General features: G+C 46.9%; 1 protein-coding gene and 1 long non-coding RNA gene across 3 annotated transcripts in view; one reads left to right on the forward strand and one right to left on the reverse strand.

Moving 5' to 3' along the window:
• MKI67 (marker of proliferation Ki-67) overlaps nucleotides 1-328 on the reverse strand; it is a 25,310-nt gene extending 24,982 nt beyond the window's left edge. Inside the window, exon 1 of one of the 2 annotated variants that reach the window (XM_027112941.1) lies at nucleotides 114-326. The gene's annotated coding sequence lies outside the window, so the exon portion shown is untranslated. Of the gene's footprint in view, nucleotides 1-113 lie in introns of both variants that reach the window. The other variant, XM_027112942.1, reaches the window with a different exon arrangement.
• Nucleotides 329-13,096: 12,768 nt separating this feature from the next.
• Nucleotides 13,097-115,011, forward strand: LOC113623681 (uncharacterized). Its single transcript, XR_003434009.1, has 3 exons — nucleotides 13,097-13,343; nucleotides 113,286-113,318; nucleotides 114,827-115,011. It is a non-coding gene; the product is annotated as an uncharacterized LOC113623681 (long non-coding RNA).
• Nucleotides 115,012-144,179: the final 29,168 nt, after the last annotated feature.

A 144,179-nucleotide genomic window follows, 5' to 3' on the forward strand; every position in this document is an offset into this window, starting at 1 on the left:
CAGGCAGGCCAAGGCCGCGCTCCGGCGCTGGTGGCCGCATAGCCCCGAGTGGTCCACGCGGCCTCCGCCCCTCCGGCTGCCCCCGCCCCCGAAGGTCCCCGGCCGCGGCTCACCCAGGACGAGTCTCCCGGGGCGACACCAGTGGTTCCGCCGCTCGTCGGCGAGCAACCCGAGTCCGCACCGGGAGGGGCCGGCGACGCGCCCACCTCCGCTGCAGGGACCGGGCCTCAGTCCTCTGGCCCGCCCCCACCTTCGCCGTGGCCCCAGTCCCCGCTCCTCCCGCCTTCGCCCTCGCCGGTGGCCCGCTGACCCTGCCCAGAGACGTCCCGGAGGTGCCCGGCGTTAGCGGCTCTGGCGCGGAAAGCCGCCGCCGCGCCCTCCAGATTCAAACGATAACACCGATTCAAATTTGGCGCTAAGCGCTGCGATTGGGCGCAGGGGAGAGGAGGCAGACCAATGGGAAAGGAGAGGGCGGAGCAAGCGGGGACGGGGCTCCGCGGGGCGGGGCGGGGCGGGGCGGACGGGCTCGGCCGGGCTGGCTCCGGTGCATCCGCAGAAGACGGCCACCTGAGGGTCCTCAGCTTCCACGGCACCTACGGGTATGAAATGCAACAGGGTCCCTCCGCCGCGAAACCCTTCTTGCCTTCTTTTCTCTAAGGACCAAACACAATTGTACAGTTAACAGTGGTACATAATATGTTACTCATTGCTGGAAGGTTTACAATTTTTTAAAATTCCTATATCTCCCTAAAAATAACCAGTTGTTGTAAGCAGTTTCTCGTGTCTTTTCCCAGTTAACACATGCATTATTCTCTTATAAAAACGCACGAAGACTATCATAATATACACATTGTTCTGTACTTTGTATTCTCTGCTTCACAAACTCCGAGTATATTGAGTACGTCTTCCTCCTTTCTTTTTGATGACGGCAAAGTATTCGGCTTTAGAAACCATAATTTATTTAATCTCTGCTATTGCCATACATATAGGTTTACAATGGTTTCCTCTTAGAAAAAATTCTTTAATTAATAAACCTGCTGCACTACAAAATGGATGAATTGTAAAATAATTAGCCACAGGATTCCTCCACGTGAGTGATGGGACAGGGGGAGGGGAGAGCTTCTGCAGGCCCTCGTGGTACGAAGTGAACTGGGGATGTCCGCCGCCCTCCAGCTCACTCCACACCTTTGGAGCTTGACTTTCCTTGATCGGGAGCTGCTGTTCTGGGGACCCGAGGGTCTCTTTGATCCTTGCAAAACCACCTTTGTAATAACAGAGGTCCTTGCCCTTTTCACTCATTTCTCGTGTGTGTGGAGGGTCAAAACCACCTTTGTAATAACAGACGGTCCTTGCCCTTTTCACTCATTTCTCGTGTGTGTGGAGGGTGGCATTTCCCCTGTGCAGAGCAGATGTGAGAATCCAGCTGTCTTTTATTAAATCAGGTATCACAGAGATTTGCTGTGATACTTGATTTAGTAAAATATATATTTTATATAAAATATAAAATAACGCTGCTCTTTTCACTAATTTGTTTTGGATAATAGAGGTATTTTTCATTAAAAAAAGATGTTTCTATGTGAAACATGAAATGGGTTCATCATTGCTTTAAAATTAATTGATAAATGAAATTTTTAAAAATATTCAGTTAATAACCTACATAAACAAAAACTCTTAGTGGTCCTCAGTGCTTTTTAAGAGCGCAAAGGGACCCTGAGACCAAAAAGTTGGAGCCTTTCTATTCCTGAGATACAACGCAGAGATAGATTGCCTACAGCAATGTGAGAAAGCACCTAGAAAAACAACGTGAATGTGTAGAATTCCCAACTCCTAATCCTCTGTGACAAAGCTGATGTGGGTTGGGTAGTGTAGATGCCTGGATACTATTAACCTTCTGGGGGATTAGTTTCATTTCCTCACTTTTACACTATGGGAAAATAAAACTAAAATAAGATTAGAAAGGACGTGGGGTCCTTGATCCCTGGATTCCTTGAAAGGACATTGGATTCCATGATCTCTGTCCGGGAATGGCTTCACTTCAAGTTGGAGCACTGGCATATCCACAGGCAGATGACAGTGCAGGCCTCTGCCAGCATATCTAGATCCCCAAAAGATGCTGAGTGAAATCACTACTTCAAAGGGGAGCTGACATAGAAGGAAACAATTTTATTGGAGAAGGTTATGACCTCTAGGTGTATGATATGTGAGTAGTTGAACTAGATAGGTAATTGATAATCTCTTATAAAAGATTATTCCTTCCATTGTCAAAGGTTTGAGTAACTAACAATTTGAACCTTTCAATTCTGTGGTCTTCATAATTCTTGCACTCCCAGGGCCAGACGGTGCCCCTGGAGAGAATCTCACAGACCCTCGTTCCTGGAGGTGAGGGGTGTGTCATTATTGAAACTCCTGGAACCACTTTTCAGTATGTGGTTCTTGCAAAATGAAAGGAAAGATCTATGAGTTTAGGTTTAGATATTTGAGTTGCTTGAGAACAGAATTTCAATACTCTAATAATTAGTTCAGACAAGTTTCTATCCTATAGTAATTGTGTTATTTTTTTACTGTAATAAAATCTTTAGAGATGATCAATGATTATTTATATGTAGTTATTAGAAGATTATAGAATTCTAGGTGTATATCTATCATTGGGAAAGCCCTCATTACAGCCTTAACTAAAATTTTGCCTTTGAAACATTGGAAATTTCTGGGTAGGGAAAGGTAATTTTCCTTGAGATCGACTCTCTTTCTCTTTTGCCAGTTTTAAAAAAGTGTCCTTTACATATGTCCACTCATAAAGGAAGTTTCACTGTGCAATGTATTGAAGAGTTCGTGATTGGCAAGGCTGAAATATTTACTTTACAAATACAGTACACTGACAAGCAACCGAGTTTCCAGACTCAATGGTTCCCGCTGGGTGATAGACTCCAAATTGAGGAAGACAGGGACCCTAGGTACAAAGGTGAGAGAGGAACCATATACAAACCAGTGCATCAAGCAACCTGAAGAGAGTACAGGCCAACTTGGAACACTTATTGCTAAGAATAGAATAGGGACCCCTAGAAATTTGAAGCTAAAAAGTTATGAGTCCTAACCTCCTATACTAATACTGTAGGAAAACCCTGTCACCTAAGTAATAAAGAAATGAATTGCAATGGAATGTCCTAGACATTTATCATAACAAAAGAGAACAGTGAGGAGAATAATTTCCCTAGAGAACAAGGAAAGCATGACAGGAAGATATAGGTTTACAAAGAGGCCTTCAAGTATAGAGGCTACAGAAAACTTGTCTTAAACATCCTTACTTGGGGTGATCAAGCTTCAGATAACCCCAAACTGAAGATACCTTTAGTAAGTTTCAGTGTTGAATATTAAATATATACGTAAGTGCAGAACTAAGGCTACGTGATGGTTTTAAGCAAAAAAATATCTTTTGTAGAGGGTATAAGCTCCGACAATGTAGACGTAACACAACTAATAGCGAATGGGGTGGGGTAGAGGTGAGGGTATATGGAAAAGAAAATAAGCTCTCTGATTGCCTTCTAGGTATGAACTGGGAGTAAAAGAATATTACTTCAAATTAAATATTGTGTCGAGAAGGTTTTAGCTAATTATCAAGAAGGCTCATATTAAGACACCGGTGGGCTCAAAAAGAAGGGACAAAGATATTATCTAAAGCTGTCAGTGTAAGTGCAGCCATTAGACCATAACTACAAATACTCTGAAATATCTAAGCATACAGAAAAGAGACACAGAGAATACAGATAACATAGTGAAAGACTACATAGCTATATCAACATATATTTTAAAATATAACAAGATTGGTATCAAATACATCAATTGATTCAATAGCTTTAAGTGGCCTATTCAAACAAAAAGATTTAAATATTTCTGTAAACTGCTATGGAGTAATTGCCTCCAAATATTATCAAGTGCAAAAGATAAAGTGGGAAAAGTTGCACATAGCATATGCTGCGTTTAGCTAAAAAATGGGCTTATGAATATATATGCATATTTGCTCTTATTAAAATGAAACAATATACATATAGTTTACATATGTATATATACGTATATAATATATATATTATGATATACATAATATACATATAATGTTAAATACATATAATGTAAAAATGGAGGAGGGAGCACAGGGAGAAAAGCTAGATTTCCCTGAACTTTCCTTCTTTGATAGATTTGACTCTTGAATCATATTAATATTTATATAAATATAAAACCAATTGAATCAAAGATATAGAAAACCCTAAAGTAGAAATTAAAGTGAAACTAACATTCAGGCAGCAACAGAGCCGCACAAAGAGCAATACTTTGAAGTCATTTAAAACACAATAATTGAATGGTGCATCCCCTGAGAGCCATTCCCCAAGGATATAAATGAACTGAAAAATAATATCAAGCAGTTTTCAATAATTGCATTGGTGGTAATATTGATATCATTATTCTGAACTTATTATAATGGGAGAAAGCAAATAGGTAATTACGTGAGTATCACTAGAGAGTTTTTCAGCCTAAGAAAAAAGGCTATAAATATGAAATCAAACAGTGAAGTGTTCTGTGGGTACCCTGCAAAGAAGGGACCCTCCCCTCAAGTTTGATTTGTGTGTAGGGCCTGATGGTGCCGCCTCCGTCCTCCAGAGGGTGTGAAAGTTTCATGACTCAGATAACTGAGGTCTCCGGGGGAGCAGGGCAGGCCTCTCACCAGGTCTGAAATGGCTTGAGAGTGTGAGTAAAAGAACCTGGCTGGGGTTTTGCTGTGGTCAGGAGGCGGGGCCGGCATGAGCGTAAGCTGGTGGCGGGGGCTTGCTGGTTAGAAGCAGGGAGCATCTGGCCCTTCTTATCAGCTCACTCAGACGTGGGGTCAGGCCGGGGAGGCGGGGGAGGGGAGGGAGGCAAGGGATGAGGCTTCAAAGCTGTCAGCAGTCAAATATCAAAAAGCAGAGTTGGATTCCTTGTTACAGTAAGTAGATTTTGAATTGGGAATGGTAGTATGAATTCATGGTATATATTTCTTTTAAAATGTGAAAGAGAAGACATATTTCCTGATATATTCCCAGAAGGACCTAGAACTTACCCAATAGTCATGAGTGTCCTTACTTCCTAGATTGTGGTCTCTCAATACTGTTTCCTACTAAAAGAAAACTGAGTTTCCCGATAGAAATGGTAAATCCTGTATCAGGTGCAAGAACTGAGCAGGATAAGCCTGGAATGACTTGTCACACTCAAAAGCAAGGAAGGAGATGGGGCTTCCCTGGTGGCGCAGTGGTTAACAATCCGCCTGCCAATGCAGGGGACACGGGTTCGAGCCCTGGTCCGGGAAGATCCCACGTGCCCACAGCAACTAAGCCCGTGCACCACAACTACTGAGCCTGCGCTCTAGAGCCCGCAAGCCACAACTACTGAAGCCCGCGCGCCTAGAGCCCGTGCTCCACAACAAGAGAAGCCACCGCAGTGAGAAGCCCGCGCACCAGGGCAAAGGGCAGCCCCCGCTCGCCGCAACTAGAGAAAGCCCGTGCGCAGCAATGAAGACCCAACACAGCCCAAAATAAATAAATAAAATCAACAAGTAAAAAGCAAGGACACCTCTCAGAGACTACTGGGGTCAGGCCTAAAGGACCCAGGAGCCGCTGTGAAGAGGCCTCCCGTTTCCCAAGTGGGGAAACTTTGATCTCTAGCTAAAAAAATATTGAATAACTACAGGGACTTGAAATGCACAAAATGTATTTAAATTCCTCAAGTTCAAAATGATTCCTTCAGAATAAAAAGAAAGAAAAGAAACTCACTGGACACCTTCAAAAGATATAAGGAAACCAGTCCACTCTGGCAAAGCAAGGGAGAAGGTCAAACTTTCATCTGCCTTTCTTCCAGGAGCTGTGCCTCAGTGCAACCACACAGCTGATTAGGGAGAGTTTCTCTTTATAGATGCATTCAGTAAGTGACAGGAGAAGGGAAATTGTAAAAGAGTGTCACCATTCCTCAAATCCTTCATGAAAAGATAAATCCAGGCAATGATCATCAAAGGCTACTCACATCACAGAAAGAGACTGAGCATTGAGTGCAAGCAGAGAACAGTATACACCTGGACCTCCGAGTGGTCTGCGAAGAAATCAGCTGGAATGGGATTTGGCCTCCAGATGGAAATACCAGTGTCCGGGAAACACGAGGGAGAGGGGCAAGTAAGAGGCAGAGGTAGAATCCAGATGTGGGCAAGTCTGCAGGACAAGGAACTGCTTTCTTCAGTATACTGCAAGGAACAGCAAAAACAAAACAACAACAACAACAAGAGGGCAAAAAAAACATATTTAAAGGAACAGATGAGAAGGTCTTGGACTTCAACCATGATGGAGTAAACTGGTTTTAGACTCACCCTCCCACTTCAAACAATCGTAAAATGCAGCAAAATAGGTAAGGCACTCTCTGTGGGAACTGGGCCACAGCCAGCTCAGGCTGGCATCCTTGAGAGAAGAAACCACGCAATTTGAGCCATGTGCCTCCTGGCCCCAATTTCTGTGCGTGTGCAGGGAGGTGAGACCGAGTGGAGAGGAGGCATCTCCCCTTGCCGTGGGAGCAGAGACTGGAGAATGGGCTGCTGAGAAAGACGGGTTTGGCAGGCGTGATGCTGCAAGAGGAGGGACTGTGTGCAGAAGGGCAGGCACGCACACACCTCGGCTGAGGGTCCTCAGCCAGGGGCTGGACTTCCCAAGTCCAGGGCAAGACTCTGCAAGGCCTGGCAGTCAATGGAAAAAAGAAATCTGTCCACCTAGATTTCTATATCCAAGGAAAATACCCTGTTTTAAAAAAGGGTGAAATAAAGACATTTTCAGCTAAGTAGGAACCTAGAGAACTAGAACTCATTCCCAAAACACCAGGAAGTGCAATTTAAAACTCCACGGAGATACCGTTACACACCCACCAGAAGGGTTAAAATTAAAAAGACAGAAAACAGCAAATGCAGGGGAGGCTGCCGAGCGCGTGGGGTTCTCAGACATTGCTGTGGGCATGTAAGTGGTGTGACCAGGTTGGAAAGTCTCAGACAGATACTTATAAAGTCAAATATACATCTTTCCCAGGATCCAGCAGTTCCACTCCAAGGCATTTGCCAAGGAGAAATGAAAGCATATTGCCACAAAAGGACTTGTGTGAGCAGCTATATCCAAAACCTGGGAACAATCCAAATACATCAACAGGGTATGTCCTAAGAGGCTATGTTACAGTATAAGCTGTGTTATATTTACACGGTGAAACATGGCAAAGGAATAAAAAGAATTAAGTCTTGGTACGTAGGACATTGTGACTGAACCTCGAAGAACATATTACATTGGGTGGAAGAAGTTAGACACAGATGGGTACATGTTGCCTGCCCACTTATGTGATTTTCTAGAACAGCAAAACTCCTCTATGATAACAGAAGTACAGTCAGTGGTTTCTGGTGGGCTGCGTGGTAGCAGGATGGATTGCAAGGGGGCAGGAGGGGACTTTCAGGGGTGATGGAAAGCTTTTACATTTGGATTGATATGTTGATCACGCAAGTATTTATATTTGACCAAACTCTGAGAACTATACACTTGAGATCTGTATGGTTTTTGGTATGTGAAAAATTTTACCGGAATTCAAAAAGCATTTTAAAATCACAGGAAAGCAATTCATGGGCCTTTTTGGAATTGATTTGGAAAAATCCACTGTTAAGGACACATCCATGAGGCAGTGGAGAAACTGGGGCACTGAATGAGTATTTGATGATATTAAGGAAATATTTTTGGTGTGATAATAGTATTATTATTGTGACAAAGGTATTGTTATGTTAGAAGAGTCCTGACTGTTAGAGATACACACTACCTATTTATGGAGGAAGAAATAGGATATCTGGGATTTACTTCAAACTAAATCAGTGGAGGTGGGAGGTGGAAATGTCCTGGGGGTATATGGATGACACCAGATGCCCACATACAACAATTGTTGAAGCTGGGTGATAGGTACAGGGGGTTCCTTACGTTACTCTTACTGCCTCTCTGTATGTGAGGCCGGGGCCAGGACTTGCCTCCTGGGGCCTCGCAGCCTCAGTCCTGCTGCGTCCCCAGCGGGCCTCCCGCGTAGCCCCGCCCCGCGCCCATCCCTTAAAGAAGTTTCTGTTAAAATGTTTAAAGTACAGTAATTGCTAGCATTTCAAACAGAAATCCAGCTTTTGGGCTTTTCTTGAAAGCAAAAAAAAAAAAAGCAGTCCACCCGCATCAGGCCCAGTCGCCTTCCGCCATCTGCCGCTTCTGTTTGTCCCACCCGGAAGCGGAGGGGACCCGCCGGCCCGAGCCCACGCGGCCCCCGGAGCGCGAAGGCTGGGGCCGCAGCGCCATCTGGCGACGCAGCGGGCCCACTGCGCCCTTCGGGTAGAAACGCAGGCTCCCGAGCGGGAGCGCGGCGAGGTCAGCGCAGGTGCAGAACCGCGACGCTGTGACTGGCGCTAACCACCGGAAAGGCCGCTGTTACGAAACTTTGGAGGGAAGACAGTTCCACGCTTCCGTCTAGCGTTTGTGCTGAGGTAATTGCACTTCTCAGAGTTGTGCTGACCCAGGGGGATGTAGACCCCGCAGCCTATGCCAACGCGTGGGTTGCGCTGTATCGCCCGGCAGGGTGGGCCCCGGAGACCCAGAGGGTTCAGTCTGCTCGGTTTCCTGGAATCACGGATCCTTCTCAAAACAAACCCAAACTAAGTGCTGCCGGAATAGGACTGATGGGGATATAAACCGTTATCAACTGAAAAGCTCTGAATTAAGTTAAGTGCAAGTCTGTTCCAAAATACGATGGGAGAAATGGCTTTAACTGTCTCATGAAGGCTTTGGATCATTATTGCAACATGGAGCTAATTCTTTTGAATCATTTACTACTGCTGTAATAATAACTTACTGTCTGAAAACGTTAACCTTTTTGTATAAATTTACTAACTTGGAAACTTTAGACATATTGGCCCAATTAGCCATTATGTGTTTTAGGCATTTATTGTGTCCACTGAATGTCAGGCAGTGTGTTAAAAGGATGAATATGACATTCCATGTTGTCAATAGGCACCCAGCCTGCAGGGGAAAAATACCCGAGAGACCTACTGATAGGGTGTGATGGGTGTGACACTTGCTATAGCGGATCCTGAGTATTATTTATAGGATTAGAATAGTGCGCCATCTAGAGGAAGATCTCAGTAGTCAGACTTAGCAGTAACCACCCCAAAGATGTCACATTGGGGTATGGATAGGAATGAACCCCATTCTGGTTAAGTTCCACTTCTGTGCTGTTGGGAATGTTCTTCAGGTAAACTTTGGAGAGAGATTGAAGTGAGAGAGGTGTGCGGGAGGTTAGAATCTATCTTCCTGAGCTTACTGCGTGGACTGTTGAGTTAGTTAACATGATTATAATTTTTATCGAGGGTCTGCCCTATGTCAGGTGCTCTGCTAAGCACTGCAGGTTTCTCCTCTGCCCTAGATACTCTGGTTCTTCCCTCCAGCGGCAGGACCGTATGAGGTCCTGGGGTGCAAAATTTAAGGAAGTGTTTGTGTTACCCAACGCAAGTTCCCGTGCCCGATGCCCAGTGAACCCCGTGCCCGATGCCCAGTGAGGCCAAACAAAGGGAAACATTGGGGTTTGGAGCAGAGAAAGGTTTATTGCAGGGCCATGCAAGGACACAGGTGGCTCGTGCCCCCAGAGCCCCAAGATCCTTGAAGGGTTTCAGCAAAGCACTTTTAAAGGCAAGGTGAGGGAGGGAGGGGGTGTGGTTGGTTGTTGCAGATTTCTTGGTGTCGGAATCCTTTGTTCTTACAGCTGTTCAGGGAGGTCAGGTCACGATGTTCCTGTAAACCTGCAACAAGACAAATGCAATCCTCTGTTCTGCAACTTTTTATCTCTGCATGAATGGACTCTTAAAGGTCAGAGCCCTGAGAATAGGTTATCCTGTATATTTCAGGCTATAGACAACATTCTTGTACAAAAGGTGCAGAGCCAGCATGGCTAAGCACAGGCAACAGAGCACAAAAGTTTAAAGTAAAAGGAACAGATCCAACATGGAGTCAGTGACGTTCTTCCCTATAGCACTTGCTCTCAGAGGCTGACCCTCCACTTGCATGACCCTGAGAGCCCCTCCTTAAATTCAATGCCCCCCCCCCCGGCCCCCTGCAGCCACATGTGTGCCTCTCTCATCTGGCCCTGGTTCCCATTTTCTGAATGAGGAAACAGAGAGGTTGATAATGCTTCTACGATCACACAGCTTGGAAGTTTCTGAGGTGGAACATGAATCCTATGGCTTTGTGTGACTCTGGCGTCCTTACACTTAACACCTAGGTTATGTAGTTTCTTCCTGTGGCTCTAGGAATCCCTGGCCATTTTTTAAAAATGTATCTCCACTGTTAGCAGCTTTACTTGATTACAGAGCAGTGGAGAAGGGCTCTGGGGTTCACCTCAGCGGGGAGCCTCGGGGGCCTGAGCTGTGAGTCCCTGCTTGGATGGGAACGGTGGGTTGGGACTTAGGTGCCATAGGCACATGGCCGCCTTAGGGCTGAGCGTACAACCTGGCAGGTGAAGATGTTGCTGAAATGTGGCCTCTCTACACCAGTGCCGGATTAATTAATCTCGAGACACAGAGTTTTGGGAGAAGTAGAAGGAAGTAGCTTTATTGCTTTGCCGGGCAAAGGGGGCCACGGCGGGCTAACGCCTTTAAGACTGTGTGTCCCACGCTGGAGGGGGGGCAGTGAGGAGTCTTACAGTGTTCAAGGAGCAGGGCGTGATCAGCTCGGGCACATTCTTCTGATTGGCTGGTGGTGAGGTCATTGAGAGTCACCATCATCTACCTTCTGGTTCCAACCAGTCTGAGGTCTGCGTGCATGTGGGCAGCATCCAGTTAACTTCTTCCGCCTGGAGGGGGCTTCAGTATCTGCAAAACAGCTCAAAGGACAGGGCTCAGAATAGTATCTATAGTCCTTGAGGAAGAACTGCAGGTCCTTGACTTGGTTTAATGGCTAAAGTCCTAGTATTTTTTCTTGCTTGACTGTTTTCCTTTCTTTCTGCATTTTCTCACTTCTCTGATGACATTTATTCTTTAACTAAAGGTTTTTTTACAGACAAAAGGCAGGCGGAGGACAGGAGTGGGGGTTTGTTCTGGAAAGGCCTCACAGGGTCCTGCGTGGTTACAAAGCCTTCTGCAGCTGCCATGGACGGGCCCGGTTGTGTACAGCAAGCCCGTCCTGTGGGGAACCGGCCCTCACTCTTCTCTCACCACCCCACTGAGGACACACGTGCCTCTTGGCACTTGTCACAGACTGAAGCTCTATTTTGCATTGTCACTTAATACAAACACTGATGCTGATCGTGTCGGAGGTCATAGCAGTGTCTCCCATCTGTTGTGAGCCGGCCAGGACAGTCCCCCGTTTCCTGTGCTATCTCGTTAGGCTTCGTGACAATCTCGTGGGAGAAGAATCGTCCTCATTTGGGATAAAGAAGATGTGGTACATGTATACAATGGAATATTAGTCAGCCAGAAAAAAGAATGAAATAATGCCATTTGCAGCAACATGGATGGACCCAGAGATTATCATACTGAGTGAAATAAGTCAGGCAGAGAAAGACAAATACCATATGATATCGCTTATGTGTGGAATATAAAATGACACAAATGAACTTATCTACGAAACAGAAATAGACTCACAGACATAGAGAACGGACTTGTGGTTGTCGGGGGTGAGATGGATTCGGAGTGTGGGATTAGCAGGTGATAACTGTTGTATAGAGAATGGATAAACAACAAGGTCCTTCTGTAGAGCACAGCAGCCTATATTCAATATCCTGTGATAAACCACAGTGGAAAAGAACTTAAGAAAAGAACCACCCCTATTTGACAGATGGGGACCTGAGGCTCAGAGGGTGAAGTGACTTGGTCTGTGGCACACAAGTGGTCTGTGTCAGAGCAGGCGACACTCAGGTCTTTGTGTGATTCCACTGCTCCAGACACCCTCTCTGCAGCCTCTCTGTGTGTAAAGGACTCTCTCTTCACGCACTACTACGTGAAGGAGGTGGCCGCTGCTTCATCTGTTTTTTGTGGTGAGGATGATACTCCACTAAGGCCTATTCAAAGAGTATGGACTAAGTGGTGAATGGTGTGGAAAGACCTAAAGGAAGTGCTGAGATAACCGTTCTGCCGGCGAGTGAGATTAGGACCAAGGAGAAGCAGAGCCTCCGGCACCAGGGCTGTGCTGTCTGTCCTGGGGTCCACCTGCCCCCGAGCAGACTCAGGGAAACCTGCTCTTTCACTGACAGGACGTGGGCACCTAGAAACTCAGAACAGCTCACTTGGTACTTGTTTTAAAAATAACCTCACTGGGCTTCCTGCTGGCACAGTGGTTGGGAGTCCGCCTGCCGATGCAGGGGACGCGGGTTCGTGCCCCGGTCCGGGAGGATCCCGCATGCCACGGAGTGGCTGGGCCCGTGGGCCGTGGCCGCTGGGCCTGCGCGTCCAGAGCCTGTGCTCCGCAACGGGAGAGGCCACAGTGGTGCGAGGTCCGCGTACTGCAAAAAAAATAAATGAATAACCTCATTCTTAACATTTTGGAAATATTATTTTTTCATTAGCAATGTCTGCTTGTAATTGGATATTTATTCCAATGAGAAATAATGACCAGGTTCACGTCTAAAATGTTACAAAAGTGATACACATTCAGTTTTTTTCTCACATTCTGCATAATACCCGTTAAGTCTTCTTTTGGCAGGAAAATGCATCTTCAAGGAGCAGCAGCTGCGTTGGAGAGATGTGGACTTGGGTTTACCGTCTTTCCTCACCCCTCATCACTGTGGTGCCAACTTTCACAGGAGAGCAATAATAATACTGACTTTGGGGGGTTATTTTGAGAATGACATGAGATAAGATGAGTGAAATGGCTGTTATGGGCTGAATTGTGTCCCCCCAGATTCATACGTTGATGGAGTTCTAACTCCCAGTACCTCAGAATGTGATTGTATTTGAAGATAAGGTGTTTAAAGAGATAATTTATGTTAAAGTGAGGTTACTAGGGTGGGTCCTAATCCAATATGACTGATGTCCTTATAGGAGGAGGAGATTAGGACACAGACACACACAGAGGGAGGACCAAGTGAGGACACAGGGAGAAGATGGCCGTCTACCAGCCGAGGAGAGAGACTTCAGAGGAAGCTGGCCCTGACAACACCTTGCTCTTGGCCTTCCAGCCTCCAGAACTGTAAGAAAATCCATTTCTGTTGTTTGCGCAGTCTGCGGTACTTCATGATGGCAGCCCCAGCAGACTCCCACACCCGCTCTCCCAGGCCTAGTGTATATTAGGCCCCCAGTAAGTCCTGATTTCTTTTTCCTCTTTATTGTTTTCTTTTGGGAGGAACCTGATTATTATTATTACTTTTTAATAACAGTCACCTTAATAGCAACAGTTTTCTTTTCTTTTTTTGTTTTTTGTCAATATCTTTTAACGGAAGTATAGTTGATTTACAATGTTGTGTTAATTTCTGCTTACAGCAAAGTGATTCAGTTATACATATATATATATATACATTCTTTTTAAAAAATATTCTTTTCCTTTATGGTTTATCATAAGATATTGAATATAGTTCTCTGTGCTATACAGTAGGACCTTGCTGTTTATCCATTCTCTCTATAAAAGCTTACATCTGCTAATCCCAACTTCCCACTCCATCCCTCCCCCAATCCCCACCCAGTCCTTGGCAACCAACAGTCAGTTCTCTATGTTCATGATTCTGTTTCTCTTTCTGACTTACTTCACTTCGTATGATAATCGGTAGTTGCATCCATGTTGCTGCAGATGGCGTTATTTCATTCTTTTTTATGGCTGAATAATATTCCTGTGTGTGTGTGTGTGTGTGTGTGTGTGTGTGTGTGTGTATCACATCTTCTTTATCCATTCATCTGTCAATAGACATTTAGGTTGTTTCCATGTCTTGGTTATTGTGAATAGTGCTGCTATGAACGTAGGGGTGCATGTATCTTTTTGAATTATAGTATTGTCTGGACATATGCCCAGGAGTGGGATTGCTGGATCATATGGTAGTTCTATTTTTAGCTTTCTGAGGAACCTCTATACTGTTCTTCATAGTGGCTGCACCAATTTACATTCCCACCAACAGTGTAGGCGGGTTCCCTTTTCTCTACATCCTCTCCAGCATTTGTTATTTGTAGACTTTTTAATGATGGCCATTCTGACCTGTGTGAGTTGGTACCTTGTTGTAGTTTTGATTTGCATTTCTCTTATAATTAGCAATGTTGAAATCTTTTCATGGGGAGGCACCTGATTTTATTAATTCACTTTCTTGAGGTCAGGAATGTGTCGTGCTCATTTTGGCTCTGACAATGTCTAACACACTCAAGGTTTACAGCATGAGTGAATCCGGATGCTGTTTCTCAAAGTGTGTTCTGTGGCACAGAGTCCTAAAAGACTGCATTTGAAAAAGGGTCCCGTGGTCAGATGACTTTGGGAAACACTGTGAACCGGCTTGGGGAGGGGACATGGGATTCATCAGGGAGGGGGCTACGTCTGTGGTCCCCAGGAGCCCACCGACAGGAGAGCAGAGGCCTTTCTTGTGGGTCTGTGACTCCTTGTTGCAGGGGCGAGCCTGTGGTGACTAACTCGACACCTGGCAATCACACGTGGGACTGAGATCCACTTGTGAAATAATGATTGCAGTCATCTAAGGAATCCGAAGATTCGCTTCAGTTGATGAAACTTGAAACTTGATGGAAAATTTTCCTAATAGCTTTTTAACCCTGGTTTGCAGGTATTTTCTCAGTACCTATTCATGACCTTGTTTATAACTTGGGCAACATGTGTTTCTTGTAGATGCAAGAACGTATCCTTGGCTCCAGAGGTTATGGAGCCATCACATACATTTATTTCATAAAATATCACAAGGTTCACAAACCCAGATGATTTGATTTACATAAAGCAGGGTAACCCATTGTTTGTTGGAGGAGTTTGTTTCCTAGTTGAAGTTTGGATCACCATGACCCGATGATGTCTTCCTGTTTACGGTGGGGAAACCCTACAGGCACAGCTTCACCACTCTACTGCCTTTAGCTTTCTAGGAGTGATTTACCTGCATTGCTCCTATGTGTTAGCTGCCGTGGTCCAACATCGTCTAGGTTGACTTGGAATTCAGCAAGGCTTGACTGCAGTTTCCCTTCTAAATGGGCCGTAGATCTGTCCAGATATCACTGTCAGAAAACTGTGCTCACAGACGTGTGTTGTTTGATGCTAATTACGTTGTGTATGTTTTAATTAATCTACACGTTTTTTTTTTAAATTAGGGAAAGCCAGTAACTACCTCACACTCTCCAGCTTTTCATTCTTTTACTTTGGAGGCAATTCATGTTCCTGCTAGCACTCACTGCCCGTATAGCTGTGGCCCTTTCGTTGCTGAAACACTGGAGAACCTATGATTGGTGGCCTTGGCTCAGCTTAAGGGGGCCGGGGGGTGTTTTCCATGTGCTGAGGCTCCTTCACCCTTTCCCCAGCAGTCCCTGGACTAGCCCTGGAGCTGGCCTGGCTAGCACCCTGTCCTCCTGGAAGTTAAGAAAAAAGAAAGAAAAGATTGGCATTTATTGAGTGCGAAATCTGTGTCAGGCAGCTGCTAAGGCCTTCACTGGGATCATCTCATTTTATCTTTACAAAAACTCCATGAGGAAGGTTCTTTTGTAGAGGGTCATAATCATAAGTATACTACGTTGCAGTGGTTACACAGCTCATGAAACAACAATTTAATTTTTTTAAAAAGAAATCAAAGTTGTACATGCACCCGATTTAAAAAAACAAAATAGTTTTACAAGGTTTGTTGAAAAGCACACATCCCCAGCTCAGAGCTCCCCTGTCTATGTCACCTCCCTCCCGTGATACCTCCCCCCGAGGTCATCCCTCCCATGATACCTCCCCCCGAGGTCATCCCTTTTGCATTGTACCGATGTAGTCTGTGCTGGCACGACTCCTCCCGGGCGTCTCAGTTTTAAGCATGGTCTTTTCTCTGTGAAGATGAGAATGCACCGCTGTCCGTACCTCTACGCCTACCCTACACACTCATACCCTTATGTCCACCCGTCCACTTCCTATACTTACCCTGCAATCCTGATTAGAGCCGTGTCCACCGTCACAACTACATAAATGCTGTTCGAAGCTCAGCCACTTAGTAAATTACGGTCACTGTTTGTTGCACATTTTTTTGTGTTGTTTTTCCAGGAGTCAGTTTTCTTTAATTTTCTCTCCCAATCGTTCAGTGTGGTGCATTCATCACGAGGTCATTTGTGTTAACCCTCAAGACCTCTGGGTGCCTTCCCTACCCTCAGGTTTCCTTCTTGAGGAAAACCTCTCCCAGAGCTCCTGTCCTGGGCCATCCAGTATGCACTGTTTGCTCCTGACACCTGTGTTCCAGAAACGCTTTTTTTCTCTTTCTAACTCTCAAGCACACCTGCTGGTCATCTCCTAAGAAAGGCTCATGGGAAGCCTGGGTCTGAAAAATATGGAAATAATTTCCCTTGAGAACTTTGGTGGCTTCTGTCCACCGTCTTTGGCTCCTGGTTTGTTGCCTGGTTTGTTGCTAAGGTTCTGGATCCTTAGACGGGCCTCTTTTTCCTTTTGCCTCTTCCTCTCTGGAAGTTCGAAGGATCCTTTGTTTGTCCTCAGAGCTCTGAATTTTCACCATAGTGTATGTTCCTGTGGGTCCAGCTTCATCAGTTGTATTGGGCTTCTCGTAAGCCCCTTTCATCCAGAATTTTGTGATCTGGGACATTTTCTAGAATGATTTGTTAGCTAATTTCTTCCCCTTAGCCTTCACAGTTCTTTCTGTCTGGAAACTCCCATTATTTGGATATTTGACCTCCTGGGATGATTCTTTAATTTTCTTTTTCTGTCTCTCCTGTTAACCAATTTTTTTTTGCTCTGTGAGATTTCTTTGATTTTGCGCCCCAATCTTTTCGTTGACTTTTTTCCAGCTATCTTATATTACTCTGAGTTGCCAATAACTCTCTTCTGTTCTCCAAACATTCCTTTTCATGATCTCTGTCTACGTTATACGGTTGTGAGCTCTGGTCTCCTCTCTCTGGGCATATTAAGGAAAGCTTTTCCCTTCTTCACACACAGTCTCATTCTCCCTCAACAGGCTTCTTTCCGTGCATTTGTTTTGGTCACTCTTTACTGGGTGGTCTGCTTTCCTCTACTGGTTCCTGTCTGCTCACCTTTATACACACATGACATAATGCCCATGGCATCTCTGAGTTCCTGGGGCTGTGGGCTGGGAGCTGGGCAGTGGGTTGTAGCTCCCACCCCATGTCAAGGTCTGTAGGTCTTTCCTCACGGGTGGTCGTGAAACAGAGCAGGACCCTGTGGTCCTTGCCCCCCATGTCCTCCGCCTGCCTTTTGTCTGTGGAAAAACTTTAGCCGAAGAAGAAGTTTAATCAGAGAAGTGAGGAAATGCAGAAGCAAGGAAAATCAGTCAGACAGGACAGAACAATAATAGTTTAGTCATTAAGCAAAGTCCAGGACCTTTACTTCCTCCTCAAGGGCTGTAGATCATATTCTGAGCCACATCCTGGGAGCTGTCTTATAGATACTGAAGCCTCCACCAGGTGGAGAAGTGAACTACATGATGACCAGGCTGTAGCCACGACATGAGCTGCCACAGTTCCGAGAACTGGCCTCAAGGAAATGGGAACAAACTGACCCTGGAACTGAAGATTAATTATATTGATACTTAAAACAATCAAGATGATGCTGACCAGGATGAAACTGATGACCAATTTCAACATGACTGTCTGGGCTGCCTGTGCTGTTTCTGCATGGAGCCCCCTTCCTCAGGCTATAAAAGCTCTTGCCCGGATTGTCAGTGGGGTCGACTCAGCCCTCCCCCATGGTTGCTGGCCTCCAAAATAAAGCAAACTTTCCTTTCCACCAACCTGGCCTCTTTATAGTTTTTTTTTTTTTTTTTTTTTGCGGTACACGGGCCTCTCCCGTTGCGGACACGCAGGCTCAGCAGCCATGGCTCACAGACCCAGCCGCTCCGCAGCATGTGGGATCTTCCCGGACCGGGGCACAAACCCGTGTCCCCTGCATCGGCAGGCGGACTCTCAACCACTGCGCCACCAAGGAAGCCCATCTTTATTGGTTTTTGAGCGGCGAGCAGCTGGACGCCACTTTCGGTTACATTCGGATCCCCCAGAGGATATTCCCTGTGTCCCCCGCCTGGAGGGGACAAGCCTTGCTGCCCAGTGGGAGAAAGGCTGGCATCTCAGCATCCGTGGGCTGTGTGCACTTAATCCCTCTGTTCCTACAGGAACTCCTGTCCTCACCTCTGTCCAGTGACGGCTGGCCCAGGGACCTCTGTTATGGACCTCTGGCCTCCCCTGGAGGGGGAGGTACAGTGTCCTGGTAAGCAGAGTGGGACGGGGACTCTCGCTGCCTTGTAACCTACGTTCAGTACCACTCCCACCCTTGAAACCCCTCCCTCTGCTCCCAGAGGCCCTTGTGCCACCAGTGCCCCAACCTCTTGGGTTCTCTGGGTAAACCAGGGTAGCTTTTGGCCTTCTCGGCCCAAGTTCAACTTTCAGGGCCTGCTCAGTCAGTTACCACCTGTCCACCTGCCTCCAGCTTTTCCAGAATGTTCTTGCAGTCTTTCCTTTTCTTCACACTTGTGTGAGAGGCTTTTATCTTTTAACTTTTGCCTTCGTATAAAACGAACCCCCTCTCTCTCCATCTTCAGCTGTAGATCTTTAATTCTCATTGCAGAGTGCTGTTCCTTTGTGTGATGAGATCACATTATCTTTGTTAATCCCCTTGTTGATGACAGTGGGTCATCATTTCTGATGGTGGCTACTGCGAGCTTGTCGCAGGCTGCGAACATTCTCGTGCATACCTTTTGGGGCACATGTCCTTGTTTCTGTTGGCTATGTATTTAAGAGGGCAATTTCTAGCAGGCGTAAAAGTCTATGCTTCCTTTAGCAGACGCTGGCTGACACAACATTTTCCAAAGCGTTTGTCCAGTTTTCACAGCCACCAGCAGCACCTGGATGACCCCACACCCTATTAGAGCCCTTCTGACGGGTGTCACCATGACCTCACTGTGTTTTCAACATACTTCCCTGTGGAATGATGACATTCAGCACACTGTCATATTTTTGAAGGCCTTCGGCTGTTCTCTTTTGTGAAGTCTCTGTTCAAGTTTTTAGCCCAATTTTCCATTGGATTGTCTTTTTCTGATGAATTTGTGTTTAAAAATATATTCAGAATGTCAGTACTTGTGATACAGATAAAGGCAGACATACATGTATACACATATAAGTATATACACACGTGTAATCTTCTACTCTGTGGGTTGGCTTTTCATCCTCCTAATGGCGTTTCTCATTTTAATTCTAATTGTAACACAGTCCTGTTTAATAATTTTTCTTTGTAGTATTTTGGGGGTCTTGTTTAAGAAATCCTTGCCTCCTGTAAGTTCGCAAAAATGTTCTCCTAAGTTTTCCCCTAAAAGTTTTATTTTACCTTTGCCTGCAATCCATCTAGCATTGGTTTTTGTGAATAGTTTGAGATAGGAGTATGTGTGAGTACTATATATATATATATATATAATATTTATATAAAGATATATAATATATATAAAAATATTATAAAATATAATATGTATTATATATAAATAATATATATAAATAAATATATTTTCCCATTTTCCCCCAGTGGACATCCAATTGACCTAGCACTGTCCTTTCTCCTCTGCACTGATGCATCACTTTGCCCTAAATATATATATATATATATATATATATATATATATATATATTTGTTTGTTTTGTTTTTGTTTTGGATCTCTTTATTTCTGGTAATGTATGTCCTCCAGGTTTATTCTTCTTCAAGGCTGTCTTGGTTATTCTGCATATATTGAGTTTATAGTAATTTTGAGAGGACTGACATCTTAGCAGTTTTCAGTCTTCAGTCCAGAATCTTGGAATCTCCCTTCATTTATCATTAGTCCTCTCAATAGTGTTGAGTTAGTTGGAAAGCTTTTTGAAGGTCTGTGCACACACTTCACTCACTGCCCAGTCATTCCTTTTTTAACCCTTCAGCCCCCATGTCAGCCTTTCACTAACAGAAACCCATTCTCAGAGATGGCTCTCCTTCCTTGTTAACAAACCCAGTAAACTTTTCTAATTTTGTGTCCCTGTAGACCTCTCTGAATGTTTAACACCGGTGCCTCCTGGTGGATTTTGACTTTCCTTAGTACCACTTGCCCCTTCCATTATGACAAGCTTACAGTGAAAAAAAAATTCAAGTTCACATCTCCATACTTGGAATTCCAATTTTGTTCTCACATCTAGCCTCTTTAAAATATTAATAGGGCTTCCCTGGTGGCGCAGTGGTTGAGAGTCCGCTGCCGATGCGGGGGACACGGGTTCGTGCCGCGGTCCGGGAAGATCCCACATACCATGCAGCGGCTGGGCCCGTGAGCCATGGCTGCTGAGCCTGCGCGTCCGGAGCCTGTGCTCCGCAACAGGAGAGGCCACAGCAGTGAGAGGCCGCGTACCAAAAAAAAAAAAAAAAAAAAAAAATTAATAGATTATATTTTATGAATATTTTGGGGTCTACAGAAGAAATTGAGTGGAAAGTATAGTTTCCCATATTCCCCCTCAACACCCCTCCCCCCAGCCCAGTATCCCCTATTATTAATGTCTTGCATTGATGCAATACCTTTGATACAACTGATAGCGAATCTTGATACATTATTATTAACTGAAGTTTATAGTTTACCTTAAGGTTCACTCTTCGTGTTGTACATTTTATGTGTTTTGACAAAGGTGTAGCCATCAGTATCATATAGGATAGTTTCACTGCCCTAAAATTCCCATGTGCTCCGTCCATTCATCCTTCCCTCAAACTCCTGAATCACTGGAAACCATTGTCTTTTTACTGTCTTCCTAGTTTTTCCTTTTCCAGAATGTCATGTAGTTGGATTCATACAGATTCTTTTCTCTTAGCAACATGCATTTGAAGTTTCCTCCATGTCTTTTCATGGCTTGATGGCTTGTGTCCTTTTGTCACCAATATTCCATTGCATGGATGTCACAGTTTGTTCATCCATTCACCTATAGAAGGACATCTTGATCGCTTCCATGTACTGGCAATTATAAACACAGCTGCTATAAACTTTCATGTGCAGGTTTTTGTGTGGACGTAAGTTTTCAACTCATTTGAGGAAATACCAAGGAGCGTGGTTGCTGGATCAGATGATAAGAGTATGTTTAGTTTTTAAGAAGCTGCTAAACTGTCTTCTAAAAGTAGCTCAACTGCTTTGCATTCCCACCGGCGATGAATGAGAGTTTGCTCCTGTAGTTTCATATTCTTGTCAGTACTTGGAGTTGTCAGCGTTTGGGATTTTAGCCATCCATTAGGTATATATGGCATCTCATTGTTTTTTTTTTTAAGATTTTTACTTTATTTATTTATTTTTTGGCTGCATTGGGTCTTCGTTGCTGCGCACGGGCTTTCTCTAGTTGCTGCGAGCAGGGGCTACTCTTCATTGCGGTGCGCGGGCTTCTCATTGCGGTGGCTTCTCTTGTTGCGGAGCACGGGCTCTAGATGGACTGGCCTCAGTAGTTGTGGCACGTGTGCTCAGTAGTTGTGGCTCACGGGCTCTGGAGTGCCGGCTCAGTAGTTGTGGCGCACAGGCTTAGTTGCTCCCTGGCATGTGGGATCTTCTCGGACCAGGGCTCGAACCCATGTCCCCTGCATTGGCAGGTGGATTCTTAACCACTGCGCCACCAGGGAAGCCCACATCTTGCTGTTTTAATTTGCAGTTCCCAAGTGACATATGATGTTGAACATCTTTTCATATACTTCTTTACCATTTGAATATCTTCTTTCTGTTCACGTTTTTTGCCTATTTTTAAATAAAGTTGTTCATTTTCTTATTGTTGAGATTTAAGAGGTTTTTTTAATGCTTGGATACCAGTCCTTTATCAGACATGTTTTTGCAAGTATTTTCTCCCTGTCTGTGTTTTGTCTTCTGGTTCCCTTGACAGTGTCTTTTGCAGATCAGAAGTTTTTAATTTTAATGAAGTCCAACTTATCAATTTTTTTAAGGATCTTATTTTTTTTTTATTTTTTATTTTTTTTTTGCAGTACACAGGCCTCTCACTGCTATGGCCTCTCCTGTTGCGGAGCACAGGCTCCAGATGCGCAGGCTCGGCGGCCATGGCTCACGGGCCCAGCCGCTCCCCGGCATGTGGGATCTTCCCGGACCGGGGCACGAACCCGTGTCCCCTGCATCGGCAGACGGACTCTCAACCACTGCGACACCAGGGAAGCCCAAGGATCTTATTTTAACACCTAGAATTTTGGTTTTGTTTTTGAGCCTTAAAATGTGCAAAAGCTTGACTTTGAACTTCCTCCAGAGCCAGACTTTGTGTCGTTTTCTTTATTCCCCACACGTCTCTTGTCTTGCTATCCCATCATGGCCTTTCCCTTTTCTTCAAAACCAGATGAAGGCAAATAACCCTGGGGTGCTGCTGTCAGCTGTCTCTCTGCCAGGCCCACTTCCTTGTCCCCGTCCCAGACTCTGGCCCATTCAAGGCCCCACTTTGGCCTGACTCTGGATTTCACAGGTCAGAAGTTCATCCTGCAGATCACCCCGGGGGCCAGAGGCAGGCAGAATCATCATTTGTTATGGAAATGACCTTCCATTTCAGAAGCCGTGTGGCCTCCTCCTTGTTCATAAAAGTGTACATTTCTCGCGCTCTGTGATTGGCTCCAGCTTGCTCTGTGATTGGCTCCAGCTTGCTCTGTGATTGGCTCCAGCTTGCTCTGTGATTGGCTCCGACTTGCTCCTCATTGCGTGGGTGATGGGTGTTACTACCCAAGCGGGAGATGATGAAGGACAAGGCCGTTACCTGAATGCTTGCCTGTCTGGGTGAGGGCTGTGTGACGGAGGGAGCGGTGTCTCCCCTTCCAGAGTAGAAACCCCTTTGTTTTGCCACAGGAAACCTCAGGTGAGGTGCAGCTGAGGTTGAATGACCTCAGCCGTTATCTCTTCATCATTATTCCACTTCTACCAAGGCCATCTCCTCTGTAAACACAGACAGTGAAATTTTAAAATAATTAATTTTATTTTTGGCTGCGTTGGGTCTTCATAGCTGTGCGCAGGCTTTCTCTAGTTGTGGCGAGCGGGGGCTACTCTTCGTTGCGGTGCGCGGGCTTCTCATTGCGGTGGCTTTTTTGTTGCGGAGCACGGGCTCTAGGTGCTCGGGCTTCAGTAGTTGTGGCACGTGGGCTCAGTAGTTGTGGCTTGCAGGCTCTAGAGCGCAGGCTCAGTAGTTGTGGCGCACGGGCTTAGTTGCTCCGCGGCATGTGGGATCTTCCTGGACCAGGGCCCGAACCCGTGTGCCCTGCATTGGCAGGTGGGTTCTTAATCACTGTGCCACCAGGGAAGTCCTAAGACAGTGATTTTATAATTTGCTCTCAGGCAACTGAGAGTTTGGGGGCTCTTTACCTTCTGCCTTTTTACAGCAGCTAAATCACAGCTGGGGTTTTTCAGAGCTTGGCAAACGTCATTATTAAAAACAGAAGTTATTAGTTTCAACGCCAAACAGTAAGTCAGTGTGAACCCCTTGCTGGCTCCCTGAAGGAAGGTCTCTGTCTCCTGGGTCCAGGAGAAACACAGCTGACCTTACAGTGGGGACCACTGGGGTGGGCCTGCCGGGTGAGCACCCTCCTGCCGTGTGTGCAACTGTTGCATCTTCAGGTATAGTAGGAGGACAACTGAGTGGGCTTCTTCGATTGGAGCCATCAGGCTTATGGACACTGTTCCCCCTTCAGGTCCTGCAAATTCACAGATAGAAAAATAGAAAACAGAAGAAACACAGAAAAGGGAAATGAGGCTAGAACAAGTTAGTTAAAACCATTCTCACCCCCCCATTCCACCCCCCGCTTTCTCCTTTATCCTCTTGCAGAACCTACTCCTAATTCACAGGGTTCTTTGCTCCTTCGTGATCTTCCTTACCTTCTGCAGTCCTTGGTTTGTACTGGTGATTTGCCCTTTCAGGGTTTGCACAGCGTTCCGCTTTCCTGTTAGCCCTGAGCACAGATGGGTGCCTGGTAGGTCCGCAAACCATGATGGTTAAAGAAATGTGCAAGGACATGGGTGTCCGAATCTCTGGACGACCTTGGCCTCTCCTGCTGGGTGTTCTAGAACTCTTCCACACCAGCTGTGTTCGAGGGGACGGCAGTTTTTGTTCTCTCTGGACCTGTTTCCCATCTTCAAACCTTGATGTGCTTAAAATTTTTTTGCTTTATCTATAAAGCCCTTTATTCAAACCAATCAAAGCAGGGGTGTGTTTTGAGGGGGGTGAGGTGAGTGAGGGGACAGGAAGCAGACCCCAGCCCTGGAGCCCTGTTCCACCGCGGAGACCCCCGGGGGTCCTGGGAGCACGTGCACAAGCCGCCGGTCTAGGTAGCTCCCAAGATCCTTCGCAGGTCTGCACTCACTGGCCTCCTACGGCTTTCTGTCCACAACCTGGCTCATGAGCTCAGCCTCAGGCCAGCTGCTTCCTCGGACTCCCTGTGTTCATTCGAGGGGCCAGCACTCACCCGGGTGCCATCTCTCCAGGCCCACAGAGGGGCCCTTGGGAGGGGCCTCTCTGCATTTCCAGTCTCTCCCTCTCATCCCGCTGTCACCCTGCCAGCTGTCACCCGCCCTCACAGCTGCGGGTCTGGACGGTGCCACAGGCCTCCTTCCAACCCCTCTGTTTTCTCTCCTTCCAACCCCTTGTCTTTCTTCCATTGCATGAGGCATGAACAGAGCTGCCAGGCTAAACCTTTTAAAGCGCAACTTTTGCCCGTCACTTTCCTCCTCAGAAAGTCTAAATGCCGCACTGCGCCCCGGTAACCGGGAGATAAAGCCTCTCTTCTCGGCACGGCATTTCGGGCTGAGCCAACTCTGGTTACCAGCGATCTTCCCAGTTTTGTCTCTTAGGGTGCTCGGCCACCACCCTCACCTGCGCCGGGCTGGCTTGCGGGCTCCCTTGCAAACCGTGAGGAGAAAGGAAACAGAGGAAGAAAGAAAGATACACGTGTAAAAACAGGAAGGAGACGAGATGGAATTTCCGCTCCTCCCTTGTCTCTGGCCGGCTCTCCCAGCCCCACCCCCCTGCTGGAGGACAGAGACATCCCACGCCGCCACTCACTCCTTCTACCAGAGGTAGAGATGAGGAAGGAAGGAAGGAAGGAAGGAAGAAAGGAAGGGAGGAAGGAAGAAAGAAAGAAAGAGAGAGAGAGAGAGAGGGAGAGAGAAGGAAGGAAGGAAAGAAAGAAAGGAAGGAAGGAAGAAAGAAAACCCTTAGAATAATGGCAGAATTGTGGTGATTAAATGAACTGACAGGTGTTTAATCATAAGTCATTAAAAATCTCAAAGTATATCTCAGTGATTCTTGGTCTGTCCTATATAGATTAGAATATGATGTAAGGGATGTGGGTATGTACACCTGCTCATTGGAAAGGAATGGGCTTTGGAATGATGCTGACCAGGTTGCAGTTCTGGCTCTGCCGTGAGCTGTGTGGCCTCTTGTGAATTGCTGAACCTCTCTGAACCTCGTTTTCCTCACCTGTGAAAGAGTAAATAAAGCCTGCTTCTCAGGGAAGCTGTGAGAATGAAATTAGTCAACTTAGGTGGACCTTACAGTCCATGATGGTTTCACTTTCTGCCTCCCTTAAAGCAAAGCTCCCTCTGGGTCTCTGCCTGGAATCCCCCCTGTACTATTCTTTGGGACCCACAAATTCCCAGGCTCTGAGCCTGGATGCGGAGGGCCGGCCTCAGGGAGAGAGAAGGTAGAGCAAGAAAGTCCAAGGGAAAAGCAGGAATTAAAGCTAATGAGGGTCTCCCTGTGCAGCTTGGGCTGTAGGGAATCCCATATGGGGGGCGTGGTCATGGGCCACAGCTCCATGACTCAGGGAACTTCTGGCTGCCAACAGTTAAGGCAGGATCTGGGTTTTATGTGAGGGGAAAACACGAATCTTAGATCACTATTTGCTTATCATTTGTAAGATAACATTATTCACACTCAAAAGGAATGATCACGTGTATTACTTTAAAAGCTGGCATGTGGAATAAGTAAATTAGGGGATTTTTCTTTAAAATGTGTACAACATTTTGAGTCTGACACAGAAATTCTACCCCAAACTCCAGATTATTTTGAGAAACTGATCTAATAAAATGAAGAATTAGAAAGACCAGCCATAACAGCTTAAGGAGAGTTCAGTGATTTGACAAGCAACGTACATGGTATTTTGTTAAGTGAAGAAAACACACTTTCTAAAACAAGAATGTGTAGGATGATCCCATTTTATGGAAAACAATACAAGAAAAATATAACATATATAGACAGCAAACTATCTGGAAAGACACATCCTACTGCATTTTTTCTTCTTTTGAATTATTTTTAGTGCTTAGGTTGAATATTCCTTTGGTAATAAGAAACAGACAAAAAAAGTCCTACTGTTATGTAACTCTTGGGAGAAATACATGCTTCACCTATAAAGTAGTCACGCAGAGATAATCAAACTCCATAGATGCTATAGATTCAACTACCAACTCCCAAGAAATACAGGGGATGGAGGACTGTGTAAAGGGGACCCACAGGAAAGCAATCAGCCCAATACAAACAGAGGGGAACGCTATGGGCTAAGCCACTGGCTTCTGTAATAGATAAAGAAATTGATGAGAGATAAAGATGGAGACAGGAGGAGGGGAGGGGAGAGAATTTAGAAATTAAAAAAGGCTTAAGAAATGCACCGGCCAGTTAACAGCATGTGAAACTTATTTGCATTTTGACTCAAACTGTAAAAAAAGTTGTCATCCAGGAGATTTATGGGACAATCGGAAGGTGGAACTCTGGCTATGTAATGCTATTAAGGAATTCTTGTTAATGTTATAGGTACATAAAGACCGACTCTTTCAAGATGGATCCCAAATATCTCCAGTTGGATGGCCAGGCTGTCCAGGATCTGCTCCCCAGTAATAAGGGGAGGAGGGGGGCAGGTGGGGGTCCCCCAGGCAACAGGACCGGCCATTACCTGCTGAATATTAAAGCTGGATGGTGGGACCCGGGGTACACATCACTGCCGTATTTACTTTTGTGCCTATTGACATTGTCCTTAATAAAGAAGTCTGAAGAAGCTGCTCTTGGTTTTCTCAAATGACTCAGACCAGCTCCCTGAACTAGAGGTTTCTGCCCACCTTTCTCTGGAGGACCCTCCAGTGCCCCTCCTTTGCTGCTTCCTCTCCTTTCCACTTAATTATCTGGAGAATTCTGGGGCTGGACTCGCTGGAACCTTGGCAGGGTGCTTCGAGTCTTTCCATTCTGAAAAGATTTCTCTGCTGAGTACCTGAGGACCACAGCTTTCCGAGCTGGGAGGCCTCCTTGTCCCCCAGGGCTGTGCCACGCTAGCCACTGCCACCAACGGTGGGCAACAGGGCACCACCTTTGCCGTTCAGGTACGTTACCAGCTAAACCAAAATTATTAGCCTTAATACAATTTTAAAACAATTATTGAGCTAACTGGATGCAAATTAAACAAAATGAACCTATAAATATATGTGTTTTTCAAATTAGTAATTGGATTTTTTCATGATCTTTGGCGTGACATTGATAAGCTGTCGCTCATAACGGTCTAATTAGGCAATATGTAAACTTTGGCACTTGGTTCTGTCCTAGTGGCTTTTTCAAATGATGTTTGTAAAATTTGCAATTTCATATTACAGATTAAAAATTAAAAACTGCAGGAGGCTAACATTAAAATGAGAATTCATTTCAGGGAAAGCCCTGTAGACAAAATTCACCCTAATAGAATTGTGCATTAGGGGCCGCAAATCACGATGTATAGTTACACAAGGGAAGCCTTGTCAAAACCAGTATTGTTGGTCTGTAGTTCTATTCACAGTATTAAACCCATCAGCAAAGCCACTTTGGGGAAAATGTGAACATTATCAAAGAACAGTAAATTAGCAAGAAATTAAAGCATATACCCTTGCATTTCCAAAACAAAAGATCCCTTCATTAAAAACCTTTCATCAGTGGTTTAATATTCATAGCAGTAATTTGCATAACTAAATCAGTTTTCACTGATGAGAGACGACCAAAGTTTTTTCACTAATTTCTTTTTTGAATGAGCTCTCTAGTTTTTTGATTAAAATTTCACACCAGTAGTTGAACAGAATTGAATCCATGGCTTAGCCACATTTGCAAGTATCATCTTTTAAAACACCAGATTAAATGTTACTTCTTAGGAAGGCAGGTATTGTTCAAATAGCTTTGTTTACTTTAACTGCATATAGTTTTCTCTCCTTGAAATTTGGGCCTTGAGTAGAAAAGGTTGACAGGGACAGAATCAAGTTGATGGCGTTCGGACTTGTTTCTGTTTTTTTTTCTGAACCCGAGGGTGGGCACTGCGTGAAGGAGCCGCCGCGGCCCGCTAGTTCCGGCAAAGTCATTTGCCTGCACACGTTAGGGATTCCAGCATCTTTGTGAAAGTACCGTGATTTTCTAGCGCCGCTTCTCTTTAGAAAGGGCGGTGACCTGGTGAGGAGAAGAGGTGAGGAGGCCAGCTGGTTAGACCCTGGGGATGAAACAGAGGGACTGCGATTTGCAGGGTTTGGTCCTTTGGCTGTGACACGTCCATCCATTTGTCTAGCAGTTTAGTCCAAGTTAAAACTAAAGTCACAGCCTATGTTCAGAGCGAGTTACTGCATGATTATTTTCTTCCCTCTTTCAACCTGAGGGGCTCAAAGATAAATTGGTGCACACTTTTTGGAAGAAGGTAGTCACATGACTTTCATCAGTTGTACGTGACTTTTCAGACTTTTTGAAAAATTGTGAATGAAAATACCAGTGGCTCTCCCGGGTATGGAGCTTTGCTGCTTACTTGAAAAGCCGTACCGTGAAAGGTGCGTTGCCCCTTCTTCTGCGAGCAGCATCTCCCCACTTTCTCGGTCCCAGGCAACCCCAAGTCACTGCCTGAAATGTGGCTCAGTAATTCTAACTCTGGGGAGTTGTGGGTCAAAACCACTATCTTCCCAGAGACATACAGCTCTTACTGGTGAATCGGTTTCTGGAGAGTCCTACATTTTGGGGACCAGTTGTATTTCTTGATACCCAAACCAGGAAACTCAACCATTGACATAAAAATGAGGACCTTAGGAGAACATTTTTTAAAAAATTAGTTAATTAATTAATTTTTGGCTGCGTTGGGTCTTTGTTGCTGCACACGGGCTTTCTCTAGTTCAGGTGAGCGGGGACTACTCATCATTGTGGGGCTTCTCACTGTGGTGGCTTCTCTTGTTGCGGAGCACGGGCTCTAGGCACGCGGGCTTCAGTAGTTGTGGAACGCAGGCTCAGTAGTTGTGGCTCACGGGCTTAGTTGCTCCACGGCATGTGGGATCTTCCCAGACCAGGGCTCAAAGCTGTGTCCCCTGCATTGGCAGGCAGATTCTTAACCACTGTGCCACTAAGGAAGTCCCAGGAGAACTCTTTTATAAAGTATTTATGATGGATCGTCTTATATTCCTTTCATCCAGTCAGTGTATTTCTGTAGAACCTATTGGACACCCAGTGCTGTGCTTTTATTTCACGGAGATCCTGAAACTCTCTGTGCTGTGGATTCAAGAAGTGGCTACACAACGGAATTCTTGTCTGGTAGTTGTATGAAGCCCGGGATGGCAAGTTCCCCTCTTCAGCAGATGAGATTATTTAGGGCAGGACAAAGTCAAGTTAAATTTTTTTCTCTTTATATTATCAAGTCAGCTTACCTACCCGTTAGCTTTATATAACAGGCTTATATCACTAGCAGATCAATCTGAATATCTTCGAAACTAGGGGGAAACATCCCGTTTCAAGAGAACTTAAGAAAAAGCTTTTTTCCCTTTGACAGGCCTGTACGTCTCGTTTCATCGTCCACTGCTCTTACACAGGCCTTTTTTTTTTTTTTTTTTTTGTGCGGTACGCGGGCCTCACACTGCTGTGGCCCCTCCCACCGCGGAGCACAGGCTCCGGACACGCAGGCTCAGCAGCCATGGCTCACGGGCCCAGCCGCTCTGCGGCATGTGGGATCTTCCCGGACCAGGGCACGAACCCGTGTCCCCTGCATCGGCAGGCGGACTCTCAACCACTGCGCCACCAGGGAAGCCCTTAAACAGGCATTTTTATGGACTGGTCCCTATGGCTGCCCTTAGCAGTCTTCTCATCCCTGGAAAGTGAGGGCAGAGAGAATGCACATCTCCACCGCTCCTGGAGGGATCAACGGAACAGTGGAAGCAAAGGAGGAGAAAATTGGAAGGCATGTATGTGTCTCGGACAAAGTAATTTGGCTGGTGGCAGAAAAGGCTGACGGAGGAAACGCTGACTGAAGGCTTCCTGTGGGGGGGATGGAGTATGTCTCTTGGGAGGGAGAGAAGGCAACAGTGTGTGGGGGGTGACCCTGGCCCCGCCTCCATAGGATCTGGTCTTGGACAAACCTGTGTGGCCTCAGAGCAGCCCCCTCTTCCCTTCTCTGCAGAGTGGTCATGTCCAGCCTATGGATGTAGAGGAAACCACTTAGAAAACCACGCTGGCCTAAGCCAACGTGGCCTGAGATAAAGTGAAGTCCAGGCGCGATGTCCCAGAAACACGGGGGTCCGGGAGACAGGGCTGTGTGTGCAGACTGCCGTCCTGCTTTTCTTTCCACTGGGCTCCTAATTTCCTGGCCATCTTTGATGTTTCAACGTGTGCCCGCGTCTTCTGTAGAAGCATATGAACTAGAGGCCAACCAGAACTTTTTGATAACATGCAAGGGTTATTATTAAATAGAAGTTTTAAATAAAATGCAGAACAAAGAGGGCTGTGATGGGAAGAAAAAGCAGAACTAAGGGAGGAACACATTTCAAGTGTGACTTCAACGGCAGATTCGGGGTCTGGATGGTAACCTTGACCAGGCAGCCAGAAGGGAGCCTGCCCATGTCCGGCCCTGCTGGAGGGGAGCTGGAAGGCGCTGGTTCGCTCAGTCGCCTCAAAGTCCCAACGCCGGTGCATGCTGACAGAGGCCACGTTCGCTTTTGCATGAACGTTTTAGAGCAAGGCTGGCCACCAAGCACTAGGCCCTCTACTGAGCTCTCTCCACTTTCAGGGCTGACGTCCAGTCCCGTTTTAGAGGGACGTTTTGGCACAGCCCGCGGCCCAAATTCAGGCCCACGTTGGTTTTCCAGGATTGAAGGAACCCTCAGATCCCAGCACTACCGATGCCTGACGTGTCTAATCTCTGACACCCCGCCAGCTCAGGAAAGATTTCATAATTAAAAATGTAAAAATGTTAATTACCTGAAGATACTTCCTGATGGGTAGCACTAATCAGGAGGGAAATTGATGGTATTGAGACAGGGAAAATTATTAGATTAAGCAATATTCATGGGAAATGTATCTCATAAGAACTCTGTGTGCAGTCCTGCCTGTTTGGTGGTATTTCTACGTTATGTTTTTTGGTAGGAGGAAATGCACTAAACTAAAAGAGAATTTGATGAACTGCGTTGGTCAGAAAGCAAGGTATGTCTTCCTGGTCAGAGAAGTATTCAGAGACTCAGCAACGATGCAGGGAGGAGTCGGAGGGAAGGACCGTACAGCTTTGATGCTCTTGTGGCCTCACGAGAGAGGGGTCTCGTGCTGGAATCTGGTGGGGGTCCTGCTGAAGGTCTTGGCTGGGCTAGTCGGTGAGTGGGTTGGATTGTGCCCAAGAAGGGTCTGTGGGCGCCTGTGCTCACATTAGGGGGGTGTTTCTCCAGCTGGTGTGTCCCTGGAACCTCAGAGGTGCATCGTCTGTCCTATTGGGTGCCCTGACTGCCTGGAAAACTTCTGTAAAGGTCCAGAGAGCAAATAGTTTCAGTTTTTCCAGGACTATAACTTCCGTCCCAACTGCTCAGCTCTGCTGAGATAGCTCCAAAGCAGTCGTACACAGTTCACACACAAACCGCATGGCTGTGTTCCAGTCAAACTGCATTCACAGGCACTGAAGTTTGAATTGCATACAATTTTTACGTGTGATGAAATAGCTTCTTCTTCTTCTTTTTCCATCATTTTAAAATGTAACATCTATCCTTAGCTCGTGGCCCGAATCAGGCCTGCAGACTGTAGTTTGCCAGCACTGGCTGTGTGAGACTATCTTAGAATCTTCATTGGCACATCTCCTCCTTGATCAGTTTCATGTATTTTAAACTCTAGAAATGGAACTTTCTGTGTTAGTTGAACAAAACCACAGCAGTAATGAGAAGGCAAGAACTGAGAAGTCTTGGTGGGTCCCAGGTGATAATTTAAGTTGAATAATAATTCAAGTCTCTTTTGAATTCTGGCATCTAAAATTTTTTTTTATTGAAATATAGTTGATTTACAATGTTGTGTTAGTCTCAGGTGTACAGCAAAGTGATTCAGATACATCTATAGATATATATACAGATACATATATTCTTCTTTAGATTTTTTCCATTGTAGATTATTACAAGATATTGAGTACAGTTTCCTGTGCTATACGGGGGGTCCTTGTTGGCTGTCTCGTTTATATGTGGTAGTGAATTCCGGCATTCTGTCTGCTTGGTATGATGCACTGTTTAGACAAGAGCTTATGTGGGTACTCATTCATTCAGTGATTTACGTTACGTACTCATTCATTGACAAAAGAGTCGAATGTCTCCTTGTGTATCAGACACAATGTGAGGCCCTTGGAGATGCAGCTGTAAGAAGGTTAGGCAAAGCCCCTCTGTCCTGGAGTTTACAGCCTAGGGAGGCCGACTGACATTTAGCAATACCTGCACAGATACCCATGTCATGATGAGTGTGTCACTGTTATTGTAGCAGTGCCTCACCTGTACCCCTTGCACCTTCCAGCTACCAGTGTCAGCCTGTCTGTCTGCTGGCTCTTCCCTCCATGCCTCCTCCCCCACCTGTGGGAAGCCCTGGGGGCTGCAGCAGGTGTGCACACCTGAAGTGCTGAGGAATCGATACCTCATTCGATCTCACCCAAGGACTTTAGGAGCAGGTGTATAGATACCCCAGCTCCCTTGCCCACTGAGTGGGGAAATGCTTCTGTTTTACGCCATTTCTTAGAGTTTCCTCCACGGGATTAATCTCTCATCCCCCTACACTGGTCACTGGCTTGAAAACAGACAGACATGTGACAGCTTGTGATTAGCCTGTTGGATCAGAGAAGCAACATTTAAACTGAGTGCTGGCAGAAGAAGTGGGATCTAGCCCAGGAGGACGCCAGGGGTGTGCACGTGAGTGTGGGAGGACCCTGAGTAGGTGGAAAGAAGCCGGGGGGTCTGACCACCCACCTGGCTTGACACTGTGCCAGGTGAGGGGGTACTGAGACCCCTGCTCTCATGAAGCCAGAGGTCAACTGTGGTCAGATTCCTAGAGGAAGAATTTCTGGGATGTGTCTTGATCTTTTAATTTTCATATTATCTTCTGATTCTCTCATTTTGCCCAATGACAAGCCCATGAGTGTTGGGAGGGAAAATATTCTATGTTTGTAGAGAATGAGCTGCAGAAAAGTTGAAGGAGCACAAAGCCAGTGGGGCTCTGGGCTCTGGGCTCTTAGACCCCTGGCGTGTCTCCCTCTGTGATACTACCGATGGTGCCCAAGGAGGGAAAACCCTCTTCTGCCAAACTGGGGATACCTGCGTGCTGCGCAAAACCATTCAGAACACTCAGAGGTAGACCGCAGTCAAACCCATGGGGAATCCTACCACCCATTGGTAATGCTCTGTGTGCAGTCTTCTGCACTTTTTCTACAGACGCACATGGTAACACATATATGTGTTTTATACAAATAGAATCCAAGGAGATGGCTATTCTTCTGAAACCTATCTTTTCATTAGTATATGTGAACAATGTCTGTCAATAATTGGACATCTAATAATAAATCATAATAATTTCAGATGGGTGTACTGTATTCCAGGACATGGATATCCTGGGATGTATTTATACATAATTTTTGCTATTATAAACAAGGTTGCGACGAATAGCCATATATGTTAAGGTGGGCTGATGTGTCCAGCAATTCCCGTAGGCTCAGTGCGTGGACTCAGAGCCTGCTCAGAGCTGCGTCCACATTAATTGATCCTCTAGTTGATCCTCCTCCTCCAGTTGGGTGTAAGGGTGCTCTGTCCCCATCCTTATCAGTTCCAGGTATCACACATTCTTTGATTATTAATAACGCGTAATAGTACAGCTTTTGAATGAGCTCAGTGTTCCTTTCCAAGCCCTGAGTTTGATGCTTTTCATGCATTGACTGTTTGGTTCCCTGTGGGTGGCAGAATAATGCTCTCCCAGAATGTCCATATCCTAACCCTCGAAACCTGTGAATATGTTACCTTTCATCATAAAAGTTTGCAGGGACTTCCCTGGCGGTCCAGTGGTTAAGACTTCACCTGCCAGTGCAGGGGCTGCGGGTTCGATCCCTGGTCGGGGAGCTAAGATCCCACATACCTCGCAGCCAAAATACCAAAAACCGTGAATCACAAGCAATATTGTAACAAATTCAATAAAGACTTTAAAAATGGTCCACATCAAAAAAAAAATCTTAAAAAAAAAACAAACGGGACTTTGCAGATGTGCTTATGTTCATGATTCTGAGACAGAAAAATTATCCTGAGCCCAGTGTAATCACAAAGGCCCTTAAAAGGTGGAAGAGGGAAGCAGAAAGTCAGAGTTGGAGAGAGATTGGAAGATGCTCCACTGCTGGCTTTGAAGATGGAGGGAGTGTTGAGGAATGCAGGACCCTCTGGAGGCTGGAAAAGACAAGGAAACAGATCCTCCCCTAGAGGCTCTGGAAGGAACGCAACCCTGCTGACGCCTTGATTTGAACCCAGTGAGACTCTCTGGGACTTCGGACCTCCAGAACTTTAAGATAACAAGTCGGTGTTGCTGTAAGCCACTAAGTTTGTGGTACCTTGTTACAGCAGCAGTAGGAAACTAATACTGTCACGTGATGCCCTGGTGAAAATTCTGCTCTGATCCCCATTTTATAGAGCAAACTGAGGTTTGCTTACTGCAGTTAAGTTACGGGCCTAAATGAAAACAATAAGATTCTTTGTAATTTGCAGCACATCTAACAAGAGGCAAAGCTGCATCTGGGGTCCAGGTGTGTTTTTCTGAAAACGATTATCAAATAGACTTTAGGCTGTTTCCTGCTACCAGTCTGAGCGGCTAAAAATGTCATCTCATCATTCAAATTTGCATTTCTTCAACGTTATCTTTTCATGTTTATCGGCCATTTGGTTAATTTTCTACTCATACCCATTCCTATTGATTTGTAGGAGCTTTTCGTATTTTCAGCATAAAACCATTGTCTGTCAGGCAAATTATGAGTATATATTTTTATATACTCATAATATATTTATATATCATAATATATTTTTATATTTTTGTTGTTTATCTTTGTTTAAAGTGTATTTTCTTATATCAAAATTTTTTTAATTTCTTAATTTTTTATGATAAAATGTGTCCATCTTTTTTTTTTTTTTGCTGTACGCGGGCCTCTCACTGTTGTGGCCTCTCCCATTGCAGAGCACAGGCTCCGGACACGCAGGCTCAGCGGCCATGGCTCACGGGCCCAGCCACTCTGCGGCATGTGGGATCTTCCTGGACCGGGGCACGAACCCGCGTCCCCTGCATCGGCAGGCAGACTCTCAACCACTGTGCCACCAGGGAAGCCCCTGTCCATCTTTTTTTAATGGTTTATATTTTGGCATTATAATTTAAAAAGACATTTTCCACTCCAAGATTGTATAAATATCCGTGTTTTCTTTTAATAACTGAAGGGTTTATTTTTTATATTTAAATCTTTGACTCCTATGGAATTTATTTTGGTGCTAAGGGTCTAAATTAATTATTCCTTTCCCTTTTCTGAATTTCCATAAGTTCCTGGATCTGTGTCTCTAGTGTCTGTACTGTGATCCATTGCTCTGTCTTTCCTGCACCAGGACACATAGCCTTAACCCGGTCACTTGATGAGATCCTCCAATATATGAAAGGCCAGGGTCACGGTTGGGGGCATCAGATGTGCTGTTCCTATTGTCTTATTTTACATTTCCAATTTATGAATAGTTTACACCTATGTCTCTTTGTATTGTGCTTTGTTGTTTCATTTTAATATATATTTTGTCTTATTTTTTTCTCTTCCTGTTTTTGTTTTTTGCCATAACAATCAAAATTTTTTTTTGTTAATTTAAAAAAAAGAATTCTTCTGGTAATTTAGAAGCTGTACATATTCATTTTCTAGGCACATAGCAGCTACGCTCACTCTATTTTTAAAAAATTTAAAATAGCATCACTGGTTTGATTATTTGGTGGTTATGAAAATGATACATGACTATTAAAATTATCAGAAACTGTCTGAAAATGTAAAGAAGTGAAAGTCACCCATCATCATATCACCTGGAGAGGACTACTATTAGCAGTTTGTGGTATAATTTATAGACCGGATGTCTAAGTAACTCTCCATTCACGTTGTTCGGTGGTGTGTTTTGTTTCTGTAATAAATATCCAGGACGTCTTTCCATGCACATAAGTTAAACTACATCTCCATCCTTAAGAATAACATAATATTCTATTGTATTAATTTATCTATACTCCTATTGTTGAATGTTGAGTTTGTTTCCACCTTTTACTATTATAAACAATACTGCAATGGACATCCTGGTTCCATTGTTTCTTTACTGTGTGTTTTCAATTGTTTGGTCAAAGATGTTGATATTGGAATGGCTTCTGTCCTATGTTGCCAAATTACCATCTCAAAAGACTGTGCTATTTTGTATTTCCACCAGCAATATAAAAGCGTCTCATTTGCCCTACACCCGAATCAACTTGAGCTTTATTGGTCTTTTTGATCTTTGTCAGGTTGGGGGTTAAAAATGGTATCTCATTATTTTATCTTTAGTTATTTATTAGGTTGAACATCTTTTTGTATTATCCATGAATATTTCTTTACATTTTGAATTTGTATTTTTCTTTTTTTTAAAAAATTATTTATTTATTTATTTATTTGGCCGTGCCAGCTCTTAGTCACGGCATGGGGGAATCTTCATTGCCGCGTGCGGGATCTTCTTTGCGGCATGCGGGATCTTTAGTTGCAGCATGCGGGATCTAGTTCCCTGACCAGGGACCCCTGCATTTGGAGTGCTGAGCCTTAACCACTGGACCACCAGGGAAGTCCCTGAATTTGTTTTTTTTTTTTTAAATTTATCTATTTTTGTCTGCATTGGGTCTTCATAGCTGCGCGGGCTTTCTCTAGTTGTGATGAGCAGGGTCTACTCTTCGTTGCGGTGCGCGGGCTTCTCATCACGGTGGCTTCTCTTGTTGCGGAGCATGGGCTCTAGGCACATGGGCTTCAGTAGTGTGGCATGCCGGCTCAGTAGTTGTGGCTCACAGGCTCTAGAGTGCAGGCTCAGTAGTTGCAGCGCATGGGCTTAGTTGCTCCATGACATGTGAGATCTTCCCGGACCAGGACTCAAACCCGTGTCCCCTGCACTGGCAGGCGGGCTCCCAACCACCGCACCACCAGGGAAGCCCCCTGAATTTGTATTTTTCAACCAGGTGAAGAATGAAATGGTGTCAGTGGGTGTCCCTCCTGAATGACACTTTTACATCCAAGATCCCACTGCTGTGGGCGGGGGTGCTGAAGACAAGATGAGGAACCCACTCTGGAGCTTGTCAGGAGCTTATCTGAGCTCTGCATCTGATAAGCCAAGCCTTCTTCCAAACGACGATTTGACCCTGGATTGTCTTCTTGGCTCTGATTTGGTACTTTCTGGAGATGCCATTTTTAGTACCATTTGCTTAGCTCCATCTGGCCATCTGAGAGTAGATTCATGGGACTGCTTGGCCAAAATCTAGGATGCCAGGTTCCAGCTAAGATTGCCCAAAGCACAGCTCCAATTACTGCAAGAAAAGAGAACTGGGCAACAGTGACTTGTCTAAGATCATGTGTCTGGTGTGACAAAACCCATGCCTAGAACCCAGGTTTTCATTCTCTTTCTCTTAGGTTATGGTGTCGCACCTTGGGACTGCCAATTTTCACTGCCTAATCGTTATCTCAAAGTCTGTGTTCTTAACCTCAGTCTTTCCCATGTTGCACTCATTCACTCACTCACTCAACAAATACTGCACGTGTGCCAGGCCACGCTCTAGCACTGGGTTTGAATCCAAGCTTCTTACTTCCTGATCCTGTTCAAGATACTTACCCATAGACCTCAGTCTCTTCATCTCTAGAGTGGGAGTGAATTTAAGAGCACCGTGTGCACCTCATAGAGTTTTGTGAAAATCAAACGCCATGATGAGGGGAGGCGCATGGCACATGCAGGATGAAAGCCAGCTTTTGTTTTTGAGAAGAATGACCTTGGCTACCTCATGGGGGAATACAGTGATATCTCTGCAAGTCTCCTTGAGGGCAGGCTGCCTCTATCTGCCTTCTCCTGCAGGAATGAACCCCTTCCCGTGGGGTCCTGATGAAGGGGCCACACACAGTGGTCTCCAAGACCCTCTAGCTATAGCATTCTTCAGTCCTATGAAATCTGGTCTCTGCTCTAAGTTGGGGTGATAGGGGCTTCCAAGTTCAAGTTCTGGCTCAAGAGACTCAGCAAGTGTCTTCTGGAGAAATCGGGACTATGGCTTGCTGTTTGTTTCCGGGCTACACACTAAAATTTGAGAGTAACTGAGCAACCGAGTTTGACTTTTAAATAAGTTATGCTGCTTCTCTTTCTCCCTCTGCCATCCCCAGGCTCAGTTCTCCCTCTTGTCCCAGGAGCCCACCCACCTGAAAATCAAAAGATGAGCTCCCTGCAATTCTGGGAGATCTGCTCTGATTGAAGACTTGCAGAAGAGCCGGGGTATCTGGGGTTTTGGAATAAAATTTCTTCTTCTGCCGACAACAGATCCGCGTCTAATCAACACCCTTAATTAAAAAAAAAAACTCAGGTACTTAATTTGATTTGCTTATTTGCATAATATTGGAGGACAAAAGAAATCTGCTCCACAGCCTGCATTTCTGCTGCAGGCCAAGGGCTGCCCCCTTGTGATCTGCCCCATAATCGGGGCTGGCCTTGGGGGAGACAGAGGGCTCCCTCCTGTCAGTGCAGTTCAGCTTCTGGGGGTAGGGTCGGGGGCAGGGCTGCTCCATAAGTGAGAAGTTTCCGGAAATGTCTTTGTAGGAGAAAAGCTTTTGTCTCACATTTCAGTTGCTGGTTTAAAATGCCAGACTCTCTGAAAGGGGACCCCTTTCATCTATGTTGTGCCTGCAGTATAAATGGAATGCAATGTCAGGGGCTTTAGGGAAGGAGCTTGTTGGGGAGAGGCAGTGGGGATGCAGAGGGGGCACTGGAGGCAAGTTGCCTCCTTTCACATCCTCACAAGCCATGGGTGACATGTGCTGCTTCTGTTGGTCTATCTAACTGTCCTCATTGGAGTGCCGTATAAGCTTCTAAGGGTAAATGTTCACAGCAGATTAATCTTAAGGACCAAATTTCAAAACCAAAAGGAATGGAAAGTTCCACTTGAACAGTATTGACTTCAAGCATCTGAGTTAAGTCCCACAGGGACCTACCTGCCCAGGACTCACCACCGGGTCTCAGGTCAGATGGCCAGGCAATGTACTTGCGGGCCAGCAGGGGGAGCCCCAGAGTCAGGAGGAGAGCCAGACAGGCAGGCAGCTTTCAGCACAGAACAGAGACTGTGAACTCAGGAAAAATTTATCTGCTGAAAAACAGGCAGCTTTAGGAATCTGCACAGCTATTTACATTATATATTCAACGCTGTTCAGAAATGAGGTAAAATCAGGCTATCAGAACTTTGAGCAAATGTTTGTGTCCATTCTATTATTAAAAATTGTGTTTGATAAGACTATTTTTTCCCTCAAATGGTCTAAGTGATTGCTTAGAAGCGCTCCATTTCACGTCTTTTAATTTTGAATTATTCTCTTATCTGTAATAAAGCACCAGTCCAGCCCAAAATTAGTATTCTTGAAGAAAGGGCTTAATGAGCTAAAACATTTCTATCTGGGATAGGGAGAGCATCTTATCTTGCTTAAGTGTTTTAGAAGGAATTTGCAAGGCAAGAGGCAGAATATTTGGTACAACTAAGTGGAAAAAAAAAAAAAAAACAACGTTGGCCTCTCCTCTTTTCCCGTGTGCAAAATAAGCGAGTTCACATGGCAATGCCTTTCTGTACAGTAAAGTTCAACATGAAGCCCTTGATACAGAACTTGGGCTTTTCATTTCAGGTGCGCTGGGATCTTTTATTAACAAGAGTTAAGGAAGAATATAGCTTTCTTTTTCCAGTTACCTTTCTGGCATCGGATGCTCTATAATAGATCATCGTCTGCAGCAGGCGACTTTGGAAATAGCTGACTATTAGCAACTTAATTGCCCTTGAATATACAGTGCACACTTGTGTGGAGTGTTCATGGAGAAGGCTGCCAACAGACAGTGAAATTAGAAAAAACGGCCTCTTGGGTTACATCTGTACTGAAGTTTTAAAGAAGGAATAAAAGAAGATGTGGCTGTTAATGGAAGTTTTAGCAGGAGTTTCACAACTGTCACTCCATTTCAGGCACCTACTAGGGTTCTCGCTCTTTGTTAAAAGCTAGTTAGTATCTAGTGTATGGATGAACAGGTACTCTGAGTATCATTATCCGAGGATCTGTTAGTCCACTGACTTTTTGAATTATGGATGTAAGAAAGGTCTTTAAAATATACTATTTGAGGGCTTCCCTGATGGCGCAGTGGTTGAGAGTCTGCCTGCCGATGCAGGGGACACGGGTTCGTTCCCCGGTCTGGGAAGATCCCACATGCCGCGGAGCGGCTGGGCCCGTGAGCCATGGCCGCTGAGCCTGTGCGTCCGGAGCCTGTGCTCCACAACGGGAGAGCCCACAACAGTGAGAGGCCCGCGTACCGCAAAAAATAAAATATACTATTTGATAGTAATGGTTTCATAAGAAAGGATATTTATTACACGTGTTTTATAAAGTTCTGAGAATTATGTCTGGGCTTAAAAGTCACTACATGCAGCAAGGCCTCAATTATATAACACGTTAGATTTTGAAACCGAGTATCCAGAACAATGCAAGTTGGGAATTTGAACAGCCAGATGTGTGAGGTCCATTTATACCCTCAGCAGCCCCAAGTTGATAGCCTGTCTGTAGTGGGATAAGTAAATGCAAACATATTCATTTGGGTAAACTATAAAAAAAAGTTAATTTAGAAGGCTGGTCAGTGTGCAGATGTTGACAGAAGATATTAAGTGAGATTACTGTTCTGCCTAGGCTATTAAATGGTAATGGTGTTGGCCATGGGTAGTTATGGGGACTAACAAAGTAATATTGTAATTCTAATAAATATCCAAGGACGTGGAAACTGGGAGTGAAAAGGAAGAATGGCTTGAGCCAGGAGGCAGTTGGAGCTAGAGACGGTTTCAACAGCTGAGTCGATCATTCATTTTGTAGAAAGAAATCCTTGTTATGCTTCAATTAAAAAAACTTTTTTTCCAAATTAGCATACAATAAAATTGATTTTTTGAGTGCGTACGTCTATGAATTTTAACACATTGTATAGATTCCTGTAACCACCACCACAATCAGGATTCAGAGCAGTTCCATTACCCCCCAAAGCTGCTTCCTGCCCTTCCGGAAAAGTCTTACCCTCTTCCTCTCTTAACCCTGGAAAGCCACGGATCTGCTCTCCATCCCTACAGTTTTGTCTTTCTCTAAAAGGCAAATGAATGGAGTCAAGCAATATGTAACCTTCCGAGACTGACTTCTTTCACTCAGCAAAGTGCCTTTAAGAGTCATCCAGGATGTTGTGTACACTAGTAATTTTTTCTTTTTTATGTTTGGTTAGTAATTGATTGTGAATATTGCATGGTTTGTTATTCATTCATTAGTTGAAGGACTTTAGTGTTGTTTCTCGTTTTTGGTGTTTATGAATAGAACTGCTATAGACATTCACATACAGATTTTTAAAAATTATTTTTGGCTGCGTTGGGTCTTCGTTGCTGTGCGCGGGCTTCTCTAGTTGCGGAGAGCGGGGGCTACTCTTCGTTGCAGTGCGTGGACTTCTCATTGCGGTGGCTTCTCTTGTTGTGGAACACGGGACTCTAGGCGCGGGCTCAGTAGTTGTGGCATGTGGGCTCAGTAGTTGTGGCTTGCGGGCTCTAGAGCTCTGGCTCAGTAGGTGTGGCGCACGGGCTTAGTTGCTCCGTGGCACGTGGGATCTTCCTGGATCAGGGCTTGAACCCGTGTCCCCTGCATTGGCAGGTGGATTCTTAACCACTGCACCACCAGGGAAGTCACCACATACAGATTTTTGTGTGAATATAAATTTTCATTTCTCAGGAGAAAATATTTAGGAGTGGATATTAAGTGTATGTGTGAGTTTATAAGAAACTTTCAAACTTTCCAGCATGGTTGTACCATTTCGCATTCCCAGCAGCAATGTAGATGTCCAGCTGCTCAGTAGTGTCAGGAATTTTTACTTTATTTAAATTTTATTTTTGCCATTCTAATAGGGGTATAGTGTTTATTGTCATTTACATATGGTCTTTAGTAAAGTATCTGTTCAAGCCTTTGCCCATTTTCTAACTGGATTGTATTTTTTTACTCTCAAGTCTTGGGAATTTGTATGTATCCTGGATCCAAGTCATTGTTGGATATGTGATTTATAAGTATTTTCTCCCAGTTAGTATTTTTTTTTCATTCCCTTAAAAGTGTCATGCACAGAGCAAACATTTTAAATTTTGATTAAGTCCAATTTGTCAGGTTTTTTTCATTTATGGATTGAGCTATTGGTGTCATGTCTTAAGAAGTCTTTGCCTAACCCCCAAATTTTCTCTTATGTTTTTTTCAACAAGTTTCAGTTTTATGTTTTACTTTTAGATCTGTGTTCCATTTTGAATGGAATGATGGTATAAGTTGGGAGATTTAGGTCAATGTTTGTTTTGTTTCGTTTTGCCTATGAATGTGTCCAATATAATTTGTCTTTCTACCTTTGTCAAAAATAATTTGACCATATTTCTGTGGGTCTATTTTGGGTTTAATATTGTTCCATTGATCTATTTTTCTTATCTCTTATCAATACCACGCTGTTTTGATTACTATAGTTTTATAGTAAATCTTAAAATTGGGTCGTGTGTTTTCTCTGATTTTTTTCTTTTTCAAAATTATTTTTTCTATTGCAGTTTCTTTGCCTTTCCACAGACATTTTAGAATTAGCTTGCTTATGTCTTAAAAAAAAGATTCAGTCAAGATTTTGTTTGGAATTATATTAAATTTAGAGATCATTTTGGAGAGAATTGACATCTCCTCTATGATGACTCTTCCAATCCATTACATGTTATGTCTCTCTGTTTATTTAGGTATTCTTTGCATTATTCCATCAGCATTTTGTAATTTTTAGATTCTGTACAGATTCATGTGTAGATTCAGTATATGTTTTGTTAGATTTATACGTAAGTATTTTATTTTGAAAGGAGCTACTGTGTTTTTCACATTTAATTTTGATCTCCAATTTTTCATGATTTGATTTCCAATTGTACTTCACGTAGAAATACAATTGATTTTTTGTGTGTGTATGTGCGTTGACCTTGTAGTTTGAGAATTTTCTAACTTCAGTTACTTGTTTTAGGAGTTTTGGGCCGTGTGTGTGTGTGTGTGTGTGTGTGTGTGTAATCCTTTGGGTAGTCTATGTAGAAAATCATATTGCCTGTGAGTAGGTACAGTTTTATTTCTTCCTTTCCAATCTGTGTATCTTCTGTGTTAGTCTACTCAGGCTGCTATAACAAAATACCACAGACTGGGTGACTTAACAAAAAGTTATTTCTCACAGTTCTGGGGGCTAGAAGTCTAAGAGCAAGGTGTCAGCAGGGTGGGTGTCTAGTGAGAGCTTTTCCCTTGGGTTGTAGAGGGCCTCCTTGTGTGTGCTCACATGGCACGTCTTCAATGTCCAAAAGAGAGAGAGAGGTCTTTGGTGTCTCTTTTCATAAGGATATTAATCCTATCGGGTTGGGGCCTCACCCTTATGACCACATTAAACTTATTTACTTCATTAGAGGCCCTGTCTCCAAATAGAGCTACACTGGGAGTTAAGGCTTCAACATACGAATTTTAGGGGAACACAAGCATTCAGTCCACAACATCTCTTTCTTCCTTTCTTTCCCTTCCTTCCTTCCTTCCTCCCAATTTTATTGATCTTTTAAAAAAACCCATCTTTTTGCTCCATTGATTTTTTTTTCCTATTATTTTCTTCTTTACAATTTCACTTATTTCTATCCTTATTTTTACTATTTCCTTCCTCTGCTTGCTTTGGATTTATTTTACTCTTCTTTTTTCTAGTTTTTTAAAGTCAAAGCATAAGTTATTGATCTGAGGCCTTTTACATTTTCTAATATAAGCATTTAATGCTATAAATTTCCCTCTGATCCACTCCTTTAGTGCTATAAAAAGAGGGTAAACACTAGGACGTCAAGTCATTTCCAAGAAATCAAATTTCAAGCTGCTTTTTTTCCTGCCAATGAAATTAAAAAAAAAAAACCCTCACATTGGGTACCTACAGGATTAGGCTGGAGAAGGGTCCAGCATCCGTCAGATGTCCTGTACTATGTATCTGTGTTTCTATGGCATAGTGGTAACCTTGAGTTTCGAAGAAAAGGTTAAATAATAACCTATAGTTTCTGTTTGCTATGTCATGGAATAAATGCGTAACACATTTTAGAATGAGCTCCGTCTGGTCCAGAGAGCATCATCGATTTGACTGACTGAGTTCATGATTCAACACCCCTCATGGCTAGTGACTGGCGTGTTGCCGTGCTTCAGTCAGAAGACATTTCAGACCCATTAGAGCTCCCAAGAGGACTCCCATTTGTGAGAATTTTTCGGAAAGAAATCCAAACTCTACATAAAATTCTATTTCAATAATGCATTTAAGAAGAAATAATGCATTTAAGAAGAAATAATGCATTTAAGAAGAAATGGTGCAGGAAGTAGTCACTGGGGCTCTTACCTTACGCTCTTCCTGAAGATTTTCTATTTGGGTCCTCCTTGGATGAGCCCAGACTTCTCCTGGGCTCCACATCGATTCTTATGAGCTCTGTGCAACCTTGGGGCTTCAAACACTGAGCTTCTTTGTTCCCCAGAGATTTGGGGCAGTAGCCAATAATTTTTTTGGGTGGGTGAATTTTTTCATCATGGTAAAATAGACATAACATAAATGTTACCATTTTAACGTGGCATCAGTGGCATCAAGCACATTCACATGGTTGTGCAACCATCACCCCCCCTTCACCTCCAGAGCTTTTTCATCTTCCCAGCTGAGACTCTCCACCCATTACACACTAACTCCCCATTCCCCTCCCCCAGCCCATGGCACCCATCATTCTGCTTTCTGTCTGTATGAACCTGTCTCCTCTCAGTACTTCATATGAGTGGAATCAGACAGTATTTGTTCTTTTGTGTTAGCTTATTTCACTTAGCGTAACGTTTTCAAGGTTCATCCATGCTGTAGCCTGTGTCAGAATTTCTTTCCTTTTTCACGACCTACTAGTATTCCATTGTTTGCATAGGCTGCATTGTGTTTGTTCTTTCATCTGCTAATGGACATTTGGGCTGTTTCCCTTCTAGCTCATTTGGTAGCAGAACATTCTGAGCTTCCTTTTGGCTGATGAGTACGTAGCAGGAAGGTGCCTCTGTAGCCCTTAAGCTAGTAGATCTTGGCTCCGACTTACTGGATTACTAATCTCTCTTTTACGCCTTGTTATACCCATGATACAGAGTTGTAGTTCTCTATATGGGATGGCAGGGGCCATACTGGAAAATCCTGGGAAGTTTTTCAAGTGTTACTTCTTCCTCTTTCTTCCAAGCTGCTTTCCTGTGGGAAAATAAGGAGAATAAATGGGTCATAAGTCTTAGTTATGTTGGGTGAAACTTTTTTTTGAGAACCAACATTGTAGACTCAGAAGCGTTTCTGCGAGTGGTTCCTCGCGTTAACCCTTGGAGTTATGATAAAAGAGTTTTTATCTTGGCTGGAAGTATTCAAGTTTGTTATTCTTTAAATTTCTATATTCACTCTCTGGGGCTTCACTGGTTTTCTTACTATGTTATTTTTAGTGCACTCTACAAACTTTCCCTCGTGTGGTTCTGTTTGGATTGGCCTGTTTCTTCAGAGTGGAAATTATGTGAGTTATTTTGAATTGTGATTGGGTGCTACAGGAAAAAGGTCAGAGATATCTCATCTTGTTGCAGGGGTGGGAGAAGCAGGATTTTGACAACTATAGATAGGGGTGGTGGGCATTTCAATTTGGGGGGATGGAATTAACAACGGCTCGGAAGTATGGAGGTATGGGACTGTCTAGGGTTGCCAGAAAGAGGGAGAAGTAGCAGAGGAGAGAAAAAATACTCTATCCTCTAGAATTTCTTATTTTTTTCTGGCTTGAGTGTCTACCTCCACCTACCTACACTCAGCTGAAGGTCAAAAAGTCCTCCCCAAAAGCCCCAAGCAAGGTTTTTCTCCAATACTTTGTCATACCTCTGGGATATCACACACAACTTTGCACAGGAATGGACCTTTTTCTCTCTTTCTTGTCATCTGGGATGGGTAATTCCTGTCCTTCCTGAAAAGTTTTTGAGGTCCTCAGGCTTTTTTCTCCTGGATTCTCCAGATCCTATCAAAACATCCGACACCATTATAGTTTGAAAAGAAACAATTCTTAACTAACTGATGGACAGAAGCACTGGAGAACTATTTCAGACGTACAGCCATTGAAAAGCCTCTTGCAGATGAATGTTTGATGAAACGAAACAAACAGTACCCATGGAAAAACAGACTCTAGCATATGATGCAGGATATTTAATTTTGTAACCATCCACTTACCTTCTGTATTCATGTACAGAAAATGTTGGAAGGCATCTTTACCAAATTGTTAATAGTTGCTACCTCTGACGGAAGTTCTGGATAACTTCACTGTGTATTTTGGGGTTTTGCTAAATGATTTGTGCCCTTCTCCCTGCCCCACAATAGACTGTGTTTCATGACTATGTTTTTCTCTGTCTGTTGTGGAACAGAGGTCTGGCTCTGAGTTGGTGTTTGTTGAATGCATAGTCAGTGGATGGTGAAAATAGACTAGTCAAGGTTTAAAAATCTCTAAGGGGCTTTACAATTATTAAGACAATGTGAAAGACCTTTATAGCTTGTAAAATTGTATACAAAAACAAACGTGTTACAATTATTGTAATTGTGAAAAGATCTCCAGGCGCACTCTAGTCCTTAGGGTACCCCTCTGGCTGGCTAGAGGAGCCCCTTTCAGACTTTCCCTTGGAAACGCCCCTTCCTGGAAGTCTGGGGCAGGTAACCCGAGCTCATGTTTAACTCAGATTTATTTTACTTCAAGTTGTCCACTTTTAGAGCTAATTTAGCAACACGCATGCCCTTTCTCAAGATTTTTATCAGGTGGTGGTGAACTTTTAATGAATATAATAGAAAACATTTTCCCATCCTTGGAAAACGGAGGGAGTTTGAAATGCATTTTGACCTCATCAGCTTCTTTCATCTGGTCTCTGTAATCAGTTTTATAAAAAGCACATGGCTGCCCGGATATATCTTGATAAAGAACAGTTTTTGTGTTCCATTAAAAAAAAATCAGAGAACTGTTTTCAATCTTGAGAGATGATGGGGGTGCAGTGGAGGGCGATGGATGACCTGTCTACACCGCGCCCCGGTGTCAGGGCTGGTGAGCTGAGCTGAGTCCCGTTCTCAGCCCTGCTCCTTCCTTACAGAGGCGGCAGGTGGTGCTGTTGGGGGGAGCCTCCACCTCGTCCCCACCAGGGCTTCACAGGCTTCACACCTCAAAGCCAAGTGTCTTTGGTGACAGATGTGAGGCAGGAGAAGCACGATGGAAAGGAAGACAGACATTTGTTCTCATCAGTATCTGCTAAGGGGGATATAGAAGCTGTTCTTATGGCTTTTTCAAAGAGTTTTTCTAAATGGGAAGTTTAGGGGTAATGAGACCTCTTGCCAATCAGCTTAGAGTCCTGAGTCTGTGCCCTTTAGTCGTAACGTAATTATTTTTGCAATAGATATTTATTGTATATCCACTAGGTACCAGCCTTGTGCTAAGTACTTAGGATATGGCTGTGAACAAAATGGTCAGAGGACCCTCTCCTCCTGTAGCCAGCACGGTGCTCCGAAGATAAACTAGGACTATCGGAAGTAAACTGGAGGGCACATTAGAAGATGATGGTGTTAAAGAAAGAAGGAAAAGGTTGAATCCAGCAAGGTCAAGTGCGCCAGGATGGAGGGAGCAGGGCTTGTGTATTTAGAAGGACAGTTGGGATACACCTTATTGGATGGGGAAGATTAAGCAAGAAAATCGAATAGAACAATTAAAAATCCCTGCTATGTGACAGGCAAAACGCTGAGATTGGTGTACCAGTCCCTAGTCAGTGACGATTATCAAGCTGAGAAGCGTAAGGTCTGATGGCTGGTACCCAGCTATAGCATGTGCATCCCTGCACGGTGCCCTGTTGGCTCCCAAGCCCTGGTTCTTCACCCAGCACTATTTTTTTTTTTTTTTTTTTGTGGTACGTGGGCCTCTCACTGTTGTGGCCTCTCCTATTGCGGAGAACAGGCTCCGGACGCGCAGGCTCAGCGGCCATGGCTCACGGGCCCAGCTGCTCCGCGGCATGTGGGATCTTCTCGGACAGGGGCACGAACCCGTGTCCCCTGCATCGGCAGGTGGACTCCCAACCACTGCGCCACCAGGGAAGCCCCACCCAGCACTCTTTGCTCCTGGAATCTCCCCTTGGTCTTGCCTTCCAAAACACTACCCTTTTGCCTTTTCCCCTCTCTGTCCATTTCCTCTTAACTGTTTCTGGAGTTCCTCTCTGGCACCTGAGTCTTTGAATGTTGCAGTTCTCTCTGCTCTCTGATTCCCCTGGATAATCTCTCCTGCCCCATGGCTTCTACAAGCACTGAGAGTTGGTGATGCTCGATGGTCTCTGAGCTGTATGTCCTCAGCTCCAGTGCCATCCACCCAGCTGCCTTGGCAAGTCCAAAACTGAACGCCTCAAGCCTGTTTTCCCTTGGGAATTTTGTATTTTGGTAAATGATATATATATATATCTTTAGCCTAAAAAATAACATCGATGTCTAGTTCATTTTATGTTTTTGTTGAGTGCTATTTTAATGGCTGCATAAAAGGCCCCTCCCACCCCATCTGTCTATATAACGGTCCTGTAATTAATTTTACTAATTCCCTGTTGCTGAACAGTTACATTGCTTCTGAGTCTTTGCTCCCATGAACAATCGTGCAATAACCAACCTCGTTCATATTTAAATCTTTCTGTTTTCCTGACTCAGGATCGGCTTATAAATAGAATCAATTTTTAGCTGATTTAGTGTTTCCTTAGGCTAAATTCCCAGAAGGCGATTTGGTGAGTCAAAGGGTGTGAAGAATTTGAAGATGTTGGTGGTTGTCCGTTGCCCTTTATGTTTAGTTTCATGCGCGCACGCATCTTCGGCATTTGGTGGTCTTCTTGGTTGATTTCATCTGGGAGCGTGTTCTCAGCCTTCCCACCTTGGGCTTCACAACCTCGGGCCTCTCAGGGCTGGTCATGCTTCTGGGACTGTTGCAAGGGCTGCTCCTTCGTAGGTGGTTCAGGTAGAATTACTAGTTGTGTACATTACTGGTAACCTTGAGTTTGATTGTTCTCTTGCAAGGCTGAGAACACATGTTGATCATCTCAATGAAGAGCAGGCCCATATGCAATGGAATATTATTCAGCCATAAAAAAGAATGAAATGATGCCATTTGCAGCAACATGGACGGACCTAGAGGTTATTATACTAAGTGAAGTAAGGCAGAAAGAGAAAGACGAATATCATATGATATCACTTATATGTGGAATCTAAAAAATGATACAGATGAACTTATTTACAAAACAGAAATAGACTCACAGACTTAGAGAACAAACTTATGGTTACCAAAGGGGGGGAATAAATTAGGAGTTTGGGATTAGCAGATACACACTACTATATGTAAAATAGCTAATCAACAAGGACCTACTGTATAGCACAGGGAACTCTACTCAATACTCCATAATAACCGATACGGGAAAAGAATATATATGTGTGTATTTGTATTTATATGTTTGTATGTATAACTGAATCACTTTGCTGTGCACCTGAAACTAACACAACATTGAAATTAACTATACTTCAGTTAAAGAAAAAAAAAGAACAGGCTGAGGGAACAGCAGTGGGAGGGGTGCCGAGAGCAGGCCACCCTCCTCTAAAGCCGGCCTGAGGCAACCTCACGGAAGCAAGGGTGGTGCCCATGGGGTTTGGGAACTCCAAAGCCCGGCCCACCAAGCTGTCTCACCTCCAGGGTCACAATTCGGGCCGGTGGCGTGGCAGAGATTAGAGCTGCAGGAACTCACAGCCTGACTCATCTCCAGGGAAGGGGATCTCTGAGCTGGGAAGCCAGCCCGGGAGCTGGCAAGAGTTAAACTTGAGATGGGAGGGAGAAACGAAGCTGGCCCGTATCCCACTGCACGAACCCCTGGCAGCGAGCACACTGCTCCCCCCGAGCCCAGGCCTCAAACGCTGCCTCGAGGCCCTGCCGTCGGGACAGGGCTGTGGATCCCCTCCCTAGATGACCACTGAGCCCTCCTCGCCCACCTGCAAGGCCAGTGGTTGCAGGACTGGGCTTATCTCTGTGAGATTACCTCTCTGTCCTAAATGACCCCACCCTTTAAAAATGTGGTATAGATAATGTACCACAGAATACTACTCAGCCATAAAAAAGAATGAAGTTTTGCCATTTGCAGCAACATAGATGGACTTGGAGGGCATTATGCTAAGTGAAATAAGACAGAGAAAGACAAACACTGTATGATATTACTTACATATGAAATCTAAAAAATACAACAAACTAGTGAATATAGCAAAAACGAAGCAGACTCACAGATGTAGAGAACAAACCAGTGGTTACCAGTGGGGAGAGGGAGGGGGGAGCAAGATAGGGGTAGGAGAGTAAGAGGTACAAACTATTAGGTATCAAATAAGCTACAAGGATATATTGTACAACAGGGAAAATACAAGCCAATATTTTATAATAACTGTAAATGGAGTATAACCTTCAAAAATTGTGAAGCACTATATTGTACACCTGTAACTCATATAATATTGTACATCAACTATACTTCAATTAAACAAAAACAGTGACAAAGACAGCGATGTTTGCTTGTCACCCCCCCATACCACCCGTCTCAGCTCCCATCCCTGGCTGTGTTGATGCGGTGGGTTTGTCATTCACTGGGTCACGGGAAAGTGCAGTGACCAGCCCTCCTGCTTTGCCTGGAACCAAGGACGTTCAGGGCTCAAATCGGAACAAGTAGGTCATCTTATGGGGACGTAACCAAGCGAGAATGTGAACTGGTATTCTGAGTCATTCAAGGATGACTGTACCCCGTGACAGTTGGCTAAAAATAACTTCATTCCATTATTTATTGAACAAACGCGAGGCCACATACTCAAGAGTCGGAAGCACAGCAGATCGCTGACACTCAGCGTGGCCTTGAAGCTTCCCGGAGCTGCTGTGTGGACCGGGCTGCTATACAGTATTTACCTCCTAGACTTGGGTGGAGGGTTCACTTACACTGGCATACGTGACCTGGATTGTTACTTAGAGCATCAGATGAAATTTGTGTACTTAGGAAAGATTTTCAAAGGGAAAATGCACTTGGATTTTACTATAAAATTGCTGAATTGATGGCTGTAGAGCAGCCATTCTCATCCAGGGCAGATTTTGCCCCTCAGGGGTCACTCGGCAACATCTAGACGCATTTTGGGTGGTCGTGATGGGGGCGGGGGCTGGTCATGAGTTACCGGCATCTAGTGGGTAGAGGCAGGGATGCTGCCCAACATCCTATAGTGCACAGGACGGCCCCACTGCAAAGAATCATCCCACCCAAACGTCAACAGAGCTGAGGGTGAGAAACTGATGGGGGGGGGAGGGGAGGGAAGGAAAGGTTCCGCGCTAGAAATGCTAGGATGCTCTCATCCCTCTTCAGTATGTAGACAGCTTGACTGGTACAGGACCTTCTTTCTCTTTCGACACTGATGCAGGAAGCTCGCTGGGTGACTAAGGTCCAATTAGCTTCATCATGAGCAGGGTCTGGGGAGGTTACAGAATAGGAAAGCTGGGCCTTCTTTGCATGTTCTAGAAGATTCTACCGAGGAACTGCGGCAAAAAGCCTTTTCAGTGAGCTGAGGCTCTTACAACTTCTGTACCGGAGACATCGCCACTCAGAAGGACCAGCTTATTTTCAGGGGGTTCTCCTGGCACCCTACATGGTGTGAGTTCCAAGGGAGCTGTTATTGCCATTTTCAGAGATACTTGCATTTTAAAAAGCTTTCTTTTTGGAATAAAAAAGAAATATTTTACACTCTTAGAAAAGCTGCAGAAATAATACAAAGACTCCCTGTACCCAGAATCCCCAAATGTTAACATTTGACCACATTTCCTTATTGTTCTCTCCACTTTACAGACACGTTATGATTTTTACCACCTAAGAGGACATGGCAGACCTGACGCCCCTTTCTCTCTAAATCTGTCAGTGTGTGCTTTATAAAAACAAAAACATTCTTTATGAAACTACAGCACAATGATCAACGTAAGGAAATCAGCACCCATGCAGTATTAGCTAGCCCACAGGTCTCAAAGGTTGTCCTGCTAACGTCCTTTCTAGCAAATTCTCCCTCCCGTTTCCCCTGCGGTTCCGTCGAGGGTCACACATCTCTGAGCTGTCCTGCCGCAGCATCTTGGTCGTCTCTGTCCTTTATGACCTTGACAGTTTTGAACCACACAGGACAGTTGTTTTATTGAACGTCCCTCTTTCTGATGTTTCCTTGTGGCTAAATCCAGGTTGTGCATTTTTAACGAGGGTACTAGAGATGTGAAGTGATGCAGCCCCTCAGGGCATCAGTCAGACCATGAGGAAATTGATGTCTCTGTGCCTGTTTCTGGCCACATGCACTCTCCCCTGGTTGGGTTTCTCTCCTGTGAAGTTACTACTTCCCTTCTGTAATTATTAGGTATCTTGGGGGTGGTTCTTTGAAGCTCCATAATTATCTTGTTCTCGTGATACTTTCACTAGGTTTAGAACCCACTGATGCTTCTTGCTTGAAACAACTATTATGATGATGGTTGCCCAGTGGTGACGGTTTAGAAACCCCATCCTTCCTCTGCATTTAGTTAGAATTCTACTGTTAGGAAGACCTTTTCCTTCTCCCTCTTTACTGTTTTTAAATTTATCTGTATCCATGGACTCATGGATTCTTCTTTGTTCCATGGCCTGTAGCCCATCACTATCATTATTTATCCTGATGCTCCAATTGTCATAGATCTGGCCACTGGGACGTGGCTCCTAAGTCCTCTGGACGTGCCCCCATTTGTCCTTAATTTTGGCACAATATGGTAGCCCAGGCTCCTCTTGTCTTTTTCCTGCACCAGCCTGGAAACCAGTCATTTCTCCAAGTGGCCCTGCTTCCTTTTATTGGAGAATGGTATTTAGAAGCCAAGATCTTGACTCTGGGTGTGCCCATGGAAACTATTTTCTTTGAGACCCTCTCGTGAGCAGACAGAGGTAGAAAATGTGTGTATGTGTGTGCATATCTATCATCTATCTAACATCTGTCTATCTATCATCTGTCTAACATCTATCTATCTATCATCTACCCATCCATCCATCCTGACACCTCCAATTCCAATCCAACACCATGGGGTTCGTTCTAACCTCCCTCCCTTGCACTTTTATAAATCTCTTTTCCAACAGTGAAAAACCTGGCTTTCATTATTCACAATACGTTTACTTTTTACTCAGTCCTACAATATCCATAAAATAGTTTTAGAATTGCTAACCCAGGCCACTGTGAAAAACAAATCAGATAATTGGCATTTAATCCTTGTTTTTTTTTTTTTTTTTTTAACAGCTTTTTGTTTTGTTTGTAGCCTGAGGTGCTAGGTGTGGACGCAGTGCTGTGTTCAAAAGTTCCTCGAGTTGGTTCTTCTCTCTTCAGTGTGCTTGTGTCCAAAATACATTTAGGTTCATCTGTTTCTGTTTGCATTCCATTTGGGGTTTTTTCTTCTTTCTTAATTACAATTTTTGAGTATCTGAACTAGCATGGCTCTAAAAGCCAGAACCGTACAAGTCTCATCCTCAGAGGAGTGTCCCTTGTCCCTTCCCTCCTCCCTGTTCCCACCCCCTGACTTTTTCTACCTTTTCCCTTTGGGTACCAGTATTGTTGGGCTTTGACTTATCCTTCCTGTGTTTCTGTTTGCACAAATGAGGAATACACAAGTATATTTTATTTCCCTCCTTTTCCTACAACGGTACATATACCTTTTTTTTACACTTTCCTCTTTTCACTTGACTAAATACGCTGAATATCACTAATGGTTCATGAAGATCTTCCTCCTTATTGTAACATCTCCCGAGTGGACCTGCCGTATTTTACTCAGCCTCCCTCTTGTGTTTGTCCATTAAGTTGTTTCCAATATTTTGCAATGTAATGCTGCCATCAATAGCCTTGTGTCTCTCTATTTCATATTTTTGGAGGTGTACCTTTAGGTTAGATTCCAGAAGCTGGATTCCTGAAGCAAAAAGTAAACACATTGGAAGCTGTTTTAGCTATTGCCGTATTCTCCCTCCAAAAGGGTTTTACCAATTGGCATTCCTGCCATCAATGTACAAGGGTGCCTGTTTTCACCAACAGAACGTGTCGTCCTATTTACTAATCTTTACCTGATGGATGAGAATTTCTCCAGTTGCATCATCTACTGAGGGTGTGGATGGGCTAAGAAACAGGTCCCCGGATTTCATGTGCCATGCTCCCCAGGAAAGGGAAGAAAGCACCCCGAAACCTGTGCTGTCAGCACCTAACTTCAGGGTGCAGAGCCTTTGCTGATGCCCGAAGCACAGGAGCCTCCCCAGTAATGCCCGGAGTTTCTGATTTGGAAGCTTCTCTCTGGCTGCAGGGTCCCTCCTTCCAACAAACGGCTCCTCCAGGCACAGGTGTGTGAGGGGGGATCCACTGCACTCTGGGTGACGCCATCACCCAAGGAGAACCTTTGTCTGCCGTGGCAGAGACGGGCAGAGAGCTGGAAGCATCCACTGGCGGGGGGCGGGGGGCTTCTCCCAGGTTCTGTAGTCTGGGGAGGAAGGAAGGTTGCTCCCACCAAGGGCCTGCTCGGGGGGTCCCTCAGACAGTGTGCAGCTCTCCCAGCGGGAGCTCAGTGCAGGGGACCAGGCTTGGCTGCCCAGCGGGACTGGAGGGCTGCTTTGTGCTCAACTACCTGCCCTTCCTAGTAGACACGGGCCCACAGAGCTGCAGCCAGAGGGACAGATGGTAAGGTGGGGCAGCTGGGGTGGGCTTGTGTGCCAGGGATGGACAATGCTCCCCCCAGGAAGAAGGAAACAAAAGCAAAAGTGTTTGGACGTGGCTGCAGCACGAGGGTCTGGAAATCTTAAAGGAAGAGCCTTCCACTTACAAGTATTTCAAGTAAGAAGCAGATGAAAGTTATACATCCAATGCTTATCGTTCTCAGGAAGCTGTAAAGACCTCGATCTCGATGAAGCAGGTTTGGGGTGTTCCAAGCGAGGACAGTAGGACGTGAGAAGTGAACAGAACCCTACATTTATGGGGAGAATTTAGCCTTCCTTTCTGGTCTCTAGTAGAACAAGTAGGCAAGAGACAAATTAAGATGTAGAGGATTCAAATAATGTAATTCATAAGGATGCAATGATACAGGTGTTGACGAAACCTATAGCGATAAGTTGTTTTCAAGTATTCATTAAAAAAACCCACAGTCATTGTGTATTGTGTGTACTCAGAGAAAATCTCAGAAAGTTCTCAGAAGTAGAAAAGGACCAGGCCACATTCTCCAGTTAGGATTCAATAAAACTAGAAATTATGGATATGTGTTTGACCCTATATCCTTGGTTTTTAATGCCCTTTTCCAATGAGAGGAACCAGGGCTCCTTGGAGCAACAGATGATTCTCGAACTGAAGCAGAAACACACAAGATGAGCCTGGAGCACCTGGAAAGGTCAGAAAGTAAGGAATTGCTCGAAAAGCATAAAGATCAGGGTATGTTAAAGGGACACAGGAGCCAACTGAAAGAGCCCCCGTGGTCAAAGCTGGAACAATTTGAGCAAAAGAATAATGTACTGGATGCTAACTCGAAATATAAAATAAATATCCATGAGTCTATACTGATATAAATAAATGATCAAGTAAATACACAAACGGAGAAGAGGCGAATGTCCCGTGCAGAATTCCAAACAATTTATGTAGATGCTCTGCCTTCAAGGAGGTGGAGCTGAACACCCCCCTTCTTAAGTGTGGGCTTCCTTCGAACCAGGCAGTCTGGGAAGGGGTGGGGGGAGTAGCTTTTCCGTGGAGAAACCTGAGAAACACAGCCTCAGCCAGGTGGTCACGGGCAACCTCAACAGTCGTAAATCATGTGAACAGTATGAACCCTTGAGGTAGTGCGATGGGAATGGTAGTTTACCACTGGGGTTTGCTCTAAAACTCAAAACCCCAATCTAATAATCAGAAAACCATCAAACTCACATTGAGAGACATTCCACAAGATACACGCCCAGTACTTCCCCAAGCTGTCACCCAAACAAGGACGGTCTGAGAAACTGTCACAGTCTAGAGAAGCCAAGAAGATGGGGTGAATGAGTGTAATGTGGTGTCCTGGGTGGGGTCCTGGGACAGACAGAGGACATTAGGGGAAAACCAAGCAAGCCTGAAGGGAGTATGGATTTCAGTTACCATCGTTGTATCAATGCTGGTTCATTATTTGGGCCAACGTACCATATGGGTGTTAGACGTTAACAGTGGGGGAAATGGAGTGACGGGTATCCTGTTCTATCTGTGTGACTTTCCCGTAAAACTAAAACTACGCCAAATAAAAATTCTCAAATTCTAAAACATCTAAAACTATTGTTAAAAGTTCCTTTCACCTCCTCTCTCATTTCACTGTCCCGGTAGTCCTGTGGTGCACCCCTCCTCTGCAGATGGAAGGTTTGATCAGAGAGGGCTGATGTGTTTTGCCCGAGGCTCCAAGGCGACTGGATGACCAAGCAGGACTGAAGCAGGGCAGCCAGGTTCCAGAACCTTCCCTCAAACATAATTGCTCCACAAATACTTGGGGGAGCGAGCAGTGAGGGTGCAGGCTCGTTTCTTCAGGACAGTTTATGGCACCCAAAGCTGCCTGGAACTGGCTGGTCTGGTCTCCGTGCTCCCACAGAGACCTCCTGGGACTTCCGTTGGAGTAAAGATCAACTGCTTCTTGAAACACTGAAAATAATGTACCAGGAAGCTGGAGTGCGAAAAAGCAGAAGTGAAGTTGTTTTCCTTCCTGAGTTCATGTGCAACAATGAGAAGCTTGATCGCACTTTGGGTTTAACAATTTCTCCAGTTGCCATAGAGGCATTTACACATCAATTCCGCCTGCCCTTGTTCCCTTTGACTGACAGATGTAAAGTCTGGTCCGGGCGACGAGGCCCATGCGGCTCCAGAGCTGGCCACCAGAGGGCGCGCTGCAGCTTCCCCTGCAGCCAGGCTGGGGCAGCGGCCGGCAGGTGCTTTCCACTGGACTTGGGATCTGCGGGACATATGGACCCACAAGACCCAGATGAGTCTGTGTTCTTCTTCTTCTGGAGAAAAATCACTTTTTTACGAGCTCCGTTTCTCAGGCACACAGTGAGAATGCCCAGCACGAGCTGGGGCTGGGCCGCCAGCTGGCCAGCTGGTTCAGAGGATAGCAGGGCACCTCCCGTGCCCTTGTGTCCCTTCCAGACGTCTTAGCGCCTCGTGGAGTGAAGGTGGGACCGCAGCTGGAGCTCTGGGAGTGAGCCCCAGTCCTGCCACTTCTGGGGGGTGCGGGCCTTCTGTGCCTGTTTCCTCACTGGTAAGGGGGAAGCACTGTGCCACTTTTCTGTTGGCTTAATGTCCGAGAAGAGAGGCTGTGTTCCTCTGGTTTCCCCGTCTCCCACCGGGCTCTTCTGGGAGCCCCCTGGGGTGGCTGTAGGTGACCCCTGGCCGGCCTCGCCTTCTGAGGCCTCCCTGCCAGGGATGGGTGGTGCCTTCTGTCTCCCCGACCCTCCCCGAGGGGCTGAGGGTCCTCTGGCCTGCCCTTCCACAAGGCACTTTCGCGGGTAATTTCTACATTTTTCCCAAAGGAGCAGTAGCTGGCACATTTACAGTGACCTCATATCTTGAGATTTCCTAAAGTTAAATATTTTGTCCCGTGACCCTCCTGTGCGGGTCCCGGTTCTGTTCCAAGACAGTAGGGAGACCGCCCCACTGTTTACAACTGTGGTGAATTAAGCCCCCTTCACCCCCGCCCCCCAGCCTGTGTCACCCTGAGGCCCTCTCCTTGGCTCACCCTTTGGGTCTGACGGGGAGCCCTTCAGTGACCCCGCGAGTCCCTGGACCGCAGCTCGTGAGGCGCCGCTCCTCCTGAGAAGTCCCACCAGCTCTGCTGTGCCACAGGCAGCCTTGCCATTGCCCTTGGAGCCCAGAGCCCCGGGGCCGGAGGAACCAGCTTCCAGCCGCCTGGACTGCCGCTCAGCGGCACGTGACCTCAGGATGACAGCGAATTCCTCCCACCTTCCTTCTCCCAGCTCCGCTCACCCCAGACGACCCCTGTCTGTCTTGGTGTGGCCAGGACGGGCTTGGGGAGGAGGCGTGGGTGTGGCCCAGGCTCTGCTGCGCTTGCGGGACGTGGGAATCTGCCCGCCTCCACCCGCCTCTGCCTCGCTGAGGCCCTGGGGGCAGTGGGCCCCTCCAGCTGCGCGTGGCTCCTTCGCCCTGTTCCCAGGCATCCCTCACGGTCAGGGAGGCAGGTGACACCTGGCCGGGACAAGAGGGATGACAAGGAGACAAGTATCCCATCTGCAGAACGGCCCCGAGAAATGTTTCTTGCCCCGGGACCGAAGCAGGTGTGATTAGATCTCCCAGGAAGTTGCATATTTCTGTTCTTAATGTAATTATTTACACATCAGTATCAACATCCGGTGTCAATACATATGTGGTGGTGCGTATGGGTGATAAAAAAACCTCAGACAGGTGACATATTTACGTGTGGTAAATGTTTAAAGACTCCCATGTGTTCTGATTAGAAAACGTGTATCACTGGACAGTCTAGTTTCAAAGGTTTCTCTCTACGGTGAGATTTATTAAGGTTTATGAGGTAGCTGCCGAGGTGGGATTGAGTCTATGCGAAAGTCCTGGGAGGTAAAACGGGCTCTGCCGGTGACTTTTGCTTTCAGAAGCCCATTGATGAGTCAGGACTCTTCTCCGTTATTAAGACACAGTGATTGGCTCTGCATGAGTTAACAGCTGCGTAGTATTGCCTGAGAGGAACAGGGAGAAGTTTCCTCTTTTCCTCTGATACTTTGAAAAGTCAGCTCGAAGGTTCTGTTTTTCCGTCACAAGAGGTGGCTCGTGTTTCTCCTGGGCGGGGACCAATGGCAGTGAATTCAGACAGCTCAGACACCTAGTAACGAGGTGCGGTTCCGGAACAGACCACTAGATGGTGCACTAGAGGCCGCCGGGAGGGCTGGTGGACCCCCACCCAGGGAAGTGGGGGGCTTCATCCCACGGGTGTCGGAGGCCTGGTTTGGTCTGGAAGAAATTTCAAACAGGGTAACGAGGCTCCCCCCTGAAGACCCACATCTTGGCTGCGTTGTTTCGTATCCCCCCCATCTAGTACTTCTGCCCCAGCCTCCTCCACTCCAGTGGGGCTCTGTCGAGCCTCGGAGGGCGTTCTTTTGGGGCTGTCTTTTGCAGGCAGAGATGCAGCACGTAATTAGAGGGGGTGTCGGACAGTAACCAGGTAAGGAATGAAGGAGGGTGCCTTCAAGCTGGAGCTCTACTGTGGGTTAGACTGTGTCTCTTCTCCCCCTAAAGATATATTGCAGTACTGAGCTCCAGTAACCTCAGAATGTGGCCTTGTTTGGAAATAGGGTCATTGCCAGTTTAATCAGTTATGATGAGGTCATGCTGGAGTAGGGCTGGCCCCTAATCCAATGACTGGTGTCCTTATGAGAAGACACAGAGACGCAGGGAGATGGCAGAAATTGAGGGATGCAGCCACAAGCCCGGAACCTTCAGAAGTTGGAAGAGGCAGGAAGGACCCTCCCCTAGAGCCTTCAGAGAGAGCACGGCCCTGTGGACACCTTGATTTCGGCCTTCTGGCCTCCAGAACTGTGAGACCTCAGGAGTCGTTGTTTTAAGCCAACTACAGCATGGTCTTTGTTACGGCAGCCCCGGGAAGCTAACACAAGTGCTGAAAACGTAAAGGCAAGGGGAGCCCGCTGCCAAGAAACGTTCTGTGTTTTGCTGCTGAGACACGAGATTTCTCAGTAATTGGTCAAGTCTTGGCCTACATCCTGTGCCAGTTGTGGAAATAGGAGGAAATCCCAGAGTCCTGCGCCAGAAGCGATGGGGCTGTGATTGACTCAGCCGGGCAGGTGCAGGGGGTGGACGGGAGCTGTTTCCTTTGAGCACTGGAGACGAAGCTGGCTGCAGCGACCCTCGCCTCTGCCGGGTCCTGCTCTCTTTTCTGGTTTTCAGAGTTACTTCCTCCGAGGAGGGATGTAGTTGAACGGTGGGACAGCAGGAAGACTTATATTAGTATTTAAAATTCAGCCCAGGACTCGGGCACAGGGAAACTTCGGAATTCATGCAGCATGTTGTGAGCACTGCCGGAGTGTACAGATGCACAGCTGATTTCTACAACTTATCTTGGCAAATAATGCCTCCAAAGGGCTCCGGGATTCTGTCCTCACATCCTGCTGTATCAGAGCAGCAGAGGGAAGGAAAAGGATGCCGCCCGCGTCCAGAGCACTCAGCATCGCCCGGCGGGAGGTGGTCCCACCCGACCCCACAGGACCCCAGGGTGGCTCTGGGACTCTTCCCGCTGAGGTGATAACTGAACAGGGATGGCAGGGCCTCGCTGTCACCCCGGGGAGGCAGTTTTTGAAACGTGCTCATTCCTCTGAAAACACAGGAGAGGCGTAGGAGCCCCTGGCTTCTCCCTGGACCTTGTTCTCCTCCGGAAGAGGCAAGACCAGGCCAGCGGCCATTCCAGGGTGGCCAGGGCCGGGGCTGCACCATGCCTGAGTTGGGAGAATCTGGCTGTCGGGGGTGAAGGGAAGGTGACCACGTCCCTGGTCTTCTATTTCTGGATCAGAAACCACGTTCTTGGGGGATCTTAGCCCACTTGCAAACACCCCTGCCTCTCTTGGGAGCCCAGGCTGGGTCCCGCTGCTCCTTTCCGGTGGACGAACCATCTACCAGGCAGGGCGGGCGATCGACATTCTCCTGGAAGACAGAGCCAGGTAGTCAGGTGTGAGCCTCCAGACCTCAGGGGAGCAGGCATTGTCTCCTTTCCTGCAAGGAGGGGGCAGCGGTGGACGTCATCACGGTGGCGGTGAAGAGTGTCCATCTGCTGCCCAGGCCCCTCCTCAAACCTCAGTGTAATTACGGGCCCGCCGGTGTTTGTAGAGTTCTCGGCTTCCGGTAAATATTAATGGCTTGCTTTTTATTCATTTAGCTTATGTTTTTGAAAGATGGCCTCAAACAAAAAGATCATATCTGTACGTTGTGCTTTAATTTATTTTCACCTTTTTTTCTCCTTCGGAGACCCCTAGTGTATCATCACTTTGTTTACCACAAATTAAACCGGGGCTGACTGTTTACCAGACTGTAGGCCCCTGTGCATTGCTCGGCACTCTCCTTTTTTTTAATAATCACAACCTGGGATTCATTTGCAAGAGGCCCTAATCTGCATGAGAATGACACAATTAACTTTTGATTAACCACCTAGTTCTTTCTGAAACCACAGTGTATAGGATACTCTGCATTTAAATAATTTTCCTTAAACTGGGAGCAGGTCCTTCATTAAGCTGGTGAGTTTGACTAAACAACAACATTTGGGATAATCAGGGTCAAAACAATAGGCAAGCCGGCAGGGCTAGAATGTCATCTTTAAACATAACATTGGCGATAAAGGCCCCCAGATTGGGCCTTATCGAAACACAAAAATATCAAAGTGCTCTCTTGTCTGGGGCACAATGTGGAGGCCCCAGCGATGTCGGGCGACCATTGTCTGGTGAGGCTGCGGCAGGATTTTCATTCAGGCGCCCGGCAAACACAGGTTGCATCACGCAGAGGACTTATCTCCAAGTCTGACAATAATTATCAGGAAGAATGTACTCAGGATGACTTTTTTTGTGATTTTTATGCCTCCCCAACACAAGGAAGGGGAGATAACAGCATTAGGAGAAAGGGGAGCGTCTCCAAAGAGTCTCCCTGGAGCTGATTCTTGGATTAAATTCGCTCTGCTACTCCGACGCCGCTGAACAAGGGGGAAGAAAGCCTGCGAGCCTTCTATATCGGGTGATAATAGACCTGAACACAGCCCTCACCCAAGATAAGATCCATTGTCGGGAACAAACAAAGGAGCCCTATTAAACACCGCTGCAGGAATATCTATGAGCAAAGTTTGAAACCCTCCTTTTGTCTCCTCCTCTCCTGGCTGGTTCCTTCACCTGGTTCTGCAGGACATTTCCTGGGACTCCCAAGAGAACGTGACTGGAGCCTCTGGGCAGTGAGGTCATGGTCTTGGGAGTTATCAAGGCCAAGGTTGCCTTAAGATTTCCAAGGTCAGGGTCATGCCCTTTGTTCTGTGGGTCCCACCCTTCTCATTTTTGCTTCTTCCCCCAAGTCCAGCCGAAGAGACCTTGATCTCAGATATTGAGAATCCTGGGAGACTTGGCGGTGGGTTGAAAAGACAACCCTTGGAATTTCCTGAGTGATAAAAAAGATAAGGTGGGGCTTCCCTGGTGGCGCAGTGGTTGAGAGTCCACCTGCCGATGCAGGAGACATGGGTTCGTGCCCCGGTCCCGGGAGGATCCCGCATGCCCTGGAGCGGCTGGGCCCGTGAGCCATGGCCGCTGAGCCTGCGCGTCCGGAGCCTGTGCTCCAGCAAGGGAGAGGCCACGACAGTGAGAGGCCCGCATACTGAAAAAAAAAAAAAGACACAGTCATTCTGCCTTCCATCAACCTTGGTCCAGCCAGCCTTCCCCAGCCTTCCGAGTCCTCAGGTAGCTATTTGTCCTTAAAAAGAGCTGTTCTGCTTCCTTCTCCTAGCGGGGACTGGTAAGCAATCAGTGTTATACCGATGCAACATCCCTGGCAAAACAAAGTCCCGTGCTTCCACTGCTTTAGCTGCTTTTGCGAAGTCATCGCCCTGAGCTGGTGAGCCCACGGCATCGGTCTTAGTCTCGGCTCCCAGGGCCGGTTGGTACAGCATCCCTCCAGCCTTAGAGTGAGGAAGAATCTGAAGTACATGTTTTCTGGTTAAATTGAGATCAGATGACCAGTTTTGGTATTTTGCTTTTTTCCTTCAACCAAAAAGAATTACCAGCGGTCGAGACTTGCTCAGTATGAGTTTTGTTCAGCCCTTCCTCGCCATCCACCCTCGCGAGACTTTCCTGACCTTGTCTTGCTGCGTGGGTCTGGGTCGGGGTAGAGGTTATTGCAAGACGTCCTCCCAGCATGCAGGACGGAGGCAACAGGCTGTGGGATGGGACCTGTGGCCGCTGCAGCCCCAGGAGCACGGGAGCCCCTGGGTCTGAGTAGCCAGTGGAGGGGTGGGTGTGGGGAGGTGATGGCACAATGGGAGCCTGGGGTGCAGCTTCCCTGCGTGGGAACCTTGTCCAAAACCTGTTGGCAAGTGTGGTGAGTGAGCCAGGGAAGCCAGAGTGGAGGGCTGTTCGCCCACAACCCAGGGCAGGCAGCATCGGTGCCCTGCTCGGTCTCTCCAAGCCCGGGGCTGCTGTCTTGACACTCAGGGACACCCACCTCCTCCGGGACGGAGGACCCAGGCCTGTTGCTGGAAGCCTCAGACCTAAGGGAAGCCAAGCACCCCACACCCGAAGCCGGAGGAGGAGGGGGCAGAGGGGTCAGAGGACCAGTCGTCTCTCCCTACCTGCTTCCGTTCCCTCCACCCCAGAAGCCTGACTTTCTGACTTTCACAGGCCGACAGCCAGGGCTCCCTGAGGCCAGCAGCGCTGTGCCCTCCCCCCCAAGGTTGGTTCTGTGTCTGGGACCTTTCTTCTCCAAGGGAGGCCAGACTCCAGGACAATCAGGCCCCCGTGGGAGGGAGATGCTAGGCTGCCTCTACCTGCCCAGAGCTCCATCAGGAAAGCTGGGAAGTTTGATCTTCAAAACCTTCTTCCTGCGAGTGGCTGAAATTATGCTGAGATTCAGAGGATTGTAATGCTCAGAACAAGCTTGACGTGTAACTGGATTCTCGGGAAGCTGGGCACCGGGTGGATTATCAAGCTCCAGCTTGTCACGTGGTCCGGTTTTGTGGGGCTGAGCACGTGTCCACTGGTTGGGGTTCTTTCACCTTCGGTTTTGTTTTTTTTTTTAGAGTATCTGCTTTTTTTATTCCCCCTTAATTAATTAGTTTTATTTTTTGGCTGTGTTGGGTCTCTGTTGCTGCACGCGGGCTTTCTCTAGTTGTGGCGAGCAGGGGCTACTCTTCATTGTGGTGCGCGGGGCTCCTCATTGCGGTGACTTCTCGTGTTGTGGAGCATGGGCTCTAGGCGCACGGGCTTCAGTAGTTGTGGTGCATGGGTTCAGGAGTTGTGGCGCACGGGCTTAGTTGCTCTGAGGCATGTGGGATCTTTCCAGACCTGGGATCGAACCTGTGTCTCCTGTATTGTCAGGTGGATTCTTAACCACTGCACCATCAGGGAAGTCCCTTGGGGTTGTTTTGAGCAGGAGAATGCAAGGGCAGCTAGGGAAGTGCATGCTACCCTACAGGTTTGCTAGTGAGCACGATTCACCAGGTGCAGCTGGGAAATGCCAGCTAGAACTGGCCTTGACCTACACAACCAGGGGGTCGGTTCCCAGGCACCTAGTGGGTGGAAACACTCACGGCAGAGGATGAGATAGCTGGACACTGAGACTAGTTCAGAAAGGGCTTTGCAGATGCATCCTTTCAACCCGTCTCCATCTTATGTTATAAAAAGTGAAAAAATATAGGAAGGGCAAATTGGGGACTAGGAAAATTACAGTAATATAGCTTCTCAGCTAATTGATTAGCAATTATGGCTAGTAATATTGTTCATTTTAATTGTGTTTCATCTCTATTTTGGTAATAAAGATTATTGTTTTGGATTATGACTTTATCCTCCTATACTAATTACTAACTTGTGAAATTAAAGTATATATTTTCACATCCTGAAAAAATTCACACCATGTCCTTATATAATAGCTTCCTTTTCTGAACAGCCCAGTTGTTTGGTGGTTTCATCTTTAATATCCGAGAAGGGCTCAGTTTTGGCAAGCAAGCTAAATGATATTTGGTTTACTTACCAAGAAATACAAGCTTACAAAATGATGTGTTAAAGGGAGTGAAAGAGACAGGAAACATTGCCAGAAATCTGAGATAGGACAGAACACAAGTGGATTTATGTGGAAAACTGATTTTTAATTTTAAAGGGAATTTCACCCCTTATGATCATTTCTGCAGGTTTTGCGGTGGAGGCAACGTGGCATGAACCACCGCAGAGCCCTTAAATCCTTCCACCAGTGCCTGGCTTCCTCTCTCCTGAGACAAACATCAGTTTGACACATCTACCCCTTGGGATTACATTTTTAATTTTTCACAGACAAATTTCATGTATCCAGTGGCCCATATTTATGGCTTCCATTTCCTCCCCACCTTCTCATCCTGACAAGAGATGGGCAGCACAGGGTGGGCTAGAAGGAACCCTCAAACCTGTACCAGACCCCTCCAGCCCAACATTTCCACTTGGCCTTCTCATGCCTGCCCCTCAAGGTGCCCAGATCGCCCCTGGCCCCGAGACGCCTCCCCCGCTCCCGCCCCTGCCCACTGCCCTTAACCTAGAGCTTTTGTCTTTTAAAATCTCCCTTCTGAAAGGACAAAATCTGCTTTACTGCCTGTACACTGGCCACAGCCCATCCTGTGGACATTCATAGAAATCTCCAATGACCAACCCCCAGCAAAGGCCTTTTCTCAGACCTGCAGGATCTCCACTTAGAACTTGACCTCATAGACGCCCCCCTCTCCTTCCTGGCTTCAAATATTTGAATTTCCTATGTACCGTACCAGTACCTGTACACACACTGCCCACCTCACATAATTTAAAACCTGTGTGTGTTATCAGGGTGCTACATACCGAAGCCATAGTCAACAACCTGGAATAGTTCCCTGTCTCTTTTCTTTGTATTGATGTAGATTAGGTGTCTGTAAACTTTTTTTTTGATAGTGGACCAGATATCCCATATTTTAGGCTTCTCAGATCTCTGTGACATCTACTCAGCTCAGCTGTTGCAGCACGAAAGCAGCCACAGACAGCAGCTGGGCGGGTGAACCTGGCTGTGTCAGGTGAAACTTTATAAAAAACAGGCAGCAGGTCGGATTTGGCTGCAGGCTGCCCAGCGCCAACCCTTGATGTAGATGTTTACGTGTACAGGATATCATGTATGTTTGATTCATTTAATGTTATATGGGAACATTTCCTTTGGTTAATCAAATTTGTTTTAGAATATGTGGTTCATGGTTGTACAATATCCTAGTCCAAACATTTGTTGTTATTTTAGTTTCAGAAAGATAGCGCCAATTTATAGTTTCACTAGTGGTGCTTGAGAGTGATAACCTACCGCAGGCCTGAACTGAATCATTAAGGACATAAAGAAAGGCTATCTAATCACACAGGAATATGAGATCTTAAGGAACTGGAGCTGGTATCTTGTATAGTCTAGGTCTCTTACGTCGATGACGTTGATGACACCACCTTAGAGTGAATCGATGTTTTCTGAGATGTGGCCCTAGCCCTACATATTAGAAAGCCATTCCCTCTGCATTTCTCACCCATTTCCCTCCCTTTGGTGCTGTTGAACCACCTCCTCTTCATTTTCCAACGGCATTACAGCTGGGAAGGGGTCCACGTCAAAGTCTGGGACGCGGGGGTGAGAGGTGGGGTGAGGTGGGCCTTGAATCAGGTCTTCTGACCCTGCGCCCCGAACCTCACCTTCACAGCAAACCTTCAGTCAGTGGCTCATTATTTCCCATGAAGGTGACTGTCTTTACAGACAGACTCAGGCAACTGTTGCACTGTGTCGCTGGGATGTGTCCTCAAGACGTTGCCGGACGTCTCCACACCCCATATGAGAGCCCTCGCTTCTTTGTGGTCCTGTTTCTTGCCACGTGCATCCTCAGGGGTTACCCTAGAGATAGGATCACTCCAAAATGTGCCCAGTGCTGATTTCCTCATAAGCCCGGGTACCTTCAAATCCAGCCTCTGGCTCCTGGTCCCTCGGCCCCTCCTTTTCCTTGTATTTCTTAGAAATGCATGTGAAGCAGGTATCACACAGCCACAGAAACAGAGAAAATGCAGCTAGACTAACATCCCTTGAAAATAGGCTAAGTAGGTTTTGGGCTTCCCTGGTGGCTCAGTGGTTAAGAATCCACCTGCCAATGCAGGGGACACGGGTTTGAGCCCTGGTCCGGGAAGATCCCACATGCCGCGGACCAACTAAGCCTGTGCGCCACAACTACTGAGCCTGAGCTCTAGAGCCTGCAAGCCAAAACTACTGAGCCCACGTGCCACAACTCCTGAAGACTGCGCACCACAACTACTGAAGCCTGCGTGCCTAGAGCCTGTGCTCTGCAGCAAGAGAAGCCACGACAATGAGAACCCCGCTCACCGCAACTAGAGAAAAGCCCGCGCACAGCAAGGAAGACCCAACCAAAAATAAAATAAATAAATTTATTAAAAAAATAAGATAGGCTAAGTAGGTTTAAACAACCTTCCTATTTTTCTTTTCTCAGCAGAAGCAATGGAATTTTTGCATAGTTACCTCTATCCTGGAGCACCTTACATCACGTCCTCTTTGCGATGAACCACTTGAATGACAGGCTTTAGGATGGTGCCCAGAGGTTAAGCTGGCACTGATATCAACCATCCGAGCTACAGGCGAGAAAGCAGCGCGCTCTGCCCAGCCTCCGTCCGGCTGCTGAATTAAAAATGAATCGCATTCCTAATCAATGTAATCGCGCAAATTCTGAGTGAACAGCACTGAGAGCAGGAGTTGGCATGAGCGAGAGCTTCGGAGAGAGCTCTGCCCACGGCTTCTGCATCAAGACGCTCCTTCCTTCCTTCCTGGAATGTTGGAGGCACAGTGGCAAGTGTTTGTTCTGATGATGCCCTTGGAAAGCCGGGCACCTCCCTTTTGTTTGAGCACTTTGCATTTGTTAGACAGTGTCTAAATGCTTTGAATCAGACCCTAAACCCATTTTGGAGACTTCATTCCAGGGAATGGCATTACAATGGGCTTTTGTGCTGACGGCCCCAGGCTGAGGGCAGTGGTTCCTCGTGGCCTCTCCAAATATTGTGGTTAGGGACTCACTCCTATTTGAGACCACCCTTTATTTTTCTCAGCACTTGTGCCAGAACCAACTGTATTACAGGCTGTCTAATTGAGACTTGGCAGCAGACAGGCCAGATCAAAGGCAGCCCAAGCGCAGATCTTGGATCCCAGGCCAGTGGGCACTTAGCGAGGCCCAGAAGCAAGCGTGCCGCCTGCTTCCAGCAGCTCATGCCAACGCTGCTGCCTCAGCATCCCACTGGCTGACGCATGGGCTGTTCTGCCCTCGGTTCCAGAAGGAGCCACTTGTGAGCTATTAAAGACACCAGGGAAGTGCTGTGGTGACAGTGGTGATTCAGGGAAAGATGCAGGAACCCTCAGGGAAGGCAGTCTCCTTGTTTCCTCTGTGTTATGTCTGTGAGCAGGAGGGGAAATCCCAGCCAATCAGAGGCAGGCGGGGAGGATCCTGATGGGACCAGGAGTGTTAGGGGGATGGAGAGGTCCTGCAGGGAAAGAACGTGAAAGAACATTTGCTAAGTTCACAGGCAATAGACTACAACTACGTTCTCAGATGTTTACTAATCCAAGAATCCTAATTCTTGGAGCCACAAAAACGGAGGGTCAGTTACCAGTTTAGTAATAAGAACAAATAAGCTATTTGACATAAGTGCAGTTACTCTCAACACTGACCTATAGATTTAACACAAAATGTACCAAAATCCTGGCTGCCTTTTTTTTTTTTTTTTAAAGAAAATGACAAGCTGTTTCTAAAATTCATATGTTTATGTGAAGGGTTGAGAAAGCCAAAACAATCCTGAAAAAGAAGAACAAAGTTGAGGACTCACACTTCTCGACTTCAAAACTTAGGACAAGTTGCAGTAACCAAGGCTTAACAATATTGTCTTCCAACCTAGGAATGTGGATATTTCCCTCAATTTATTTATATCTTGTAAAATTTCTTTCAGATATGTTTTGCATATTTTTAAAGTTAAAAGACTATTTTTAAAGAGAACTTTTAGTTTACAGAAAAATTGTGCGGAAATTTGGAGGTCCCATGTACCACCCCCTACCCCCGCCATAGTTTTCCCCCATCATTAACATCTTGCATTAGTGTGATACACTGATGAACCAAAATTGATACATTTTTATTAACCAAAGTCTACTGTTTACATTAAGATTCACTTTCTGTGTTTCATGGTTCTATGGGTTTTGACAATTGTATGACATCATGTGTCCACCATTATAGTATCATAGAGAGCAATTTCACCACCCTAAAAACCCCCTGTACGCCACCTATTCATTCATCCCTCGCTCCCCCAGGCCCTGGAAACCACTTATCTTTTTACTGTCTCTATAGATCTGCCTCTTCCAGAATGTCAAATAGTTGTCATCAAACAGTATACAGCCTTTTCAAACTAGGTTCTTTTCACTTAGTATTACACTTTTATGGTTCCACTATGTCTTTTCCTGGCTTGATAACTCATTTCTTCATGTTATTGAATAAGATTCATTGTCTGGATGCACCACGGTTTATCCACTCACCTACGGAAGGACAACTGGTTGCTTCCAATGTTTGGTAATTATGAATAAAGCTGCTCTAAACATCCATGGGTGGGTTTTTGCGTGGACCTAAGTTTTCAACTTTTTTGGGTCAATACTAAGGAGCACAAATGCTGGATTCTGTGCTAAGCCTGTGTTTAGCTTTGTAATACATTGCCAGTCTTTCAAAGTAGCTGTACCATGTTGCCTTCTCACCAGCCAAGAATGAGAGTTCCTGTGGCTCCACAATTTCACCAGCACTTGGTGTTGTCAGTGTTTTGGGTCTTAGCCATTCTCCTAGGTGCTTAGTGATATCTCATTTTTGTTTTAATTTGCACCTCCCTAATGATCTATGATATTGAGCATTTTTAAGTATACTTATTTGCCATCTGTATATCTTCTTTGGGAGGTGTCTGGTCAGACCTTTGGTTCGTTTTGAATTGGGTTGTTTGTTTTGTAATTGTTGAGTTTTAAGAGTTCTTTATACAGGACACAAATATGTGTTATAATATAATATATGTTATATGTGTTTTGCAAATATTTTCTCTGTCTTGTTTTTACATTCAACCATATCTTTTGCTGAGTCGAAATGTTAATTTTAATGAAATCAAACTTATAATTTTTCTTTCATAGGTTGTGCTTTTTGTGTTTTATTTTAAAAGTCATTACAAACCTACAGTGACCCAGATTGTCTCCTGCGCTATTTTCTAGAAGTCTTATAGCTTTGTGTTTGACATTTAGGTAAATGATCCCTTTTGAGTTAATTTTTGTGAAAGATAAAAGGTCTGTGTCTAGATTAATTTTTTTTTTAATTGTATGTGGCTGTCCAGTTTTTTCAGCAGTGTTTGTCGAAAAGACTATCCCTTTCCATTGAATTTCCTTTGCTCCTTTGTGGAAGATCAATTTATTATATCTGCATGGGTACGTTTTTGGGCTCTGTATTCTGTTATATTGATCTTTTTTGTATTCTTTCATCAATGCCACACTGTTTTGATTACTGTATCTTTATTCTAAGTCTTGAATTGAGTAATATCAGTCCTCCGACTTTGTTCTCCTTCAGTATTGTGTTGCTATTCTATCTTCCCATACAAACTTTAGAATTAGTTTGTCAATATTCACAAGATAACTTGCTGGGGTTTTGATAGGGATTGCACTGAATCTGTAGATCAAATTGGGATGAATGGACTTCTTATGAACATTGATTCTACACATGAACGTGGAAAATGTCTTCATTTATTTAGCTCTTTGATTTCTTTCATTAGAGTTTTCTGGTTTTCCTCATATAAATTTTATTCATAGTTTGGTAGATTTATAACTAAGTATTTAATTTTGTTTTGATGCTTATGTAAATGGTGGTTGTATTTTAAATGCCAAATTCCTGTTGTTCATTGGAGGTATATAGGAAAGCAACTGATTTTCATATATTAGCCTTATATCATACAACTTTACTATAATCATGTCTTAATTCCAGGAGGGTGTTTTGTTGTTGTTATTTTTTTGTTTGTTTTGTTTTGCCAGTTTTTTGGGATTTTCTGCATAGACAAGCAGGTCATCTGTGAACAGAGACAGTTTAATTTCTTCTTTCCCAATCTATATATTTTTATTTCCCTTTCTTGTTTCATTTCATTACCTGAGACTTCCAGTACTATCTTGAAAAGGAATGGTGAGAGGGGCCATCGTTGCCTTGTTCCTGGTCTTGGGGAAAGCATCTAGTTTTGCAATAAATCTGTAGATAAATTTGGGAAATGCTGCCATCTTAACAATATTGAGTCTAACAATCAATGAGCAATGGAATTTCACTCCATTTATTTAGACCTTCTTTCATTTCTTGCAGCAATGTTTTGAAGTTTTCAGTGTACAAGTCTTGCACCATTTTGTTAAATTTACTGCTAGGTATTTTATTTTTTTGATGCTTTTGTGAATAGTCATTTCATTAATTTTATTTTGGATTTTTCATCGTTGGTATAAATAAGTTAATTTTTGTATTTGTTTGTTAGTTTTGTAGTTTTTCCCATGGATTCCGTAGTGTTTTCAATCTGCAAATTATGGTGTCTGTGAATGAAGACAGTTTTACTTCTTCCTTTCCAATCTGGATGCCTTCCATTTCTTTTTCTTACCTGATTGCACTGGCTAGAACTCTACGACAATGTTAAATAGAAGTGGTGAGGGGAGACAGCTTTGTCTTTTCCCCAAATTTAAGGGGAAAGCATCCCATCTTTTATCATTAGGTGTGATGATTGCTGTAGGTTTTTCATACATGTACTTTATCAGGTGGAGGAAGTTTTTTTTTCTATTCTCAGTTTGTTAAGAGTTTTCATCATGAACAGATGTGCTTTCTTTGGCTTTTGTTCAAGGGTTTGAGCCACTTTACCACCAAAAGATAAGGAGGGCAGAAGCTAGGACTGAAGGAAGAATGTTGGAGGCCCTGGATCCCATCAGCCCTGGGACCCACCCTACCTCTCAGCATCTAGTTGTGTGAGCCAGCAGGTGTCTTTATGGCTGAGGGCTCATTGACTTTGTTTTCTGTTACATTTAACAAGAAACCTCGTCACTGATACACTGCCTCCTCCAAGCAGTCTTCCTGATCCATCTTCCAAGTGTGCTGTGTCCTCTCTGACTCCATAGCTCTCTGTAGCTCAGTTATCGCGCATTGCCTGGGCTGCCCCGTCTGACTGTTTGTCTGTGTCTTGCTTCCTCTGCTGGTTCCTTTGGCAGAGGCTTTGCTGCCTACATGTCTGCCTGTCTTGCAGCATTGGCAGTGTCCTTGCAAAGAGTAGACACCCAGCTCTGTAATGAACGAATACAAAGATACTTCAGTGATTACTACTGAAACCAGATTACATACTGTAATTCTTCCTCTAGGAAGATTCAGAGGAAAGATTGTGAGACAAGACCAGTTTGTTTTTTCGTTTTTTGTCAATTAAAAAAAAAAAAAAGCCTCAGAGCTAGCTATTCACTCAGTGAAACCATAAGGACATCCATTGGTTGGAGGGAGGTGGAGGCCTAGAAGCTTCTTTCATTGGGGAGGCCCCTCCCTCCCATCTTCCAGCTCTGTGCTCAGTGGAGCTGCTTTGAGAAACGTGGACTCTGTTTTACACATAGGCCTATCAGGACCAACAGACTTGTCTGGTTTCACACAGCTCGTTGGAGCAGGGCCGGGGCTAGAACCCATGTGTCCTGAATCCCAGGCCAGAGCTCACTGTGCCTGGAAATGAACCCCTGGCTGTTGTAACTCCACTCATAATCCCATGCTACCCCTAGTGTGAATCTTCCTCATTTATAGCATCCGGTGATGGGAATCATGAAAGTCCCAGAGACAATCTTCTATGATTCTTTAATTTCATAATTAAGCACATGGGTACCTAGAAGGGTGAAGTGGTTTTGGAGGTTGTGCTCGTGGTGTAGAGTGGGAAGCCTTAGTCTCGGTCAGAGTAGTTATATCCATTGGCTTAGGGAAAACAGATTCTCTCCAGAAGTAGAGAAGAACTTGGGAAAGGGCCTGCCATTTTTGCAGACATAAGGGAACCAGTTAGCTGTGTCCTTAGACACTGAAGGGGTTTCTGGAAAGCATGAGTCTGTGCCTAGCGCTGCACCCTGCTAGCAAACCCCATCGCCACTTAGCCTCTGCAGTGGGATCGTCTTCCTGGGCTCCACATCTCAGTAACATGAAAGAATTGATGGATCTCTGAATATGAAGCAGGAAGGCTTCCCTTTCTGACCCAGAAGATTTGGGGGAGATTTGTCTCTACCACCTGCGGCAGGTGGAGCCATTTCTCCCAAGTGAGTTGACGCTCCGTAAGCTCCCACCATCTTCCCTGAGAGTTTCCAGCTCTGGGTCTTTGGGGAGCATTTGGGATGCATGCATTCTGAGAGCAGCAGCTGATTCCAGCCCTGGAGGTTAAGTGTGAATGGAAAACAACTAGTCAAGTGGAAGCCAAGGTGAATGTAGGCAAGAGACCTTTGCGGTCATACATGACAGGTGCTCAAAATAATGTTAGAAGGATGTGTGAGAGAGAGGGTCCAGCTAGTCTGCAATCTCCTTGAAGGAAAGGTCTGTGCCCTCTTTTGCCTAGTCCTTTATCACACCAGGAAGCATAGAATACACATAGTAAGGTTTCAAGTGCTCCTTGACTTGTGAACTGAATTGAGTGATAATGGCCTATTTTAGTTACCTGCTGTGTAACACACGGCTCCAGAGCTCAGTGGCTTACAGTTCTTTCATTATCCCTCACCTTCTCTTGGTTGACTGAGTTCTGCTGGCTGGCTCTTCAGCTGGTCTCACTTTGGGTCTTTCAGGCAGATGCAGTCAGATCATAGCAGGAAATGGGGTCATCTGGAGGCCCCACCGGAACACTGGCATGGCTGGACCCCCCCTTGATCTTCATGTAAGGTTGAGCATCTTCTCTCCATGTGGCTCTTCACGTGGTCTTTCTCTGCAGTCTCGCCAGCAGAGAAGCTGGACCTCTCTGCACGGCAGCTCAGGGCTCCAAGAAAGGTTGCAGGAAGGTCCCATTGTGCAGGTGCTTAGCAAGCCTCTGCTTCTATTGCTGTTGCTAACGTCCCATCAGCTAAAGCAACTCGCATGACCAAGCTCAGAGTCCATGTGGGAGGAGACTCCCAAATGGCAGGAATATCAGAGGCATAGTTCATTGGGGGCCACCAATGGAACAGGTCACCAGAGTCAGGGACGGTAAGGCCTTCCAGGCAGTGAGGGGAGACAGCATCCCACAATTGCTCTGTGTGGTTCTAGTTTATGGTCATGGGGAGTCGCTAAAGATGAGGCTGGAAAGGTGGTCCCAACCAGACTGAGAAGGCCTTTCAACACCCTGCAGAGGAATTTGGATGTTAGCCTATAGACTGATGGCGGGAAAGCACTGGAGGTCTCCAGGCAGGGGCATGTATCCCAGGTGTGTGGTTTAGGTTAGCTCAGGCGGACGTGGGTGGTGGCAGATTTCTGGATCTGGTAAAGATGGCAGTGATCGAGGAGAGACATGATAATTGGCTGGGGTGAGGCAGTTATGGGGAGGGGGCAGAGCGGGTAGTGCAGGGACAGTTTTAGAGAAGGAACCAGTGCAGCATGCAACTGGTGGGCTGGAGGGGCTCGGGAAAGGAGGCGACCCCCTCCAGGAGTGTGCTTCTCTGGCTCTAGGCCTGGGGAACATGGCTGTGCTCGCTGCGCGGGCACTGCACCTTGATGAGGTCAAGTTTTTTTCTTATCACACACAAATACTTTAGGCAGAAGTTATGCAGATTTTGAAAAGGAGGAAACATTCCCGGATACTGAAAATAGGAAAGCTTAGTAAAGATTTACGAAGAACTCTGAAATTCTAGACGTAGGAAGAGACAAAATGGAAACTTGTCATACTGAGTAAAGTCAGTCAGACAAAGACAAATGTCACATGATATCGCTTATATATGGAATCAAAAAAAAAGGGTACAAATGAACTTATCTACAAAAACAGAAATAGAGTTACAGATGTAGAAAGTAAACATCTGGTTACCAGGGGGTAAGGGGGGAGGAGGGATATATTGGGAGATTGGGATTGACATATACACACTACTATATATAAATTAGATAATTAATAAGGACCTACTGTAGAGCACAGGGAACTCTACTCAGTACTCTGTAATGACCTATATGGGAATAGAATCTAAAAAAGAGTGGATATGTTTATATGTATAACAGATCCACTTTGCTGTACACCTGAAACTAACACAACATTGTAAATCAACTAGACTCCAAGAAAAGTTAAAAAAAAAACATACCCAGTGTAAGAATTGTCAGATCCTGGGGGCCATCAGGTGTTACAGGGGTGATGGAGAGCAGCCTTGTTCCTGCTTCTTCCTGGTAGGGGAGCCGCAGAAACAAGCAATGCGGCACTTGAGGAGCACACATAAGGGGTCTGCCTGGGAGGGTCCCTGGGGCCGAGGGTGGCCAGGGAATGTGAGGCTTGGCCCCTGGAGCTGCCAGGGAGGACAGGGCTGGAGATGAAGAGGCTATGGGGGGATTTGGAGACGTCTTTTAATTCCTCATCACACTCACTGCTGAGGCAGCAGGGAGTTTCTGATTTCAGACCCAATGCCCCAGGGAGCCTCAGATTTCACCCTTTGTTCTCCTGTCTCCTAAGAAGACAGGGCTGCGGAGATCAGCAGGGGTCAGGGGGCCGGGGCTCTAATTACTTTCATTCCTTGAGTTGCTTGGAAAGGGTCTTAGGAAAGCGATGGAAGGCCTGCTTGTCACTCCTGTCAGCCAAACGGGGCTCACACATTCTCTGTAAAGTTGTGTTATTTTTGGTGAAGCCGTTGCTTGTTTCAAACAGCAGCGTCGAGGTCCAGGGCCCGGGAGTGGTTTATGGGCGAGATGTGACCCGGGCCTTCTCGTATACGACGGAGGTTGGTTTACAGACTTGGAAAATACATTTTGGGGTGGAGGCATTTGCGACAACCTTTAAATTGATCTGAGGGTTGAACTAGATACGCACAAAAAAGAATGTTAAAAGAAGAAAAGCTTTGGGCAGTGAGGTAGTGAGTGGGCTTGCCTAGCCCGGTTGCCCTGGGGAGGGTGCAGCCCTCCTCACATCCCCGGTGGGGCTCTCATGAGTGACCCTGCACCTTCTTGCCCAGGAAGTCCTGGCCTCAGCACAGTCCTGGTCAATTAATTTGCTAGAAACACCAGCTTGTCATTTGATCACTTGTTTCCAGGATTAAGTTACTCCTAGTGCTATGATTCGAGCCATGTTTTCTGTGCTTGGGAGACTCTCACGTATGATCCAAAAAATGAGAGTTAAATCTGTTAACCCTAAAATTAGGCAACATGAAATAAAATTTTACCTTTAATAGTGAAGAGTTATTAAGAGCCTCCATGCCAGGTATTGCTCTAAGGACCTTACCTGAGAAAGCTCATTGGTCCGTCCCACACCCCTGCGGGGAGGTGACATCATTGACCTCATCTTACAGATGAGGAAAGGTTGCACCGAGAGGTTAGGGGAGAACCCAAGGTGATACAGTAAGGAGGGAGCGAGCGTCCACACAGGAGATCTGAATACAAAGCTCGGGTTATGTCCCAGAGGGCCTCTCCCCTCCCCTGCTTTCTTCCCACCCCACCTAAAACCATGGCTGGTTTGTTTTCTGCTACTAAAAAATTAAAGTGGAAACATGGCATCCTTTGAGGAAGAAAAATAACAAAGTGCTCCCTGGAACCCCACTCTGCCGGTCGCACATCCGAGGATAAGGCAGCCGGGGTAGCCTTCCAGCCACAGCAGGTAGCCATGGCCTCAACCTGCCCAGGTCAGAGGCAGGGCCCTAGGAAGTGCTTGAGGGAAAATCATTCTCCAAAATTTTCTTGTTTTCTGGTTTAGGAGAACTTTGCCTTATTCATTCATTCATTTATTCATGCAGGTACTTATTCAAATCCAGGGTATTGTTTGGCCACAGTTTGGGCTCCACGGTTGTACAGGATTTTAAGGTGCTACCTCCTTCTCCTCTGTGTCTCTGCCTGACCCTGAGGGGCAGACAGGTGGCCCCCAGAGAGCGGGCAGAGGGGCCGCTGAGCATCCCGAGACCGGGAAGTCAAGTTCTGCTTCACAAGGAGAGTTCAGCGCCCTGGACTTTCTGGCCACCCCGAGCATCCCTAGCTGTGGTCCAGCAGGTGAGACGGCAGCTGTCAGGGTGGGTACACGTGCCCTCAGGTGGGGAGAGTGAGGTGGGAGTTCCGAGTCAGGGTTTAACCGCTGAGTCCTTTGTAGTGAGGGGACGCTGGCTCCAGGGAGGCTGGCAGGACCGGAAGCCTTGGAGATGCTTCTTCCTGGAGGGCCAGGAGGGTCCTGCTCTCCACACCTGTTGGTCCCCCTGGCTGAGAGGAAGGGGGAGTGTACAGAGCACGTGGGCTCTGGGTGGGGAGAGACGAGGGTCGCTTTCAGTCCACGTGGAAGGAGGCGACCTTGGAGCAGGTCCTGTCCCTGCTGATCCTGCATTTCCCACCTGAGGATTTCAACTCTGGGCTCGGGCCCTCCCAGCTGGAATGTCTCTAGATATTAGGAGATACCTCTGACTGTATAAATCCTCCACACTTTTTTTTTTTTTTAAATGATAGGAGAAATAATACATGTTCATTGTAGAAAAGTAAGACAATATAGATTATGCAAAAGAGAAAGAAATAAAACCAACCCTAATTTGATCTCTATGACTATTTTTTGGCATATATTTATATACAATATATATCATTCTGGACTTTTCTCCTGGGTATGTGTATTTAGTTGTGTGTGTATGTAAGCAAAATGAAATGAGACTATCCTATTATATCTAGTATCTTGTAACCTGTGTTTTTGCTTTAACGATATACCTTGAACATCTTTCGGTGTTGATTTTTTTTTTTTTTTTAATGAACATAGGTCATTTAAGAAGACTAGAGATTAAGGGAACATTGTCAGATACATGCAGATTGACTTAATTAAAGCAGTCGAACATGATTTGACTGTTAGACACTAGATGTAGGGGATGGTGAGACATATTTCCTGCCCCCAGGCAGTTAGGGGAGATAAGAGACACACACACACAATTACTTGGCCCAGCACCCCATGATCAGCAATCTACTGTGGCTACAAACCAATTCTGTTTTGGAGGTACCTGGAGGGCTTCTTGGAAGAGGTGACATTTGTGGAGTGGAGCAGATTTTTTTCCCTTACTTGGTAACCATTTGCATTTTCTCTTGTGGGAGACAGGCTGGCAGAGAAGTCAAGGGCCCTGGCTTTGGAGTAGATGCATCTGGATGCCAGGCTACTCTGTCACTTTCTAGCTGTGTGACACTGGGCAAATTCACAAGCCCTCTGAGCCCTGGGTTTCTTCTCTGCCAATTGTGGATAATTGTACTTCATCAGTTCAGAACCTACTTCATCAGTTCGTTGTGAGATTTCAGTAAAATAACACATGGCAGGTATCAAAAGTCCACACCTGATGTGTTGTAAATGCTCAAGAAAGGGTCATTATTACTATCATTAGAATTTGGCAAAAATAACTATTCATATTTAAATCTGTAGCAAAATGGGCAGAAAATATGTGAGCTTTTAAGTAATTAGGAATGAAAGAGAGTCTTAAGTGCTTTCACTGTCATCCAGAGTATGTTTTCAATAAGTCCAAGTAACTCTTCAGAATTTTTTTCTGGGATGCAGAGAAAAACAGATACTGGGTGTTCACAAGTTGCTCTGATTTTAAGTTTCGGGAAATGTGGGGAGTCTGTTGTGATGGACTCTTGTAGACAATGGACTATTCCTCTAATAGTATCAGGAAAATTCCCCCATAATGCTGTACTGATATAACTCGGAAATCATTATGTATTCTGCTATTTCTCTGAAATAATATTGCACTTAATTAATAGAATATCCCAGCTGAAAAATCTTAACTTAGATGTATCACCGTGTTAAATTCCAGACTCAACAGATGATCTCCTTTCTTAGTACTTTTATGAAAGGAACATTCAGATTTGATCAGATTTGATCTGTTTATAGTATTGAGAACTATATTGAAAAGAAACCCTCATTTGGCTTTCTAATTAGGCCAATTTTCAGTGAATGTTAAAAATATTACAATATGGCATGTGTATACATATGGAATAGATAAAACCTTCTGCTTTTAAGTTGTTAAGATGATGACTTTTCTTAATGTCTGTCCAAATGAAATGCTCTTTTAAAACATATACACGCCACACACACCCTCTCAGAGGCTGTGATCCTGATTTCTCTTGCCACCCAAAAGTCACGGCTAAATTAAATTAATACATAAGAGACTTGTTGTGTTCAGCTCCTGCAGTAACTACTTCTGTTTCTTGAAAGGCCTTTCTTTTTACCGACTTCCTTATCTGAAAAGGTTTACCCTGTCTTCGTGCAAGTGGTTGTCATGCTTTGGAAAAATCACAAGCAGCAAAAAGTCAGAATTGTCAGTTCAGAAGACACCGCTTGTCCACTGGGCACAACCAAGCAGGCGGTGCTGGCAAACGATCTTTAGAAAAAAACAGAGGATGGGAACGGCGGCAGAATGAAGATAAAAAGAGTTGCTGGCTTTATTCTCGCTGAAGGCTGGCAGCGGGAGTCTGCAGGAGGGGGACGCCTATCAGATAGGTCATCTGTTGGGTAATGAAGAAAAGAAGACAGGAGACAGGCGGGGAGCAGGTAATGCTCCCTCTTGGAGGGCAGGAGCTCCTGGAGCGGTGGGAAGACACAGCTTGAGGAGCTGATCACCTTTCATTTGGAGGCTTGTGGGGCAGAGCTTCCAGGGGAGGGGCACCCACTGATAAGGTTATAGGTAAACATGAAAATCCTGCTCATTTCCCCCGGCTTCATTCGTTATGGACTCATCTCTATGTGTACAGGGCGCCCTATTAAAAATTACTGATATGTCAAAAATTTCCTAGTCCTGTGATATTTATACTACTGTCCTACCATCTTATTTTGTGTTAGTGAGGAGGTTGTGTGCTTTTAGGAAGAAGCAGCAAAATGATGGTAATAGGTAGGAACAAGTTTAGATGCACGTCTTTGTCCGGGAACTTCTGCCTTGTGGGGCTCTGCCCATAAAATGCCCTGCGTTTTGCTTTTAAAAAAAAGTACTCAAGGGCTTCCCTGGTGGCGCAGTGGTTGAGAGTCCGCCTGCCGATGCAGGGGACATGGGTTCATGCCCCGGTCCGGGAAGATCCCACGTGCCGCAGAGCGGCTGGGCCCGTGAGCCATGGCTGCTGAGCCTGCGCATCTGGAGCCTGTGCTCCGCAACGAGAGAGGCCACAGCAGTGAGAGGCCCGTGTACCGCAAAAAAAAAAAAAAAAAAGTACTCAAAAGATACACCCTCCATGAAAGTTGGTTTATAGATCTCTAGTTTAAAATCATGATGGCCTCCTTGGACTATTACGGCTTTGGGTTTCTACAAGAAGGTTCAGTTTGGCATCGTTATCTGCTGCCTTGAGGACTCCTGGCTAGGCGACTGGGGGTCCCTGCAGGCTGGGTAGAGCCTGGGGCGGCCTGAACACATGATCGAACCTAGGGATGCAGGAATGTAAAATGAGTTTGGCCTTTACTTCCAGAGGACCCAGAGCCCTGCTCTTCCACTCTGGGGGATACAGGAGACGGAGAAGGGGCCTTCAAGCCAAATACACTTTGGCAAATGCCTCCCTGCAAGAATTGTTAAGTCAGGTCTTTAAGAAACGTGCTAGGATTGAATGGGCTGGGGGTACACCCAGGAGGCTACATCCTCTGGCCAGCCTGCCGGAATCAATCATGGCCATTTGGGTTCGGTGAGAGAAAGTAGGAGGCATCATCTCTGCATCACCATCTAGGGTACAGGCCACCCTGCCAGGGTGGCCAGGCATTAGGTGCGACCACAGCGGTCTGCGGGAGAGCTGCAGGGATGGGCCACTGGACGCTGGGTTTGCCATTCATCAGCGGCCTCAGCCCGGGCCGGGCCGGTGCCTTGCGCGCACGCATACATCACGCGTCAAGTCCGCCCTCCTTCACAAACAATCTAAGGGAATGTGATTCTTTGCTTTCTGCCTCCTGACATGTGGGCCCGGCCACAGGACCCGGCAGTAAATATCTCTCTTAAACAAATTGCTGTCACTGCCAAGTCACCAGGGGCGTTTAAGAGGGAATTAAGAATTTGTGGTGATGGGGAATAAAAGACGGATGGGCTCATTTGCATGGCTCTGCAAATCTGAGCGTTAAAATAGGTGGAAAAGGCTAAAATAGGACAGCAGTTATGCTTCTGAATGGGTCATACTCAATCATTTGGCAATTAATTTGCCAGTTACTTTGTTAAAGTTGTGTGTGAGTCTATGTCTTAGCTACACCTATATCTAGTGAATATCTTGTGCCTATGTTACTGTGTATGGTGTATTTACATATATAAATACGTGTACTGTGTAAGGTGTACACACACATATAGTGTACACATTAGAACGGGAAAGTTAAAACAGAGACTCTGCCTGTATGTCTCTGCGGCAATAGTTCGGTCACCTGATGGTTGTGCTACGCGAAAATGGCACATTAAATGTCTGCTTTTTACGTGCAGGGTGGTAGCTTCTGTTTGAATAATTTAAAGTTCAAATGGGAAAAGTCTGTGTGCCCACACTTCAGGATTTCATCTTTTTGGCAATCTAAAAGGAAAAAAAAAATGTTAGCTGGGGCCAATAGCTTGGTTATCCAGCTGTATGTATTTTATATGCTGTCAATACCCTGACATAAGAAGATTATGATGTTGAAATCAGGCTTACAGATGTAGTTTCTACTTTCTAAGCCAGAAAATCCTCCAAATTGTTACGCCTAAATATTTCAATCTCCCTGTTTAGGCCGAAAGGTTAGCCCAGGAACAAAAAATATCGACCATAAAGAGATGCTGAGGGACATTTCAGGAAGCGATTGCTTGGCTGTACTGTGCACATCACAGAAACAACACTCAGAGTGGATGGTGTCTGTTGGGGCTGGCGGCAGCCGGCCCGAGAGTGCCTTTCTCTAATGGACCGTGTCCTGTGCAGCCTCGTTCACGTCCCAGGGAGGGAGTCATAAGCCATCAGGACTGAGTGCCCACTTCTGTCTGTGGGAGAGCCGGATGGGGTCAAATTGGGGAGCACAAGATGTGGCTTTGGCCTCCCCACTTTAGGCAGCCACACTGGGTTGTCCCCAGTTTGGAGGGGTACCAGGATACCCCAGGCTCCTCCCAGGCCTCTCCTTGGCCCTCATCCATCCCTTCTGTCTCTACCTGGTACCAAGTGCTGATAAACTTATTCAAACTATTCGTGGCAGCCCCTTTCTCTGTTACTTTATTTGTGGTTTGTTGCGGCTAAACAGAGAGCCTCTGATGTTTTGACCGGATGGGTTAAGGAAATGAGGGAATTTCAGTCCCTGAGAAACGGCTGATTAGAAAGGTACTGTTAGGGCTGCAGAGAGCCCCTGGTACTCTGAGCTTTGCATGAGCCCGTCTGGGGGAAGGAAACCCGGGCGCTGGTACCTGGACCAGGCCGGTGACCTATGGGGTGGGACAGAGTGGTACCACAGGGGCCGTCGGGCTTTGTCGATCCCTTGCAGGACCGCGGGGAGGTGAGGCTGCTGTGACCAAATATCGCACATGGCGTGGCTGAGACAACGGACGTTTAATCCTCACGGTTCTGGAGGCTGGGAAGTCCAAGATCAGGGCACCGGCCCACCTTGTGTCTGGTGAGGGCCCCTTCTTGGTTCATAGACGGCCGAGTTCTCGCCGTGCCCTCAGTGGAGGAAGGGCGAGCAAACTCTCTGGGGTCTCGTTTATGAGGACACTAATCCCAGTCACAAGGGCTCCACCTCAAATGCCCGCACCTCCTAACACCATCGCCCTGGGGGTTATTAGGGCCTCAGCGTATGAACTTGAGGGCGTCGGGAGCACAACATCCAGCCCGTAACTCCCAGCCCCAGAGGACGCGGGGATGAGGCCGGTGCGAGGACATGATCAGGGCCCTGCCTGCCCCTCTCTCGGTAAACGCTGCTGTGAGCTCGGCTGCCCTCCTGGACTCCTTCATTTTCTTCCTCTGCAGTCAGAAGCCTCAGCAGTTCACCTGTACTTCCTTCCCCTCTGCCACCAACCCCACCAGCCTCCCTGCTTTCCACCCCCATTCCGGTCCCCGCAGCATTTCGGAGGTGTCCAGCGTCGTCAGGTAACATACAGGCGACATAAAGTAGCCTCTGAGCGACCCCCGCCAGCTCTCTCCTTCCCGATCCTCCTGTCTGCAGCCCCGCAGACCATGCATTGGACACCGTTCTCTGGTGTCACTGGGCCCCTTCCCCGTCCTTGCTTGGTTAGCACATCCTGGGGGGCTCAGAGCAGTTTCACCTCCCCTGGCCGTGAGTAGCCCCTAAGCCCACTGGTCCTGTGCGCGGGCTCAGTCCTGGGTGACAGTTAAGGATGTAGGGGTCACAAACTGCTGTGTACAGTAGAATGGCAAAATGCAGATTCCGGCCCCGCCTCCCCCCTCCCCTGCTGCCCCCGCCCCCCCAAGTCTCCTATAGCTTATGGTCCCGGGAGCCTCTGTGGGGCAGGGAACCTGCACTTGAAGCAGCTTCCCAGGAGGTGGTGACGCAGGTGGTCCCCGGACCTCACGCTGAGGTTGCTTGACCGCGAGCGGTGATTCCAAGTCCCAGGGAGATGCTGGGTCCCGCTCCTGCTGCCTTTCAGGGCTGTCGTGCTGCACGTGCTTCAGTAGAAGTGAACCCCATTTTAGCAGAGGAAATGCCTGTTTTTTTTTTAAGTTCCCCCCTCCCCGCTTTCTACCACCTGGGGGGATAAAGCCGTTTCAACCTATGGTCCAGAGTAATCATATTAAATAACATTGATATATTAATAATTTAATAAATCTTGTAATATAAATAATATTATGGAAGATGTTAAGATTTCACGTCCAGGGGTACAGGGGGCATCTGTGAGCTAGCTGACTTTCCCATCACTCACTATGGGAGTCGGGGAAATGCCAGGGGTGGTGGGCGGGTGGCGACATGGGGGAAAACCACGCGCTTGGGCTCTGGGGGCAGGAAGAGACCCCTCGGATGGGAGAAGGAGGCTGGCACACGAGAAGCCCCTTCCTGCTGGGCCGTTCCTACTACCCCCTCTGAGTTGGGCCGTGACCACACCACGTCTCAGCCACAGTCCCTGAAGGGAAGGTCTCCATCTCTGTCCCCCACTCCCACCCCCATCATGGGGTGGGTCAGTCCAGGGGGAAGGGGGCTTTTGAAGCAGGTCTCTGTGGTTTGGACTCTCCTCCCTCCCACCTGCCAAGGGGACCAGCCTGGGTCCTTCTCCAGAGCCAGAGCCCCCATCACTCCCCGACCTGGCGCCTGCCGGCTCTGGCCCTCGGCCCCAGGGTGGAGGCTGGCACCTTTCATTCAGCTCCTCTGCATAGCATTAAGCCCGGGGACAGGCACATCTGCCCTCGGCATGAGTTTCTGCAGACCCCTGAGTCATTAGCAGAGATGCAATGAGTCCAGATGTTCAGGAACACGGCAGCGCTTCACAGACCGCCACTGGGACAAATAAACACGGAACGTGTGTGAGTCTATCGGGTACCAGAAACTTGGCAAGTCGGCGCCCTTGTGAAAGGAAAGGCTGGTGACATTTGAGGGGAGGTGGCAGTGGGAGAAGGGGAAAGTGCTTTTATCTCAAATATCTCAAGGATAAGTGCTCACTTCTTGAAGGAAGGGAGTTGTAACTATTTCAACTTCACTTGAAGGGGGATGATTTATTCTCATTCTATAGCCTCTTCTGATGCTACAAATGTAATTTCCGGCCTCTGCAAGGCTGGGCTTGATGTGTTCCTGGCCTTGCCGTGTGCCGTACAGCGTGAGCTCTAGAGTCAGAGGGAGGTTATTTAACACCTCGAGGCTTCAGTTCTCCTGTCTCTAAAAGGGAATAATAGATACTCCCATTCTCAGAGGCTTGGGAGAATTAAGGAACCTGCCTTAAGCGATGCATTAGCTCAGGCTTATTAAAGAGGCGCTGTTAGGACGGCTGCAGGATTTAGTCCCTTTTGCTCTGTCATCTCCAGTGACCTGTGTATCAAACTCCAAGCTTGGTGATCTGAGAGCAGGATCTGGACTTAAACATGTGCATTTCAATAAAATACTGAAAAGCAAGTGCTTTTTTTTTTTTTTTAAATCTTTTGTTTAAATATAGCCTAATTGCAAAGGACATTGCCCTTTGAGTGGTACCAATAGTCAATGGCTTGGAGGAAATTAATGGGAAAATGGTGATACATTATACCCACTTAGGGTTCTGAAAAAAGAAGAAGTGTTTCTGCAAAATTTAATTAAATGTTTGCATCAGAAGTTTATTCAGAATAACCCCGGTAATCGCACTGTGTCAATGACGTGATTTGTCGCACGTTGAGATGTTTCACGGTTTGGGTCTTGCGAGGATTCACCTGCTGAAGCCGTTTCCAAAACAACGACGAATGTTAAGAAGAGACATGGTCTCTCTCTCATGAAAGGACTAAGGATCTAGTTAATGTAAAGCAGACCAAGCCAGTAGTTGTGACATTGACTAAACCCAGGTGTCCAGAGAGTGTGCTCTACTTTGGGAAAAGGAGCCCAAAATTTCATTTTGGATTTTCTGAATAAAAACGAACTTTGCATTGGTGATTCCTCTCTTCCCTGACCAACAAAGATGTCCAGTTCATTTGACCATGATACCTGAAGATGTTATCCGTGTTCACACACTTCTTTTAGATTAAGGTTTTATTAGAAGGAAATCTCTCAAGATGACAACCTACAGAAATAATAGTACCGATGTCAGTTTCATTTAAGATCTACTCTCCGCTACTCCAGTAAATAAATCTTGGAGGGATGTTCAGCTTGTTGTATGTTGACTGGAGAAGACACACTAGTATCATCTTGCAAAGTCCATTTTACCCAATTATAAGTCTCATTCATTGATTTGTTCAATACTTGTGAATTTGAACATTCAAGGACCAGCAAGTGACTAGTAACCAAGATCTGAAGCTCAGGAAAGAGAATCACTCATTGATTTTTTAAAATGTACCCATTCATTTCTTCAGCAACTTTTCTTTGATGAACGAGGCATGCTCCCTGCCCTCCCAGGGCTCACAGCCTATCGGTGACACAGGCGCTTAAGGAATCACTTTCCCTAGCGTGTGATAACTGAGGACCACGGGAGGTTGTAGGTAACACTGGGCTGGGTGTGATTAATCTCTCAGGGTGGAGACAGAGGCATCAGGTCAGAAAGATGGAGATGGAGCCAGACACTCAGATTTGGGAGGTGGCTTGGTGGTGATGAGAGAGGAAACTATGAAAGATGGTCCTTGAACCTGAGGATTAAGAAATTAAAAGGAGTTATTGAACAAGGTCCTACTGTAGAGCACAGGGAACTATATTCAGTATCCTGTGATAAACCATAATGGAAAAGAATATGAAAAAGATATACATGTATGTATAAATGAATCACATTGCTGTACAGCAGAAATTAACACAATGCTGTAAATCAACTATACTTCAAATAAAAAAAAATTTTTTTTCATGAAGTTGTTTAAAGCCTCAGTGATCATCATTGCCATATTCTCGAGGCCTGCAAGAATGGAAATGTTTAAGAAGATTCTGTCTTTCTCTCTTTTTGTCACCCAAGCACTGCAGCCCAGTCCCCAGGTGTAGAAACTGTCTGTAACTCCGTACATCAACCAAACAGGATAGTTGTGCTTTATCGACTGGATGAAACACAGGCAAAACCGGACTGAACTGGCTAGTTCTGAGAAGGCTAGCAAAGCGGGCTAAAGTTCACACCTTTTCTCCTTATACACTGATTATAATACATTATCAGGCTAAGACCTCCTCCCGTGCGGGTGTCATGACCCTATAAGAACAGAAAGAAGGCGTGGACCCTATTTCCTGAAACTCTCTGCCTTTTCCGAGAAATGAGGTGATGTCAGACTCCACCCCATCCCTCCCCTTTGACCCTTTACTATAAAAACTTTCTTCTGGTTGGGGAGAAGGTGCCTGTAGAGCATGAGCCCCCTTTCTCCATTCTCTGGCCATCGAGTAGAATAAAAGCCTGTCTTGCTTGTACCGAACTCAGTTTCATTATTGGCGGCTTGGACCTCATAGGGAAGGAATTCCTTGACTAAGCGGGGACGGTGGGGTGGGTGGTTTTCGGTTCATTAGGGCCCCAAGAGGGGGCCTCATGTCTAATTCGGTAACATCTGATGATGAGATTTTTCTCTGTAGGGGAATATCATGGGTGGTCCTATCAGGGCCCTTCTGCCATCGCCACCTAGTTGTACTTAAGCATCTACAAGAGAGGGAACATATTGGCAAGGTCCTGAGGGGACATCCCCAGAGCGTCTGGTTTGAGCTGCCTCTTCAAGAAATTTCCGGTGATGACTTGAGCTCCCTCAAGTGTTTGCAGGACACATACGTTCATTTTTGTCCTTCCAAATCCTTTTTCCTCCTTTCCTGCATATATTTTCTCCCTTCTTTCTGGTTTACTGAATTCTCCCATCTAAAAGTATGTGTTCGTTATAGAAAAATTAAAAACTATGGAAAAGTAGAGAAAAGAAAAAATATCACTCACGGTTCCTCATGTAGTCGTAACTACCATTAGCCTTTGGTGTTATTTTTTTTTCACCTCTTTTCCTAAATAATTTTTCTTTTACACACGTATGACCGTATGCTGTGTATACAATTTTGTATCCTGCTACTTTATTTATTTTATATTGTAAATGCTTTATCAGACTCTCTTCATGTGGAGTTACTATAATGCACTCTTCCCTCCTCACTTCTTATTAGATACAAATTATTTTCAGTGTTTTTCTAATATAAATAACAATGTAATGGACATCTTTTTGTGGAAAACTCCTTCTGTATTTAGGAGTATTCTTAAGGAATGGAGAATGGAAATGGAATTCCTGGGTCAGAGGACATAAATGTCATTAATATTTTGGGGACAGCCAGCCATACACATCTGCAACGGCTCAGTTCCATGAGGCATGAACATGTCGGATTCACAGAAACCCTGCAAACAATGGGTGCTGTAATTAAAATTCAACGAGACAACAAACTGATCCCCATTAAACCTTTACGGATTTGACAGACACATCTACTAAAATTTAAGCTCGTGAAGACAGAGACGTTTGTCTTTTTTGTTTGTTTTCTTCATTGACATAGCCCAGGCCCCTGGAACTAGCACAGAGCAGGCACCCAACTAATAGGGGTAGAATGGAATATACTTTCCCTTTGTCTAGGTGAGGGAGGACGTGGGCCTCTAACCTGATACACTGTATTGGGAATCTCTCTAGTCCTTGTTCATATATATTTCGGTCAGGGCTTCATTGAAAAAACTCAAGCTCAGGCTACATGTTGGTTCCCGGGACAAGTATTTCGAGAGCAGATTCAAACTTTCTGTTTCTGGACACATCTTGTCAGCAGGTTCATCAGAGACATGTTCCCTGTGGCTGCATGAGGCCAGGGGGAGTTATTTGAGTCTTGTTGTCAGCAGAGGGTGAAGCAGAGCCCTGGAGAAGGTGGGGTTTAGGTGCCTTTGGGCCCAGGTGGCAGAGACAGGCCAGCCCTGGCTTGTGGATGTCCTTCCCCGGGAGATCTGTGGGGAAAGGTCAGGCCCGCCCAGGCTTCTGTGCACGCTCTCTGTCACCGACACACGTGCTCTTTATGGGAAGCCTCTAGCTCAGTGGCTAGTCCTGCAGAGCCTGGCTCTTCTGACCAGTTCCCACTAGCCCTTCTAGCCTCAGCTCAAATGACCCCACCTTGTAAGAGGCCTCCTTTATCGTCTTACGCACTGTCCGAGCTCATAGGCCCCTCTGCTATGGCCCGAATCTCGTTGTGCTGTCATGAGCTCATAAGCCCCTCCGCTATGGCCCAAATCTGGTTGCGCTGTCATTGTCCAACTGAAGTCTGAGGTCCTCTTGCATAGAGTCTGACTTCCTTCACTTCTGGTGTCTGCATTTCGACAACCACCCCTGGATGCTTCTTACTCTTGCCAAAGTTCAAGAACCCTTGGCCTTTTCTGGGGGCTGGGAAAGCCACCTGGGATCTCTGTGGGTGAGTCATCTCCCAGGGCCATAATTCCAGGGAGTGACGGCAGCCGGCTTGGGCTCGTGTGCACGGTGGCAGGTCCACAGTGTGGCTTACGCCACCCTCCTTGGGATCACCCATAAGGAAAGGCTATCTCAAGACAGATCTTTTTGGTTTTCGTTTCTGTTTTCTTACTTACGTAAACTGTAAAAGTTTTATATACAACAAAATGAAAATAAGGGGTAAGTTATAAATGCCACCTCTTAATAGGACAGCAGTTAAATTGGAGCTGTATATCATTGACCACTATGAAAAACGACTTTCATAATTGTTTTAATTTTCTCTCTTGGTGTTATGAAGACCTTTATTACATACAGTTCTATATTTGCACCTTTATTTGTAATGAAATAAAGGTTGGAAGAAAATTGAGGTTCAAACATGGCCTAGCTTCTAATGGCAACAAGTAAAGATAAACTCCATTGAAAGGGATTAAATATAAGCTTGAGACGCTAAAAGGCAGGATCCCTGCCTCCTCTCTTCCGTTGCATTTGACCCCCTCTCTTCTTCTTGAACGTTTCTTGTTTGTTTGTTTAAAATTTTTGTTGGAGTATTCACAATGTCGTGCTAGTTTCAGGTGTACAGCAAAATGAATCAGTTATATATATATACATATATCCACTCTTTTTTTTCGAACATTTCTTGAACATATAATCTATGCGTGGCTTCATATCCACATACAGAAGGATGTAACTATTGATGTTTCAATTTTCAGAAATATTTGCTCATAAAAACCTCCCTCTGGATTTTTTTTCCCCATCATGGTAAAAAAGCTTGCTTTTTGCTAACAACCAAAAGAATGTCCCTTGAAAAGTAAATATTCAAAGATATTTTTCCTTTTCACAGTCAAGATCAGCAGATCATTGGATTTCATAGGTATTAAAAACATGACTATGTCTTTAATTTTCAGTAGAAAAAAATATATTGCATTTTCTGGGGAAAATTTGTTGCGGTTGGGAACATAGCAGCACATACAATGTGCATGTGTCAGGGGGTCAGGGTGTGGGCGTATCTGGTTGTTGATTTTCAAAGCAAGTACCCCCTTTGGAATAAAAGTCAGGCGACAGTGTTAAGGAAACGTCCGCCTACTAGGCAGGCGTTCAGCGCTCGTGGGCATTCAGGCTATTTCGTCACTGCATCAGAGAACTCACTTTTGTTTCACGATGAATCTTTGTGAGTCCTGTACCTCCAGACAGAGCAGCAAAAAGCCAGCCTCCCGCTCTGGCATGTGGCTGAGATTTCAAACAGAGAAACAACCTCCTGTCCCCTAAATGGAGTGGATGAATATTGGAACTGCAGAGAAACTAAGACACTCGAGATCATTATTTGAGGTCAGGAGGTTTCCTGCTAAAAATCTCCCATTTAAACCCAAGGGGACTGGACTCAAAGCGTTTTTTATCAGAAGGCTCTGGAGTCAGGGATATGCTTTGACTGCTGGCGTAAGGCTTTTGACCTGTAAAATTCCAGAGCTGGCGTTTGAACTGGGGCCTTAAGGAGACAGTGATGACGGCATGGGTGAATTTAAATAAGTCTTCTGTGTATTTTTAAGTACATCGTGGAAGGGGCTGCTAGCGCTTATATATCACGCTGCATTTTCAGAGTGCTTGGTATCATTACCCTTCCTTCTCACAAACGTGGAGCTAGGGGGGCACTGCTGTTTTCGTTAAACAGCCAAATAGCTGCCCCACTGAAGTCAGAGGCTGCCTTGAATAATATTGTTTATGAATTAAAAAAATGAGGTGTAGGGGCTTCCCTGGTGACGCAGTGGTTAAGAATCCGCCTGCCAATGCAGGGGACACGAGTTTCAGTCCTGGTCCGGGAAGATCCCACATGCCGCGGAGCAACTGAGTCCGTGCGCCACAACTACTGAGCCCGTGAGCCACAACTACTGAAGCCCACATGCCTAGAGCCCGTGCTCCGCAACAAGAGAAGCCACCGTAGTGAGAAGCCCGCACACCACAAGGAAGAGTAGCCCCCTCTCGCCGCAACTAGAGAAAACCCGTGTGCAGCAACGAAGACCCAACACAGCCAAAAATAAATAAATTTTTTAAAAAAAAGAAAAGAAAAATGACATGTGACCTGAATGTCTTGGGACTTGTAAATGGATTCTAACCCAATTCCAGACGAAGAGTCTCAACCCGGCTTGAGCAGAGGGAACCCCTTTGCAGCAAAGGCTGGCGAGGAAGGAGCTTTCCAAAGGGAAAACCCTTCTTTAGATGTGCCAGCATTAGTCCATATTAAAAAAATGAAAACCTCGTGATTCTGGAGTCATGCCTCGGACCGTGGGGCTCCTCATAACATAAGTAATTACCAAATGGGACTCACTTAATCATTATTTATTTATTTACTTACAGCTGTGAATTAATAGGATTGCCGCTGTGTTATGAATGGAAGACTATGATTGATTAGACCCCCGATCAAAATCAGATCAATTACTGTTCATTTGCTATTGATCTGGCTGGTCCTAGAGGTTGGGTGTGGGTTTAATTCCCTTTGTCTGCTCTCCAGTAAGTACTGTTTTAGCCTCACCTTGGTCATGACTTGAGTCCCGTCCTGTTGTCCCTTCACTAGCATTTAACATCATGAGGACAATCCCTGGCACAGAGGAGAATTGTTTCCAGATCGAGGACATGGAATTCGGCTTGTAGGTGCTGAGGCCAGAGCGGATCACATGCAACTTTCGCTAAGCCCCTTCCCCGTGTGGCCTCAGAGCGGGTGCTGCCGGGCCGAGCGTGCTATTTAAAACTTGGTTTTAGGAATGAGGCTGGACTCCGGGGGTCCTTCAACACATGTGACTGGTCGTCACAGAGGCTGTACCATCTGGCTCCTTTCCGGGCTGCCTGCCTGATGCCCATTTTGGACTACTGAACAATTTTACCTTTCTTTCACTTTATCTTTTAATCCAGAGCAGTTTTACAAATCAGATGGCCTCTTGTGATACGCATGTGGGCTTAAAGATACGAGATTCTTTTTTCTTCCTTTTTTTTTGCTTTATAAATCATTTCCGCATCTCAGACATTTATAATCATCTTTTTATTTCAGGGTATTTGTATTGGGCCAGGATGGCCCAGGATGGTGGGGCCTCCACTTGACCTCTGATTGTGGGGATATAAACGAACCCTGCCATTAGGGTCTGTGACCACCCGGCAGCCTTCCAGACTCTCCGTTGTTGGGACAGGGAAAGGCGGAGCTGGAATGTGTGAGATCTCAAAGCCAGGAAGGCTGGGACCCTTGGAGAGTAAATTTTGCGATGCTCACCCAAGGCTTTTGTTGGTGTATCTTAACCGTGATTGGATTAGGAGGCATTTATCACGTCTGACAAAGTTCTAAGGTCTCCTGTGCTGGATGGGTGGGTGGGTGGCTTATCGGCCCCCCTAGAATTTTCTCTCCAATGTGCTGCAAATGAAGACGATGCTCCCGGCTTCCAGGATTTCACCTTTCTGTCCTCAACCGTTTGATCCACAAAATTACCCATTGTGCGGGCATTTGTCTGTTTACTATAATGAAGACAACCGGGTTTGTAATTGTCTATTAAATGGTCTATTAAATAGTGTCATAGCTAGAGGGACCTCAGCAAAAATAATTCGGCTTTTCAATGCTTCACAGCCTCCCTCTCCTCACAGTGTTCTGCAGCACTTTTTAGGAAGATAGCTTAAAGCGTTCTTTCTTCTTTTCTCAAATCTCGTAACCTGAAGCTATGCTGGTGATTTTTTTTTTTTTTCTGGGATTCAAATCTCAGTTTCCCCAGGATGTCAAGGCGTTCCTCTTGCCTGGCGGCTTCCCTGGAAGCTCCTTTGTCTCTTCAGTTTGTTGACACGGTAGTTTCCCCTCCTGGCTGATCGGTCACCTTTGCTTGGGTCTTGCTTTCCTGTCTCGGGGGTCCTGTCTTCTCCAGGCTCCCCTGAGTGCTGGGCTCACTTCCCGGCCACATCCCCTGGCCCCATCTCACCTCTTCTGTTTGCCTCTTGGCCACCTTTATCCCCACCTGTGTTTTTACGTGGGCCTTCTGTAGGTGTTGACTTCGTGGGCTCGACTGATTTCTGCTCTGTCACACTCACCACTGTCCCCCACTCTTCCCTGCAAACAGGAACCCAGAGGCATATTTCACACCATCCAGTCCCTAAATACTAGCCTCCGAGGGTCGTTCCCCAAATGTGGCCCTTGTTCCTTTGGTGCCCACAATATGCTTTTTGGCGGATGTACATTCAAAACACTAATAACTAGGAATTTGTTTTGTTGCTTATAAGTAAAACTAGCTCATCACATCCAGGATTACATAGATGAGGATCAAATAGCGAGAATGAGGCTGGAACAGGTTTTTGATTAATTTTTTTTGTTAAAAAAGCCAGCTTAGGGGAAAATATTTAGTAAATAACATTAAGTGGGCACATGGACAACTGTGAAGGGGACAGACCGCCCATCTACTCTAAGCAGCCCTCATTTTACAATGAAGGAACGTGGAGCCTGGGAGGGAACAGGCTGGTTTGTAAGGAGCTGAGCTCTGAGGAATGTAACTGTGGCTCTCAAAGAGATGGGCTTGATGCCCGTGGAGGCCCAGGGGCCAGCCTGTAAGGCGCTTTCCAGTGAGGGGCAGCCTGGAGCCGGGCAAGGTGGGCCCCAGAGGGGCCATGTGCTTGCGTTGTGTGGGCCCAAGGGGCTGCTGGGAACTAGACCAGGTCGAGCCTTCCCGGGAGAAGACCCCGGCATCTGTGTGCCCTGGAGAGTAAACGCTAGGAATAAGGAGTAGGTGTGGCGTCCTGTCTCTTTGCTCAAGATTCTGTCACATTAATATCATCCCTGCTTGACACCGTTGTTCTCCCTATATTTTCACAATCCTCGCTGTTTCTCTTTGAGCATCATTCATTCTACCCATGGTGGCAGGATAGTTTGTGGGGCTACTCATTTGTGTTTGGTTTCTAATTTTCCCCTTAAACCCTCTGACCCACTAAATAAGCCAGGGTGTGCCAGACTTTGTTGGGGACCTAGCACAATAACTTCGCTCCTTCCTTGCTAAGAGATCCCTGAATATGGGGGGCCCAGTTCCAGAGGGTAAACATGATCTGTGTCAGCCACTCCTGGCAATTATGTTCTCCTTTGCTAGTGTTTGGTGTTTAGGTTGTCATGTGATCCAGCTCTGGCCAATAAGAGCTATAGGAAGTCTTTGAGGAACTTTTGGGAAAGTTTCCATTTTTTAATAAGATAGATACAAATGAGGAGAGATTCCTTTCTGCTTGGGACAGCATGGCATAAGGTGTGATATTCAGCACCACAGCAGCCATTTTGCCACCAAGAGGGAAGACATGGTCAACCCTCTGAAGATGAATGAGGAAGTGTTGAAGGAGCCTTCATACACTGTTGAGTCATCAAAGGATCCTTGGAAGTTCCTGTCTCTGGAGATCTTGTTAGGTGAGATAATTAATGCTATTATTAATTGCATCCATTTTTGTTTTTGTTCTGGCCAAAGTGTCCGGAATGGTACACGGTGGTACACTTTTACTCCCCCATGCCCTTGAGGTTTTGTTCTGCCTAAGGGAAAAGTTGGCAGCAGAGTCTACCCATCCTGGCTTTTGTTTTCCAAAACCTGAGCTCCTAAAGAGTTCACACCCTGGGGGTCAGGGGAGGGAAGAGTTGCCAGGAATTCCTGACAAAAGTCACGATTGCTCAGAGATGCAGGTCTCCACGGTGTATGAGGAAGGCTTGTCCCTGGTAGGGGACTCCCAAGAGTTCCAGGTTTCGTGGCCCAAGAAGCCTGCCTCCAGTGGAACGCTTGGGCTCGAATGATGAGGCTACCCATGAAGTCTCTGATGGGCTGGGGACGCAAGGACTTTGCCCATTTTCTGGACACCTCAGAAGCCCTGTACTCTTTTTTTTTTTTTTGGTACGCGGGCCTCTCACTGTTGTGGCCTCTCCCGTTGCGGAGCACAGGATCCGGATGCGTGGGCTCAGCAGCCATGGCTCACGGGCCCAGCCGCTCCGTGGCATGTGGGATCCTCCTGGACTGGGGCACGAACCCGTGTCCCCTGCATCGGCAGGTGGACTCTCAACCACTGCGCCACCAGGGAAGCCCCCTGTACTCTTAATGTGAACTGAAGGAGGAAGAATGGGAGCTCCCAGGAGATGGCTGAGATAGAATTCCTGCCGACCTAGTGGGAGGGATGCTTGGAGTTGAGTTTAACCTGATTCTAGGGAAATCCCGAGTCTGTGGTGCACGATCTATTCCTACTGTACCACACTGAGCATCTTGCGGCACTCCTTGCCCCACATTTGTCTGGCCGGAAAGCTGAATTCTCCCCAGGACATGCTTAAATGGAGACGATGGCAAGGAGCATTGGCCAAAGACAATCTAGGATCTGAGTAGATGCAACGTTTGCCAACCTTTGCCTTCCTTCTGCAAAGGACTCCCAAGGAATGCACCATTAGGGACTTCCTACTACTTAGAGTACCAAGGAGCCAAGGACAGTGCCTTTACAGACCTTTCTTTTTGTATGAAGATCATTCAGAACAAGGCATATTTTGAGATGTACTAGTTCAGCATTTTAAGATGTTACCATCTGGAGTCCTCTGATCGGTGAGCAGTCGGGATAGAATCTCAATAGCTATACTTCCCTAGTTCTTCAATGTCTCATATTGTATTTACTATAGTTCATGGTATAAGTTCTCCCCCAAAAGACTTAGGGTTTTTTCCTTGATGAAAGTTTTCAACACTACAACTGAGTTTCCTTTCCTGAGTCACATTAAAAAAAATAACCTTTTTTGGTGGGGAATAATTTCAGATTTACAGAAAAATTGCAAAGATAGTACAGAGAGTTCCTGTCTGCTCTTCACCTGTTCCCTTCCTAGTGACATCTTACATAACTGTGCACATTTGTCAAAACTGAGACATTGGAACATTTGTAACTAAGCTACAAACTTGATTTCCCCAGTGTTTTTCATTTGTTTGTTTGCTTTTTGTTTTGTTTTGTTTCCCACAAATGTCCTTTTTCTGTTCTAGGGTCCAATCCAGGATCCCACACTGCATTTAGACTAAGTCATATTTAATTTTGTGTGGGAGATAGTTGTTTCTGTTTGCCATTCTGTTTTTAGCACACAGCTTTCAGTCACCTATCATGCTCATCTTGTGGCCTTCTAGACACCAAAATGTCATTCCTGTCACTGAATATAGAATTCATGTCAGATAATGTCTCTTTAATAAAGTTCCCAGGTTTACACAATATCTGTGAAGCTGCTAAAACTTGGACAAAATTTAAAGGCAGTCTGGGCCACAAGCCAGATCGTAGCTTCAAAATATAACTTGGTGAAAACTATTCCCCAGAGAGCACCTTGGAAGGGAACACGTATAAACCCGCACAAGTTAAAATATTTTTTCTTTTCATGCAAATTTGGAAATTTCCATATTCCTCCTTGTTTAGGGGCTGAAAGGTTAGGAGGCAAGTGGATTTGTATTTTTATCCTTTCTGTGAGAAGATTAGCATGTGCTGCCTTTAAAATGCTCGTAATCGTTTTTAATATCCATAGACTCTCATATATGATTGTCTAAGTAATCCAATTGGGAAATTAATTGCTTGATCTTGTAAGTTTCTGAGTACAAGATGTGGAAGAGATATCAGAATGTAATTCTGTTTGATGGTATCTTGAGATAGGCTCACTCTTGGAATTGATTTTTGGGTCCGTAGGCACCAACTGTGATATCCTCTACAGCTGGGGGAGCCCGACCTTGCTGTTTGATGCTATATAGTCACATTTACACTGTGTCTACATTTGGCTTCATAAACTCGTGGAACAAAATTACAAAGTGAATAAAAGGTCCATAATCAATTATTTTGCCTTTGTGACTTGAGAACTGACTTGTCAGATCCTTTTCTCACCAAGTCACCTGTGCTTTCTTGCGGTCATGCATGTATTATTATTTCTTCATCAGCTTATGGAAACCTCACCATGGGATCCATGTCAATCTCATCTTGACAGATACAAACAACACAGCGCCAGCCACCATATTTGAGCATCCTGCATTATTTTCCCCTGGCCTTGTGCATTTTTTTCTCAACTTACATTCTCTAAAGACATGGATACAGTCTTCACGCACTGGACACTTGACTCTAGGGCAGACTAGCTTCATCTTCATGCTTTTGGAGATTAAGCTTCTTTCAAACCCGCTTCCTGTGAACTTCCTCAGCTGCGCCATTTGCATATAATCTCGCCTCTTCAAATCCCCGTAGATCTAAGATCTGACTTGTTTGTTTCTTGGGAATCACAAATTTCTTTGCTGGGTTCTCCAACTTTCTCTAGGTGTAAGGGACTTCTGCCCCCGCTCCCCTTTCCACCTCCGCCTACCTAGCTTGCAAGATTGTGACCGAAACTGGTGAAGTTCTGTCCATGCCCAGTAGCCAATGAAGGGCATCATTTCTTGAGCATCTTCTGGGTACCAGACATCGTCCATTCCCTCAGGAAACTCATGGATCCTCCCCACAACTTTATGAGACGGCTCCTTCTATTTCCCCCATTTTGCCTGAGAGGAAACAGAATTTAAATAGTTTAGTGTGAACTTAAATAGCTTCTCTGGGCCACAAAGCTAGTCCCTGGGCCATAACGCTGGAGCTGGAACTCACGTGTGTCGGGACCCCAGAGTCGGACAGTGCTTCTCTCCCTGGAATAGACCTGTGATCAGGTGAGCACACAATACATATTTTTAGCTCATCAATCTAATGCCCTTTCTTAAGCAAGGAAGAATTCACTCTCCTAAATTGCATTGTGACTGCATAATGCAGTCTCCCAGTACATTGTTTAACTGCTCCCTGATCTTTGAATGACTTTATTGTATTACCTACTGTCATTATTACATTCTGAAATTGATTTTGGAACAGTTAAATCTTTCCTTTGAACTGAATAATAGGATGCTCCGAGTTGCCAAGATCTCCCCATCCCGCGCAGGCAAGGAGGGAACTCTCCAAGCTCTTGGGAAGTTTCCTGATCATTTTCACTAGTGACATCAGGCAACGTGGACCACCACATTTTGCGAACCCTCTCCCTGGGTTGTGGCCCCTTTCCCAGAATGGAGCTGTTGCAGCTGCCTTTGAATGTTTGGATTTCCTTGAAAGCTGGGTGACCACATCCAAATCTGCCTGAGGGGTGAGATGGTATGATTTTCCCAGGTTAATGTAGGCATTTCTGGAGGCTCGGGGTGGGGGTGGGGGAGGAGGAAGGTCCGCTGGCTAGGCTGAGGGGCCATATCCTCTCCAGACTCTAATTCTTATGTGGATCTCTCAGGGGGCTTAGTCCAAGCCTCCATCCTTCACAACTTGACCATCCTCGGGTCTCTCTCTGCTTGGACTATGTTGTGTCTCAGTGCTGTGTCTGGCTGGGGGACCCTTAGTGGGACTGGGCTCGCTGCACCTGGTGGGAGAGTATCAGAGGCCTTTGGATACAGGAGGTGGGGGAGCTGAGTGAGGCACTGGCTGGGTCTCAGGAAGCACGGGGTAGTGGAGAATGAAGACAGGTGTGCGGGTCATCTTAACCTTCTCCTCGTTTCCAAGGTGGAGTCAAAAATGTCTTGTTGGTGGAATTAACCAGATCCCTGTGGGCGTCTCCCTCTCTCTCCATTGGTGTAGTCGTGCCTAGTGGGTCCTAATTGTCATTTTGGAGCAAACTTGGCAATTTGTTGGACCCTGAGCATGGCAGGCAGGGGCGAACCTCTGGGGGTTGTTTTTGTTAGCGATTTCTCTCATGTTCCATTTTCTATGAAACAGATTATTGACTGAAAAGATAATTTATTCCCTCATCCTCTGTCTTATGACCTCAAGTCAATTTATGCCACGTTAGCCAAACTCGGTGCTGACTGAAAGTGGGATCACACCACACAGGCTGCCCCCAAACGTGGGCATGGCAGGGGCACCGAGAGTGTCAGCTAATTTAGAAAGAAATGCCTGCCTGTGTGAGGATTTATTTATAAAGTCTATCAGATATTTTACCTTGAGAAACTGCATTTTGGTGAGAAGTGTACCAATGAGAGGAGGTGTCTGGGCAGACCTCACCTGCTCTGGGTTTAGGGCAGGATCCGTGTATTTCTCCGGTGCCGTGTCCGGAGTGAACTCTGTGGTGGGATCATGTCTGTGTCTCCAAGCACTGTGAATAGTTTCAAAGCCTTTCCAGGCCTGTTATTTTATTTGTTCTCCATAACATCGCCAGACCCTGAGCCCCAGAGAGGTGAACTGACCTGTCTAGGCTCACAGGTGGGAGATGGGGCTAGAATGGGGGTCTCCCCATTGCCGGCCCCGCACTCACCTCTGGAGGGACTGGGTCATGGCCATGCTCATCTGGGGACTCACTATGACACTGTGTGGTTGCCACTGCCGCTGCGCCCAGTGTTAGCGACAGCCAGGAAGATGGCGCCCTGGCAGGCGGCCCGCACTGTTCCCGTGGAGCGCCAGTCACCCTTCCATCGTTTCTGGAGGGCCACCTGCAGATCGCAGGAAGGTTTCTGCAGAGTGAATTGCAGCGGCTCCCGGGGTGGATCCTCAAGGCTCAGAAGGTGAGGAGAAGAGGCCTGTGGGCTCCTGCACTGCCTGCCCCCTTCCTCTGTGTCATGTACCACGCCCACCCTCTTCTGAGCACATGTTGCTTCCCTCCCACAAAGGGCACAGGCTCTCCTTCCCACGTTTCTGCTCCAGGGCAGGAAGGGCTTGTGGCCAAGGTCTGGGGCTGCTGAGCTAGCGGGAGTGGGGTGTGGGCGTGGTGAGCAAGTTTGAGAAGAGCTGGTTCAGGGGTGGAGGAGGTACCACTGCTCCGGGCCGCGGGCCGTGTTCCAGTGGGAAGGATTGGAGAGCAGGAATGCAGAAGTAAAATACGAATGCAAAATGCAGCACTGGAGAAATTCCCGGGGGCCGCCCTTGCTTAGGATCACGCTAATAGAGGGAGACAAGTGGAAGGACGGCTTCCAAGCATCAGAAATGAGCCCTCAACATCCGGGGCAGTTGAGATCCACAGGGCGATCCTCAATAGTGGGAAGATGGACCGCGGAACATCATGGCCAAGCTCTCCTTCCAGCCGAAGCAGGCGTCTGCTGTGCGCAGCCTCTTCAAAATGAACAGACCAGGTTCATTCAGGGAGGCAGGCTGGGAAGACAAACTGGCTCCAAGGGCCCGCCACATGGGGGCAGCAGCTCTGAAAAGTCCACACTGCAAGCCACTCTCTGTGGCTGAGACGCTGGCAGACGTAACTTGCCTATTAATAAAGGACATTTCGAATTTTAAACAATTTAGGGGAGAAATCCTGCTTGGATATTAGTCCAGAGTTTCCGTGTATATTCATATTGAAATTTATCTCTAGAAAATAATCCATAGATAAAGAATAGAAATCACAGCCAGGGTGAAATAACCCTCAGAAGATCACAGTATGTGGTCGATTTTCTGAGTGGATGAAACTGGGTTTCTAGCTTATGCTGGGAGTATTTGAGCTAAATTAAGTCATGAAAGAAGATAATACACTGTACCATCATTTTAAAGTAATTTAATCACGAAAACTAAAAATTTGGAAGAAAACAGATATTTTACTTAATAGAAACCATCTGTACCGTACAGTAGGCAAATTGTATAAATGTGAATAAAACTGTCTCTGGAGGAGAATGGCTCAGACACTGGCTTATATAATGAAGATGTATTTGTGCCTTTTAGCATTTGCATTGTGTATTAGATGAAGTAAATCACACCAGAGTATAAGGGAAACAGTTACAAATTTTATTGCCATCATACGACGGGTGACAAATGCAGCATTAGAAACAACACCTATGAGGGGCCCATCCCCAACTCCGAATGGCTCTCCACTTCGGACAGGTCTGGATGGATCAATCGTTACTGAGCGGTGGGTCACTCGGACGTTTCCGTCTAGTTACTGTCGCCTTAGTGGCTGGTACCCGCAAGGACCATCTTTTAACTTGTTTAGGCTCCAAGTGTGCAATTTGAATTGGCTCCGCCAGGGAAGGAGCTAATTTAAACATGTCCGGAGTGGCTTTCGCGCTGGACTTTTTGGCTGGAAGGATGTGGGCGGGTGATCTGAAAACCGTCCCTTTACTCCTGTTGACCTACATCAAAATGCATTTATTTGACAGGAAACTTTTGTTCTCCTGTAACAGGGGCTGGCTCACTCCACTCTGTAGCTGAAGGTCGAGTGGCCACATTTTTCAAAACAGGCACTTGCTCCTAATCTGCAAATTAACTAAATAATCACAACTGCTAATTATACAGTATCAGGCCTGGAATACATAGGGCTTGAGTAATAATCAGCTTTTTAAATTAAGTTGGTGACAACCACTATTAGCTGCTGTGATTTAATAATCCCAATAAACGTGCACATTTTAAAAAGGGGCTCTTTGTAATTTTTTCCCAGCATTTGCAACTGAATCTGTTAATGAAAAGAGAACACAACAGTTTTATGTTACAGACGATGCCATAATAGGTAAATAAAAGGGCTCCTCCAGATGCTGTTAATGATGGAGATGCCGTGAATATGAATTGGAGAAGCAGAGCGAAATCTGAAATCAGGTTTCTATTTCTGTTTGTTATGATGAATTAAGGCCAGGAAGAGAATCTGATGCCTATTGTATATTCAGCATTTTGGGGCAATAAGGAACAGACCGTTAACAAATACATAAAGTAAAAACATCTCCCTGAAGATTTAGAATTTGGCAAATTTAGAACAAATGAGATGCAATTTTCTACCTCGTAGGCTCGCCTGGATTTACCTAATGTTATTATAATATATTGGCTCCAATGGAGGACCTGCGTCCTTAGGACTGAGGCACACACCTCAGCGTCAGGTAGGGGGCTCCTTGAGGGGAATTGGCCCCTTTCCCACCCCCCAGGACTCCTGCACCCCAGAGCCCTCTGGGGGGAAGCCACCCCACAGAGCAGCTTCAGTTGCAAGTCCGAAGGGCGTAGGGGGCACTGGAAGTAGAGTGGGTCTGGGGCGGCTCCATCTGGGTCGGCAGGGACCCTCACCCTGCCCGACTCGAGTCCTCCTCCTTCTCTCTCCCCACTGCTGAGAGCACTTTTTTTCCTAGTGGTCAATTGAAATTTTATGGCTAAGTTATTTAAAAGAGACTATAGAAGAACCAAATGAGGGAAGGATGATGGAAACACTGCCTGTCTTTTAGAATAATTACTCTTGATAGCAATTTGCACTAATTTGCATTAAAAACACCCATTTAACCAATCTGCTGAAAAGGGCGACTTCTTGTACACCGTTTCCTAAGACCTCGCTGCAAGTCTTTTTTCCTCCAAATATAAATTTAGTTTAAATCGTGGAAGTAGTCCAGGGCAGTGAGGAAATCTCTCAGCGTAGGCCCGGGATTAGGCTTGTTTTAAACTACCTGCGCAAAATTAGGATATTGCATTTCACGGCAAATTGGCCTCATTTCTCATGAATTGCCCTTTTTATGTGGAGTAACTTTAAAAGCCAGGAGATGAGGGCAAAGGTCAGAGCCAGGATTCCAGGCTCTGTTCTCTCAGCTTGACCCTAGACAAAATCCCTGATCTTCATGTCCTGGGTTGTTTTTCATCAGAGCAAGAAAATTAGCGAAATATTTTGATCTCTTCACTCTCCAAGGCCTTCACAGTATATACACATGTATAATGTAAGCGATGTTATTACTAATGCTAAGCTTCGGTGGGGCGTGCCCGCTCCCATACGATGCCTGCAAACTGACAATGATGGTGTTACTCATCTCCCAACCCGGGGTGGGGGGGGGCGGGGCTCGTGGGCTTGGATGGGTCTGTGTGTCAGTCACATGACCAAGGAAGCCACGTGGAGACAGTTTCCCCTGCACGTCTCTCTCTCCATACTTGGCTTCCTTCTACTGCACCTGATGTTCTCCTTGTACTTTATTTCAAAAAGAGAGATGAAGGTCCAGTCTGGCTGTAGGTGGCAACCATTCGGACCCTCACTGCCACTCCTTTAGTTTCTTCTTTTCTGCCATTTTTGGGTTCTTATTTTGTTTCGTTCTGTAACTTGAAAACATTTAAATCTAAAACTCGGGAAAAGAGATGAAATTCACAGGAGGTATTATTCTGAGCCTGCTGGCTACATCTAAGGCTTGGTGAGCAGAGGGTTGAGAGCGGTGTCAGGAGGGCACCGGGCTAGAATTCAAGGAGCCGCCAAGTGTCTCATTTTACAGATGGAGAGACTGAGGCCCCAGAGGGGAAGCCAGGTGGAGAGCGTAGGCATTTTTTCCTGTTTTCCTTTATTTGTGTCAGTCCCTAAAGTGCCCATGTTTTCTGTACCCATGATTCAGACACTCTGAATACGGAACAGAGTTTCTGGAATTCGAAGTTATGGCTGAAACCAGCTGACAGCCAAGCGCAGACTCTTTTGTCCCATCCCTGGCTTTGTTCTTACCCCTCCCTCCTTTCTTCCTTTCCTTCTGCTCTTCCTTCCTTCTTTCCTTTCTTTTTCTCTTTCTTTTCCTCTCACTTTTTTTCTTCCTTTTAAGCTAATGTTCTGATCAGTTTAGTTTCACCTGAAGTCCAGAGTGCAGACCTTCCCAGCCCTGAGCCGCACATAGAGCCGTTGCAGGGGTGCCTGGGAACACAGGCTCTGTGATGAGGGACTGAGGTGGGGTGCATGGGGTGCAGGTGCACAGGGTCGTCCCTGTGCCCTCGCTTCAAGCCAGAGCACCTTCTGGCTGTGACGCATCCTGCAGAGGCCAAGAAGGGCTGGGCCAGAGGCAGAAAGAAGGCAAGAAAAGAAGGCTGCTCCTGCCAGAGCCGCTGGAACCGAGCCCTCGCAGTTGCATCTCTCGTGCACTAGATGGCACTCTTAAGCTTTACAAGGAGCCGGGTGCGCGGAGCGTCGATGTGACATCCCAACCTTCCCCAGCGCCTCCTGCCGGAGAGGCTCCTGGCGAGACAGGGAGAGGGGAGGAGAGTTGGAGGCCTCCTGGACATTTCCTGAGGCCCCCAGTGTGGGGGCGCCCCCCGCTGTCCCCTTGGGCGACCAGGGCTCCCAGAGACCCACAGAGCCGCTGCTGTCAAAGCCAGGAATTGCCAGTGTGGTCCTCGCCGTGGGCTCTCAGGCTTTGTTTCCTGAAAGGGGCAGAAGCGATCAAAAGAGCTGGCTCTGACCCCCAAACACCACCAGACCAGCCAGGAGTAAGGGGCTTCGTTCCGGGATCTGATGGGAGGTTCTGCATTTGCCCACCTGGTGCCGGTTCAACGCTGTGCTGGAGAATGATCCCTCCTAGGGAGGCCTCTGCGTGTCTGGGAAACCTTGCATCCCTTACAGTGCATGAGGACGCCTTCCATCTGGAAGGCGTGCGCAGGGCCCTGTGCCCGGGGGGAGGGTGCCCTGCTGTACGCAGAGGCTCCCTGGGCCACGATCAGCCACCTGGTTGCCTGTGAGTCCCTGAAGCTGGGCCCAGCCAGGGCCAGGTGGGGATGAGTGACGTACAAGAACTGGGTACAGTGAGCAGACAGTGGGGTCAGATCCTGTGACAACTGTGTCTCAGCAACCAAAGCGACGGGAGGAGCCAGGAGAGCTGGGCCAGGGCCACGGCAAGTGGTGTTACGGCTGGGGGTTAGGGTTAAGGTGAAAGGTCAGGATGCCACGCCTTCGTACCAGTCGGCTGCTAGAGAATGGCAATCCACGCAGACTCTCTGGACCTCAGTTCAACCATCTTAAAAGGAGCCTGGGGATCAAATCATGTCTGAAATTTGGGTTGCATGATAAACTATAAATGTCTCAAATTTGGGTCGCACAATAAACGTGAACTAGAACAGATGAGGAAATATCAGAATTCATAGCATGTGATAAGGAGAAGTACTATTTCTTGAAACTTTTCATTTATATATTTTTAATTTTAAATTTTTATTGATTTTTATTTTTTTAACTTTTTCTTTTATATTATTTTATATTATTATATATCGTTGATTAATAATGCTGTGTTAGTGTCAGGTGTGCAGCAAAGTGATTCAGTTACATATATACGTATATCCATTCTTTCTCAAATTCTTTTCCCATTTAGGTTGTTACATAATATTGAAACTTTTATTTAGCATATCTGTGTACGTGCGCGCGCACACACACACACACACACACACACACACGAATGTGTGCATATACATAGATGTGTGTAGATCAGACCATGAAGTTAAAGTCTGAGAATCACCCGCCCCGTGCTCCGGAGGCTAACGCGGTACAGGGTGCCTGGAACAAGCCAGGGCTTTCCAGTCCCACGCACCTGGGTTCCAAAGTGGTTCTGCCATATATGAGGCACGTCACTCTGCTCATGTGGCCGCTTCCCGCTCTGAGCCTCGCTGGGCTGAAATCTGTCGCTATGCAGAGCCCTGTGTTACTTGGTGCTCTTGAAGTCAAGTCCACCTACACACACGGCTTCCTAGGTTGCAACCATTTTAACTTGGTTGGAGACATGCTGGTGGGTCCCGGTGGGGTGCACAGAGGGAGGGGTCTGCCGGATGGAAGGATCCAGAAGGACAGCGGGTAACAGTGAAGAGTCCCGGGTGTCAACAGGCCAGCGAGTTGGCCAAAGAGAAGCCACGGATGGATGCCAGGCAGGACTGGTCGCGTTCCTTTCTGCTCTGAGTGTCAGTTGCACCCGGATCTGAAAGGTGCAGTCGACCCTTTCTGTCATCACTCACTGATGGGCTTTTGCAAAGGTCTGTGTAAGGGTTTGGATAGAGGTGTAGCTGTTGTCTTGTGTTTCATAACCTGGCATCTTAGGACCAGGCTGAGAAGCAGGTAAGGAGCCTGCTCAGGCAGAGCTGTGAGTGGAGGTGGCACCTACTTGCCTGTCTGACTGGGCGGCCGAGCCCCTGTGCGCTTATCTAGTGGCTGCAACCTCACCTCCGGCATCCCTGAGCTCGGGCCACCTCCTGAGAGTACCAGCCTTTGCTCCCCGCATGGGTCACTGTGACAGAGAGACCCCCACTGAGGATGCGGAGATCCGTAGTCCAGCTCTGGTCTTTCTACCTGGAACGCCTTGGGCAGATCTGTGCCTCGTGTCTCAGTTTCCTCAACTGAAAAGCAAAGAGGCCATGTGGAATCATCTGTAGGCCCCTTGAGTCTGGCTGGAGCAGAGGTTACTCATCCGTTTTCACATTCCTTGGACTTGGGTCTGAATGACCCTCCCCCAGATCCAAGTTCTATGGTTCCCAGCTTTACCTTGAATCAGACCCTAATTCCTAACAATTTAATTCATAAAAGCTTTGGTTTGCTGACTAGCATCCTGGCTTGGACTCCCATAGCCCTGTTTCTGATCCAGTGGGAAAGTTTTAACCTTCAAGGATGTCTTGCAATTATCTCCCAGGAGTTTTCCTATTAGTTTTATAATCGACTTCACTGGACCAGCTAAGAATTGATATTCAGCCCAAATGCATTCCTGTCAAACTGCATAATTTTACCTCTTGGTTCTATTACTTTGTCCTATGTTATTATAGGTAATATTTTAACGAGCATTGCCTTAATTGTGTTTGCAGAACGTTATTTCTACGATATATTGGAAAGAGTTTTGCAGGGAAGTGAGAGGTGTTCCATAGTCCGATATATTTAGGAGGCACAAGTCAATGTATCTGAACTGACTTCATTAGTGCAGACCTTCTCAGAACCTTATCTATTCAAAGAGTATTGGGTGAGGGGACGTTCAGAGGCCAGGCTCTGCCAGCTCTACCTCTTCCCTGCTAGGAGTCTGTGGGTCTGCAGTCACTGTTGCAACAAGGGGTTGAAGGACATCATCTTTAAGGTCCTTTTCAAGTTCTGCCATTCCTTAATTTTGGTTCTGATTCCCTCTTCCTCCTAAACAATCAACTAGAGGAATTTCTTGGGCTTTTACAATATATAAGATACTGATGGATTGTATTTCTTATATAGCTTATACCCATGTCCTGTGGGAATACCGAATGTATCAGATATGGCCTCTGCCCTAAAAAAAGGCTACATTCATCTTGGGAAAACAGGACGTGCCAAAGGTTTCCTGGTGATTCAAGGTCACCTACGTGAAGCTACATGATAGGTAAGAAGTCCAGAGAGAGAAGAACGGTGGTCTGGTCTGGTCAGGGGAGTTGAAAGGGTCAGGTTGGACTAGGTGGATGTTACAACAAGGCTGTGTTTGGATAGATGGGGACCACAAGGGAAGAGCCTTGAGTAGAGACCCCAGGGGCGTAGAGACTGGAGCTGTGCATCTGACCTCATTTCATAAGGGAGGGGTGGGGACATTTCTCCCCTACAATGCAAGTGGCAGCTCAGTTTTACCTAAGTAGGCTTCCTCTGCCTGGTCCTGGTTCTCCCTGTCTGCCCATCCTCCCTGCACAGGCTACTCTCTCCCACCTGAGTTGACTTGTTTGTACTTTTCCAAAATAAACGTAACTCCTATTCGACGGGTGTGTGTAGTGAGATCCTGGTATTTCCCCTTTGCTCTCATGAGTGAGAGGTTTGGGGGGCGTAAGGTAGCCCCAGCATGACTCCTGGTGTGTAAGCTTCTCTCGTCTCCTCCCCTGCTTTGTTCTGAGGTGCCTGCGTGGGGACAGTGGAGCACAGATGTCTGCAGGTGGCTTAGGGAGCCGACGGTAACGGTCGCTCCTCTGTCACATTGCCTTGGAGCTATTGAAACCACCTCAGTATAAAGAAAGAATCGGTGACAACTGTCATCTTTGGGATGTAGGTGTTCACGTTGAACAATTCTGTAAATTAATTAACTCATTAATTTGTTCCACAAATACATTTATTTGAGCATCATTCATGTGCTATGCTCTCGGGATACAAAGAGAAAAGGCAAAGTCAGAGTCTTTGTTTTTGGGGTGCTCGTGATCAAGGAAGAAAAACACCCAAGATAAATAACCATGACAAACAAATAAATTAAAACACCGTGCAACTGACGTCATACTGAACTTAGCCCCTATATATTGTGCTCGTGTTCGAAGTACTGAGCTAGGTGCTTTGCATTGTTTTTTTTTTTTTTTTTTTGCGGTACGCGTGGCCTCTCCCGTGTCCCCTGCATCGGCAGGCAGACTCTCAACCACTGCGCCACCAGGGAAGCCCAGTGCTTTGCATTTTTAACTTTCTTCTTTCATTAAACGCTCACAACAATCCTTTCCGAGCTGGTATAGTTAGTCTGTGGTTTACAGATGCAGAAATTGAGCGACAAGTAGGGTGAAGACCTTGGTCTGTGTGATTTTATGGTGCTTGTTCTCTCAGCCACCAGGGTCATGATAGACATGGGAGTGAAGGTCCTGGGCCACAGAGGAGGGAGAAGTTAACTCTGCCTGGAGACCCAGGGAGGGCTTTAGGGATAAGGAAACATCTGAGTTGGATTTTGAAGGATGAGTAGGAGTTTTCAAGGTATGAATTTGGAGCAGAGAAGAGAAAAACATTTTTGGAACCCGGGAACATGTGCAAAGGTCACAGGTCAGAGAAGGGGGATTAGGGATCTGTGAGGGGTTAAGTCTGTTGGGTGGGATGCTTGGGTGTGGTCACCCTTGTATGTCAGGGGGAGGACTTTGTATAAAATAACAGAAGTTAAGCCAGAAGAGTTAACGTGAATTTCTCTCCTCTTCTCCCCAAATTTACTAAAGCAAAGTGACATAGGTTATGCGGAGGGAGGTGATTTGTTTATCTGGAGGTGCAAGCATGGAGCAAACCATTATTCACTCCATGAGAGAACCACCTGTGAAACTTTAAATGGTATAAAAGAAGCGCAAGAGTTCCTGCCCCTCCTCACGGCCCACGGCAAACTCCACCATCTGTGGACACGTGGCGATTCTTCACGGAGCAGAGCTCTCTCTCAGTCCCCATCAATTCCTCCAGAGTTAAAGATAGAAGTTCCATATGCAGTTCCACTCCTGGGTCTACGCCCCAAAGAATTGAAAACAGAAACCAAAGCAAGTATCTTTACACAGATTCTTAAAGCAGCACTATTCACAAGACCCAAAAGGTAGAAACAACCCAAAGTCCATCCACAGATGAATGGATAAATAACATGTCATATATTCACACAATGGAATATTATTTGGCCTTAAAAAAGAATGAAGCATTGAAAACATCCCAGACAACAAAAGACCACATGCTGTGTGATCATATTTGCATCAGAGATCCAGCATAGGTAAACCCAGGGAGACAGAAAGTAGATTGGTAGCTGCCGGGGGCTAGAGGTAGGGGGAATGGGGAGAGGCTCCTCATGGTACAGTTTTGTTTGGGGTGATGAACTTGTTTGGGAATTGGATGGAGGTGGTTGTTGTGCATCACTGTGAATGTAATCAATGCCATTGAGTTATGCATACTTTAAAGTGCTTAATTTTATGTTATGTGAACTTCACAGCAAAAAGAAAAAATCCCGGTCAATGCCGTTCTGGGGTGGGCACTGTTTATCAGCTGGAAAAGGGAGCAGCATGGCCAACAGCCTCCGGGTGGGCCCCATGGGTGCCTGCATCCCCGAGAGGCCCGGTCCCCCTTCTCACCTCAGAGACCGTTCCCCGGGTCTCCCGGGAGGAAAGGATTCTTCACCATGTAAAGCAGTTATTTCCAAGTGGACCCACTTGACCCTGTAAATCACTTTCTTGAATGAGAGATAGTAAAGGGCAAAAGTTACTCCTTTCCTATTCTTTTAATTGCCTGGGTCGATAGGCACAATTGATTTGAATTGAGAAATAGTCTCCAGGTAACATTTAGGAAGAATCACTGAGATGGGCACATCGCGAATGACCCTCTGCTCTCCACGGGGACCGCCTTCGGGGTTCTAGCCAGTGCAGCTAGGCCTACGCTCAGAGTGAGCGAGGCCACAGATGCACGTCTCCACGTGGTCCTTTGGACAGGCCCTGGATGCTTCCAGTGGGATGGTGTGGAGTCCGTCAAGAGGGTTGTGCCCTAAAACTTCCCTGGAGGGTGGAGGCTGTGCCCTTCACCTGGTGGTCTGGTGCTGGGGGGGAGTCTCTGAGCAGCAGCTGACTCCCTGGAGCCCAGCCTCTGGCCCAGACCTTCTGCTGGGCTTCGTCCCTCAGAAACACCCCTGCGACAGGAGCTGTCTGCTGAGGTCACTTTCTGAGGGACTTTCCTGCCACCGCCCCTGGTGACGCTCACCTTGGAGGGGATGGCAAATCTCGCCTCTGGGTCTCTGTTTTGGGCATCAGATTGGGGGCTGTGAGGCAGGGACAGTGCACCATGCTCGGAGCAGTGCGCGCCCGTGACTCCCTGCCTGCCTGAGCCTTTCTGAAACTATTGGGAGGATCAGCTGGCTCAGAAGAGAAGCCAGTTTCCAGCCCAGTTCTCGGGGAGTGATATTACAGGGAGAAAAGAATTCTGTGGACGCAATATCCTACGTTCATTAGACAGCTCGTCAATAAGATTGGGGGACAGGATTGATCTTTTACTTATAATGCAGAGCACTGAATGGATGGCAAAAGTGCTTTTAAAAGGGGCCCACGGAACACTTTGAAAATATTAATTAGTGTGTTGAAGCATTCTGCATAGCATTTCATAGTGAAACTGCTCCAGGGGGTTGCTTGGGATGAATTATTAATAAGAATCCGTCTCCATCCTGTGCTTCCTTCCCACCCTGATTTTGTGGGTGTGGGTGTGGGTGTCTGTTCTATTCATTTACTGCTCATTTCACGCAAGTGGGAAGATTGGGGTGGCCCATGTTGGGGGCTCACGTGTCTGGAAAAAAAGACATACCCCAAACACCAAGGACACACCATGCAGGAGAAAGGCAGTGCTGTACGTGGCGGTACAGTTTTGGTGCTTTATATTCCAATTGGAAACCAAATGGGTATGACTTTTGGGGGTGAGTTTAAGGTTTCCTAAAGATTCAGGGCTCAGAAAGCAGCAGCTTCTGAAAATCAGAGAAAATCCGGGGGCTTCCTTCTGTAGCCCTCTGACCCCCACTTGGCCTACATCACTGGTGGGAGGAACTACCATTCCCTTTTCAACGGACCTTAACTGTGTTTACCGAGCAACCTCAAGGGTTCACGGAAGCTCACTAAAATACAACGTCCCCTAAACAGGTTAGCGATCGGATTCCAAGCTGAGAGTGAAGCCTACTTTCTTCCTGTTCTCAGAAGCATAGATTTGGAGAAATATAAACATATTAGCAGGGGCATTTTGCTTTAAAATTTTAAACTAATTCAATCAAGGATCATAGAAATACTTATAGTTCTGCAAAACTGAGCAATGCGGACAGGGGGGCTAATATAGTTATCCTGAGCGTTCCTTACCTTGGAGGGAGGCCAGAGATGCGTTCGCAGGAATGCCTTAGACGGTCCCCAGTTTGTCTTCTTTTGTTCCTCCCTGCCCGCCCCCCGCCCATTTCACACTTCACATTTTTGGATTCCATGTCTTTTTTCTTTAAAAAATATGTGCAGATATCTTCGCTTGCTGGAAAACAGTCCAAAACTACGTCTGTAAATCATGGAGATTTTTGACCTGATGGCCATGTTAGACAATCAGATGAAATGGTGAATTTTCCACTTTCATTTTATTAGTGTTCTCTGGTCTCAGGGTATAAAAGACATGGCCCGTGCAGTTTAAAAATGAATTAGTCGACTGGACTTCTTTGTTCAATACGTTTGACAGGGATAACTCTGGTCTACTGGGCCATGCATATGTGTATTCCCCGCCTCCCACGAAAGTTTGAGGTGTCATATTGGACTACTTTGTTTAACCCTACAGGGAAAACCACCAACCATGGGCTTAACTGGGATTTTCGTGTTGACAACTTCCTGCTATTATGATGGGAGCTGATCGTTAGCAGTTGACTGCGCCTTAGCGGTGGGGACAGGGGACAGGGAGTCGTGAGAGTCTTTGGAGCAGCAACGACAATGCCTCTGCTTTTCATGAAGTGACGAGGGGACATCTTTTCCCAAGGAAACCCTCCTCGCACTGTGGATGTTACGGAGCACGTTCTCTGGGGCGGGTTCTGTAGCCAACTGGTTAATATTTTAAACATGTAGATGACCTCCAGGCCTTCTGAGGCCAATTTCTCTCTCGCCATCTTTCTTTGTCCATGTCTTTCCTTCTTGGGAAAAAAAAAAAAAAAAGAGAGAGAGAGAGAGACTTCCCAACTAAAGATCTCTCTAAAATTTTACATCCCTGGTGCGATATTATTATTTTATTCACTTGGTTTCATCAGAATTAAGCCCAGATTGAAAAGAGAAAGATCAGCTCTGCCAACAAGGAGAGCAATGCCTAACCTCCTCCCTTTGGTGACCTTTGATAAGGGTTCTGCTTTTTGGAGAGTGTGACACGGCTGGCCCGTGGGCAGAACCTGCTGGCCGTCTCGGGGGCAAGATGAACGCAGTGCCGGAAAGGGAAAGGAAATGAACCTGGAGATTCTGTGGCTGTGTTACCACCTCCAAGGACAAAGGAATTTGCAGTGAGCAGTTGTGTGTGTGTGTGTGTTTGTGTGTGTGTGTGTCAGAGGGGCCTCCTAGAAATTGCAAGGTTTTATTTTTATTTATTGTTTGGTGATGATTTAAACACCTTATGGTGCCAAAGCAGAAGCAGAAGAAGCCTGTGTTTGGCTTTTATCAGCTAAGAGAATTAAGGTTATTTTTTCCCTTGACTTTTTTTTAGCAGCCCCAGTGCCTTGGCCGGATTCCAGTTCAGGTAATTACATTCTGTCTTTCTAAATTCCCTTGTAACTCCAATTGGGCAAAAGCTGCTCTTCACTCCCCTCCTAAAAGCTGATATGTGGGGTGCCTGGCACCGAACGGGGTGGCGTTCCAATAGTGGGTCCCAAGGTGTTCCACTGGAAATGCGTTTCGAGAGGCTTCTGCGTGCGGAGCTCGTGTGCAAATGGAAGGAGTATTATTTATGGCTGTTTTCCGTCAGCAGCTGCTAACCCGAAACTCTCTGAATGACATTTTAAATATGAAGGCCGGGGTCATTAGGACGATTAGATAGAAGGTCCGTTTTGCTCACCTCTAGAATTATTGGGTGACTGAAACCGGGGTGGGAAGTGAAGAGAGGAAAACACGTCTTATCACGGGAAATGCTTTCTGTGTTCCATTTTCCACAAAATGGCTCTTTTTGTTGTTGTTGTTGTTATTTGCTTTTACTTATTTTTTTGCTATCGCCTGATGAAAATTAAGGGGGATTATTGGGCCTTTTTGTTTTTGTTTTTATTTTTTAGGGAGGAATGGAAATGGAGGTGTTTTCCGTTTGTAGGAACAAAATGATATCGCTTTTTTAAAAAGTCTGAGGTTCAATTCATTTAATTTTTCAAATATTTATTGAGTACCTGCCATGTACCGGACCCTGCCCAAGGGCTCTTTTGGACACATAAACGCTTACTGTTTTTAACCTTTTCATTAATATTTATCTTAATTATGGACACCAATGTGTTTTTCAAAAACAATGAAAGTAATTCCTATAAAAGAGCATCTGTAGGGGTGACCAAAGTATGAAATGACCTGCTTGTGTGTATGTGATTGTAATGACACCCTCTGTAGACAGCTGATTTCGGCGAAGGTATATTTCCCAAGACGGACACAAGTCTTTGCCACAAACCAGAATTTAGAATGTGTCCTGAAAGGTACAAAAGAAAATCTGATGTATGAAAGCCATTTTCATTTTAAAGATAAACATAAGAGTAAAGGGATTGTTTTTCTAGTTGACATTAGAGATCCAGGAACCTGCTGCCATGGGCCTATTGTCAATTCTGTTTGTGTCATAATTCCTACAAAACGAGGATGTGAAGGTTTAACAGACCGCATTTCTGAAAGAGATGGGTTTGATGCTCTGGGCATGCATCTCGGCTGGCTGTCCTAGTCTGGGGTCTTTCCACAAACCTAGAAGTAGACAGATCTCCCCAGTACTTTACATTTTTATTTCTGTTAGCTTTAATTTTCCCAACCCTTCGTCCTTCCGCGACTGCCATAAATCAATGACCCCGTGCATTTATGTGGAGCAAGCAAAGCCACTCTGAGGGGCCTGACAACCACATCTGATGTTAGGTCTTATCACCCTGTGTTTAGATAATAATTCCTTTTTGCCCTTGTACCCCCTTTCTTTACAAAGCATTGGGTCCAGGCAGATATTAAACAACTCAACCCAACCCTGCAGTCTCCTCTGGGCTTGTAACTCTAGTGAATTGCATTTTTTCCTAATTACAGGAAAAACAGCAGATTGGCAAACATCAGGAAGCGGGTACATCCCCTCTGATTTACAAGGAAGAGTGCAGGGTGACTCTACAGCTCAGGAATTCAGTGAAATAAATTTATGGTTAGAAAAATTCATGTTCTTAATGTGATGAAGGTCCTTTAACTTTTAACACGTTTCTCTAGTTAAGCTGCACAGGGTTCTCTCGGAAATGGCTGTCTACAACTGCTGCAAACTGATTTATCTCCAGATAATGGTCAGAGCTGCGGACCAAATTGTTGGAAAGACCCAGTTCTTTAACTTTGGGGTTTGGGGCTGTCCGTATTACTGTTTATGCATATTCCCTTTGTGTACATGAGCAGAGATTTTCGGTGGCCTAACTTTTCCGGGCAATCAGGGTAATTTCCCTCCAGCCCAGAGGGTCTGCACTGCTGAGAATCTCTGCACACGGTCGCCCTGCTGGGATTTGCAGCCCACATCAGCCCCTTCCTTGGCAGCTGGGAAATTCCTTGAAGAATCAAGTGATCTATGTGAGAAAGATCCCGTAGACATCACGTACACATCACTGTGTACAGCAATACTAATTTGTCTTTCGAAAATTATATTTTGAGGAGCTGCTGAAATCATTTGCATTGCGAGAGTGATGAAATTTCCTCCATTTAAGATGTTTTCTTGGAAAAACAGATGCATTGCCCCAAGCCTGACATTGTCCTGGCTTTTGTGGGGCCTCCCCTCCATCTCCAGAGGGAGCACAGCCAGACACCTATTACTGGAGAGACCTATGACTTCACTCAGTGAACATTTCCTGAGCACCTACTACGTGCAGAGCAGTGTGTCAGGTCCTGGAGACAGGGGTGCATGAGACAGACACCCCCTCACCCCCTTGGGATTTACAATCGATTGAGACATAGAAAATGGAGCAAGCAAAGGGATGCCTGCATAAAGAAATGCCAGTTGTGTAGGCACACTGAGAGAAAAAATACAAGGCGTCATGAGAGAGAATATGGGGTCTCCTGCGGTAGGCGGGCTCTGGGAAGGGGTGACTGGGAAGCAGAGATATTCAGCCCCTGGCCCTCTCTGCAAAGTTCCCAGGCGCATCCCTCGCTTCTCAACAGCAGAAAGAATTGTGGGGAGGCACTATGGACGGGGGACGGATCACAGGCTGGTCACGGCACAAGGCTCATGGGGTTCAGCCCAACCCGGAAGTCCATTCCCCGTCCCAGGCCACCGTGTGTCAGTGATGTCTCTGGAGGGGACGGGTCACCTCCAGCTGTGTACTATTTAGGGGGCCCCAGGCTTTGTGCTGGACTGTCCCTGCCCCCAGGTTCCCCACAGCATGATGTTGTCTCTTCTCTCTGATTTGTACACTTGGGGTCAGGACTGTCCTCCTCCTGACTGTGTGTACCTGCCTGAGCGCCCACCCCCAACCCAGCTCTGCTCTGAACAAAGGAAGACCTAGCCCTCTAGCCCCTGAACCCCAGATCTGATTTTTCACTTTTCCATAGATGTCTGGGTCTGACCTTTTTGTGGGTAGTTGAGGATGGGGGCACAGAAGACTAAGACATTTTCATCTTTTTCATGGCTTTTCTCCCGGAGAAAATACTCGCTGTATATTCATTTGCTTTGAAAAGGTAACTGAATAAAAATAACTGAAAACAATGTATACCTGTGTGCAGTAATAGATGTTGACTAGACTTACTGTGGTGATCACTTTGCAGTATATACAGATACGCAGTCAGTATGTTGTACACCTGAAACTAATATAATGTCACATGTCAATTACATCTCAATAAACAAAAAACAACCCCCTTGAGTTTTATGACATTTTTCTGTTGCTTCTGATAAAATTAAGAAATAAAAAATTAAGATAAACTCAAGAGACAAACAGGCATACGAGAATTACAAATACCTTAGAATAAGGCGAAACTATCACGAGTGAGTCTTAAATCCATACCCCTGCCTCCCCACCTCCTTTCCTCCCCTCCTTCTCACCAAGCATCTGTTGAGTACCTCCCTGATCCTGCTGAGACACTGCCAGGTCCTGGTGATGCTGCGATGAAGGAGATGTGGTCCCTCTGTCTTCATGAAGCACAGCCTGGCTCATGAGACAGCTATGCACGCATCAGCCTCTGGGAGAAACCTCGCTGACACATACCTGTGCACAGGTGAGCCACTGGTGAAACTTTCTTTGCGAGCAGAGGAAAGGGCGACTGGAAACATCTGGGAAGCCTCCCCAGCAGGGGTAGTATCTGATTTAGGCCTTGAAGACTGAGTGGGGTTTTTCTAGAAGGAGCCCTGGGGAGAAGGGCACTCAACAGCAAAGGCAGCGCTATGGATGGACGCAAAGGAAGGACCGTGCCGGGGACGGTGGGAATGGAAAACCATCTGCCTGGGACTCCCAGGGTGACCTGCTGAGCAGCCCATATTGTTGAACCTTTCTGGAACCTTTCCAGAACCTTCAACACTTAGCAGTCCTTTGTACCATCCCAAGGGGCCTGCTTCTTCTGTTGTCTTGACGAAAACTCTAGAAGTAAATGCCGGAGCACTTCAGGGTCTTTTGCTCACAAAGTGACCATGACCCTAGGAGAAGGCATGGATGCCTTGGAGCAAGCGGCCCTGGGGGGATCTGTCACCGCCAGGTAAGGGTGGGTGTCCCTGGACCGGGTGCACCTGAGTCAGGCCTGTGCCCGGTAGAGAGTCACTGTGGGGATCAGTCACTCAGTTGACAGAGGTCTGTGTGGCCTCGTATGACAGTCGGGAAGGCACGATCATCCTGTCGTCTTGAGCAAATTTGTGCCTAAAAGAGAAAACACTTAACCCTTCACTAATGTTTGCTCTGCTTTTTATTATCCAGTGTATTTAGCTTGGGCTTTTCAGGGAGAACTGTGAAAGAATTTGCTTGACGTCCAAGAAAAAATTATTTCCACCTTAGTTAACCTTTATACCCAAACTCATGTGAATTCCTGTTTCTTTGATAAATTGAGATGTTTTTCATTCTTCTTTCTTCCTTAATGTGTAGAGGTTCATTCTTGGATGCAAACCTAATATGCTGGAGACCTATCCATGGTGCCCATCTGAAGCCTCTTATTTGTTGGAAGCATTTATTTCTTTATCCAGAAATTTTTCATTGAGGCTTAGGATGTGCTAAGTAAACGGGGCACCTAGTCCCTGTCTTCATGGAGCTGACAGTCTAGGGGGGGAGTGAGAAAGTCCCACACATCACTGCAGTAAGACATGATGTGGGTTCCGAGAGCCATATAACTAACGAGAATGGTTGAGCCGGAGATAGTTCCGGCTGGGAGCTTGGGGCAGGGGCTCTACGAGTGATGCTTATGGAATGTACACAGCATCAAGAGGCAGAGAAAGGAGGACAAATAGCATTTCTGGCAGAGGCCATGGGGCAGAGGCAGGGAAAGGTGCAGAGCTGGACTGAATCTAGCATGGCCAAGGTCAGGCTAGGAGGCTGATTTCCAGGTAAGGCTCAAAAGATGGCTTTGGCCCAGTTGGGAGGGCCCCAGTGCCATGCTGGGGACATGGCCCTATTTATGTAACCATACTTAGTATGTCCCCAGGACTGGAGAAGAAAAGTAAGAGGTAGGAAAAGGGAGCCATCAGGACTCTGAGAAAAGGGCTACAGGAGAGATCTTTGATTTAGGGACACGATTGACATAAAAAGAGAAAAGGGACAAAAATGGGCCAAGGAGTCTCTTTACTCACGCACACATTCAGAGAAGTGACAGGTCTGTGAGCCAGGCTTCCAAACCACGAGCTGCACTGTTCACAGCTCTGCTCGTCGCTGCCTGGCGCTCACACTGCAGGCAGGCATCCATCTAGCCACTCCTCCCTCGATGGCTGTAGACCACCTACTGTGCACAGATACAGCCATTACAGGGATGCAAGGTCCACTTGCTGCAGCGGGAGTTTGCAGGCCAGTGAAGGAGGTCCACGGTGGTGGGTAGTTCAAGGGCCTGTGGGCCAGGTGCCAGGGCAGCACCGTGATGGTGAGATGCACAGGTGTGTGCAAGATGAGGGTTTGGGCCTGGCTTTCAAGAAAGGGGCAGGCCATGGGTTGGCTGAGAGAGGACAGGAGGCCCTTTAGGGTGGGGGAGCCTCTGACTCTGCTCTTCTCAAATAAGGGTTCATATGGGGGAGACAATAAAGACAGGTTTTGGGGGGTAGCCACGTGTGGGGCCTTGAAAACCAGCGCTAGACTCTGGCTGGGACATCACCACAGGCATCTGAGCCGCACAGGGGTCTGGGGAAAGGAGACATGGGAAGACATGGGACCCAGAAGCCTCTCTGCCTGTGGGCGGCTCCCATCTTGGGCTGGGGGGACAGAACCCCTTGGGAACAGTCATGTCCTGCTTTGGGATTTTGCCCTTTGATGACGGGACCTGCTGATGGTGCTGGGCTTTTCTGCCCGTTAGCCTGGGCAAGCGGGGTTGGACTTCTCCTCTCAGGAGCCCACGGAGCAGCGGGAGGCTTGTTTGTGCCTTCTGGTGTGTGCTGGGGTGGCCTGAAGTGGAGCTGGCTGTCTCCTGGGTCTGCCGGCCCCAGAGGGGCCCGGTCTGGTTTGGGTCACTCGTCATTTACTTGGCATTTGCTGTTGGCTGAGTCCGTGCAGGCACTGGGGAGTCAGCAACAAGGCGACCTGCCTGGGACGCAGGGACTACCAACCTGGCAGGACACAGAGCTGAGCAGAGGCAACCAGGACCGTGGGAGTGGGGATGCTGCGCCAGCGTGCTTGGCTGGGGGGGCACCTCAGTGTCCCTGCTTTGTCCTGAAGATGAGGGCTGGGGCCCAGGGCCACCCTCTCGTGGATTTGCTAAAGCAGCCCTTGGCACCTAGACTAAGGTTGGCAGACCTGAACAACCATGAGATCGAGTGAATGGGTGTCCCCAATCTTTCTGATGGGCTTCCTGAAAGGAGCTCTGGGCAGGTGACTCCTGAGGGGCACAGACAGCTGCTCGGATAGCTTGGGCAGGTCATCCAATGTCTCTGGGCCAGGAACAGGGTCCCATGGAAGAGCAAGCACCCGTCCACCTCTAGGAGCCAACACGGGGTGTCAGTGACCAAGACAAGCATCTGTCCCTTCCTCTTCCATAGCACTCAGAGGAACCCCTGCCAGGGCAGGGGACAGGATGGTGGCTGTGCAGGGCCACCAGGGACAGGCAGGGAAGCCTGAGGGATACCAGCCTCCTGGCCATCCTCTAGAGTTTCTGGGCTGTCTTCTGTTCCAGCGGTTTTGGAGAAGAGACAACAGAGAAGAAAACGTGAAGCCATGGGGAGCGGTGGTCAGAAACCTCAGAGACGTCAAAACAGTCAGAATTTACCCAGGAAAAGAGATGGCATTGGACTGACCTTTGAGTCTGGACAAGATAAATAATTACCTAGGAAGGCTTGCAACAAAGCCAGCCTGGAAGAAATAAAAGCAAGAAGGGACAGCTCGATTGGTCAGGACCCCTCTCGAGAGCTTATGCCCTCCCCAGGCTGAATGACATTCACAGTGTATTTTAAGAGCTGTACGTACTGGGAGAGGTTAAGTCGATAGACTCAGCCTACTGTGCTGACTGTGGTCCCCAAGACTGGGAAGTATTTGAAATATCCCCCAACTACAGGAGTGGAAAAAACACGAATAAAGAGAAGACCTTATGGGACAGTCTTCCAAGTGAACAACCCCGTGGTTTGGTCTTGTGAGCTAGTTAGTTTTTCAAAGTATTCTGAATTTGCTGAATCCACTCAAGTTTACTATTATTTATTATCAGGTAGCAGCATAACGAATGTCTACCTCCTGGACACTTGGGGGTCATCAAATCTGTTCTGCAGGATTTTAGGACACAGGTAGCATTGTCCGTCCAAACGCAGGCAATGAGGAAGGTAGCATCCACCTCTTATTGATCATGATTTCTGAACTAACCGATAGAGAGCTCTAATCTTGGTGTAAGAATTGAATTGGTTTTGAAAATACCAAATATTACCAGACAACTCCAGCGCGGGTATAACTGCGGTGTGCGGTTTGCAAACATGCTGCTGAAATGATACACTTTTAATGAAAGAAACGTTTGGCACTTAGGGCGTGTGCCTGGTGGCTATTTATGCAGAAAAAAAGGAACGATATTCTTTTTGCATTGGTGTTTTCACTGCTTTGCCAAACTCTGCGCCCCTTCTGGGAAGGGCGAGTTAATTTCCAAGCTCTGCCCACACTTTCCCTCCATCCAGCCACCTCCTCTCCCCTGACCGTGTTTCCTGGAATGTGGGTGACCTGGGGATGCCGTGGCCACAGCGCCCCAGGGTCAGCGGAGGAAATTACAGTTGGAGCGCCTCTCAGTCAAGGCCTCTTGAGAGCGCTCCGGCCTCTCTTGGTCTTAAGAGGAGGCTGCCTCCTGGGCCGGTGCTGGGCTCTCCAGACTTATGCTAAGTAGCTCCCACTCATCCGTGTAAACACGGGCGTCCTGGCGTTTCCGACAGGCTTTATGTAAAGTGATAAATTGCCCCTAGAAAGGCTCGACCAGCACGTGGGCCTTAATTGTCTCCTGGCACCAGGGGTCCGTAGAGCCCCTGAAGATAAGTTTGTGGCTCCTGCGGACCATCCGGGGACCCTCAGTCCTCCTTGCCCCCGTCCCACTCCCGCTAAGGCCACGCAGGGTGCACCCCGGGCGCGCCCCTGGGGATGCCCGGCGGCCTAGCAGCCACCCCTACCCTCCAACACCCCACACCCAGAGCCTGCAGCGCGCGCCAGCCCGCCTTTGCCATCGTCGTCGCCATCGCCGTCGGGGGCAGGGAGCGCGCGCTTCCATCGATTAATTAGAAGCTGGAGTCGGTGGAGCCCCCGCCCGCCGGCCCGCGCTCCGCCTGCCAGGGGCGCCCTCCCCGCAGCCCGCCGGCCCTTTGATCGCCCGCGGCCCCGCAGCCCACGCGGCGGCGGGCAGGTGGCGGCAGCCGGGCGCAGCGCGCCCCAGCGCTTGGGTCCCCGGGCCGCGGCGAGCTCCCTGCCAAGCCGCACATCAAGGCCCGGCCGGCCGGCGGGCGCCTTCATTAGCAGCCTGAAATTATAATATTATGTTAAAGAACAAAGCTGCTCCCCGGAAAAATATGTGCTGCATATCTGACAAAGATAAATTGGATTATTCAAAATATTCTTGATGAAATGTTACATTTTGCAACTAATTATCAATCTGTTTTATCTGCAGACCAGCTGGGCATTTTTGTGCATGCAAGACCTGCCTTTCCAATGATCTTAAGATGTCACTGTAGCGTTTACATCTTTTATTTCAAGATTTAAATAACTAGGAAGTAGCTGATGTAATTCACTGCTGAGAAGAAAGGCCAGCTTCTCGATTCCTTTCCAGAGCATCTCCTCCTAATGAACTGCTTTGGACTGTCCGTAATGAGGCTTTATTCAAATAATGTTTAAGGAAGCCTCTGCCAGTGTAATTTCTAAAAAAACGGGACGAATGTTTAATACATTTGAAACATCTCTATTCATAGGATATTAGCTCATGCAAGCACACGATAGCACTTGCCAATGAGACATCCACGTTGCTCTTTTCAGCTGAACTCGGCCTGGCCGAGCCCTCTGATACCCTCCACAAATCCGAGGCCTTGGCCTGCCTTTTTATCTGGCATTTTCCAGAGCTGAGATGTTTAAGATACTCTGGGCTGATATAAATCCTCACCATTAGGAAGATTCAGCGTTCTGCTCTTGTCTACCCATCAAAATCCCTCTCCTGTTCTCATGTGTCTGGGGAATTGTGTCAATGGAGTTTTCTTGTTGTTTTGTGAGCATTTTATGGTTGGAGGCAACTGAAAACCAGAATCTGACAGATTCTAGGCCCTTCACACTTTCCTGGAGGGTAGAGAGTGGCTAGAAGATGCACTTCATCTATATGCTTAGCCCTCTTGCTTGGCCGAATGCACTTTCCATCCAGACTGAGGAGAAGGGCTAGAAGCTGTTGCGTACACACACTCAGAAGTGCTTTCCAACCTGCTCTGGTCTTTCTTTTGTTACAGCTCAGAGAGAAATATGAGAATATTCTCTTTGTGGAGCAATCTTCACTTCTTCAGTCTCAATACTCTTTTTTTATATATATAAATTAATTAATTTATTTTTGGCTGCATTGGGTCTTCGTTGCTGCGCGCGGGTTTCCTCTAGTTGCGGCGAGCAGGGCTACTCTTCGTTGTGGTGCGTGGGCTTCTCATTGTGGTGGCTACTCTTTGTTGCAGAGCACGGGCTCTAGGTGCACGGGCTTCAGTAGTTGTGGCACGTGAGCTCAGTAGTTGTGGCACACGGGCTCAGTTGCTCCGCGGCATGTGGGATCTTCCAGGACCAGGGCTCGAACCCGTGTCCCCTGCATTGGCAGGCGGATTCCCAACCACTGCGTTACCAGGGAAGTCCCTCAATAGACACTCTTGACAGCCGGAGATGGAGAAGGCAAGGCTGGGCTTCGTTCTCATTGCATAGATGAGAACACAGAGGCACAAGGGAGGGAGGCGATGATGTGATTTGCTCAAAGATACCCTGAGAGCTGCGGTGGAGGCGGGGTTGCCAGCCTTTCCGCGCTCTGTGCTCGAGCTCCGAGCGCTCCACTTAGACGGATGAAAGATGAACTTGTAGCTGTTGGGAGGAACATGTGGGAAGCTTCAGGCTGCGGATTTCCCTTCTCAGTTGAGAGGTCTTCAAAGTGGTTATGAGGGAGCACGCCAAGGAAAATCAAGCAGCCATTTTCCCACTAAAAGTGACAGAACATACATCCTTCTTGCTTTTCTAATTGATTTCATTCTGACCGCCTTTCCATAAAATTATCCCCAGACAGGTTCTCAGAGCTGTCACTAAGTCATTTGAAATTTTGCATGAAGCAGAGTTATGTGTGCGTTTCTCTATCTATCTATAGAACTCCTTTACCCCTTATTTGGCTTGGTTAGACAATGTCTTTTGTTCAGATTCCAAAAGAAAATTATACCTGATCTACTTTCTGCCTGATTTGACTCCGGGTTTTTCTATTTTGACATTCCTGTATTAATGGTCAAATTACAGTGCTCAGAGCACAAAGATCTCAAAGAAACACTGACTGGGCCATCCTAAGACTGCTCTTTGGTGAGTCTCATCTTTTCTTTTTCTTTTATTTTTAAAAGTTTTTTAGCTTCTTTTTTCATGGCAAATTAATTAATTTTTATTGGAGTCTAGTTGAGTTACAATGTTGTGTTAGTTTCTGCTGTACAGCAAAGTGAATCAGTTGTACATATACATCCATCCACTCTCTTTTAGACTCTTTCCCATATAGGTCATTACAGAGTATTGGGTAGAGTTCCCTGTGCTACACAGTAGGTCCTTGTTGGTTATCTATTTTATATACAGTAGTGTGTATATGTCAATCCCAATCTCCCAATTTATCCCTCCCCCACTTTCCCCCTTGGTAACCATTTAATACATGGTTTCTACATCTGTGACTCTATTTCCGTTTTGTAAATAAGTCCATGTGTACCATTTTTTTAGAATCCACATATAAGCGATATCATATGGTATTTGTCTTTCTCTGTCTGACATACTTCACTCAGTACGACTATCTCTAGGTCCATCCATGTTGCTGCAAATGGCATCATCTTCTTTTTTCAAAACGCTTTTTTCCTGCCTAATGCTCCTTTTGTGGGAGTCCACGTTGTGCCAGATGTGAAGGTGAAGGGATCCCTTCACCCCACTGGCCATTGTCTTTTCCCACATAGCCTCCTGGGTCTTTTGCCCAGAGTGATTTTGGGGCTGTCATCACATGATATCAAGAAAAAAACAAACCCCCAAACCCTCTGAATGGAGAGTGAAATCTCTCTGTCACAGAGATAACTATTTATAGGGTACCAAATGTTGGGTGCTGTGTTTCTTGCTAAAATAATTTCTAATTATTATTTATATTTTGGAAGACATAAAACGGTTTTTATTTTCTCTTCTATAGAAGAGTTATTGTGTGTGTGTGCAAATTGTTTAACCATGTTCATAGTACATGGTACAAAAACATGTTGGAACTCTCCTGAAAGAGTGTGCTGTGCTTTCTTTGTTCTCATCAGTGGGTGGTGAGTGTGGCTGGGACCACAGTGGTGCTCTGCAGAATTCTTTAACGTGTCTAGAGCAGGGATCGACAAACCTTTTCAGTAAAGGGCCAGAGGATTAGTGTTCTAGGTCTGCAGGCCATCCTGTTTCTGCCGCCGTGGCTCCAAAGCTGCTGTAGGCTATGTAAGTCCACAAGCGTGGCCGTGTTCCAATAAAACTTTATTCATGGGCACTGAAATTTGAATTTCAGATCATTTTCATATGTCATGAAATATTATTCTTCTTTTGATTTTTTCCAACCGTTTACAGATATAATAACCATTCTTAGTTTGTGGACTGCACAAAAGCAGACAGTGCCCAGATGTGGTCCGCAGGCTGTAGCTTGGCCTCTCTGCTTCGGAGTGTAACGTAGATCTTTCCAGTTGCTCTAACTCCCTTGCTGCTCTGGTAGGCGTGCATTGTAGGAATGCCTTTTTTACCCATTTGTATCTGCTTACATAATATTAGGCTCTCTATTAGCCCCTCTCCCAGTTTTATTGAGATATATTGTAATTGACATTTAATATTGCATAAATTTGAGGTAATGACGGGATTCCGTATATATTGCAAATCGATCACCACAGTGAGTCTAGCTACCTCACTGCACAGAGTTACAAGCTTTTATTTCTTGTGGTGAGAACTTTTACTGTCTCTTCTCTCACTCAAAGGGAGGGGATTATATAAGGTCATCTGTTAGGATGATTCCACGTAGAGGTTGAATTTCTATGGTTTCAGCTAGCGGGAAAACTCTAAAAAGTCAGATGGTTAAGTGAATTCTGGATCTAAACTAAGGAATGAAAGCAATGTGGGCCAACCTCTCTGCGCATCTGCTGACAAGGACTGTGATTAGACGGGGTGGGGGGGTGGGAGGGGAGGGTGAGGCAGAGGAGAGGTGAAAGGGAAGTAGCAGCATAGGGGAAGTGGGGAGGGTCCTCCTGAAGACTCTGTCCAGGCCTAGGAGTTAAGGAACAGACTGCGTGCTGCCAGCCCTTCGGAAGCATCTCTTAACCCCAAGTTTTCCTACAAAATCGCACGCTCGTACTTATCCATTCCATAGATCTGTACTGAGCACCTACTGTGCGCCAGGTCAGTGCCAGACAGCCTGGTGGGGCAGCTCCCCGGGGCTGCCGTCACAGATCGGCAGGAACTCAGACGACCTGTTCCACGTCTCTCTCTGAGTGTCTGGTGCTGCTGGCGTTCCTTGGCTTGCAGCCGCATCACTCCAATCTCTGCCTCCGTCTTTACATGGTCTTTACTCTCCCTGCATGTGCCTCTGTGTCCAAATTCTCCTCTTATGAGGAAATCAGTCATTGGATCAGGGCCCAGCCTACTTCTGTATGAACTCATCTTAACCTCATGACATCTGCAAAGACTCTATTTCCAAAAGAGATCACATTCACAGGTACCAGGTGACTTGAACATCTTTTGGGGTGACACAGTTCAACCCATACGAGACAGAAAGCTGAGTAAATAGATGTGAGAATTGGGACCCAGGTGCGGGCTGTTCCTTCACCGTGTGGCTTCGGTGGCCTAGGGTTGTCCCTGAGTTTTCCTTGCAGCAAAACCCATTTGTGGCATTTACCGCTGCTGCAGGGTCTCCAGAAGGATCCGTCCCCACACAATCCCTAATGAAATCATGCACAGGTTAGTAAAGGTCTCTTTGGGGGGTTGCCTTGCTCACTCTGGGAACAACTTCACAGGCCCCGAGGCCCTTCCTGCCGCACTATCCATGGGGCTCTTTTCTGGGCCCTCCTCCACGTAGCTGTCCCTCCTGTTCTTTGGGATTTCTCTTGGGAATTAGGATTCCGCGATCCTTAATCAGCTCAGGCCCGATTCCTGTCCCCAAAGCTTGCAGACACCACCCAGCGTTCAGCATAAGGAAGGGTCCCCCAGTGCCTGGACCCCATCCTCACGCACAGCTTTGCATCCCTTTGTTAGGTAAGCTTGCTCTTTTGGGGTCTCACAGTTCCGCCCCAGGAGACTCGCCAGCGTGTTTCTTCTGCACAGGCACCCCTCGTTTCACTGTGTTACACTTTATTGCGCTTCACAGATATTGAGATTTTGACAAATTGAAGGTTTGTGGCAACCCTGTGTTGAGCACACATATCGGTGCCATTTTTTCCAATAGCATTTGCTCACTTCACGTCTGGGTCACGTTCTGATAACTCTCACAATATGTCAAACCCTCCACCAGCAAAAAGATTTTGACTCGCTGAAGGCTTAGAGGATGTTTAGCATTTTTAGCAATAAAGGATTTTTAAATTAAGGTATGTACATTGTTTTTTAGACATAACGCTATTGCACACTTAACAGAGGACAGTACAGGATAAACAGAACTTTTATATGCACTGGGGAACCAAAACATTTTTGTGTGACTCTCTGTATTGCAATGCTTGCTTTATTGTGATGGTCTGCAACCAAACCTGCAGTACCTCCGAGGTGAGCCTATATGTGTAGAGTGTTGTCTCCGAGAGGAATTTTTGTGAATGAAATGATCCCCAGCCCCTTTCCAACCCCTTTGATATGGAGCAAACACAGGAAGAGTGTGCAGCTCAGGTGTGGAGACCAGAGAAGCTGCTTAAGGGATGGACAGAAGGCCCAGGAGATGACAGCCAGGTGAGGTGGGAGGGGAAGAGTGTCTGCAGAGGGCACCTGCGTGGTGAGGCGCTTCAGGGGTGGAGCAATCCTCCTGCAGGCTCAGAGTGGTCTCCTGGGAGGAGCAGCGCTGGGCGGCTCAGAGCTGCCGTCTCACTCCGGACGCTGAGCCCCAGCCACAGGCCGGGGGTGGGGCCGGCCCTAAACATTAGGCCTTAGGGTCTAGGGGGTAAGGACTTCCCAGTTCCAGCCTGGGACTCTGGCCAAGTGCCAATGAGAGGAGGTGATTCCATACCCTGGGGAATTTCTAGCCCCTCCCGTGTTCTGTGCCCCATCCTCAACCCTAAATTGCACTAGATTTGCTGCCCTTTGAAATTTCACTTCATTTGACCTTTGACCCCCATCCATGCAACCAGTCTCAGAATTTTGGACTCATACTGTTTCTTGAACCACCGCCCCTAAGTTAGACCCTGTGAGTTCAGGTGCTGGAAACATGCAGAGGGCAAACAGGTCCACAGCCAAGCTGAAAGGACCACAGGGTGGCTTCTGAACGGGGCTCAGCCAGGAGTCACCTTTGCTCTTTTTCATTACGACCCACACAGTCATCAACACATTCACCGTCCCCATGACAATCATCATCACCACCACCATCACTACCATCACCATCACTATCCCCACCATCACCACCACCACCACCACCATCACCATCACCACCACCATCACCTCCACCACCACCACCACCACCTCCACCACCATCACCACCACAATCACCACCACCACCACCATCACCTCTACCACCATCACCACCACCATCACCACCACCCACCACCATCACCACTGTGCATTTCATGCCCTGTGATCTTATTTAAGGCTCACAACAACCCGGCAAGCAAATACTATTATTATTTTAAAAAACTAGTTTATCCCTATTATTCAGATGAGGAAGTTGAGGCTTAGATAGGAGAAGTACTGGTCTCACTTTGCCTCTGCTGTAGGGGCGCCCTCTCCCAGGATCAGTGTGTGTGAGCATGTGTGCATGTGTGTGCGCACATGTGTGTGCCTGTGTGTGCCTGCCTGCCCACATGTATGTTGGTGCAGGTTTATGCATATGTGTGTGTGTGTGTGCACATGTGGGCCTGTGTGTATGTGTGTGTGCAGGTATGTGTTGTGAGTCCTCAAGGAACAGCAGAGCATGTCGTCTCTGAGGGCACATCAGGACCACAGGGAGTGAGATGCGGGCAGACCCGCAGTGGGGCAGACCCTGGCTTTGTCCACCAGCCTTGGGGAGTGTGGGAGCCGTACTCAGGTCTCCCCTGGTTGCCTGTGTGAGCCAGCCAGGCCCTTTAATTGGCAGCATCAGTGCTGTGCAAGCTTCGCTGCCACTGTGTCCTCTGGCAGGAGGGGCTGGGAGCCTGGGGTCTGCAGAGCTCTGCGTGCAGGTGCTCAGGTTGAGGAGGAGAGCCAGAGAGGGGGAGGGAGGGGCAGCCGCCTGCCTGGTGCCTGCGATGCAGCTCAGAACAGCCCTGGGCCTCAGACCCGCCCCCCTCCTGACAGGAGCAGTCCAGGCCTGTTCCAGTACAGCATCCATCAGCCACAGGTAGCTGTTTAAACATCATCAATTAGTTGATTAGTTATCAATCAAGTAAACGAATTAATTAAAATGAAATGTAAATATTCAGATCCACATTTTAAGCACTCAATAGTCACATGTGACCGGTGGCCACCAGCGCTGGTGGCACAGAAGAAGACAACTTTTGTCATCACAGAAAGCTCTGTTGGACACCATTGCCCTAAAGAGCAGGTCTCTGAGCATGACCCCATGACCTGGGTCAGAAGAAGGATGCTGTCCAGACTTCAGGGTCCCCCGGCCCTGCTTTGTTCTATATAGAGCCCATCTATACAGCCACCCACGAGGTGAAGGCTTTCACTGGTCACTGGGTCACTGGAGGATTTTATAGGCAAGTTCGGGGGTTTAGATTCCATCTGACCTATGAGAGGAGGTGGGGGAGGGGCAGGGGGACAGGGAACTGTCTTTGTGGCTTTTTTTTCTTTTAAATACACCAGTCATGGTACTGCACACTTCACACATGCTACCAACAGTAAATGATAGTAACTGTCATGTACTGGGTGCTTATGAGTGGGAGGGCTTAAGCCCCTGTGTTCCAGATCCCATGCCTGTCCTCGCTAAGCTTCACTTCCCACCAGGAGTGGGTGTCAGCACCACCCTCGTTCACACACTGAGACACCTCTGCCTGGAACAGCCCCAGCCCCAGCTTGTCCCGTCTGTAACCGTGGGACTCATTCTGCTTGAATTCTGTCTTTAAAGCCATTTCCCAAGCATTCACCCCAGTCTCATGTTTCCTCTTTTATTGGAGTAATTATAACTTTTTAGCCTGACCTTAACATATATACTTTCTCCCCCTATTTAAACTCACCCGGGGACCATTTGCGGTAAAATGGGACGGGGACTCCGTGACTGGGTGTTGACCCCTCCAAGCCCCCTGCCATTTGTTCTTGTTTTTTTTTTTTTAATTAAAATGTAGTTGATTTACAATGTTGTGTGTTCTTGCTTTTTTTGTTTCTTTTTTTTTTTAACAGACTTGCAGATTCTCTTAATTTTAAATCTCATCGTTTCCATTATAAGCTGTCATCTTTTGGAAAGTTATTTGAGAACTTTTGTCCTCACATGATCACACAGTTTCTTTCTCTTCCGAAGAACTTGAAAAGAGTTTACGTTAAATATTAGAGCATCTTGACCACCACTGGCTAATTTAATTGTAGACTTCAAGATAAGCTTCAAGGATGTTTCTCCATCACTGGAACTGTCAGTCGTATTTTCTGGTGAGAGGTTTCAGTGGAAAATCCCTGGCCAATCAGTACTTTACTCTCAGGAGGAAATTAAAGAAATCACTTGAAAATAGCTGAGAAATAGAAAAAAAACAAACAAAAAACCCAACCCCTTTGGCTCCAGCAGGCGTCCTGGAAAGGTGGATGGGAGGTCAGCTGAGTGCTAAACGCTGTTCCTGGCTCTCAGGTCCTCCCTTGGTACAGCGGCTCCGATGGCCCAGCGATGAGACAAGATGGAGTTGGCTGCCTTAAAGATGACTTCTGGTGGGCTGCCGTGGTCTGTTAAAATCATAAAATACGTATGGCAAGCGTCAGCGTCGGGGCAGGGAGCAAGACCCTCGCTTCGGCTGGTCTTTAAAAAAAGAAAACAAGCTCAGTATCTACTAGGAGATCAGTTTGCACCCGATTTGGTTTAAATGCTAAACCCTATGAAATGATCTTAAGCAGAAAAATCAATTTCCCACAAGTCTCAGATGTACACTGGAACTCTTACATTTGAACTAAATCTAGGTAGAGTTAAATAATTGAGCTGGCTCTCTTTAAGTGCTACAAATGTATTTCACGCTAGAAATCACTCATGTGAGTCGGGCAACTCCAAAGGGTGCCGGGGCACCCAGGCCCTTCAGAAATGGGCCAGCTTGAGAGGGGTAGGGCCAGGGTGGCACTGAATTCCAGGCATCAGAATAAACTGGGAGAGGCAGGGGCCAAATCCATGATCAGAGCTGGGACTCTTGAAATTACCTGCATTGACATCAAGGAAAGTGAGCGGCTTTCCCCTCGAGTGTGTCATTGAGAGGCCAAAGACACAGCCTGGGGACCCCTTGGTCCTGCAGAGGAGCAGAAAAAGATGAAGGTCACTGCTCCTGACCTTGCTGCAGTTTGGTCCTCACTCCCATCTCCTGCCTGGGTTGACCTGGGAGCCACAACTTCTCAGAGCCTCAGTTTTCCATTTGTAAAATGGGACTTCATTTGCTCCTTCAATTGTATTTTTTGACTGTCCTGGGCACTGGGATACAGCAGTGAACATGGTGGACAGAGCCTTGCCTCTCTGAGCTTGTGGGTCTCATGGTAGAGGCACACGGCACAGAGCCAACAGGTTTGCAGAAGCATTTGCTCTGGGGAAGTGATGGAAAGGAAGAACACGCACATCTTAACAAGCGTATCTGCTTCCTTGGGTCTGTGGGTCGGGGGGAGATTGAATAAATTAATACAGCAAGTTGCCCAGAGCTGCTCAGTGAACGCTCGCTTTTACTACTGTGGTCCTTCTAATACGATGGCTGCTCTTATTACCGTCAGCACCGTCTTCATCACATAGGTGGGGGAGGAGAGAGAGAGGAAAATAGGAGTTTAGGAGAAGGGAATTAAGTAGAAACGCAGGGCTAGTGCAGGGAGAAGGGGGTTCTGGGATTGTACCCACCAAGAAGCAGGCACATGTTTGCTGCCTCGAGCCCAGCCACCAACCCCCAGCCCAGCTCTTCCCAGGAGGTGATAAGGAAGCTCCTTGGGGCCAGGAATGTGGCTTGGACCCCGCTGGCTCTTGAAGTTCCTCCGTTCCCCTGCTTCATCTGCAGAGCATTTACAAGTGGGAGCAGGTCAGACTCCGGCGTGAGCATCTCCCTGCTGGCGAGGGACCAGCAGGGAGTGAGGGCTGGTCCAGTCGGATCAAGCGAGGCGCAGGAGGCACCCCAAATTCAGGGAGCGCAACTGTGCACGTTTATCATTGGATTTCGAAGCTGGCCCTTGGGGGGCATCTACGCTGAAGCCGGCAGCTCTCCTGGCCTTCGTTGCCAGGAAGCCATTCTTCTTTGGAGTGTTTTCAACAGCTGGATGTTTGCCTTGCCAATTAAGAATACACGGGCCCTGTAATAAAGGCATCGATAACCCTTCGTAAGGATGACGTGACGGGCGCAGATTTGGAAGACAGAAAGCAGATGAGGGTTACTTGGAGGTGAAGTGTGGTTTTCGCTGCTTGCAGTCGAGGCTCTGAAACCCAAGCTCCCCCTGAGTTTCAGTAGAGCCTATATTTCTTTGCTCATTTTGGCGCTCTCGCTGCTGTCGGAATCCCCTCCCCCTCCCCTGCAGCAGGGCCGAGTGACACACGTGTAATCCAAAACCATGAATCCAAGGTTCTAGGCCCACTGCTGTCACCCACCAGCTGTGTGACCTCGACAGGCTACTCAGTCCCTGACAAGATCCCTGCTTTCTGGTCTTCGAGGGAGGGATGCGTTCCTGACTGCAGGATTCTGTGGTTCCAGGGGAAGTTGCTTTCCTTAGAGAATCTGGTTCACACAAACTGAGATCATGGCAGGGCCATCCAGGGCCTGTGAACCGAGGCAGGCAACAAGTGGGTTCATTTCTTTACACGTTCTATATTTGCAGGAAAGCACACCTGGCATCCTTCCGTTGACTTAGCTGTCAAGTCTGCATTTAATTTGTTTATTTCCTCCGGAAAGTCCTGGTAATACATTGATAAACTTCCATCTTTAAATAAAACCTCTGTGTGAAGAGGACTCCACTCCCCGAAGAAGGCACGACTTTCATCTCAAACAGCACCCCAATATAAGACTGATTAGTGGACATCAGGGTGGTGAGAAGTACTCTCTAGCCTGCAATGCACTGCAGTCTGCTGGGGGACATCATTTTGGGGCTTTGATCCAGCAGGAATGAATAGTAAATAAATGAAGAAGTATATTAGGCCGAACCGCTGACATTTGTTTGCAGGGTAGTAAATGTTTGTGAATGAAGAGCAGCAGAAGATTTTTTAATAAATGCTTTTGTGGCGGATTTTATACTAAATCATTTCTTGACATTTCGACTCAAACCAACAGCTTAGATAATGGATCATACCATATGCATATACTCTGGTTTGATAAATCCTCTGCTAAGAGGACCTCCATGAAACTGGATTCCCTCTAGACTGGGAGAAGATTGTATGCAGAATAAATTAATCCAGGCAAGTTGGGGAGGACCAGGTCGGTGATCTTGCCTACGCTCTGAGTCTGAGCTGAGGCTCAATGAACAGTCTCCTTGGGTGTTCAGTTTGGGCTGGACCACGTTAAACAAACTCCATAGTGAAGATGATGGTTCTATTTTCTGATGGGAATGTTTACTGAAGAAAGCAAGACACAGAGGGCCTGAGAGGACCATGAAAGAGTGAGCCAGTCAGCACGTGGACAGGCCCCTGTTCTCCCACGGCTCCCTCTGAGCCGTGCAGGACCTCCCCGGCCATCCTTCCCTTCAGGCCAGCAGACGCCAAACCAGGACACTCGGCGGATTCCTTGGGCTCTGCGGGCAGCCCTGTCTCGCTGCCTGCAAGACCCTGCGGAGGGCAGCTGTTCCTCCTGGTCTGGCCGTAGGGGCCCAAGCCGGCCTCTGTGGATTCAGATGCTGGAGCATCTTCCCACCTCCCTCTGGGCCGATTCCTCCCTCCTCTCTGCAGGGGGCTCCCCTTTGTCTTGCGAGTCCTCACCATCTTCTGCTCAGCAGAATGTCCCCTTTCCTCTAGCTGGGACCCTTGCGACCTCCTGCTGGAGCCCCTCCCTGTGCTGCCCTCAGAGAGGGCCTTGCCCGAGCCCATGCCTTGTGGGCCCATGTCAGGAGGGGCTGGGCTCGGAGCCTGGATCTTCTCATCTGTAAAAGGGGGGACAGTGGTTCCCATCCTGCTTGTGAGGAGTAGCCCACGCAGTAATATACGGGGCAGATACACGCAGAACACTGGCAATGGCGCTGGCCTTTATTAAGGCTACGGGGCGTTAGATATTATTAGTATCACGATTCACCCGTGATGTTTGCTGGCTGAGTCCCTTCAGCAGCTTCCCTCTGGTCACAACCCTTGCCTTGTATTGGGAGGAAGGTCAAGTTTCTGATGTCGAGGCCCCGGTGCCCTGGTGCTCCTGGGTAGCTTTGATCACGGAGATGGGATACCAGTCCACGGAGGGCAGAGGCTCCTTACAGGGCAGGAAGCAGTGAGGGGGCAGCAGGGAAGGGGGGGATGTGACCCCACCTCCTGGGCATTTAATTTGGGGACAAGCTGGGCTCCTCATTGGTTTGGCGTTAAGTCAGCATGATTTTTTTCTTTGTTTGTTTGTTTGTTTTGGTACGCGGGCCTCTCACTGCTGTGGCCTCTCCCGTTGTGGAGCACAGGCTCCGGACGCGCAGGCTCAGCGGCCATGGGTCACGGGCCCAGCCGCTCCGCGGCATGTGGGATCTTCCTGGACCGGGGCACGAACCCGCGTCCCCCGCATCGGCAGGCGGACTCTCAACCGCTGTGCCACCAGGGAAGCCCAAGTCAGCACGATTTTAACACAGGATGTTCATGAGCTCGAACAGCGCCAAGAACAAGACAGACTTGCCCTTTGGTTGGGGTGGTCCCGGCCGGGGCGGATGCTGCTGCAGGTCCTTGAGGCCCGTGGACACGTCTGCACTGGGGCAGCAGTGTCCTCATAAGCGATGCTGTGTGCTCGTGGCTCCCGGGGGCAGGCACTGTGCTGACGCCCGTGCTGGCTCTCAGGTGCTGATTGTGGAGTGAGAGCGGGGGACACAGCTGCTCTGCAAGCACTTCAGCCAGTGTGTCTTCCTGAAAATGGGGGTCCCAGAGGCTCCCCCACATGTGGCTGCATCAGCCCCATTCTCTCAGAGTCTCCTGGGAGGAGCGTGGGCCTGTGTCACTGTGAACAGAGTGTCACCCACCTGTTCGTACAGCCGCCGTGTGTCACCTACCCCGACTGCATGCAGTGTTTTCTAGCAGCTGTGTTTTTTAAACAGCTGTATTTTGAGGTACAAATTACACACCATAAAACGCACACATTTTCAGTCTACACGTCAATGATTTTTAGTCAATGTATAGAGTTGCAATCAAATTTAGGACTGTTCCGCCCCGTCCACCCCAGAGATCTCTCGTGCCCCTTTGCCATCCCTCACCACACGCCCCAGCCCAGGCAAACACTCACCTACTTTCTGTCTCCATAGATTTGCCTTTTCTGGACATTTCCTGTCAGTGGAATCATGCGATATGCAGTCTTTTTCAGCAGCCGTATTGATTATTTTCCCTCCCGGTTCCCGGCAGGAAACAATTTGTATCATATTTGTGGCTGGGAAGTACCTGGGGGTCGGGAGAGAGCTGCTGTTGCCCACGATGGCTGTAGCCGTCCGCAGCCCCTGCCTCCAGCCCCCTTCTCCCCTCAGCTGCCTGTGGGTCCTCCAGGCCCACGTGTCTCTCTAGCCTCCATCTCACCGCTGAGAACAAGAGCGGCTCTCCTGTTGGGTGGTGCTCGGAGCTCCCCGCCCTGCCCCACACTATTAGTGACCCCTGTGACCTTCCCTTGGCGGACAGGCTCCAGCAGGGCCCCTGGGTCCCCGGCCCCAGCCCCTGCAGCGTGGGTGGGTTGTGGCTTGCTTCTGACCCTAGACGACAGCCGAGGCGATGGGAAGTGTGTGCTTCCATGGTTCTGTGACCTAGGATTGTAACATTGGTCTTGCTGGAATTTCTCTCACCCCGTCGGTTGTGAGGCAGCAGGTGGCCATGTTGGGGACCCTTACATGGCAAGGACCATGGGCGTTTCCAGACGCTGAGGCAGCCTCCTCAATCCTAAAGCTCTCAGTTTTACAGCCACAAGGAGCTGAATTCTGCCAGCAACCACACAAGCAAGAAAGTGGATCCCTCCTCGGTCAAACCACCAGACGACAGCCCTGGTCTATTTGATGCCGTGCCTGCAGCCTTGTGAGACCCAAGCAGAGGACCCAGTGAAGCTACGTCTGGACTCCTGACCCACTGAAACTGTGAGATCATAAATGTGTGTATTTTTAAGTGGCTAATTTTATGGCGATGTGGTATTGGAGCCATAGAAAACTAATGCCTTTCCCCCGTAAGGCAGCCATCTCAGAGTTATCCTTCCTGATGCTCCAGCCCCCCCTCCCCCAATCTTCTCCTCCAGCCCCACCGCCCTGCCTCACTTCAGGCTTCACATCTTGCCTCTGGACGATCGCAATGGTCTCCCACTCACCTCCCAGCCAGAGGGTCTTTGTGAGAAGCAGGACGGCCCCGGCGGGCCCCCATGGGGTACTACAGCATCTCATCATCATAATCCAGTCCCCACAACCTCCTCAAACTCTCTTCTGGCCACGCTGAACAACTTGGCCATGCTTAGGTGTTCTTAGATATTAGATCTTCCAGCCGTTATTAGATATCCTTAGATAGTTCCACCGCTGTGATTTTGCATCTGCTGATCTCCCCACCTGGAATGCTTTTCCATCTCTTCTTAGCCTGAAAAACTTTTATTCATTCTTTAAAACCCAGGTCCAATAGCAACTCTGTTTGAAACTGTGCTTTCCTGTGTTCACTGACATTCACGTTTGCTATTTTCGTCTGTGTCCCCCAGAACCTCCAACAGAGTATGGACAGGGATTTGGATTTGCTGTCCCCTAACCAACACCTGTGGTGTTTAACGTACTTCTCTAGAACGAACAGCCAGTTACCTGCTTGAGTAACTGGCTGTGGCCACTTCAGTATGTATAAGCCGGAGCCTCCAGCTGTGACATCATATCATGGGACTCTTCAGGCGCCTGGATTTCCGGGGAGCTGGGTGTGTAGGTCGGGTGGGATGGGGCAAAGGTGGGGGGCTTCCAAATGTTGAGACTCCACATTCTGGATTGTTCTGTAGATCTGAATGTCATAGGCGTTGCCGGTGACACCCATGGGCCCCGCTTCATCCACGGTGGCGCCCTCCTCCATGCCCTGCCCGTGGCCCCAACACGTGGAGACCAACCTGATGGAAGTCTCAAACCAACACCAATATGTATAAAATAGATAACTAATGAGAACCTGCTGTGTAGCACAGGGAGCTCCACTTTGCTGTACGGTAGAAACTAACATAACATTGTAAAACAATTGTACCCCAATTAAAAAAAAAAGAAGTCTCAAACCATGTATAAAACATCTGTCATATTAAGGACCTTTCTGCCACTGATCATTACAATTAAAATTGTGCTCTCTTGCCCCAGGTAACTCCTCTCTTCACTGCTGTCTGTTTCTCCCCTGCACCCTTTACCATCAGATGTATGTATCTTTCTTATTTATCTGCTTGTTTTCTGTTTCCCCAGGGAGACCGTAAGCCCTGTGAGAGCTGGGGCCTGTCCGTCTGCTCGTGTCTGCATTCCCAGTACCCGGGACATCGATCCTGAGGACCTGGTACCTCAGGATTGATGGTTGAATGAAGGGGAGAGAGCACAGTCTCCGTGGTGCAGCTCTGCCTGCGTCAAGGCTGCCTCCCCTCCTTGGTCTTCCTTCCCCTTAGGGTAAAGAAAATGATCCTCACCTCCAGAAACATTTCACTTATCAATTCATCCCAGAATAAGGATTTAAAGAAAGCCCTCTTTTTAGAGATTACATGTAACTCTAACTTAAACTAGAATTCTAGCTCTAACTCTAAAGTCTAAAAGATATGATACAAACTTTTCTTCCTGGAGTATTTTTATTTTAGACAATAATTTCAGTTTCTCTTCATATATAATACAATATTAAACACTTAGACTGCCACTAGGTTCCTCTTTGGTTGATTGCAATTTTAAGGACTTAGAGCTAAAAGTGTGAGGGTGAAGATGGTTTTAGAACCACGTGGTGTTCGAGTGAAATGGTATCGCCCTCTGGGTGGGACTTGGGTGGTGGGGGGGGGGTCTGACTACAATTCTTTGCGTGCATTATGGCCTTTGCCAACTTATTCCTGCGTGATGCTGGATACGGGATGGCGGTGACTGACTTCTCAGGATTGTTTCCATCAGTTTCATGTTCTTGGCAGAGGGAAGAGAAAATTCCCTCCCATCCACTTCTACTGGGGCTTGTTAAGCCATGGCCTTGGGGGCCAGCTGATCAGCACTGAGCAGCCAGCAACCTCAGCAGTCACTGGGCAAGGACAGCCTTTGGCTACTGGGGCCCAAGGCCAGCTCTACTTCACGGAGGAGGTCACCTTGCTGGCAACAGAAGAGCGCGTCATGTTAGCATCCCAGAGCCCACTTACGTCTGCCTGGCTTGGTATTTGGGGAAGAAATCAATGACATGTAGGTGTTGGGCCCTACAGCTGGGCAGCGGCCAATGTGCACTGCAAGGGTCTCAGGGTCAGTATTTTTCCGGGTGATTATATTCTATCAGCGAGTCAGTGGAATAGAATGGAAATGGCGTTCCTAGCTATTTGAGGGAGCACAAGTGAATGAGGCAGCGTCTCCTAAGCCAGCCCTACTTGTATCGTATGTGGTCCAAAGAAATGAAAATCAATCCCTTTGTGGCCAACTGTGTACCCCAAAGAACATTCTCATTTGGGGTTTTGTTCTGTTTTCAACAGTGAACACTCTCCGCCTCTAGCAGGGATGTGAGGATTTTCTGCAGTGAATCAGAACCAAAGGCTGCTTCACGTCAATCAGCTCAAGGAAGGAAGCTGGTAAACACACAAGGCAGTGTGCACTTCAACTCCAGGGGCTGAGAGTGAGTGACAAAACGCGCTTAGTTCCCAATCAGGCGTATTCTCTAGGAGCTGCCGCCTGAGCCGTGAAGGAGGAGATCCCGTGCAATTCAAACGTACTCCTGTGTACTCCCAAGCCTTGGGAAGTGGAGTCCAGAATGACCGCCCCAGTACAGCGCTACAGAGCTCTAGAGATGGCGAGGTCCTGCATCTGGTGAGGGAAAGAGATGCCTCCGAGACAGGGGGCAAATGTCTTCGGAGAGGAATTAGGAGATGCTGCTGGCTGGTTCTTCTCTTATAACCGTGACGTCTCCACTCAGCTGGTCTGTCCTCTCCAGGAAGGCAAGTCCAGGTGCAAAAGCACGAGTGGATTAGAGGTTCCCAAAGGTTCTTCCCACACTACCTCCCCATCGGCTGCTCTGCCCGGTGGTAGCTGTGTCCCCAGAGCACGCCTTGGGTTCCAGGAGCACCTCGTTCTACCCTGGGAAGCGTGCGGAGTACAGCTGTGAGTGTCCTCCTCCTGCCCCCCTCCCTGTGCTGTCCTCTCCAACAATGCATTTGATTTGGTCTCTGAAGGCCACCCACAGAGCTGAGCTTTCAAAGAGCCACGGACAGGAGCCACCCTCCCACTGTGATCACCAAGGTTGCCCAGGGGCCCCCGAGACTGCGCTGAACCGATAACTGCAATCAGTATATATCTCTCGGGTTTCTGCTGAGCCCTTCTGGTCAGCAATGCTCCATGCTAACTCCCGGGTTCCGTCCGCAACTGCACGGTGCCGATTAACTCCCTGTTCCTTTTCTTCTCGGTTCCTTGTATTACTCTGCACTCTTTGCAGTGATGTTTAGTAATTCTCTTCGAGTGTTGAGAAGCCTGCTGGGACACTGCCAGCCGATCGCAACAAGCCCACTTACTGCAGGATTTCCCACCGCTTTCCTGTGCTGGGAGCTCCTTAACCAAAGGCAGCTCTCCCAGGAGAACCTTGCGCAGGCGCCTCGTCATGAATATTTTGATGTCGGAAGCACTGGCCATGCAAGTCGTTTGCAAAGGCGGCCAGTGTGTTTGGAGGAACAGGGTGGGCCTTGGGCAGACTTGGAGCAGGGTGGGATTCCGATTCTGCTGCCTTCACCTTTTATCCTGGCCTGTCTTTCTTCTGGGTCATCCTCTCCCGCCCCCCCTCCCCACCCCCAGCTCCAGCCGCTCTGCCACACGCCCACACCGAAGACTTGTGCACTAATTGGTGATTAGGCATTAATGCCTGGTGCGTGTTGGCTTGTTTCCTCTCCTGGATAACGTTTTCTTCCCTTTTGTGTTAGAGGCTTTCATGTCTTAACAAGAGTGGCCAACTTGTATGAGATTTCAGGCGTGCTGGGTGGGCGAGTTCGGGACTTTCGGCTCCCTTCCCAAACTACACAGGCTGGGTGCCCATGTGTGCCACACTGGGCCATGCCTGGCCCTGAGACTGGCTTCCAGGAGGCTCTCAGGACTGTTTGATGGAGATGTGGATGGAGGTCGGGGAGGGGTGGCGGTGACCTCTCCAGTCCCAGCTGTAGAGTGTAAGAGGGGAGGGTATCTGGATGTTACAGGGCTCTGTGGGGTGATGAAGGATGAAGCACCCCCGTGTGCAGCTAGGCACCCCAGCTGACAGGAACACTACAAGGACAGACTCTTTTGAGCATTAAGAAGGTGGAAGGAACCTCCCGTTAGAAACACACATGCTAGGAAACGAGAATTTGCCATCAGGCAAGCTGAGGGGCAATCAGTTTATTGCACTAGGAGTCTTTATCACCCAAGAGCTGGTGAAAGGGTTCGGGAACAAAATCAACCCAATAAGTGGATTGATGTTTACAAATTTACTACGGGGTTTGATTCTGAGAACTGATTCAGTTTCATCTTCCCAGATTCCTCAGATGTGGGAGAGAAGCCACATGGAGAGAGATCATGGTTCTTCGGTTCTTCGGATAAATGAATGATGTTCTCTGGGCTTAGAGCAACCCCGTCACTAGAACTTGCCGGTGATATTCTATACCTGTGTGGCCTGGCAGTTCACTAACTCATGAAGTTGCTATTTATTTTACACACTTATTTTTCAAAAGCATTTCCTGCTCTACATAAAAAAGGCTTGTCATTTGAACTAAAGCCATTCTGTCTGCATTTATCCTTCTTTATTTATCCTAAAGAAATAGTCATGTACGTGGCCAAAGCTTTAGCCTGGAGGATGTTCCTCATAGTGTTGTTTATCCAAATGTGTGACAATGGTACATCGGGAAATAAGAGGGTGATAGGGCTCTGCATTCTTTCAAAGATGGAAAGAAAATGTTTAAGGACTTGAAAATTGTTCATATTATGTCAATAAGTGAAAAAAAGCAGGTTGTAAAATAACAGATAGAGTATAAGCAAATTTTTGTTTTAAAAAGGTATATATGTTCATTGAAAACAATCAGGATAATATACCGGAAATCGTGGTTACTCTAAGAAGTAGAATTAGAATTAGAGATGTTTTAAAATTTTCTTTTTTCCTTGCATTTTTATGAATTTTCCACAAACACATGTTTTGCTGTGAAATTGGGAAAAAATCATTTCTTTGGTAAAGGACAAGCCAGAGGACAAGGTGCCATGGGGGGCGGGGAGGCAGAGAGATTCTGCCCTGGAATTTGGTTCCGTCTCCCAGAAGCTCACTGTGTTAGATGTTCTGTGGATGTGAAACTGTGGGAAGGCTGTTTCTAGTGAATCCTTGGTCCTCAATTAGAAAAGCATTTTCCTCCTTTGCAAAAAGCAAAGCGCAGGCTCCGTCTGGTCCTCAGTATAGAGCTGGCCTCGTGTGGCGGGCCCGGTGGGATTGTGCTTCTGTGAGCAGGCAGTGACATTGCCACTCCCGTGCACACAGCTGAGAAGGCAGCTCGGACCCACGCCTGGCTCAGGAGATGCTGTGTGAGGGTGCTCTGCAGAGCCCCGGGCCCTCCCAGCCACCGCGACAAGCTGAAATGGGAACGCCCACTCAATTAGGTGTCAGCCGGAATCCACAGGAGTGTGGTGAAGGGCGAGTGTCATGAGGACGCAGGATGGGGCAGGGCCTGTCCATAAACGGTCTCCATCAACCAGGCAAACGCTGGGCCACAGAGCTGGGACCGTGCGAGGGGACAATTAAATGGTTTTAACTGGATCTCACTGTCTCTCGGCACACTCATTTGGTGGTGAGTTGACCTGCGATTGGAAAAAAAAAAAGAATTCTTTAGATGTTTGTGTGTTTCTGGCGAGGTCTGACTCTCAGGTCAAGGCCGAGGGCTGACTGCCGACAGCCAGCCGGGCTCTCCCTCACCTGCAGCCCTCCCCAGGGGCCCTTTGGGAGGCCACGTGACCCTGTCAAAGTGGAGCATTGCTGAAAAATACGTTTAAACTCGACTTTTGGAACAGCCTGCAAAGCTCGATGGTCGTTCATCCAGTTACTCTTAAAATGGCCAATCTTACTCTTAGAAGAAGGCAGATTTTCTCTTTGGAAATAGAAAAAAAATCACTGGAGCTGAGAGCGATGAGGAATCCACGGGCTGAAGGGTGGCTCTGCCCTATTAGAGCACACTGGGCAGGAAAGATCCTCCACGTCCTGTAGCTGAGGGGACGGAGGTGTATCCACGTTTATGTGGGCAGAGAACACCTGAGCCCTACTGTTCACTGCCCTGCAGTCTGGCTCTGGCTGGAGTGAAGCGGGGGCCGATTGGATAAGATGGCCTCGTGCTGGTGACGACTTGCAAGGACCCCACCGTGAACGATGCTCCTGCCCTCGTGCCCACGGCTGGTTCTGGGCCTTTGGGGTGTTTGGGAATCACTCCGCTCGGGCACGATGCCTGCTGATGTCGGGGAAGATACATTATGTGACGAAGGAGGCACATTCCACGTCTCAGCTGAAAGTTTTGGTGTCAGCCATGGGCTACTCTCCTCATTTTGTGCTGCGACCACTTATTTTTCTGGGTTGAGAGATTTATGTGCGTCTTCCAATATAACAGCCTGCCATTTAACACCATGCCTGTTCGGATGCAATCAGAGCAGAGTGCATTCAGCACACGCTTCCTCAGGGGTCTGCTCCCCCGCTGGGGGACAGCGGCACCACACCCACTCAGAAGTTAGGCTGGCGTTTTTCTGCCCCTTATGAGATATTTGGACTTTATCTTTAATATATATTCAGATGTTGATATTTTCATGAATTCAGCAAAGGCTTTTACCTTCCAGACCTCATTCACGAGGTTTTGATGTGCTCAGTGTAGTGATTCATGGCAGCAGAGAGGGTCCGGGACCCTTTATGAAATTTTTGTAATTTGGGCTGCAGAGGGTCTTGACTGTCAGTATTTTGTTCTAGTTTTCTTCTTCCTTTAGACTTAGAAACTTTTAGAATTTGGGGTTCAGGTTTTGGGGATACTTTTCCTTCTCTTCCTCTTCGTTCTTTCTGTCTCCGTCTCTCTCACTCTCTTTCTCAATCTCTCATTAGAGGGAACTAACGAAGAAAGGACGGAGCAGATGGAATTGATGCTCACTGTTGCGAAGTCATCGTAGGAAGGACAGGGCAGTTGTGGCCCATTTCAAGGAGTTACAAAGTTGTTTGAGGCCAGCTGTTGGCATGACAAGGCGTCACCAAGGCCCCTATAATACCATGGGCAAGGCAGGAGTGAGGCAGAGCCTTTGGACGCACCAGGTCACAGCAGGACGTTGGGCTCGTGCTGACGGCAGCTCACCATGGCTGGTGCCCAGGCAGCAAGTGCCCAAGGTGTCCTGCCCCAAGCTCTCTCTTGAGTCTGAAGCTGACCCATCACCGGACTGGGCTTACAGCCCCTCCCCCTCCCCCCCTGCCTCCCATCTCCCCCCCTGCCTCCCATCTCCCCCCACCCTGTCTTGCAGAGGCTGTTTCTTTCTTGGCTTATTATTTTTAATAAGAAAGCAGCAGCATCTTCTAAGATAGGGGTTGTTGACTGACCTACTGATGCCAGGAATCAAACCTGTCTTAAAAAGCTGCCTTCTCTGCATGGTGGGTTTCTGTTACTCGGAGCCACAAAGCTGGCATTGTTTTGAGAGGGTTAACTAAGATTAATGAGGAAAGAAACATGAAGCCATAAAGGATCAGCATTTCCAATCAATGACTGAATAAATTTAATGTGTATTCCATCTGTAGTTTCTTTGGCAGAAGTGTCTAATTCCGAAAGGTTTTGCCTTTTTATGCTTCTACATAACCTACTAAGACAAGAACAGTGTGTACTTCCAGTGTAATAGCGCTTTATTTAAGGTTTATACTGCAATCGATGTATCGATCAAGAGGAATTTGTAGAATGCACAGGCGTGTTTAATAAGAGCTGGACAGAGCGCCGCAAACCTGCTATTCCCAGGACTTTTGACTATTGTGTATTGCAACTTCA

Source organism: Aethalodelphis obliquidens, unplaced genomic scaffold (genome assembly GCF_003676395.1).
Source record: "Aethalodelphis obliquidens isolate GAN/ISIS:26980383/991018 unplaced genomic scaffold, ASM367639v1 scaffold11, whole genome shotgun sequence".
NCBI classification, from domain to species: domain Eukaryota; kingdom Metazoa; phylum Chordata; class Mammalia; order Artiodactyla; family Delphinidae; genus Aethalodelphis; species Aethalodelphis obliquidens.